General features: G+C 38.9%; 1 protein-coding gene across 1 annotated transcript; it reads right to left on the bottom strand.

The window, feature by feature from the left end:
• Positions 1-40,406: 40,406 nt before the first annotated feature.
• Positions 40,407-121,639, bottom strand: LOC139715972 (C-Maf-inducing protein-like). The gene is made up of 17 exons (XM_071627521.1): positions 121,298-121,639; positions 101,470-101,598; positions 86,249-86,371; positions 82,975-83,064; positions 77,217-77,405; positions 75,763-75,866; positions 73,311-73,412; positions 57,937-58,047; positions 56,200-56,265; positions 55,285-55,311; positions 52,501-52,549; positions 50,138-50,245; positions 48,497-48,613; positions 46,434-46,574; positions 44,902-45,096; positions 41,761-41,937; positions 40,407-41,126 (listed from the first exon to the last, which is right to left on the bottom strand). Exons 1-17 carry the CDS (start codon positions 121,487-121,489, stop codon positions 41,076-41,078), a joined length of 1,971 nt encoding a protein of 656 aa, XP_071483622.1. The 5' UTR covers positions 121,490-121,639; the 3' UTR covers positions 40,407-41,075.
• Between the last annotated feature and the right edge of the window lie 257 nt (positions 121,640-121,896).

Raw genomic sequence — 121,896 nt, forward strand, 5'->3', positions numbered from 1 at the left:
GACTAAACCGTCTATACAGTTATGGTTTAGTGAAGAAAATTGTGATATCTCTTTATATTCTCTAAGCTTTATTGCGAAATTTTCATACGGTGGAATGTTTTGTGATACAACTGACCAACACATATGCATCAATGTGATAACTCGAATATTTTTTAAATCACTGCTCCCAATGGTAAAAAATACCTTCAATCTTGCCCCTTTTTTAACTTACCCATTTAAAATGATAATTGTGGGAGTGTGGTAGATTAATTTGAGAGAACTGATGGACACTTTAAAGGACAAGTCCACCTTCATATACACGTGGATTGAGTGAATGCAACAATATTAGTAGAACACATCAGTGAAAGTTTGAGGAAAATCTGACAATCCATTCAAAAGTTATGAAATTTTAAAGTATCTGCGCAATCACTGCTGGATGAGAAGACTATACTACGGTGTATGCTGTCATATGCGTAGAACGATATAAGGAAATTAAAAAGAGAATTTCCCAAAACTTTACTTTTTGAATAAAGTGCACATTTCTTCGACTTGTTACTGATGTATAATTAAGGGTAATATTATTCCCCTTGCCTTCTGAAAGAGAGAAGTCAAGTATTCTTTTGTTATGCGAAAAAAATTGAAATAATTTTATGTTGATTTTTCTTTATACTTTCTTTGTATCGTTGTACAAAATCGGAATGTGACATCACTAGTTCAAGTTCAAGTTCAAGTTCGAATTATAGTAGTCTTCTCATCCAGCTGTGAGTGAGCAGAAACTTTAAAAATTCATAACTTTTGAACTGATTGTCCGATGTTTCTCAAACTCTCACTGATGTGTTCTATAATTGCTGCATTCACTCAACCCACATTATGAAGGTGAACTTGTCCTGTAAAAAAAAGAGCGAAACAAAACAAAAAAAAGTTCCTGAGCTCGACTGCCTCCTTCTGCGCTTGTCGTTGGACACGGTATTTTAATCACGATGTCTCTTTGGACCCTGGTGTAAAGAAATGGGTACCTGGCAATGCTGGGTTAATAAATCATTGTAGGGCCCTCTTGCAGGGAAATAAAGTGGCTACATTAAAGCATCAAGCAACCCTTGGCTAAAATACGGCGTTATCATTAATCAGTATCACCACCATCATTATAATCAGTAGTAATGACGTACTAGGGTGTATTCGTATCTGGGACACTGCTCAGTTCATTATGACCTTCACCGTAAACTAATTGGTTTGATTTTATTTTCATTTATTTCTGCTTTTAGTAGTATATCTGATGATTACAATTATTTCACTGATTTCTTCCGGAATGACATCGACGACACTATATGGAATACGACGTATATACCTTCCCCTCCTCAATATAGAGGATTATCAAATGCATGATGGGTCAATGGATACAAGTTTGATGATTTCTGTTAGAGCAGGTTGGACATAGTAAGCGCTACTAAGAGCAGGCTACTAGCAGTAACTAGAGTGTAAGAGAGAGAGAGAGAGATCCTTATAGAGAGGAAGAGAGAGAGAGAGAGAAAGAGAGAGGGAGAGAGAGAGAGAGAGGGAGGGAGAGGGAGAGAGACAGACAGAAAGATAAACAGCGAGAAAATGGGAGAAAGTTGAGGTATATGCACGGGGGGGGGGGTGGAGTAAGGATTATGGAATATTATTGGTATAGGGACTTGAGTCAATGTATTAACAGTCACGAGTAGTATCTGCATCTGCATAAAATTATTTTCTGCCTCGGAATGGTCAACAAACAAATTTATGATGTAGATGGAGTCTCTGAGCTGTTTCTTTGTCTATCGTATACTGTCCATGTTCGCATTATAGTTAGCCTTTGTCTGTGGAATAGCATATACCATACAATAAATGGATCAAAACCAGCGGGAACTGCTCAATCTCGCAGGTGACTATCCAGTCATTAGTCATCATCTTTACAGCAGTGCGCATACAAAAAATTATATGCATTAAAAGGATACGCAATACCACAGTAGATGTTCGATGTATTCCTTATAGTGTAGGCCCTAAGTAAAAAGCTGTTACCTAGATTCTTAGACCTTAGAACAATTAACAGTTACGATGACAGTTGCCACTGCCGTGATACATCTCTTCAATAATAACCTACACGAAATGATTACGAAGGCCTACTTTTTTTTAATTAAATACTTTTTAAAATTACCATCACAACTGATTTTGACTCCCACACTGAGTGAATGATGTTACTGATTTTCACGCGAAAATCAAAACCGTGCTCTCACAAAATATATTTCAGCAACAAGAGAACATTTATCACGATAGTTATGAATTAATTACTTTGATGTGAGATCTTGCGTGTGAATAATATTGTAAATGGTCATGTCCCGTAGATCAGTTACTTTTTCAAACATGCTGCAAATCAAAATGATGGAAATCCAACGGATCGTGTCACCAATAAAGATGATTAAACATTTTAGCCGCAAGCTGTCTTTTTTTATTGACTGCTGCTGCTGTGCAGGACTCTTCAGATTCCAATATTGTTCCCAGTACAGTGCACTCGTTTTCTAGGTTTTGAGGAAGAAAGAGGGAGGGGGGGGGGGGTAGAAGTGAGGGAGGGAGAGGGATCGAAAGGGAGTGAGGAGGGGAGGGAGAGATGGGAGGGAGAGAGGGGAGTTGAGGCCGGAGAAAGTCCCATCACAAGGGGAGGAAGGGAGAGAGGAATGCAACAATAATTATAGTCCAAGCATCAATCCTATAGCGGGCGCTATTTATCATCCTGCTTTGAAGACAATGACTTTGGCGTTAGTGGCATGTAAATTTCGAGCTTCATTTCTACTAAATAATGTCCTACATTATTACCTCTTTATGACCACATCATTGCCGAATGCATTTTATGCATTTTGTTCTATGAGAACCCAGATTTGTTTAAACAAATCATGGACAAAATAATAAATGATGTCTCAATCACACATGAGTCACTACTGTAAGTAGGCATATTGAAGAGCTTTGAAGCTCGAATGAATGTCACATACCTCAATAACACAAGTTAAAACTTAAGCCCCTCCCAGGATTAAACAAAACAAAAGCAACACGAAACAAATTATACCACCATCACACAAGCATACACAAGCCATAACAAAAGCTACATTAAAAGGTAGATACTTACTGGAACTCAAAGTATAATGGTCTGAGCACTGATAGTTTAACATCTTCAGTAGACAATCAGAGAAGGCTATCTACACCTCGCAACAGTTTATTCCAAAGATTACAGAAGCTTGCGCTTTTTTAAATCTTTGGTTTCTATAGATGGGTGAGAGACCTATTATATAGGGGTGTAGGTACTTTCTTTAAGATTAGGGTATCATTTTGGTGCCATTTTACAAGAGCTATAGGGGGACCCTAAACAAATTAAACTTTTTACCGCTTTCATGAAATGTTGCAGGAATTGTCCTCGGGGCTAGGCCATTGCAGGGCACTCGACCAGTACGTTTACCCCTCCTAGCTCCATCGTCTTCTCCCCGAAACCACCAAATACCAAAATGGGCCTAATTATGTTGCACAAGTTTAAGCTAGCTAGGATCCTGGAGGACTGATCTGACACTGTAGGTTAAAACGGGTGTTGATAGCCTTTTTGAAGGGAATGGCAAGCCATGGCATACTATCAATAAGCACCACGGGGAGGAAGAAAAAACTCTTTGTCAAATTTCACCTAGAGAACATGCAGCGGAGCCCAGGTGAGGTGAGCATCCATTTCCCCATTTTGGGAGGATCGAGGTTCGTGGTCACTCGATGGTGGAAAACGGTATGCTAGATTGGATGTGAGGAAGTACTCTCATGATTTTTTTGCCAACAGAGTGGTCGATATGTGGAATTCTCTTCCAGAAGATGTGGTCTCGACGTCCTCTGTTAATGCTCTTAAGAATAAGCTGGACGAGCATTGGACGAATTGTGTAGGCCTATTTGATTACGAGTAACTAAGGACCATGGTCCTTGGTCTCAAGCAGTTTCCCCCCATACCTACCATGTGTATGTCCCATAGATTTTTAGAATTTAAGATACATGCTTGAATGGGATTAGCCCAGGCTATATCACTGTAATTGGAAGGATCAAGAGCAGCCGAGGATACACTCCTGTGATTAGGATCGATGAACAGGCTCTGACCTACTGCATCGTTCCGGAAAAGAAAAGTAAGTGTAGGTTCTATTTACACCATGCGGTTTTGATCGTGCGCTACGAGGCACCTGCACAGCGACAAGTGTATTTGAACCCTCGCTCCGTGCCCCGCCTCGCCGGTGGTGATACAGGTAAACAAAATCAACAGATCCAATCAGCTGGCGTACCACCACACTATTGATACATACGCACTGACTGTGCGTGCAAAATGTTTCCTACGTGGTCAGTAAAGATGGTTGACAAGGGACAGAGATTCGACTTGACCGTTTAGGTAGGATACTTGTGACCTGGATTGACTGTCACAACTTTTAATGACCTCATGATTGATGAAATGTATGGTCTACCTAGTTAGTAACTAAACTCACTGAGCCAGGCCAGGTGTACCCTTCCCTAGCTAGATTCTATTTTCTCGTGATCGTAAGCGCACACAGTAATGTAGGCAACCGTATGTGGTGTATGCTGGGTCGACGCGACGTACGGTGGTCGGCGGTAGTGCCCCGGAGCTGCCCTAGACCAGGGAGGTGAGACGGGTCTCGCCTCCCTGCTTGGACTTTGGAGCTTTGCGTTCTAGTGCAGATAAAATGAACTGAAGCAGTGAAAAATAACGATTCAGAATTCAATTTTTGTAGCAGCTTTTGTTGTGTAAGTTACTCTTCAGTTGGTGCAGAAGCATCTCATTTTATGGGGTGGGGGATGGGGTGGGGGATGGGGTGGGGGATGAATAAAGGACAGTGGCACTGCCCCTGGCAGTGTGCCATGTCAGGACAGTCACTTTCTACCTCACAAGTAATGTAAGAATGTGGTTAACCTAACATTTTGTGTTGGTTTTGTTGTGAACATGCAATACACTCAGTGCAATGGATAGTCGAAAACATCTTACTTAATATTAAAACTGTTGGTAGAACTAGTTTTCTCAGCAACAATCCAATTTTACCTCTGCTCCAAGTTATCCAAACTCGACCAGATAATCGATGTAGCCGCTGCCCTTGTGTAATCAATAAGAAGTTTTTGCTTTCCCTGCTGAGGTGTGTGGAAATTTCCCACTAAAACTAGTAGTAATCAAGATACTACACAGGACCATGAATGCACAGTTTGCACTTCTTTTAACAAAACTGTGCATTCATGGTCCTGTGTTGTATCCTGTATTTAATGTAGATGAAGACACAGACACTTGCCATTTGCTTATTTTTAACATTGTCATTGACTTAATATTTTGTAACATCCAATCAGAGCAGTAGCATATAAAACAATATTTTGTAACATCCAATCAGAGCAGTAGCATATAAAACAATATTTTGTAACATCCAATCAGAGCAGTAGCATATAAAACAAAAACAAGACGCCTTTTCTCACCCACACTGGGGGTGAAAATTGATGCACATCCAGTCTGCTCTCCAGCGCGGAACAAAGAAGAGGACATGATATGGACTGTTTCGATAACTGAAATGCTGCCCTCTTGCACTGCAATTTAGTAAGTAGTACTTTCACAACCTGGGGATGAATTATGTGAGTGATTTTATACAATGCAGTGGAACTGGACTGGGACATGAAACAGACATGGGTAGACTGATGAATGAATTGTTACAGGTTTCAAGGTATGCTTTTGATTTACAGAATTCAGTACATACTGATTTAAAGATGAGAAACAAGTTTATTCTGTGGCGGGTAACCATTCTTTTTTTCTTTATTTGTCTCTGTCCTTGCAACTGGCTGAAAGAAAATTTGTTCAGGTGACAGAATATTGAAATTAGCTACTCTTCTATTTCTTTTTTGTTTGATTTTGGTAACCTCTCAGGAAAGAAATGAAAAACACAAAGAGACACGATAGAATATATTTATTAGCAAGTAGTCTTTGGCAAGATGAACAAAAGTAACCTAATTTTATGACTCTTCGGATTCATAACTATGTTAACTTCATGGCGGTGCTGGCAAAAATGGTGCAAATAAAGGGGTTTTCAACTCTTCTAATTCTGTGTTTTCTTCAAGACATCTTTGGCATTGTGATGGCTTGATACTATGTAGAACATTTGTTGAACATTGCTGACAGAGTTTATAATGTTCAAATGCATGAGAAAGAGGAAAAAATAATGGTAGCAGCATACATAAGTTTTGAGAATTATGTTGCCACTGACAAGAAAACAATGAACAGATATCACCCTGTTAATGAACTGTTTTCCGAATGGCCTATTTGAACACAACTGTCTGATGGGAAATTATGGATTCATGGTAAATCTGAGGCCTAATTTGTTGGCTCAAACTAGTCTTATTTTCTTTTGCCCAGATTGGTATCCCTTAATGTAGATGGCCTTCAGCACAGTTTCCCATCCATTGTTTATAAATCTTTCTATTGGTACATTTGTGAAATGTTGCAAATGGACAAGAGCAGACCTAAAACAAGGCGGTATCCTTACTTGTACGGAGAATGGAAGAATCCAGCATTACAGACAGAATTTAGCTAACCTAATGGAAATAATAGTGATGTTCCCAAAACTACTCAGAGTTTCAAATCAGACTACAAATCCAATACCTCTTGTAACAACAGTAGTGAAACCTGTGTGTGTGGGAGGATGAGAAGTAGGGTGTACTGGTTGGTGCCTTGTGCTCGTTATGTGGACAAGAGCCCTCTTGCCCATGGACAGGGCATGGCTCACACCACAGTGGCACACATTGCCGTAGGGGGAAGTCCCCAGTTACCTCACTCTGAGTCACTTCTGATGAGCTGATACTAGCCTTCTTCCAGTCTTTTTGATTTAATAGTGTTTTCAAATCTTCTTCATAATACATAATATTTCACAATTAGCCTTCCTCTAGTCAGTTTGATTTGATAATGATTTCAAATCCTCTGTAGATGTGCAAGTTATTTCATAGCTTTTCACTGTTGATGTCAGATCATTGGTATTGACATGTCCAGTCAATATTTATTGTTTGTAACTTTGATAGGAAATAATGATGTTATACCATGTAAACCGCTGGAGACTCTTTTTTTTTTCCTTTGCGCGTAAATCAAGATTTCTGGTTCAGTAGATTAGTTTTGTGTATAATTGGTGCAATTCATGATTGGGTCTTTCTGAAATTCCATAATTCTGCTGCTCTGTCTTTCTCTCATTAGGTTCTTCATACTGGTGGTTGTGGAGAAGGTGATTGAGATTGAGATTTGGTGTAATAACTCAGTTTTATAGTTTGTCAGTCTGGAGATACAACTACCCTGGTCCTATATATTGAACCCTTTAAAGGATCTTCTTGTAAATCTGAACTAGTCATTAGAAGCTGTCAACCTCAATTGAGAAAAGACAAAAAAAAAAGACAAAAAAAAAAAACCAAAAACAAAACAACAACAACAACAAACAAACCTAAATCAATCTTTTTTGTCTTCTATTGAATATTCATGATTTTGTTTTTATTTTGCATTACATCTAATAAATTAGTTAAGGAATGAATTGATTGATCCATCAATTCATCTATCATTACATCAGCCTATCTACCGTATTGGTAGATTCACAGATTCACAGAAGGATCAAGGGCAACACAAATTACAACGTTCTAATATGATTAATGGCAGGTGTACCAGCTGCCCGTCCAGCCTCAGTGTGTGCGTGTGCTTTGCTTGACAGCATGATGGTTATATAGGGGGCTAATAGCCCAGCCAGTCTGGCTGGTGATGACTGTAGGTATCCCAGCAGCTGTGGGTTGCTTTCTTTCTTGGTCATTTTCCAACTGATTGTTGGCCAATTTTTTGCTCCCTTAGAACTCCCTCCCCCTTCCATCAATCTGACGATATCTGTTGCAGTCATTTTTTGTTGTAGCCCATCAAAAATGATATGTATTCTTTTTTTTTTAATCCAAAAGGGTTTAATAAGATATGAAATTGATCTGCTCCTATTGAGTATTAAAGGAATGGAGTAGTATTGGTTGGGATAAGGATTCATGTTTTAACTTTTTGTGAGATACATCCATTGTACTTAGAAACCACTGATGAAAATAGTGTTAAAGAGCATACAACTATTAGAGGAATTCAAAGTCTGTTTGATGAAGATCAGTTTTGAAATGGCTGAGATATCTGAATACAAGGTAAAACAAAACGATCCTTATAAAAGATGGGTCCACCTTTTATTAGGATCGCTTTGTTTTACATATTTCAGCTTTTTCATAATCAATTTCCATCAAACTTTTAATTCCTTGTAGAATTAATGTGCTCTTTCGTATTTCATAAGAGGTTTCTCATCATCTCACAAAAAAAGTTGGAAACAAGTTGGAAATTATGCCATCCCTTTAAACACAAGTTTGAATGCATTAGTTGTTGATATGTGAGACAAACTTAGGATGAGCTTTTTTCATTATCAGGAACAATCTTGGTATTACAACAGTCATGGATCTAAGTCTATTGATAGGACCTGCAATGTAGGAACTGTGAATTCTATAGTATTTGGGATGTAGTAAACCTAGCATTTGGTCAGTACTTATTAGGAAGGGTAGGGCAGCTTTTGAAATTTTGCATTTTCAAGCACACCAGGAATGTCTGCCAGGTATATCTACCAAATTATGAAGAAAATTCAACATATTTTCACTTTACTAACTTAATAAAAGAGCAGTTGACTTCTGTCATAAAGCAGAGGTCATGATGTCACCTTTGATAAAGGTCAGTAACAAGTTTAAGGAAAGAGTACTTATCGGAAAAGTCTAAATTTTGTGGAATTATTGTTTATTTTCTTTACATCCTTTTCAATACGGAACACTATAAAATGTTACAGTCTTCTCATCCACCTATGGCGGCGTCAAAACTTTATAAGTCCTGAACTTTTCAATGGATTGTCCGATTTTCCTCAAACTTTCACTGATGTGTTCCACTAATGTTGCTGCATTCACTCAGTCCACATATTTGGGTTACATACCCTTTAATACATCCCATTTTCCCTACTAATGCCAAGTTAAACCATTGCAATATTACAAAAATTATATAGAAATATGAATTCTCATTGAATAAACTGCTCGCATTGTTATTGTCTCTTATCTGCTTGACTACAGATGTACCATCACACAAACCTGTGTTTAGTGATAGTGGATGCTTAAACATGTGCCATGAACAGGTACATGTATGTTCACCCTTTGCATGCATGGAAATGTGGTTTGTCTTGTACAGGGGAAACTCGGTATAACGCACACTGCTATAACGAGATATCGGTTATAACGAGGAAATTTTCTCGGTCCCAAATTTCCTTCCACACAAGTCTATGTAAAATGCTACTCTTATAGCGAGATCGGCTATAACGAAATAACTGCTATAACGAGATAAATTTTGTGACTTCCAAACAAAGAAAACATAGTAAATCAAACCTGCTATAGCGAGGTAAAGCAAAATGCCTTCGGTAAAGCTTTACTTCGCCTGTGCTATCATCTTCCGAGATTGTAAAGCTTGATGCGCCAAAAACTGTCTTGTACACACATAATCATTTTCTTCAGTGCACTCCAGCTAGCACTGCATGTTGCACGTGTGAAGTGTGTGTGTGCAAGCACACTGATACATGCAGAAAATGTGGTAGGACGGCCATATGTATACATGACATCATCATGACGTTTAGCAGGTTTGAGGCAATCTGATGCTGTGATTGGCCTTCTACTTAGGGAATTCCCCGTCTTCACACACACGCAGTCATAATGTACATACAGAATGTGTCACATACACACACAGCATTGTGCAGACCATATTATTAAAGCTTTCCACACAACACACACCCATACGATAACCACATACCAATCCACAGACGATCTTGATACAATCGCAAGCTATATAAATTTACAAATTCAAACATCTACAATTGATAAGAAACACATTCTTGATATTGGATTTCCTTGGCGAAAAACATCTTCTTACCCATAAAGATGAGTAATTCCCTCACACACAATATCAAGTTATCAGTATTGATTGAAATATGATGGGTAGTCCCACATGTGCAAATTAATGTCTTTATTTTATGCCTTCTTTTATGCCTACTGATATAACGAGATATCGGCTATAACGAGGAAAATGACTCGGTCCCGACCATCTCGTTATATCGAGTTTCCACTGTACAAAGTATGCTGAGATTTGAGAGTCTTGTTGGGAATGAGTTAATGTGAAGTGTGTGTGGCAATGAGAGATACCTACTGTTGGTACATAGCGGTTTCAGCATTCCTTGTGTGCACTTCTTGTTGAAATCAGGTCACAAGTTTGGCAGGCTTTGTATATTTGGGAGAGTGGAAAGAATGAAATGGGCAGCGGAGTCTTTCACCTGTCCAGAGGCGCGGGGGCCTCGACAGATCGGAGGAACGTGAAATGTTCAGATGATGTCCTGGCATTAATTAGAGCGAGGACCTCATTGGGTTTGGCACTGATGGGTCATTATGTAGCGACTGAAATTCCGGCCAGCTGGTTGGGTCTGCTCTCGTAACGAGGGGCTGTACGTCTTCATCTGGCGTGCCTACGGCCTGCCGGGTTCGATGATGAGCAGCCTTCCTCGAAGGCTAAAATTATTAGTGCGCTAATGAATCGGAGAACAGCTGCAGCAGGCCGATCCCTCATTTGTGACCAGGAGGAGAGCTTGGTTTCGTAGACTGTCGCAGGTCGCAGACATCACTCATGTCATAGCTTTCATGTTGTATCATTTAATGGATGCCATGACAGCTTTACCCCCCCCCCCCCCCTTTGCTTCCTCTGCCAAAGGCCCTGATATATACATCAAACAAATACAAAACAAAACATGAAAGCCAAACTACTTGGAGCTGCCTGCTTGGGGCGAACTTTATATTTAGCACTTTGAAACTTGTTTTAGTTGGACAGGTCTTCACCCTTACGTGTCAATGTGGTTAACAGAAAATGTCATGTGCAGAAGGCATCTGTCTTTTCTTACACCCTCAATCTGTCAGTACATGGGAGTGAAAAATGGCAGGGTTTTGCCTTGACAGACAGTTTGGATGAGGAGGATTATCTGCAAATGGATGGTGATGTTGTCATTGTCAAAATGAAACACATGGAAAATCTCCTGTAGATGGGAAATGAATCTTGATGCTAACAAGTACCATCTTGGTTGGAAAGAGCAAATTTGCTTGTCAGTGATGAGAATGGTAGTAACTTACTACATTATGTTACTCATTTAAGTGGAATGATATTGGCCAAGTTTTGTACTTGCACTTTACAGCCGTCCAGAGCAAATAGAAGTAAAATCATTGCAATGGATACTGTGGAAAATGGACTAGACAGAAGTGAACATGCAAAAACTGTATCAAAATTGAAATAGTTTTTATAAAGTTTTTTTTCATAAATAAAATTCATCTACATTAATCCAAGTGAATCTGTTCAACTGTCTTCTTTGCATGTGATTTTTATATTGTCAATGAGTAATCCACTATCTGAATTGTCATTTTGGATTGTAATGGAAGGGGAATTCCATTTTAACATTATATTGCTACACTGTATGTACAGTATGAAAACTGTGTAGATCAGTAAAAAATTGGAAAAGAAATTAGACATGCAAATAAAAGTTATGAACCGTTAAAGTTTAGAAAGCAAGGTAAATTGGCAACTCTGTGTGAGAAAGATGCCCGTTACATGTGTACACAAAAAGTCACAATGTTTCAATATTCTCCTGGAAAACTGTACTCCTCATCCGTTCTTGGTATATAATGAAAGAAGGACTTTTATTGTAGGTCCTCCAATACTAATAAGTTCTGTCAGTGCCAGAATATTAGAGAAAAATTTTGCGTATAAAACAAGAGGAGAGCTGCTCAGCACCTACATCACACAGAGATTTCACTTTGTCTTTGATCCTGTTTACGGTGCGAGGCTTGGCCGTGGCCGAACCGCGGCCGAGCCTACCTTCATTTCAGTGTAAACGCGCATAAGGCCAAATGCAAGGCCAAAATTGGCCACGCATTTGGCCACGCTCTGGAGGTGGTCTCGGCCGCGGCCGAGGCGCGGCCGAGCTTGGCCTTTTTTCAGTGTAAACGCAAACTGGGCCAAATGCGCAGCCAATTTTAGTTTGGCTTCCAAACCCTCTGCCTGCACTATTTCGCTGTTCAGGATATTAACCCCCTCAACGTCGAAAACTAGTATAGTTTAAGGTGGTTTTGTCCTGCAAATGATTTTTCCTTCGGCAAAGACCGCCCGAACGGCGACTTCTTCGCCACGGAATCCAGTTGGTAAAGGGTCTGAAAACCAGGCTATACCAAATTGCGTTTATTTACAAGCAGAGCGCCACTACGACAAAATATAGAAAGGTTTGAATTAAAAGCGCGGCCGAGCCTGGCAGTGTAAACGGACAAAATTGCCGCAATTGAAGACCGCAATTGAGGCTGACTTGGCCGCGGCTTGGCCCAGCCCCGTACTGTAAACGGGGTCTAACTTTATCAGTTTATAACTTTGTTTGCATGTCTTATTTCCCCCAAAACTTTCACTGATTTACTTCCCTGATTTTACTGTTTTCAGACAAAGCAACATAATTTCAGGATGGACTTTCCCTTCATAGCAGTTAATCAGCTTGAGTGAGAAAGGTGTGCTTTGATACACAGAGTGCAGAATCTGATTAGAAAGGCACTATTGCCTAGGAGCCCACTTTCGGGGCACAGGTTTTCTTGGTGGTTGATGAAGATTGGCAAGGCTAAAGGTCACCTGACCTGACAGGGGGTGGCGCAAAATGACGAAACTGATGTGACCAAAATGTCTCTTTGCCTTGTCAGGACACCGCTCCCCGAGCCTCCGCCAAACGAGAGCAGACGTTCCCTTGCAGCTGTCGGAGGGTCTGTTGTTTGAGTAATACGGTCCGGAGAAGGGGGAGGGGTACTGTGCCCTGCCAAATGACTGCAATGTGTACTTGTAACCATCAAGAAGTGCCTGGGATCGCCGCCTGTGACTTCCACATAACCCTCAGGGTGCCAAGTTCGAAGCAGCTTCCGACCATTTTATCATTCACACACACACACATACACACACATTCCCGCAAGATGCTTCAATTGGGGATATGATAGTTTGCTCAATGTAACCGGGTATATTCCATTATTGTTTCTGAACAAATCATTTTTTTTTTGTGGATAAATTGTCTCATTGAAACAAACAACAAAAACAACAACAAAAAACCCCATGAAAAAATGATACTGAAATCTAGTTTAGTTGTTAAAAAAATCAGGCTTCATGTAGTGTATACAGAGGTACATATATAATATTCAAAGATATGTACAAAAACTTTAGAATTTCCCCATGTGAATACAGGTCCAAATATGCAGAATGGACAGGTGTATTATATAGGCTCTACTTATTACCCCTACGGTACCCCTAGGGACTTAAGAGGGTGCTTTTTCATTTATTTTAAATACTCTGAACAGACTAGCATACATACATGCCCAGTGTGAAATGTGTCCCTGGTTGCCTGGAGTTAAACATTACACTATCCCTGATTGAAGCTATGTATGCACATGCACGCACTGAGTGACAGGTCTATAGGGGAAAATATTCCTTTGTCTCTTGGGAAAAGATTGACTTACATGCTATGTCCCTAATGATCTGAGTTCAAAGAATGGAGGAACAAATTAATTTTATTTCATTTCATTTGTCTATTGTAAAAATGCATTGAAAATAAGTTGAGTACGTGCAATAGATAACATACAGGGACATGTGAAATAATGAATAAGATAATGAAAGAAGAAAGACTGATGCATTAACTAAAATTCTAAATCGAGCAATCAAATGCGATATAAGAATCACGAATGCATAAGGAAGTAGGAAAAGCTAAGAGAATGATATCAGGAAATCGGGACAGGAAACCAAGAAACCAAATGAAACAGTTACATGCAAAACTATGCCCAGTATGGTTTGTGTACGTAGATTGGCCAAAGAAGAAATAAATTATCTATCTAGTGACATTGTTTTGGACCAAAAGAAGACCTGAAGTCTGACATGTGACTGTTTAGATTCTGTAATTTCAAGGGCATTTTTTGTTTTCATCAGTGGGAGGGATAGTTGGTATTCATTGCTATGTCATCCTGTTGTGTTTATGTGTGCCAATTCATACTTGTACATGAGTACTTTGTGCCGACAACAAAATCTTGCACGGTCTGTGATATTAGTTTATTAGCACAAGAGGTCTCAATATTGGATTATGCAATGTATCTAATGAAAGATTTTAACTTCGAAGGATCATTGATCATTAGAATCGTGAGAGAAGTTAATAATGAAAAGGACAGACTTAATTTGCAGTTGTGCATGCCGTGCCTCTGAGATCTTCTGCTGTCTGTACCCATTGAAGCGGACACCAAGGAAATGTTTCTGAATGCTGACCCCTCTTGGTATCAGAGGATCACATGTGATTTCATCTTCGAGCACAAAATAATACAAAGCATTGTCTCTTGCCACCGCTCACACAGGGTCGGTCAAGGATTTCTCTGTTTGTGATAAATTCGACCGAGCCGAGCTGGAGAAAAGTGTGAGTCAGTCCTCCCAGTGGTTGAATTTGTACCTCCTTGCACGCAGTCACACTACCGTCGCAAAAAATTGTGAGCGTGCAACAAGACAGAACAGATCAATTCAATTACAATCAGCTCCACTCCTTCCCCCTTCTCACTCTTTCCATTTTGTCTCTTCTTTCTTTCGTTCTTTCTTTCCCCTCCTCCATGCCAGATGAATGATTCTCTCGTTCCCTCTCCCTCCTCCTTCCCTCATTCTTCCGCTAGGCGGCTCGTGGAACACCTGCAGGTGGCCAGCGGTGGGGGGTGGATGTTCTCGGTTCCTGTTTTTCGGCGTCTTGATTTAATTCAGGGAGACAGGCAACCTAACCGAATGCAGGTGTGACTGCCCACCGCTGAAGATCAAAGTTGTACAGAGTGTGCCAACATTCTTGTGTCACTCAGTGTTCTTCATCTAATAACATTTTTTTTCTTCTTTCTTTAACATATGCCTTTGTTTCAAGGAATATCTCTAATTTCAAACTTGCCGCAAAGTTACACAAGTTCTTCATGACTGCTTAGTTTACTCGAAGACATAAGTAATTTTTGCATTCTATCCCCCTTTCCCCAGTTTTGCCTCCTCCCAATCTGTGAGTGTGCGCTCTTTTTCGATTTGTGCTGCTCAGTAATCACCCTTGCATTTCTCATCAGGGAGGTGGAAAGAATCCCTGCTGCAATCAGTGTGGTCTTGTCTCAAGAAAATACCCACATTCTGTCACTGTTTCAATGCAATTTTTTCTAATTATCACATTAAATGAAGGTCATGAAATTCTCTCAGAGACCAAACAATGCAACAATAAGTGACAAAACTGTGAAAAATTAATATGCATATATTTTTGGTGCTGCATGTTGTTGAGCAGAATGAAAGGGATAAGAGATACTGTAACTTTTACCCCTTTCATAAACTCATCCTCCAATTATCCGCCTAAGAATTATGCGGACATTTCAATAAAAAATGCGTTCACAAACTCTGAAAATTATCCGCATTATTTTTACGAGCGCCCGTCCTGAAAAAGGCGGATAATCGTCATGGTGACTGCACACGTCCCTCCTACGGGAAAGACAGGTGACGTTTTGACTGCACCCCGACAACTATCCGCATTATTTGGGTTTGCGTTCACAAACTCCAAATCTGGTCCCGATGCTGCTATTGTGCGGATAATAGAAGGGTCGAAAAAAAGCGGATAATTCTTCCCCCGCTCCGATTTTACGACCAAATGATGCAGATATTATCCGCATTATTGAGTTTATGAAAGGGGTATAAGTGGACTTCTTTAAAGGACAAGTTCACCTTCATAAACATAAGGATTGAGAAAATGCAACAATATTAGTAGAACACATCAGTGAAAGTTTGAGGAAAATTGGACAATCGATGCAAAAGTTATGAATTTTTTAAATTTTTGTGTTGGAACCGCTGGATGAGGAGACTACTACAGCTTGTGAGTCATATGCGTACAACAGTATAGAGAAAATATAAAAGAAAATTCAACATATTTTCACTTTTTTCGCATAATAAAAGAGCAATTGACTTTCCTCTTTCTAAAGGCAGGGGGAATAATATTACCCATAACATTTATCGGTAACGAGTCAGGGGAATGTGTACTTTTTTCAAAAGATGGAATTTTGTGAAATTCTCTTTATATTTTCCTTATATTGTTGTACGCATGTGACATGTAAGTTATTCATACACTGCCGTAGTCTTCTCATCCAGCGGGTACTGCACAAAAACTTCAAAAATTCATAACTTTTGAACGGATTGTCTGATTTTCCTCAAACTTTCAATGATGTGTTCTACTAATATTGCTACATTCTCTCAATCCTTATGTTTATGAAGGTGAACTTGTCCTTTAACTACCCTTTCGATGTTGCGTGAGATAATAACTTGTAATTTCTTGATGTACATATGAGTTTTCTTAATATTTGCCCCATTTAGGGTAACCTTCAATGAGATCTGCTGGTATGTTGTACGAAGTTCATGCGATCTGAATATCTCATGTGGGGTAATCTTAGTTCCAGATGTGTTTTCTAGTTTCCATCTTGCTAATGTCCCACTAATGTGAAATGGTGCCATATTATGTGATGCTTAAGTTATGCTGGTATATCTCAAGATTGCTTGAACATTCAGTCATTCACTGAAAGAGTGGCAATGCAGGCAGATATAACCACAAAGGATTGGACCAAAGCTTTGTTAGTACCTTTCTATTTGCTGTTTGTTTATTCTTGGGGGGGGGGGGGAGATGTAGTAATTGATATGTGTGGATTGGGGTCTTCTTAGGTATGTCTGGAACTCATCGGCATTGGTGTGTTTCACAGCCATACACGCATCACAAAATCCACAGAAAGTTGGAAGGGGTGTGTTTTCATGCTAACATGCATTCAGGGTAAACTTCATTGTTTATGGGGCTTATGTATTTTCTGTCAGTGGATTTATTTTTTGTTTGTTTCATAATTCCAACTTTGGAAGCACAAACCAAAGTAGCCAAAGTATTGTTTTTTTAGCAGTTTAGGGCATCCCAATTTTGTCTTGACTTCTGTATTTTTTTTAATTTTTTTTTTACTTCCGACCATGAGATATGTGAAAATGTCCATGTAAATGACCTACTAAAACATCAAAAGCAGTCAGAAATACATTTGATGCTTTGAGATGATTATGAATAGAATGTTGTGAGTGAGTGTGCCAAGGTTTTTGTTATTCCTGCAGATTCCTTCACATGGTTGTCACTGAAATATCTATCTTCTTTTTTTCTAGGCACTATAAAAGATTGTCTCAATACACAATACAATGAAATCTGAAATCTGAAGCTAAATCCATTTCAAAGCTCCCTGGCTCAAATGTCATTCCTGTATGTTTGATTTTTCATAATTTCTGATGGTGATTTTGATGATTTATGTATCGTTGAAGTGCTAAGAATCTCCTGTGTTCAGAGTTTTACCTCAAGCCAAAGGTATTGTCTAGGAGACGTCCGGGCCCATTCACACATACAAGCAAAAATAGGAATGTTAAAAATTGGATTTTTGAGTTGTAAAGATGCAGAGAGAAGTATTTCTTTTTCTTGTGCGTGAACACACAAAACAGCAACCTCGGGATTTGCATTTTGATGAAAATCGGTTCGTCTTAATTAAAAAAAAAAAGAATAGTTTACTGTTTTGAAAATTCTTGCATGTGAATAGGCCTTTCACAATTGAATGGTTTTCTGATGCAAAGTCACTTACCTTGTCTATTACTGTGTATATGCACAGATTTGGTAACACAGGGGGAAAGAGGCTCGCCCATTCAGGCTGTAATAAGAAGGTAAGTGAGAAATCCTATGCATAAGGCCATTTCCATGATCAAAAAACCAAAAACCAAAAACGAAACCCACAATGGGCTATCCAGCCATCTTCTCAGAAGGAAAATAAACAAGCAAAGAAAGAGACATAAAAACACGCGTTGTTTTTTTGTGGTCCACCATTCACTCTTGCAGGTAAGGGACATAGGGTTTGTTCGCCTACTTCCTTCCCCCCCCCCCCTCAAAAAAAAAAGAGGTTTTGGTTCATGGGTGAATAGTGCATCATGTGCCTCTCTCCTTACAGTGAGGACATGGAGAATCTCTGAACAGGTGGAGGAAGTAAATGAAAGTAATCATTTTATAACCCTCAGGCTTGCGTGAGCTCTTTAGGGGAGAGTCACATGACCTCAAAACAGAATATTCAACTGGTTAGAGATGATCGTGCATTTACCAGTACATTGGCCAAGATGCTGTTCGGGATTAGAAATAACAGAAAATGATATTTAAAAAAACCCGCATAATTGGTCATGGGATTTTACTTTTGGATTTTGGACTGTTTTTGTTGTGTTTGGACTGTTGGCATTGAATAAAACAGTCCTGATCATGTCAGAAAACCTGATTTTTTGTTTGTTTGTTTTTGTTTTTGCTGCCAATGTAAATGCCCCTATACACAACTTCAATACAGTCAAGAGAGAGGGATTACATAATCAGGAGAAGAGAAGGGGGTAAAGGCAGGAGGAGTTATGATGGACAGTAACAATATCTCTTGATAGTCGGCAAAACAGCTGGAGGATAGAAAAGAGGAAAATACAGTAAGGATGGTCAGATTATAGCAATGTAAGGGTGGGATTTTCACGGAGCACGCGAAACGATTTTGCGAAGGACGCGAAAGACAAAATCCAACATTCGGAAAAGTTTTTCTCCGAATGCGTTTCCGACAATGAAGCCGAAAAAACTATTCTTGCGCAATTTTGTGCGAAGTTTTCCACGACGTATGTGCGAATGTCGTGTGTATCATTTGCTAAAAGTACAGCATGTTACCTACACGAAGAAACATGCGATTGGAAAATGCGAAACAACGAAAAATTTTTCAATAATCATGGGATAAAAATGTACCCAAGGAGAGGTGGAAAGCTGTCTTGAGTTGATTTTTTTTTTTCTTTCCTCTATTTCTCCTTTCTTTTTCTCTCATTTTTCTATCGAGTGCTTGGCCTACAGTTTTTTTTTTTTCCTAGGGAACCTATCTCCACTAGTAAAGCATTTGATTTTTTTTTTTCCGTTTCTCCAACACATAATCTCTATAGTTCAAATGAAATTTTGCATACATCGTGGTATTTTAGATTAATATTAAGTGTATTCTGCGATTTTTTTTTTGTATATCAAACACTTCTTTTCTCTTTGCTAGTCTTTAATTTCTTTTGTTACTGTAGTTGTTTAATAATTGTTTTGATGTTTAGATGTATGGTACGATTCTTATTTTGTAGAATACGTATAGATCATACAATCACCAATCGTGCGCCAAAACGTTCGTGAGAATGTCTCAAAAAGGTACGCGAATAGTTTGCGATTACGTCGTAAAAATGATCGGAAAAAACTTCGCAGATTTTCGCGAAAACATACGCGAAAACATTCTCCAAAGTTTTCGGAGTCTGTTTTGGGGTTTCACGAATATTTTTGCGAAACATCGCGCGTGTCTTGCGAAGGTCTTGCGCATATGACGAGGCTTTAAAGACACTTTCGAGAACAAATTCCACGAGCAAATCACGACCAAATTGTGCGGAAAAGGTTCGCAAAAAAATTTTCAAAACTTTTTTTGAAATTATCGCCGAGGTAAAAAACGGACATTCGCGAACGTTTCGTTTTTGGCGATCTTTTTGCAGACTAAAATACGAATGCTGGATTTTTGCCATTCGCGTCTTGCGAAGGTCTTGCGCATATGACGAGGCTTTAAAGACACTTTCGAGAACAATTTCACGAGCAAATCACGACCAAAATGTGCGGAAAAAGGTTCGCAAAAAATTTCAAACTTTTTTGAAATTATCGCCCGAGGTAAAAAAACGACATTCGCGAACGTTCGTTTGGCGATCTTTTGCAGACTAAAATACGAATGCTGGATTTTTGCCATTCGCGTCCTTCGCAAAATCGTTCGCGTGCTCCGTGAAATCCCCACCCTAAGGATGCATTATCTCTCTTTTCTCTCTTTTTTTTTTTTCTTGAAAATGGAAAACATTTTATCATTTTGATTCACGTGAAACTTAAGCATCAGGCCTGAGGTGGAAACAGATGTTTGGCAAACCCCATCTTTAAATGAGGAGAGTTAAAAGATAATTTTATGATGGTGGACATCCTGGTTTTTTTTTTTCTTGTCCATGCCATCAACAATGACCAAACCTGTTTAGAGAGTAACGTGTTTTGCCAGGTATGTCACCTCAAGGTCTATTTCAAGGGAGCTTTGTGATGTGAAAATGGCTGTGAGGTAGATGTGTTGCGTGGGTGCAAAGGTACATGTGTTTTGTGTGTGTGTGTGTGTGTGTGTGTGTGTGTGTGTGTGTTTGTGTGTCAGTAAAGTGATGTATGTTTGATGGATGAGTGTATGCCTCTGTGTGAGTAGGCCAGCAGTTGTGATTAACATGTGGCAGCAAAGTCAGCAAAACAACTGTTTTGGAGATTGTGCCCAAACAGGTGGAGCGTCAAAATGCTTCCCGCCGCGATCTGCGTCCGATTGCCAGGTTTTTGTGACGTCTCCTCGCTAGTCATGCGAGCACCTGGCCATCGCCTGTGTGTTTTGCTTTCGTCGTTTTTTTTTCTATTTTTTTTAAAACCTTCGTAGATACTTCCTAGTCCCATCATGTGCCCTCTCTGTGTGGCCTATACACATCTCCTCACACCATTTGTGCCTTTTAGATTATGAGCCACATGAAAGACTCCGGAAAAAAACACAACAACCAAAAAAAACATCTCTGTCGTTTTCTCGTAGCCACAATGAATGATTTTCCTCTTATGATTCTACCAATCACAATGGTCCAGGGTGGTTTTATTGCCAGCATTGTCAGTGCACAGACTGCTAGAGCTATGGGGGAAAGAATAGTTAAAGATAGTAGGATAGACAGATCAATGGATAAAGCAGAGTAGCCTAGTCTCCCTCACTGTGCAGGGGGCTTCCTGAAAAACTTAACCCTTTAGCCACTGAAGATTCCGTACATAATGGCCTGTGGTTCACTGGAAGGTACAGCAATATTACTGTCATTTTGACAACATTCTAAATGATATGAAATAGCTCACCGCATGTTTTATTTTTTGTCTATTATAAATTAGACGTTTATTTGAAAGTCTAAAAACTTTACAAAGACAATAGTGTGTCACAGAGGTAATTTTGCCATACATTTTGTTGACCTGAAAAAAAACCTGATGTGTGGTTTCAGGCATTTTAGGGATTAAACAGATGGGTGCGGTTTCCAGTGATTAACCTGTTTGAGGACGGTTTGATTTTGCTACAAAAACGCATTTCCTATAGATGCTTGCCCGAGTGTACTCGGGGACTTGGCCTCAACGGGTTAATGGGTTAAGTATGCCGTATCTCTTAATGTTCAAATAGCAGAATATAAAAATCTCCCTGATTCAGGACTTATATTATTTGCCAATGGAGATGCATGTAAACACAGATGTTTTTTTTTTTTCTTTTAAATCTTTGCTTTTTGGAATCTCTGAATTCTGATGGACGAATCCTAGCAGCGCTCATAAAGAGGGGAATGAAAGAAATTACAAAACCTATGAATCAAGGGATCAGTTTCCAAAGAGTGTAGCAAGGTGTGGTGATCATGTGGATACATTGTGGGTGTGCCTGTATTGATATGTTGCATATATATGCTCGTATCGTGGGAAGATAAGTATTGATAGGTAGGTTGGACTGCTATTGCTATTGCAGCTTCAACAGAGATACTGACTTTCAGTTCAGAGAATTGTTGCTTGAATAAACAGAGTCTGATACCCTTTTCAGTAACTCGAATGCATTTTTGGCCAACTCCTGGCCCAAGCTGAAGGTTAAATGGCCCTTGCCAAGCAGTAAAAAATTGCGTTCAGTAAACTATAGCAGAGCAGTGCTACTTTTACGATGACATATTCACAAACTCGGCCACGTAAGGGATAACTACTGTGGTAACTGAACGCGTGCTCTGGGGGAGGCACGGCCAGGTAATTGCGACCTTTGACCGTGCAAGGAAAATTAGGGCCCGAGCCTGGCGCTGCTACCGTTCATAAACTCTTTGATAGGTGCCAGGCCCTAGCCTGGCCCGCGCCTGGTGCTAGGCTGCAGCAGCGCCAAAGTAGTTAGCACCAAGTGCGGGCCACTTTTGGCACGACCCATTCTTAAACTCAAAATTTTAAGACTTAGCTCGGGCCTGGCCCGAGCCAGGAGGGTTACTGAAAGGGGTATTATTCGGTTTGTTACTGCATATCACTCACAAAGTGCCCTCAATCAGTGGTCAGTTCATGGCCAGCTGTCTGAAGAGATTTTAAGCAACAGGATAAAAAAACTTGGATGCCATTGCTGAAGAAAGAGACTGTTTGCTGTGTCTCCGTGCAAGATTGTTGCACTTCTGTCCAATAACTAAAGGCAAGAGCTAACATTGGTTAGTCAGTTACCACTGAGTCAATACAATCACTGGCTGTCTCCTATAGTTGAATGCGTAATGGGTGTTTGAGAAAAAAGTTAGTCATATCGTGGAGCAGGTGTCGGCGGGACAAGTGGCATGGAGGAGCCCTAGACAAATCAAAGTGAATGAGAGAGGGAAAGGCATCTTGCCCCGCTAGTCAGGGGTACGTGAGCGTAGTGCAGGCTATGATCATGGCTGAGCCAAGGTCAAATTTTTGTACTCGTCATTGGTTACATTGTGTAAAGACCTTTCTTTCCCCTATGTTTTCCACATTGTGCACCTTGTTTGCAAAGCCTTGCTTTAAAAAAGTAGAGGAAAATATGTATCAATTGAAAAGAAATTTAAACGTGAAATTGAATTAGTTGTGATGATGTGACTGTGAGGGTACGTTTTACTTGTTTTGATCTGCTCAATGCAGCTATAAACACTTTAAAATGCGAACAAAATTGTAGTTAACAAAAATTGAATATAGAAATCAACTTCCTTGATGAAGAGAATGCGCAAAATCTTACTAGTCCTGATGTATTTTTATCTGATTCAAAGTTAAGTAGGTCCCAAGTCTTTCAAGAAAATTTCTCAGTGATAAATTATCATCTAAGAAGAAAACATCACCGTCACACAACCATGACAGCTGGTTTCAAGGCAACCAGTGCAGTTGATGACGGACTACTGAAAAAAAAAACAAAACAAATTTTCATGAATCTTGCAAGGAGCCAGGATTCACGAAATTACAGTGCATGCGACAGTTTTTTGTGCATTGAATGCTGGGTCACTGATTTGCGAAAGTTTTTATTCCGCAAGAAAAAGTCCGTTGGCTCCAATTTACGAAAGTTTCATGCTTCAAATGTTTTCTGGTTTTCACAGTATCCATTCAACGATTGGTATTAACCTTCTTTACATTTTTTTCTCAACTTTTTACTTAGCTCCACTTTTTTCATTCCAAAACCCCATGTATTCATTGATCTTGTGCTTACCAGTGCTTGATAGTTTTCTGCATACTTTGACTTTAGTGTTGACTCTGGAATGATGCCCCATTGTGCTTTATGTCCAGTGGAAAGGACACTTTATGGGTACATACTGGTAGACTGGCTCAGCTACTGCTGTTGAATCATTGTTTTATTTAACTACATTTGTTTGAATGTGTCTTGCCTTGGAGCACCATCAGCTTTATCAACTTGATGCTGCAGGTCTTAAATGGCATTGTACTTCTTAAAGAAACACATTGCCCTTTAGGATGAACACAGCACAGATGAAAGAGTGGCTGTTCATGTTCTTGAGCCATGCTGTGCGGCAACACAGGCCTCAGAGCTGAGTGGGTTCTGTTGATTGCCACCCATAGGGATGTGGGAAAACCTGTTTCATATCTCCAGAAGATGAATATTTGAATTAGTATAAGTAGTTCTTGTGCCTGTGTGAGCCTTAAAGGACAAGTCCACCTTCATATACATAAGGATTGAGAGAATGCAGCAATATTAGTAGAACACATCAGTGAAAGTTTGAGGAAAATTGGACAATCCGTTTCAAAAGTTACGAATATTTTAAGTATCTGAGCAGTCACTGCTGGAAGAGAAGACTACTACAGTGTATGATGTCATATGCGTACAACTATATAAGGAAAATAAAAAGAGAATTTCACAAAAAATTGCACTTTTAGAATAAAGTGCACAATTCTTCAACTTGCTACTGACGTATGTTAAGGGTAATATTATTCCTCCTGTCTTCTGAAAGAGAGAAGTTGAGTGTTCTTTTGTTATGCAAGAAGAATGGAAATATGTTGAATTTTCTTTATTCTTTCTTTATATCGTTGTACTCATGTGACATCACTAGCTATAGTAGTCTTTTCATTCAGCCGTGACTGAGCAGAAACTTCAAAAATTCATAAATTTTTGAACGGATTGTCCGATTCTGCTCAAACTCTCACTGATGTGTTCTGCTTATTTTGCTGCATTCAATCAACCGACATGTCTATGAAGGTGAACTTGTCCTTTAATAAGGTCCTATAATGATAGTGTACAGATAATGTTAGCAAACCTGGATGAAAAAAAAAAAAGATTCAATTCAATTTATAAAGAGAAGGGACTTTTTGAAGAACAAAACTCTAAAACTTATGAAAGTAAGACAATCATATTCTGTCTTTCAGTGCTATGAAATGCATGATGGTGAGGGAGATCTTGAAATGTGCCATCCAGGCTTTCTTGCAGTTCATGGAGAAGACTTGTCTCTTTGGTCAGTGTTTGTATATTTGTTTCCTGACACAAAATGCTCAGTGAATGTAATCACCCTCACAAGGAAAAACAACAAAAACATGGCACATGCTCTGCACACAGGTGTACTTTTGTCCCCCAGTGTGGGCAGAAAGAATGGGCAGGTGCGTTGCCACACTGGGAGGCATGTCTAAACATTACTCACTGACGTACGTCCCAAGGATCCAAGTGAGCGACAGCTTCCCATCAGCTGCTGCTACGCGGCACGTAGCGTAGACAACAATGAATGAGTTTACCTCATCTCCGATGACTGAATACCATGTTAACCCTCCGGCTGCTTCGCTGCCTTACATAACTTTTCAGTGCATCCCACAAAAGTAGAATCTTACTGACAACCCCCCAAAACAACAACAAACAAACAAAGTTTTGAATCCATGGTGATGATATATGTTAGTCTTATTCATGACTTGAACTAAATTGATCTATTATAAGGTAAAACATGCAGCTGTTATGATAGAGTGGTCTTTGAATAACTGGTGAAGAGGAAGTTGTCATAAAGTCTGAATACATAGGTGCACCTGTCTGTTGGCCTTGGATTGTGATTTCTACTTTGAATTGAACCATTTCCCTGGCCCTTTAGGGATGAATTGAATCCTTCCAGGATACCCCGGATGTACCATTCATTTCCTTTGGATCAGCTGTACAATGTTGGAGAGTATTTAAGTGTCACAGAATAATAGTGAACAGTGTCCAACCATATCTTTGCCAGATTGCTTGTCATTATCACCTCCTTTAGGCCCATGTCTATTTACATCCCACGTCCCATGTATTGCCGATGGTGTCGGCTCCCTTTCACTTCCTGTATCCCTCATTATTTGTGTATCATTTCACTTGCATACATTATTATTGAATGTTTTTCAACAAAACGATTTAAGGAAACGTTATCAGTACTTTCCTTTTGTAGCATAGAGGTTCTTCAGCATCATCAGCTAAAACTTGGCCCTTGCAATTGTGTTGACAATTTACATTTCCCAGCGAAAAATTTGCAGATGATGCAATATCTTAGCTCATGGCAGACACTACAAATTGTAACTCTTCTATTAGAATTTGAATGTTTTTGGATCAAAACCTCTATTGTATGGTCCAAGTGTTCCATTAAATGGAAAAATTAAATGTGAATACCTTTGCAACTTTTGACACCCCTCTCAATTCAAAGAAGCAAAAAAGGAAAAAAAATGGTAGGAAGTTTAAGTAAAATTTGATATGTGCATAATTTGTGCTCATATTGAGTATAATCTCTGTATCAAGTATGGTTTATGGAGTAGTCACAGAATATAAAAGATCAATGACTGTTACCTGCATAAATGAATGCTGATTTATAATTTGATCTCCAAGAATAACATTGAGCATTGTGCATCTTTTATTCTTTGCTCAAACTGTCAATGTGGTGGAGTCTGCATCACCTAATGCAACTTTGGTTACTGTGGTGACAAGCTGTCGCCTCCTCTCCCCCACTCTGGGGCCGCAAATTTGCATCACGGAATTTCAGTTACTGATGGACAAGGAGCGTATAGGGGATGAAACCTAGTGGGATACGAAGGAGAGCTAATCAATAAGGTCGTCACTAATACCCCCACCTTGCCATCTTAGGGGTCTGCTTGGCGTGTATCCCAGAGACCCTATATTGTGACACTTTGTTGCGTGGAGGCATGTTCACATTTGGGTCTGACAGCTGCATCCAGCAGTGTAAATTGAATTTGACACACCACCGGTACCCACTCTTGGATACTTATTTAGGTAATGGTGGCAGTATCTGATATACTGTTTTATGGCAAATCTTGGGCCAGTCTATAAGAGGTTTGCAGTTAATACACATTACAGTGAATGGTGTTAACCATAGTGATAAGTAAAATACTGGCAGCTGATTGGTTGTCACCCAGCTGTTGTAATATATACAGTAACTTTTCTTACTGGCCATATTTGCAGATTTCTAGATGATAAGGGTCCCAGATTGCTATGTGATAATATTGAAACGTGCACAGCTGTCACTATCATAAATGCAATCCAATCTAGAATTTTAATGTTGTACAAATGATGTCTTCATCCATGTTGTGATTGTGTTGATGATGGCAATGATTTTATTATCCCACGTAGCACAGGAGACATTGGTCATGGGTCATGAAAAATGCATGCATGCTGTGCCACACGTTTTGTGACTGCGTGTTGTAGCATGGAGGACATGCCCCTTGCAAATATCACATTCTAATCTGAGAGAAAGTGATAAATATTTATTCTCAAGATTGTCTGATGTGATCCAGATGATGATTTGTTCAAACAAAGATGGAGTAGAGAAAGATGTGTTGTTGTTTTTTTACAGTGAAGAATTTGCAGACACAACTTGCTTTGTGAGTACACTTTCCGTGCTCACTTTCCATCATCAGTGGTATATAAGGAGAGCTGTCAAATTTCCGGAGATGTCATTATGTTCCCGGTATTTGGTTAACCTCAAAGTTAAGGCTAGAAAAGGAGTTGCGAATTCTGGTTAGTAAGTTTTGATCTAGAACAGAGAGGTCAGTAAAGAATTTGTCTAGGCATTGCTTGCCAAAGTTGATGGAAATCTGTAATGCTGCAGCTTCGATGAACTGATTCTCTGCGGATCAAGTGTTCCATATATTAGACTGGAGATTGTAAATATCATGGTGCCTAATCTCCATCAGAGCCCCCCCCCCCCCCCAAAAAAAAAAAAAGTTTCTAGAGCTATAACCTTAGAAATGTTCTAATGGTGTGACACAAGACTTGTTCTACCATGTAAAAAAATGGATTAAAAGATTAATGGAATCTATGAAGTGAGGTATTTGTGACCACAGCTGAATCACAACACATTTTGTGCTGGAGTGTTGATAGGAACCACAACATATTTTGCGCTGGAATGGTGAATTGATTATCATTCAAAGTTTCCCTTTTACATTATGAAATCATTCATCAAGGACAATGCCATTTTCACACTGTATGTGATAATATTGTGTGTGATGTGAACATTATTTTACGTAATTGCAATGACAGAAAAACTGGGAAAAGAATTCAAGACATTTGATGAAAATCCTGCATCTAATGGGTGGCACGGCTGTTTGTCTAGCTTACTACATTACAACGTTCCCAGAAGAAAGAAAAAGATGCTTTGTTCTACAGAGTTGGGTATTCCTGGCCAGTCTCTGCAATATTCAGTCTTGATTATGTCTACATAGGCATAGTAACAGCTGGCTAGTATTGTTGGGTTATGCTTGAACTTAGCGATATCCTTCAGGTATTGTAATGAGTCAGTGTGGCTCTTGTTTAAAAATGCAAACATTTGCTTCTGATGCATCTCGCATTGATGATGAGAGGCCAAAGCTGTTCAGAGTGATACCTATAGTGCCCTGGAATACACCCAAGTTGCATGAAGTTCCTTCTGCTTTATCTGTTTTAGTCATCTCCAGTTCGCAGCTGTTGTCTAAAAACTCAGTGTCTTCACCCTTGTTATCCCTGTTTTTCTGTCTGTTCCTCTCACATTTCTCTTTTGTGGGAAGCAAAAGAGAAAGAAATGAGAGATGAAGAGGAGATAATCCCAGCGGTCTCCAGTCAAGAGGTATTTTGTCAGCTGAGTCTTAGTTTCAACCCTGCTCTTCCCGAATCACGGCAACTTTATCGCCATGGAGACACGCACAAACAGGTGCTGCTGGGAGAAAACTGGCCTGGTGCCCATCTCGTGCATGCCCGGGAGGACACTCATTTTTCATCCCTCGATGGTACCCTGTGTTAGGAGGTAGACACCTTCCAAATTTTCGCCCACTTCAAGTTGAAGATTTTAGCTGCCAGTAGAGTACACAGCTTCGATATCAAATTGCTTCCTCCTTTTGTTTAGCTGCATACAGTGAAAGCGTTAGACTCTAAACTCTTTATTTTGTTACATGTATGAGGCATCATTAATCAACCTCTGGGCGAAAGAAAAAGACATTCACTGAATCTATGGTGCTGATGTAGCATATCTGTGGGATCCTGTGTGCACCCCATGGATCATCCTCGTGTGGTTAGCAACCACATTTCAAAGAAGTGTGTGTGTGTGTATATAGGGGAAGGGGGAGGGACTAATTAACCATCTTAGATTGATAGCATGTGGCCATCATCACATTTTGTCTGACCTCATCGTCATGATTTGATATTTGAATGAGAATTAAATCAAACACCTCTGTTTGATTTACCAAGATGGTGCATGGAAGCCCCCTCAGGAAATAATGGGAAGCTCAATGAACTCTACTTCTTTTTTTCATTTTCAAGGCAGACTGGGATGGCTGTCTACCGCAGGTTGTAACTGATGTGCATTACCACCTACGGAGAAGATTGTATCGAATTAGCACAAGTTTACAAGGGGGTGTCAACCTCTCCAGTGAAAAGGGCGGCAATCATCCACAGGAACTTGCGCAATGGCATTGGCAAGGGCATTTACGTCATTTGAGGAAATGTTTGGCTAAAGTTATGGTCCAAGTTCATTTTAAAACCCTGTTTGCAAAACAAAAAGGAAGAAAGAGTGGAAAGTATCTGAAAAGAAAAAGGAGAAAGTCACTCGTTACTTCTGGAAATGCATTCAGACATCTCATGCCCAAGCTGTTTCCTCCTAGTGTGGGGGATTACTTTTCATGGTGTGAATAGGGCCATAGGATATGTACCTCCTCCTGTGTTGGGTGTATTTACACCTGTTCACCACCAGTGGGTAGGATGGTTTTTGGCTCGTGGAGTCTCCCGACTGCAATATGCTGCAAGGAATGTTAACGGAGGAATTCTCGTCACCGCATCACAAACTTCTCTGAACTTGTTCGTTCTTGTCAGGCTTTTCTTTTTTTTTTCCTCATTCAGCAACTTGGGTGATGAACTCATATTGTGTTTGATAAGGCAGAAAATTGTAGTTGAGTTGGATGCTGCTAATGTCAAAGTACAGTACAGTCAGTAATACCATCTAAAATCAAACAATTGACTTGTCATTTGTTGTAACTTATAGAAAAGCATATGCATTAATCTACTTCTGTAAGTATGAAAGACAATATCATTCTCAAAGAAAATGAAGGGAGTACTAATATAACCCAACAATTCATCACAGTTTCTTGCAGATTGTGAAAACCATCTATCCCACGGAGGTCTTGGTGGTACACTTGTACAGAGAACATTGATAGATATGGAACCATGCAAATTTGTAACACAAACCCTTCTTTTGTGAGCAGGTAGTTGCTAAAAAATATGTCATTCGTGCAAGGACATTGGACTTGTTTCCCCAGCATGATATCACATATATAACCCATTCTTCTTCAACAGTGTGACTGAAATTGTTCAGAACATGAGACATGTAGGCATTCATAGTTTTTCCCCAAGAGCATTTTGCTAATTAAGCTTCTATTCTCTCTATTTCAAGCTGTCTGCTTAGTAAAAAAAAATCCTATTCATAGAAGCAGGGGGTGGTTTTGCCCAGTGATAGCTGCCCTGGGAAATGCAGCTACCCTGGGAATGCATAACCTTGGTTCAAGCTGTTTGTGTATTTTTCTTTTTTTTTATGTGTGTTTTTTGTTGTGCTGTAATGATACAATAGTCTTACAGTAGTCATTCCCAAGAGCAAAGCAGTGTACTTTGTAAATGCTTTAAGTGCTATATGAAGTGTAAGAAAGGTTTAGAAATGAGACAGCAAGGAAATGCCAAAAGTCATGAGGAACTAGCATTGTGCATGATGGACTTACAGACAGAGAGACAGACAGAGGGATTAGATCTTTTAATTCAGTTCTCATGCCCTGGCTCTGTCTGATCTTACTTTAGACAAAAGGCAGGGGAGGACACAGGCTAGTATTGGAAGTTCGTAGTCTAGACTTGGTATGAACTCTATTTGATCTGTCTTATGATTCTTTTGCTCCTCTTTTTTCCTTGCCTTGTTATGTTTGCTTTTTCATTCAGTGTGTAGTGTTTATCTAAATACAATTTGATTAATTTCAAACCAAAAGCTGAAAAGTTATACAAACATGGTAATGCAGTTTACGCTGTGATATGCAATGAATGCTAATGGACATTGTGACTTAAGTTCCAGAAAAATAGACCCCTCCAAAAATCAAAGAAATCCGTATACGAGCACAAGAAGTATTTAAATAGAATTGAAAGGCAAAGTGCAAGTTAATGCAAGTGACATACAGCACAAACCACTTGATAAGGAGTTATATTTTTTCCACTTCTTTCCATTTGATTTCTTTAATTTTATATGAATGGTGATTATCATCATCATCAATTTTATGAGAAGTACATTTCAAAGTTTATCCCCCCCCAAAAAAAAAAAAAATGCTGTAAAGAGAAAGTAATTACGAGTGGAAGTGATGGAGCTTTACACAACAATGATATTGAAATATTTGAGGGAATATTTCAAATTCAAATTGGTATTGAACTTAAAGATGTTTTTCAGAGGTTCAGAATGTTGATAAGTCATTTGATAAGGCATTTATGGCAAAATGATATGGATGTCATTTTGACAACAAATAACACAACTTGATCCTATAATCATTCATTATGTAGACGTAAGCGCATAATGCTCAACAATTGCCTGACAACATTCACTGTTACACTGCTGCTTTGATTTAATGTCACAGTCTTTCATCATCATAAGTGTGGGTGCTCTCTTTTTCTGACATACATCCTTGCAAAAATGCTGAGAAATTTGATCATGAGATTGGAATATTGATAACACTGCCCTCCTGGGAGTATCATTCTGAATTGTGACATTGCTAAAGATAAATCTTGGAATTCATTTGTGGATCTAAATGCGCCCCCAAAAGAGAATGTTCCTGTTTTTGTGGGTTTTTTTTTTCCAAGTTGGTCTTTTCTTCTTTCGACCCTATCCTTATGTATTTGTTTGTCACGCTTATTTCTCTTGAGCATTAATTTTGCAATGATCTATTCTGTGTTTGTACACAGTTTGTTTCTCTATTTGATGTGTCTGTATGTCTCTGTCTGTCTGTCCTTCTGTCTATCTTTGGCCTTCTTTTTGTCCACCTCTCTGTGTCTCTTGTATCTTTATCTATCTCTCCCTGTCTGCCTTTCCCTCTCTCTTTCTCTCTCATTCTGCTATCTGTCTATGCTTATACCTCCATCCCTCTCTATTTTTTCATCTCTCTCTCCCTGTGCCTGTTTCTCTCTCCCCCTCTCTCTATCCTTCTGTCACTCCCTCTGTGTATATCCCACTCTCTGTATCTCTTCCTTATTCTGCTTATCTGTCTATATACTGCTACCCATCTCTCTCCCTATATGTCTCGTCATATTTCTCTCTATCTCTCTCTCCCCCTCTTTGTGTCTGCATTTCCCCCTCCTTGTATATCTTTCTGTTACTCACTCTATTTGTATCTCTCTCTTGCATTCTGCCTATCTATGTTTCTCTCCCCATCTCTTTCTCTCTATCCCCTCATCTCTATCTTTCCATCTGTTTCCTCATCTTTCTCTCTCCCACCTCTCTTTGTCTCCCTGTGTCTCTGTCCCCCTCATTCCTCCGTCCGTTCTTCCCCCCACGAGCCCTTCCCCCATCCTGGCTGCATCTGGAAGCTTTTATCTGGCTCCTCGCCGTCTCGTGCAAACACTTGGGACCAGGGAGAGATGTTGATAACCTTGGGGGATGAACGTCTCCGTTTTCATCGTCTACAGAAATATATTTTTCTCTCTCTCCAGAATTCTTATAAACCTACTCAAAATGAAATTTCTCTCCTCTGCAAAATGACAATGCTGTTCAGCAAGGTATAAATATTGATATTCTCGTGTACATGATCATATTTTTCTTTTGTTGTGGCAACTCGATCTGAATACTCTCAAGATGGTTCACATATATTTCCATCTCGGTCTCCAAAAATTTGCCACCTGAGCAATGCAAGACATTTTGCGAAAGACATGTTTAAGATAGCTGAATGCCAGCTTTGGAGGTTTTTCAATACAGTATGGCATAAATCATATTTGTGATATGGCACTGATGGACCGCTCATGAGAATGAGAACACATTGTTTTTGCTGAAGACATTAAAAAAGACTTCTCAGTGAATGTTAGTATTTTTTGTTGTTGGACGGTGTATCATAAAGTTGTTTTTTTTTTCATTTATATCTGCAATATCACTTTGAAAAATAAATGAATTAGCTCTTTGTGATTTCTTCAGTCTTTCTCTTGTCTTATATTTGCTTTACTTTGTGAATGTCAACTATCCAACTATCTGTGCTGGTAATGTAACTATTTGAATACTTCTGCTGATGATAAAAATGACTATACTAATGCTAACAGAACAACAATAGTAAGTATTTTGACTACTCATGATAATCAACAATGAAGCAGTCATATTTTTTATACTAATAATGATTATGATAAATACATGATGACAACTTTTTTTTTTTCAAACAACCAAGTGCTGAACTTTGCCTCCACAATGTTTTACCATAGCATTTTCATGAATATAGGCCTACACATGTTGAGATCATTGAAATGCTAAAGGGGGATTCTAGCCCAGTTAAAAGTTAGTCAGGAAAACAAAGAGTAAAGTTTTATAGGCTGAACAGTGAAAATTTGATCAAAATTTGATAAAAATTAGGAAAATTATTAAATTGTGAAGTTTTGCAAATTATTATTTTTTTTTGTTGCAAACAGTTGATATGAATATGCATCCAAGTGAACTGATGATGTCCTCACCTCACTATTTTCCAGTGATGATGTGATAAATTTGAAGAAATACCCCTATTATCATTATTATTATTATTATTATAAGATTCAGTTGTTGTGCTATAAAGTTGTAAAACATAATAATATTGTTCCTGGCTGAATAACATAAAGATCAGCCACAGACATTAGGATTTGAGAATGGTGCATAAAAGCATTCAAACAAGAATATGGAAATTTCATGATTTTGTGTATAAACTATATGGCAAGCTGTGAGGGAGTGACATCATTAACTCGCTCATTTGCAAATTCATATTGACTGTTTGAGAAGTGTCTGGGGAATATGAGCAAAACTTCAAAATTTCATTACTTCCCCAATATTTTTCTGATTTTGATCAAATTTTCACCATTGTGCTTATAAGATTTTGATACTCTTTCTTGTGAGACTAACTTTTAACAGGGCTGGAATTCCCCTTTAACTGTTATTAGCTTCAATCATTCCACTCGTCTCTTAGATCAGTATAGTACATACGATATGTTTGCATTTCTGGGCATGTTTTTTTTTTTGTATGTGTGTGCAGGTGGGTTGAGCTGTTATATGAAAGTTCAGCACTGACTATGAATTTATGAAAAACAGACTAAGCAGGAGGAGAGGGGCAAAATTATTTTTTGGGCTCTTAGCGAAGAAAACATGCTGGGTATGTCGGCAGGCCACCGTCCCAGTTGTCAGACAGTGCATAATTCGGTAATATGGTCTTGGCAAGTAATGGGCGCACCCTAGACACCTGCCCCAGTGCAGTTCGACTTCATTGATCAAAATTGTAACAAAAGACTGGCCAGTATTGCATCGCCTTTGTTTTTGTTGTTGTTGATGATGCGGTGGTGGTGCAGGTTGCCCTGCATCCCCCCATACTTAGCCTAGCTTTCAGGCTTTGAGTTTTTTTTATTTTCCCCAGCCATCATGGCAGGTCCTTTTCAATTGAGCATACCATCACACGGAAGGGTTACCACTTAATCTGCTACAGCTGAGAAAAGGTAACTCCCACAGAGTTAATACATGGCAAACCTGTTTGCTGTAAGCGATGGGTTAATTAGTGTATGTGCCCATCTCCTTGGTATGTCCAATCATTTTCATAAAACAGCAATTCTGGTGTATGCATTTGTCATATGTCCTCATTCCACTTTAAGATAATGTTCCACTGATTGAAATTTGATTGAGCATTTGACACCTTGCTATTTTGATGCCCATTATAGTACATATGTGAGTTTTATCGAGTGGATATTTTAGAGGGATTGAAACAACTGTCATTAGCAAAGTCAAGACAATTTGAGAAAGAGTTTGAAAATTCAAGAAGAGGAAGAACCATCTTAGGAATGGTCACCTTGTAACTACCCATATAAGAACTTTTAATCAGTTGAGGAGGAGTCCCGAGTATACTCGGGCAGGTGTCTATGGGAAATGTGTGTTGTAGCTAAATCAGTCTGTCTTCAACAGGTTGAAGAAAAATCTTCAGGTTTGTCTCAAAATGAGATCTGCATTAAAGTGCCATATTATATGGGAGATGTTTGGAATATTAAAAGTATTTTGTCATTACGTGCAGATTTGATTCAATATTCTGGAGTCTCTTAAATGTATCCCTTGCTATTTCTCCCTCTGCATGTGTGTCTATCTACCTACCCCTACTTCTATTAATTCACTCTATCTCTCCCTGTCTCATTCTCCAGAGTGTTGTCCCAGTGTTCCAGCAGTCATAATGGACCCAAATCATTGGTCCTGAACCGTGTCTTATAGATACATGAGGACCACCCCCAGTGAAGTGCTGCTGACCAGCTGATGAAGATGCTGCAACAATGTTCACCAGCCACAGATCCAAGTCCGCTCCTCAGCCCTGCCTTGCTCCAGGTTAGCCTTGATCCTTCGCCATCCTGCCTCTCATCCCACCACTCATCCTTTCCCAGCCCACACCCATCCGCTACCCTACCCACCACCCCTGCAACCTTACTTCTCATCCCCTTCCACCCTACCCTTCAACACCCTACCCCCTTATTCTCCATTAAACTATCCCTCATCCTCTGTCGCTCTACTCCTTCTTGCCCCGCCCTTTTACTAGTCTAATACCACCCTACCTCTGCTCTACATCTTATTGTCAACCTTCCCAAACCAATGTTCGCCACTACCACCTATCCCTAATCCCCTTCTACATCTGCCAGCCTATAGCATATCTTCTACCTTACCCCTCATTATACCCCCGCCATACGAAGTTTGAAGGGGTATATAGGAATCAGCGGACGGTCGGGCGGTCGGGCGGTCGGTCCGTTGCAAATCTTGCGTCGCGGACTACTTCCTCAGTTTTCAACCGATTCCCATAAAACTTGGCACAGATGTGTGCCTTGGGTTGTAGATGTGCAAGACGTATTTTTTGACATTACCCAAAAGTACGTTGCCATGGTAACGGCATATTATGGGCAAAAATGGGTACAAATCTTGCGTCGCGAACTCCTCCCACAGTTTTTGATCAATTTTTATGAAATTAGGTACAGATGTTCATCTGAATATGTTAATGTGCAAGACACGTATTTCCGCAGTGGCAAAAAGTGCGTTGCCATGGTAACGGCATGTTATTGGTAAAATATAGGGCAAAATGCTTCATGGCAAAACTGCTTCATCAGTGTTCTTCCAATTCTCATGGAATTCATATTGAATGTTTGTCTTAGGATATAGGTCAGCATGACACATTTCTTGACAGTGACAAAAAGTATGTTGCCATGGTAACAACTCACATATTATGAGCCAAAATGATGGAAAATTTTGTGTTGCAAACTACTTCCTCAGTTTTTGCCCAATTTCCATGAAACTTGGTACAGATGTGTGCCTTTGGTTGTAGATGTGCAAGACGCATTTTTCGACAGTATCCGAAAGTATGTTGCCATGGTAACGGCATATTAATGGCAGAAGATCAAGGAAAGATCTTGCGGATTTAACTACTTCCTCAGTTTTTTGACCAAAGCTTACGAAATGTGGCACACACCTTGATCTTGGTGGGAAGATGTGGAAGACATATTTTTCGGACGTGTCGGAAGCTGTGTTGCCATGGTAACGGCATATAAATGGCAGAAGATCAAGGAAAGATCTTGCGGATTGAACTACTTCCTCTGTATTCGACTGAAGCTCATGAAATGTGGCACACACATTGGTCTTGGTGGGAAGATGTGCAAGACATATTTTTTGGGACGTGTCGGAAGCTGCGTTGCCATGGTAACGGCATATTAATGGCGGAAGATCAAGGAAAGATCTTGTGGATTGAACTACTTCCTCAGTTTTTGACAAAAGCTTATGAAATGTGGCACACACAATAGTCTTGGTGGGAAGATGTGCAAGACATATTTTTCGGACGTGTCGGAAGCTGCGTTGCCATGTTAACGGCATTTAAATGGCAGAAGATCAAGGAAAGATCGTTCCTTGGGTAAGACTGTTGTCACGGGGCGGGGTATTAATCACCTTCAGTGATATTTCTAGTTTTATACTACTCTGCCCATTATCCACTGCCACTCCATCTGCCAAGTCACCCTAAACCTCATCATCCGCCACTTAACCCGTCATCATATAACACCCAGTCCCTCATCCTTTATACGACTTAATCCCATAGCCTATACCACTCATTCCCTCATCTTTTACCATCCATTCCCTCATCTTAAACCACCCATTCCTCATCTTATACCACCCAATCCCTCATCCTATACTACCCACCCATTCCCTCATCTTATACCACCCAATCCCTCATCCTTTATTACCCTATCCTCATCCTTCACCACCGTCGACCATATACCCATATATTTCACCATCCTGTCCCTCATCCTCTTTGTTCCTGCACATACATTGTCAACCACACAAATCCTCATTCTCTGCCCCTCTGCCCCATCCTCAGGCACCTTGCCTGTCTTTCCTGCAACCTTATCCCTTACCTCCTTCTACCCTTCTCTCCATCCTCTGCCACCTACCCCTTCCATCCTCAGCCACCCTACCTCTCATTCCCTGCTACCCTACCCCTCATTTTCTGCCAGCCTACCCCTTATCCCCTCTGCCAGCCTACCCCGTATCTTTTGCCACCCTACCCCCCCCATCCTCAGTCACCCTAACCCTCATCTTTACCCCTTTCATCCTCAGTCACTCTAACCTTTATCCCCTTTGCCACCCTACCCCTCATCCTCTGCTACCCTACCCCTCATCCCCTTTGCCAGCCTACCCCGTATCTTTTGCCACCCTACCCCCCCCCATCCTCAGTCACCCTAACCCTCATCTTTACCCCTTTCATCCTCAGTCACTCTAACCTTCATCTCCTGTGTCACCTACCCCTCATCCTCTGCTACCCTACCCCTCATCCCCTTTGCCACCCTACCCCATATCTTCCGCCACTCTATCCCCATCCTCAGTCACCCTAACCCTCATCTCCTGTGTCACCTTACCACTTTCATCCTCAGTCACCTTAACCCTCATGCCCTCTGCCACCCTACCCCTTTCATCCTTGGTCACCCTTACCCTCATCTCGACTACCCTACCCCTCACCCCCTGTTGCACCCTACCTCTCATTCTCTGCCAGCGTAACCCTCATCCTCTGCTACCCCACCCCTTTCATCCTATACCACTCTAACACTCATCCCTTGTGCCACCCTACCCCTCACCCTCTGCCACCCTAACACTCATCCCCTCTGCCACCCTACCCCATATCCTCTGCCACCCTACCCCTCATCCTCAGTCATCCTACCCCTCATCCTTGGCTACCCTACCCCTTTCATCCTCCCACAGTGCCTGGATTGTGTCCCGAGGAGACCCCTGATGGGAAGCACCTGTTACCCTCAGCAGCCAATGATGGTGCCCCCAGAGCGAGAACTTATAAAGGTTGACATGCTCTTGGCCTGATGTATTTTAAGAAGGAAAAAACTCCCTTTGAATCTAATAGATAAATAACTGACATAAGGCCCACAGGACACACAGGCCCATCTTGGTCAAATGATTGTGACATCATTTTGCTCTGATTTTGCTCTTTGCTTTGAGCACTAGCAGGCCACAAACATGGCATTTCTCAGCTCGGCTTTTGGGGGAGAACAGACTTTGGGTCTCACAAGAAGGCTAATACCAGAATAATCCTGATGGACGAGGTTTGTGAGCCATTTACATGACTTTCATTAAGTATGTGAAGTCTAGTGACATACCATCACACATTATCTAACGTGATGGATATGAAAAATGATGCCACAGCCGTCATAAGATCAAGACAAATTTCTAGGTATCCTTGAATGCCATACTAGACACACACAGACGCACAAAATTAGAACACTTCAGTGCTCTCAAGGAGGCTTATATTGTGACAAAACAGGTTAGTAACGTTCTAATGGTAGTTGTTACAATGTTGGTCTGCCTTGAAATACATTGGACCTTATAAACAAACTTCAGAGAGAGAGAGAAAGAGATTTTAAGGAATGGGATTGAATTGGAAACTCGTAGAGCCACTGTAATACTGGGTGCTAACACAACGCTCCCGAGAGGGTTTCATGTGATAACATTTAGCATTTCATCTACACACACCTCAATGACACACTCACAGATTCTCTCCTATATGTAAAGCATGTTGGGAGCAGGGATTTGGTCTGCTTTGCGTAAGAAATATATATCTATAATATACTCTACATAAACTCCATACAAATATCTTCCATCGTTATTGCACTACATAAATGAGCAAATATAGATTTGGAAAAAGAAAAGAGAGAAAATTCTGAAAATGAAGGATAGAAATGCAACCTGCGAAAAAAAAAAAATTGAGTCATCAAAAAATCCATCTGCTGTCATTTGTTTGACACCAAAAATGTCATTTCCACAAAACTGACTGACTGAAGTAGCAGACACAGCTACAGGTTTGGATGCAACCATATGGAATAATAGGAACAATGGTTGTGACATTCAACTGGCATCAAAGAGCTCATATCATAAGCAGGTACTTGATTGCTTACTCGCCACACGCCCTGTGTAATTGCTCTGCGATTAAATTGCAGAGAGAGATGCGAGGTGCTAGGCTTACCCCTCAAGGCTAGCATGCTAGCATACGAGCAACCCAGGAGCACAGCCATATCGAGGAGGGGGGACTCGCATCAAATTTCAAAAGTTCAAGTACGCCCTGTAAAAATGTTACTTGCGCGTACGAAGCGAAGTCCGCCATTACTAACTAGGGCACATGTGCAGCTCCTTGTGTGCACAGACACTATTATATAGTTCGCCCTCTAGAGGTAGTGCGAAAATCCATTTGACTCGCATACAGTCACACATGGCCATTGGCATTGTCCAAGGACTGTAAATATGTCACATGGGGGGGGGGGGGGGGTGAGGAGAGGGAAGAGTTGGTTGGTTTTAATTGATACAATTGCTATATAAATCAATGCTGATCTACTTTAGAGTATTCAAAAAATTGTGGTTTGATTGGCCCTATTGTAAACTACAGTTCGCTTGGCAGAAGGAAGCAGAAATACAAAATCTATCCTTCTTGTGTCACAAAATGTAGTTTAGTATGATTTCATAGAGGTATAACTTTTGTTAAACATCATTACACATGTACCTGTATATCTTCTTTTTTCTTTCTTTTTTTTTTGGAGAAATTTTCATAACAATTATGTCATTGTTGCCATGATAAAGTCAGTGATAAATAACTTTGATGACCTATTTGCATGTATTTTTTGACACATGAAAATCATACATTGGAAAAAAACACACCCAACTCTGGTCTAACTGTATTCCATTTAAAATAAAAAACAAACAAATGAAGGAAATTATCAGAGATCTAAGTATCAACAAATAACATGAACATCTCCACTCAAAAAGAAAACAAATCTATCTCTTTAATAATTTTCCAACAATTTTACAACGTTATACATTTGCTTTTCCTTACATTTCAAAAAAAAAAAAAAGATATCATAACACAAAGAAACAACACTAGAAAATACGAGGTGCTGTGTGAAAGAAATTACAGAGTCTGAAAGTAGCTTCATCTGTCATCGATGAAAGTACAACCTTGGCTGTCAGAAGACACACAACGAACTTGAGCGGCAACGACATCGCGGGTGACACGAGACTCCATTAAGCACGCTAGATCCCAAGAGACCTATCTAGTAACACGAATGCCACATCACAACCTTACGCTGCTGGTCTGTGCATCGCATGTTAGTGCTTCCACAAATAATTCAAACTATGACACGGAATGAGAGACATGCGAAAACCACTTAAACACTGCCGACGCATCTCCTACAGTCACAAAGGCTGAAGTGCATCAACACAAATTTCAATCATTTTACATACATGCCACTCACTCAACTTGTTTGGAGTTGTTGTTTTTTTTTCCTTTTCTTTTCTTCCTTTTCTCTTCTCTTTCTTTTCAAGTCTTCACATCAATAAAGTTTTCCACCTTTGGTAGATGCTGCCGTGAAAGTTAAAGCCTCTCCATGATTCATCGCATAGTAAATTCTCTTCCTTGTGGGTCACTTTCAATTTTTACACGCGGTCTGTCTGCCGGTTTTGAAGTCTGTTTGTTGTTGTTGTTGTTGTTTCCCTGATGCTTCTTGGGGTAAAGCACAAACTTTTGTCTGAAAGAAGAGATGAACGTCTCAGCTCTTCCTTCTTTCGTCAAACTCCTTCAGGCATCCGTGTACCTCGTGTCCATTGTTTTCAGTTCGGGCAGATTCCCCTGAGAGAACAGAACGAGGTATCAAGGAGAGGGGGGAAAAACAGACTAGCATGAGACATTTATCTTCAGAGTTGATAGGGATTTTGGTTAAATAGGAGGAGGGCAACAGGGTTTCTTGATAGCACTCCTCTAAAATGTGTGAGGATTAAAGTACATGAAAAATGTTAGTGAGCTAATTTGCAGTTCTTTCTTACAAAATTGAAAAGTTAGGCCATTACAAGATGCAAACACTTTTTTTGTTCATAAAATTGTATGATTCTTCTTACAATTATTATGAGAATTCATGCTAGCTTAAAGAAGCGTGAAAATTAATGTACCCGACAATTTCCTCATTTCCAGTACATGCTGATCTGGTCTCTTGGGGGAGGCTCCAAGTCACTCAACTTCATCTAAAGACTTGACACCTCCCTTTGATAGTAGCACTCCAAACCCTTTTGGATGGATCATTCTATATGTTCCCTCTCACACCAGTCTATCTGTATACTGGTGTCCCCCCTCACACATTATTCATTATCGAATGAGCATCAAAGACACAGTATGACTGGGACAGAGGAGAGAAGGAGACAGACAAACAGACAGACAAATAGACAGAGAAAGAGAAAGAGGGATGAGAGCAAAAAAAAAAGACACTCACAGTGAGTAACCTAAAGGTCCTGGTGGTGAGAGGGGTGCTGTTGAGATTCAGATGGTGGAGTTTCTTGAGGTCGACCAGACAGCGCAGTCCGTCGTCGGTGACCTGAGTTTCACAAAGATTCAGACTCTCCAGTTCGTGCATGTGTTCCGTGATGAGTTCCAGTCCACAGTCGCCAAACTGCATGTAAGAAAAAAAAATTCTTTCTTTAAGTATATCTTTTTTTTCCTCCTCTAAAAAAGCGAAGAAAGGAAATGCTTTCCTCTCATATTGTAGTGCTTTGTTTTTGTTTTTGCCAAGTGACATATTCCACAGCAGTTGAAAAATTACTTCCACTTGAAACTTTCCCAGTGTTTACAGATCAAGCGGTACTGCATAAATCAATAATGCATCTGACGTCCTTAGGTGCAGAGGTGTAAATATTTAAACACTTTAGCATTTAAAAATAGCTCAAAGAATAGTACACTATGCGATGCACAACACCAAATGCAATTGCATGAACAGCAAACAAAGGCCATCCCAAATATTTGTTGTGTGTGAAAGCATTTGGACAGGCACACTTGGCAGAATCTACACATGAATTAGTTTCAAATTTGTGGAAAATAGCCTAAAGTCTTTCCACACATTCTACAGGCATCAACAAAACAAGCTACTTTATTTATTCATTATATTATGTCTATTATTTATCTACTTTATTAGCACAGTCACTTCTCTGTTTATCATCCAGTAATATAACACCTGAAGAACCAGCATTAAATGCGCATAGACTTAAAGGTGAAAGGAGATTTAACTATACATTGATAATTAAGACAAACCTCACGACAGACAAACTTAAACAGGCTCTGAAATAGTAGCAGTACATTGCACTGGAAGAAGTGGTAGCCATGGTAAAAGGAGAAGTAGCAGTGGTGTAGTAGTGGTGTGGAGTAGTAGTGGTGGTATTTGTAGTAGTGGTAGTAGTAGAAGCAGTAGTAGCAGCAGCAGCAGAAGTTATTTTGTTAAAATTATGCAAAGTTAGGGCCTTGGAATATGTTTTGATAACTGTTTCTCGTGTGAGCTGCCATACTGGATGTGGATAGCATAAAGTTTCCTACAATTGGGCTGAAGACTTGCCTCCCCCCCCCCCCCCCCCCCCCCCATCCCACCAGCCTATCCCCAGATCTGCCCTGCACAAACTTGAAACTACCGTCACAGTTACCAAATAATGTACTAATCTATTCCACTAACATAGCTCTATCATGTCTGGTTTCAGAAAAGAAGATTTCTAAGACTCTTTATAATAATGGGTGGTAAACAAATATAGATCTTATCCCCCTACAGGAGTGCTACCTGCCATGTTTGGTGAAAATCTGCCATGGGGTTTCCAAGAAGAAGATGATGGTAATGTAAAAAAGTTTATGCACGACAGACAATGAATAATCATGAAAATTCACTTGAGGTTTGGCTCAGGTGAGGTACAAAGCCTAAAAAGCTCCACCCTCATATTGATGGAGGGGTTGTTGTGAGCAGTTTTACCAGCGTAAAAAAAAAAGAAGAAAAAAATATACATATATTGTAGTTGAAACTTTTCAGCTGTTTACAGACCACACACACATGAATAAATAATGCATCTGACGTCCTCGGAGGCAAAGGTATATACATATTTGAACACCTTGGAATTAAAAATGGCTCACAAGATTTGCTGTGTGTAATGGCATTGGGACAGGAATACTTCACAGAATCTCCGCATTTAACAGTTTCAATATTTGTGGAAAACAGCCTCAAGTCTTTCCAAACAATCTAGAGCATGAACAAAGCAAGCTACTTTATCAGCATAGGCATTTCTATCTTTAACATCTAGTAAAACTAGAGAAGTGCTCTGAGAGTGCAGACCTCCGCCAAGCAGCTCATTTCCACCACGGATTTTGTTCTTCCATGGAGATCAGTGATTTTCACTCATACATGTATGTTGAAAATTGCCCAATTTCTCAATATAGAAGTCTTTCGTATACGTAATCAGCCTTCAGCCGTGCGGCACCTCGCCAGAGCAGAGAGCGCACTTTAGTGTGCGTAGTGCAAACCTCAACTAGGTGCAGCTTAAACTCCCAGGTTCATTCACCCTACTTGCCAAAATATCAAAAATACTTCATAAAATCTATAAAAATTCCCAGATCACCACCAAAAATCAATCATCTGCTCCTTATGTCATTCTCAACTTTTCCTGTAAGTTCCATCCAAATCCATGAAAAAACTTTTTGAGTTCTTTTGAACAGAGACACACAGACAAACAAACAAACGAGCAAAAATATAACATCCTTGGCAGAGATAATACCACCAGGAGGACCCACTATAATCATGGACACACTTTACAGGTGAAACCAAATTTAACTATTATGATGATAATTCAGACACACCTCACAAAAGAATAGAGTTAAATATGCTCTGAAATAGTAGTAGACATGGTAGACATGGTAGTAGTAGTAGTAGTAGTAGTAGTAGTAGTAGTAGTAGTAGTAGTAGTAGTAGTAGTAGTAGTAGTAGTAGTAGTAGTAGTAGTAGTAGTAGTAGTAGTAGTAGTAGTAGTAGTAGTAGTAGTAGTAGTAGTAGTAGTAGTAGTAGTAGTAGTACTAGTAGTAGTAGTGGTACCAGTAGTACAAGTAGTAGTAGTAGTAGCAGCAGCAGTAGTAGTAGAAGTAACAGTAGCAGTAGTGGACGTAACAGTAGCAGGAGTACTTGTAGTAGTAGCAGTTGCGTTTCATTAAATACAATGCAAAGACTGTGCAGTTACTAACATGAAATATGTTTCGATAACTACATCTCACATATACTGTAAAACAAGGAATTTTCGCGTGCATTTTAATTTCGCGAATTTCGCGAGTGCCAAGATTTGCGAAATTAAATGCACGTGAAAGTTCTTGTCTACACTATATGCATTGAATGCCAATGGCAGTTCACGAAAATTTCATGCCGCAAAAAAGGCTGTCGACTCCAATTCGCAAAAAATTCATGCCACGAATATATCACGTTTTACAGTAAGAGCTGTCACACTAGATGAGGGTTTACAACATAAATTCTCCCACAGTTGGGTCCAGCATTTAAAAACCAAAGACAAATGTGAAATTATCGTATCTGTATAGACATCTAGACTGAGCCACATTCTCTCACCTGCGTGGACCACAGATTGAGTTGCTTGAGGTTGGGTAGCTTGATGAGGGTCTCGGCGCAGCCGCTGGTCACATGGGTGAAGGCCAGGTTAAGGCTCTCCAGATTGCCCAGGGGACCGGCGCTGAACAGCTTGGCCACGTCCACGTCGGTCGACTTGGACGGCAGGGACAGGGTCTTGGGACCGCCCTTCTCTTGCTGTGTGGTGGTTGGGGGGGGGGGGGGGTAGGAAGAGACAAAGGCAAAGTTGTGATGAAGGTTTGTGCTGATGTGAACGCACGCTCATCACAAAGAGATTCTCTTGCAATATGGTGGAATGCATGAATTGTACGGATTGTGGGGGATTATGAGACAGAATGCATAGGGATTGAATGTGTACCCTCTTCTCTGTCTGTATCTGTGCATGAAGGTGTCAGTTGGTGTGTCTTTTTCTCATTCTTTTGGTCTCTAACTCTCCATCCACACACTTTTCAAGATACTAGTATTAGTATATGGAATGTATTGCATTGACCTTCAATATGACATCACCCGACTGAACAATTTGAAATTGCGTTACTATTCAATCGAGGTGAGAGTATGCCCTATTCGAAAGGAACAAATCAATGTAATCTAACAAATAATGACCATTGTTGTTTGGAATACATTCACAGATTTATAACCTCCCACACAATGTCATTTCAAACAAGTGGAATGGATCATTTCGTTTGATCCCTCCACCACTGGTCATTCTCTATACATGTGTATGAGCTGGAAGGGCTACAAACATTCAGACATGAAAACCAGGGAGGATTTAAAGAGCATTAGCTATCAGGGAAAGGCACTCATGAGTTTGTTGCATTCTTCTCAACAGGAAAAAATTATTTCTCAATAAAAGAGGCTTTAGCATTTTCTCTTTGCAGGGCTTATAGAAGACCTGGCAGCTCTTGTGTGTTTGTCTGTTGTTTGTTTATTTGTTTGTGTTTTTATTTCCCATCTGTACAAGATAACATGGCTGGATAGCCTGTATTCAGCTGCACTATCATAGCGCTGCTAGTCTTCCATGGAGATTAGGTGTATGAATTGTGTGTGCTTTGGGTGGACTACTTCAGCGTTTTATGCACCCTGCTCTTTGCCATGAATGAATGAAGCTGGATCTTTCACGTGTGTGGGTTGTGACTCTCTCACAATCAGGATCTCCACTTTCTGAGGCACACATGTGTGTTTTGGGGATGACGCAACAGTTGCTCCTGCGACATTTGCTGCAGTCTTATTTTCTCCAAGGACTTAGGATTAGAGTAAGAGTTTAGGTTTAGTTTGATGTGAGGATTAGGGTTAGGGTTGGGGCTATGTTTGACGGTAGAATTTATGTTTGGCTTAGCATCTAAATATTTCATGGGAGCAATTGTCGCAGGAACATATGTCCTGGAACCGAATTGGGACCCCCTCTGACACCAGTCAGAAAAGGAAGGAGGAGGGTGGGGAAGGGACATGAAAACTCCTACCACAGGACCAATCACATGCGACAAGAGTATTTATGTATGTGTACACCATCTCACCAGTTGACGGAGAGCAAGCTGTCTCTCACACAGGGCGTCGTACATGATCTGCCCCTCATCCATGCTCTTCAGGGCCTGGATAACCTGCATCTCCTGCTCTTCAGACTCCAACACATCCAGCTCCAGCATCAGGCACAGCATCTGGGTGGGTTGAAACACTTAAAAGAAAAGAAAATGGAAAATTATGCAAATAGGGAACAATGCATAACAACAAACAACAATATAAAACAAAACTACCTAAATGCAAAACATACAAGATGTGATTTCAGATTTTGCTTTAAATACATTAATATTCTATGAAGGGTAGAGACTACTAGATACACAGACAGACAGACAAAAATTATAGTTCATGAATATGTCAGTATACAAGTAAAATAATTACTCAATAGATAAATTATGTAATCAATTACTGTAACATCACAAACATTTGTGACATAAAACTTTTGTGTACTGTCACTGGCATTCAATGCATTGTAATGACAAACTTTTGTGTGCATTCTATTTTCACTAATCTTGGCTCCTTCCAAAATTTGTGAAATTTCATGCATGCGAAATATGTCTGGTTTTACAGTTGACTAATTGTTTTATGACAGAATGAAACACATAAGGAAATAGATGCAGACAAGGAAAGAGAAAATGTGAAAGAATGAATTTGGACACAGTATTAATGTCGTCCAGTAAACAGATTGTGATACTTTCAAACTAAATGTAATGGCACATGCATTCACACTAAGATATTTTCATCGCATACTTCCTTTTATCTATCACGGAAAGAATCATTTTCAATATACTGTAAGATTATATGTAAGTTTCATTGACTGCCTGTTGTTTGATCATGTTTTGTTTGTTGTTGTTCCTCTTTCGCATGTTTGTATTTGTTTATGTTTGTGGCAAATGTAATGAGAAATAATGTGAAATAAAGGGGATTCACCTTAATATGTCAATGGCTTTTGCTAATCCCCCACATCTGCTGTGCTTTCTTGTGTCAGGTGTTATGATGTCATCTGACCTTACTTCCATCTATTTTGTGTCATAATATTTTGAATTGTATAATTTTAGTTATGATTCTAACGTGACATATGATATGTCATTTATATCGCTGTATTTTTTTCGATGCTTATTTTTTTTTAAAGATAGTGAAATAACTTGAAACTTGAAACTCTAAGTAGGTCACGTCATCCTTCTCCTTAGACAACCTGAACCGTAATTTCGATTTCGACCAGCTATCATCGTAATTACTGTGTATACCTTGTACTGTAAAAGCGGATATTTTCGAGTGACTTATTTTTCGTGCTTGGCCGAGTAAGAGAGTTTCGCATGTTTTTAATTCCGTGGAATCAAGACATCATGCACAGGAACATATTGCAAGCAAAAATATTTGCATGCTTTTATTTTCGCGCTTGTTTCTGGTTGCGCGAAAATGCACGAAAATTTAACACCAAGAAAATTTACACTTTTACAGTATATTCTTTTGTTTGTTTACTATTGACAAAATACAAGAATTTGTGCTATTTTTTTTTTTTTGTAACCTGATGTGGAGAAGTATGAAACAAACAGACAACTGAAACTAAAACCACAACATCACTCTATTTCTAGCTTTTTTCCCCCAATATTTTGCCCAATGACAATGGGTAAGGGAATATTAATACTTAGTGACTTTTTTTCCCCCTCTCTAAATCATATGTGGCAATTAAGTGAGATTTCATCATCTCACAAGATCCTGTACATGGGCAAACAAGAGACAAGACTACACTGCTTCATCTTCCCACACCAGTCACCGACCCTACAGCAGTGGAGGATAAGGCCCACCTGACCCTGTCCGACTTGCCCCACCCCCCTACAGCAGAGGAGGATAACCCGACCTGACCGTGTCCGACATGGTGCCCCCCCCCCCCCCTTACAGTGGTGGAGGATAACCCGACCTAACCCCGCCGACTTGCCCCTCCCCCCCCCCCCCCCCCCCCCAACAGCGGTGGAGGATAACCCGACCTGACTCCACCCGACTTGCCCTGACCCCGCCTGACTTGCCCTAACCCCCCCAGGACAGCACTTAGGGATTGTACCTCTGTGCAGGTGATGTTGCCGTTGAGCGCCAGGAGGAGGACCGGCTCGTAGAGGCGAGGGGCCACGGAGAGCAGAAACCTCCGTCTTCGACAGCAGCACGATATCAGCTTCTGGAGCTGATGGGAGAGGGATGGGAGGAGGGATGGGCGGAGGAGTAAGAAAGGAGGAACATACAAAAAGAAAGAAGAAAGAGTTAGACCACACAGACATCATCATAAATCAAAGGAGCTGATGAAGACATATCCATCTTCCTAATTTCAACGGGTGTTTGAGCTAATTCAAGGTTCTCAGCAGGGCTCACAATTGATTGTCCACCATTTGGAATTCACTTGCACTATATTGAATAGGCTCAACCATGAAACTTGTCTGGCTGACACGATTTGCCAGGAAAATGAGTTGCTCTGGGAGTGTTTTCAGATCAAGAGTGTGAAACACTAATAGTCAGTACATTCAATTTTCATCCTGAAGCACCCCTCAAGTTGAGTAGTGGGTAGGTAGAATATCACTATTGTGTGTGATGATCGAAATGTGCCGCTAGCAATAGTAGTACTGATACACACGCAACTAACAATCTACACCTGATTCTTTCCCACACAATGGATACTATTATGGTCTGATATGCAATAAACAATGCAATTGATTAGAAAACATCATGAAGCAACCACAATCAGGATTACTCTGAAATTGAAATACAGTAATCACAGCATTATTTCCCTCATTTTTTTTACACAGTATGTCTTCATTTCAGAGCAACAAAACTGACAGTTTCTGCAGTCATATTGAAACTAAATTTTACCTTTAAACTACTGAAAGGCACTGCAGTGAAGCGGTAGAATAAGTTTGAATTAAACTTTTCTGATTTACAAACCAGACGAAAATCATCTGACTTGCTCCACATCTGCTTTTTCAATGTACTGCAAAAGTGGCTGTTTCAAATGCAACTGCACCCTTGATCAAAATGGGATTTGTTTTGTAAATAATGTAGCTGACACTTGGACATTTCTATTCCTATGAAATCTAGCACGATATATTATACACAAATCTCATGCCAATGTATATAAACCACAGACCGTGACTCTCATTAAATTATGCATCCCTATATGAGATGTCCGTAATCGGATATTTCCAAAGTGGCTGAGTCAAGGCGACAGTAATCATCTACTAATACATATAGTGCCACATTTCACTCTTTCTAGGTGCAAACAAATTGCTGAGATCTATTCTGTTGCAGTGTTACCACAAAAGAAAGTTGATGGTAGTCTGGCGTGATCATTGACAAAACTAGTGCACGTGACAATGAACCCTCATGCAGCTGCGTGGGACAAATGTACAAGCCTATACTCCGGCATCAGCATTTAAAAACGTTTACCACATAATGATGGAGCTCGCTCTCTCTAGCTTACGGCTATGGGCTTTCATAAAATTAGAAGAGGCTAAACGTTCGATTGCTATTGTCACTTCAGGCTACTCTGGCTGCAGCTTTTGTGTGTGCTTGCAGCATTTTCACAGTTTATTTACTGATGCTTCTTCAAGGAGCTCACTATATGGCATCTATGAAAAGTACATGGTCATCGCACACTGATTTACAACATTTATTGACTAGTGCGTGACCATGTATGTTGGTCGAACCGACTACTCACCATGAGGGAAAAGAGTCGACCTTCGTCATCACACGCTGGTCCTGAGGGACAGTAGAGGTCCAACCATCCGGCCTTTCCGTCACGTACACCACACACTGCAGTATGAACCTTCATGGGCAAATCACAACATCGCTCACGTTAGCATTCTTCTTTAACAATAATCTATAACCTATTTCAGTTTCTTTATTCAAGATGGCCTACTAAAATGGTAAAAAATACCACGAACAATACCTTGCATTCACAAAACTATCAAAAGCACAAGATGAACATACATGATAGTTGCAAAGCATTATAGGTACTGAGTGATTTAAATATATAATAAAAACTAACACAGTGAATCACATATTCAAAACAAATCAAATCATATAACATAAATCATAGTAAAGGTATCCTACAACTAGAAATGTCGCTATGGCGAGTGGTATGCCTCCGCCATAAAGCATGATTCTCCTAATAGGTCAAGAGTACATCTTGACGATGTGTGATGACAGTTTCCCATAATTGGCAAACTATTAAAAAGACACGTTTGTCACAAACATGTTGAACATTCACTTTCCTTAACTAGATTTAATTGGATGGGTGGCTATATTTTCTAAGAGAGGGTATATTTGGGGATTTGAGGACTTTTACTTGACTTTTGACCCTTTTATAAGTTTACGTATTGAATAACTTTCAAGGTATGGGGAGAAAGTATAATTTGTTTTAAATAGTAAATAGTTACATTTTAATCTGGCCTTTGAACCTTGACCTTTGACCCTATGACCCCTAAAATTCACAAGAGAATCATTATCAGGCAGAACATGCATAAATATGTAAATATTAAGCAACTTCCGAGATATGGAGGAAAAAGTGAAATTCAGCTCTTTCACTTGATCTTTGACCTTTTGGCAAAAAAACTCCCCAGAGAATCTCTATTAGGTAATACATGTACACACCAAGTTACCAAAAAAAAAAAAAAAAAAATCCCACTGGCATTGCATAAATATGACGGAAAAGGATTTTGAAGAGTTGACCTTAACCTTTTACCCTGAACTTTGACCCCATGACCCCAAATTCCCTTGATTATAACTGCCAGTCATTACATGCATATGTAGTATGTTCCATGAAGATACCTTGAAATATTTCCGAGATATGGAGAAAAAAGTGAAATTTTAACATATTCACTTGACCTTTGACCTCATGACGCAGATATGGGGAAATAAAGAAATTTTGAGCATTTGACCTTAACCTTTGACCTTTGACCTTGAGCATGTGCACCCAAAAGTTGATAGGCATAACTTCATCCACTCATGCATATACATACCAAATCTCATTAGGATACCTTAAAATGTATATTAGTTACGCTGTCCACAAAATTCATTACGGACGAACGGACGGACAGACGGAAGAACGGACAACTCTAAAACATAATGCCTCCAGCACCACTTCATGGTGGAGGCATAAAAACACATCTGTAGATCATCTTCTCTTTGAGGGTTTTAAGAATATACATTTGTGATGGACTGCTTTGTTGTCCTACATCTGACTTTTTAGAGGTAGTGTATTTAAAAGGATAATTCTGTAATGAGGAGAATGTCATTTCCTACTGGGTAATTTGGGTTTTAACTGCATGGACATACACACACACACACACACACACACACACACACACACATACACACAGCACTGAGCATTTCAAACATGTCAGCCTGCCAGAGTAGACGCTGCTGGACACGAAAGGAAATTCTGCACACGGATTATCGAGGGAAACTGGACGAATCTGACAAACAACCTTGACTATGGTTGCATGTTCAATTCTGGCAGTGCATCAAACTATCAAATTGAAAGGGTATCAAATTATCCGCAGATGCATAGAATCATCAATATACATGACTGTGGTAACCCTACTATGTATAGCACTGATGAGTTTCAAGCGGATCGGCTTGACGACTGCTGTAAAAATGTCATCGCAGCCATTTATCAAAGCATCAAGATTCTTATGATTCCATTTCTCTAATGCGAGGAGGAAACTGTATAAAGCTGAATACAAGATCATCATAAAAAAGCTGCACAAAGTACCAGATCATCATAAAAAACCGCAGGAATTTTTTTTGTTTCTGTTTTTCCGCTCTATAAACAACAGTTTCACTCGGCAATTTGACGCCCGTCTTTCTCACGCCGAGGCCATAGACTGCGAATGTCTTGACGTCATCAAGTGTTCGAGACATAAAAGTGAGAGTTTGCCGACTCTTCACAGTGCTGGAACAATAACTCCTTTCTATTTTGGTAAAGAAAACATGTTCTCCACAAACATGTGCAGACACATTTTATGCACACACATGGACCACGACGGGAGTCGGAAGTAAAAATGAAGGAGTACATACCTCACACCTGTAATCTGTTGCAAATTTGCTGATGATGTACTTTAGGCTCCTACGTAATAAAGAAAACACCAGACAGAGAAGAAAAACACAGTGAATTATTCACATCCAACCCACATGTGGGATTCACTCAAATCCTGGGAACATGAACATCCTGTGGCACAAAAATCATCCGGAAGAAGAAAATGAGATCGGTGGTGAATTATCCCTCTTGGGATTACAACTGTTACATACCAAGGACATTGTTTGCTATTTGATAGTCCATGGAAAAGAAAGACTTAAACTCAGAAGAATCCGAATGTACCATGCAGCCACAAGAAGGGCATTCACTGTCAAAATCACGCTATTAATGATTATCATCTGTATAGGACGTTTTAGTGGTGCATTAAAAACGAATATTATTGTCCGCTCAATTTTTACCATTCATTATCAGAGCATATTGAACAAAACGCATAGGCAAACGTTGTTACTGGCCGTTCAAGATCACACCGTATTCTGTCTCGTCTGTTGCGCGAGCGTTTGCTACTAGTGCGCATCATTTTGTAACAAGTCACAAGCGCACAAACATCTTGCTAGTTTGCTTGCTTCATGCGCAGTTTTAGGGGCTTTCCCTGGGTTGTGGGAGCTGGGATGTGACTGCGAGTCAACTTCAAAAATGAGTACAAGCCCGGTATTTTTGTGCAGTTTGTGCTTGCTCGACTTGATATGTAGATTATAATAATTATACTGGATGGCATTGATTCATGAAATACCAGGGAATATTGCACTTGTTAGGGTCAATCTTGCACTCATCTTCAATTCGTGCAATACTGGTCCTAACTCGTGCAATATTCCCTGGTATCCCATTCATAGCCATCCAACATAATATAGATATTCTCCTCTTATGAGCCTGGGGATGTCTTTAAGAATTCTCCTACATAGAAAGACCTAATTATCTTCTTTCTTTTTCAGTTTTGTTTTTTGATTTGCTTTTTTGACTCTATGTGTCACAAAGGAAACACTAAATGTAAATTTTAGGGCTTGACACACAGACAGTAAAAACTTCAGTGGGATACGAATAACTTTTTAGACCAAGGTTTTTAAACTCAAATAAGGAGATCATCGAGACATGAAGATCAAATTCTCCACTGCAATTACATCTCTATGTCACAACAAATTTCAGGCATTAGTTTTCTCATGCCTGAACTGCTAATATAATGTTACAAGATTTACACAGAATTTAATTTCCGGGAAGGAAAATAGAAGAGAGGCAAGAGTTCTGACATGACAGTTGTCACGTCGTCCTGCTGTATAATTCCTAGCAAAGACTGTATGAGACAGGGATACATGGCTGTCTTCGTATAATTAATCTGTTAACCTTCCTTCTGCCCACCCAGTTTCTGCATCAGGAAAGAACAAGCCTTCCTGGTTGGAAAACAGAATCTTACACATGCAAGTCATGCCCAAATCAAACAAAGTCAAATCTGTCTCAACCGTTGAGGACGGATTGATTTTGCTACAACATGCATTTCCCACAAACACATGCCTGAGTACTGTATACTCGGGACTCATCCTCCACTGTGTGCAGTGGCCACCTGCTTTTTGTGGCCACCACAAACTCTTTAGGACCTGGATTATGGTGGCCACTTTTCTAACGTGGCCAGCAGTTACCTACTAGTATCTAATTTGTCTCCCAGAGATGCTATTTCACTGTATATAGTGGCCACAGACTCTCTGTATTACCCTGTCTGCCGACATATTAATTGGTCCGCATTCTTTTCTCCTACAGTGTCTGCATCTTACAACCAAATTGTGCATTAAATAAGAAAAAATTTAAAATCATCTGCTGTCTAATGAACTAGTTTTTGTGTCTGAGTTGTGACAACTAGTGACATCTCCTAATACCTTTTAGCATGTAATGCATCCATACATGAGGGAGACATACACATCATGCATGGACAGTGCACATATTGCGTGCATTGGCCACCAACCTGTCCATAGTGGCCACCTGTCTATTCACACCATCTCTAGTATTTCCCTCCAGTAGGAGTCCCTTGTGACTCACGACAAAACATTTTTGTTTTCAAGATTTTCAATCTTATCACTATGACAGACACACCAATTCCTTCTCAAAGATATTGGGATTCTGTAACCTTTGATAGTATAATCTTCAAAAGACGGAACGCAAAGCCAGACTTTTATTGTTGGTTTCTACATCATGAAAACAAAACAAGGCAAAAATCAGCAGCAATGGCAGAAATCAAATTCTGAACAACTGCAGTTAAAAATGCATCAGGTATTAGCTCTTTTAAACCACATACTTGCCTCGGAATACAATATTTCCATACATGTATAATTAGCAGGAAATTTCAACTTTTGCATTACTTTTCTTAAAGAGTTTATCATGATGTCACTCCTGTTACAATATAGCAATGTCTTTGCAACCAACGAAGGACAAGCTACAATCGCTGCTGTCTCTGTACTCATACAACACCTACACAAACCTCTTTTTGTAGGATTAGGCCATCATCTGCAATCCACCATTCTCTTACCATTGTGCCATTACACAATTCTGTACTAAACCTACCAATTGTTTTCAACTCTCGACATGTGCAGTTTCAAAACAGGATATCCCAACTTCTTTTTTTTCTTTCTTTCTTTCTGTATTTTGGCAATCCCCCACCCCCATGATTTTTCCAAGTAGGCATTTATCGTAAACAAATTTTGATCTACTTTCACATTCACTGGAATGCAAGTCTTTGTTTGCTTTACATGTGATAGAAGTGACAAAACATGGAGGATACTTACGATGTAAGGGGTTTGTGGGTCATTGCTCTGTAAATCAAAAGAAGAAAGATATCGATAAGAGTAAAAATAATACTCAGTTCTCAAAAATGTGCAATATCATTAGATAGTCGCTATGCATGTATAAACAAACAAGAATATATGATTTAAACATTCATATAACAAGAACATAATTAATAATTAACTATCTAAAAAGATTTCACAATCAAAACAACAGTCCTCCTACATGTCTAATAAATGTTATATTTGAAACAATAAATCATAACTGGATGCCCCTAGAGTGCATAGAATAATTCATACCTCTGGTGGGTGTTATGAATTAGAGTTGATGATGATGATGGAATCACACTGAAGAAAAATGCCCTTTAAAAAAAAAAGATATTATTACTCAGTATTTAGAATCATTCTGTGTGTAAATATGATTCCAAGTGCTGAATGAGCATGCATCACTGCCATCCCTCAATCTAGATTGCAACAGCTTATACGACTCTACAATCTTACTTCTTCATTTCAACGAATGTGATGAGCTAATTGTGTCGAATTACACCATTCCAAGATTGATCGCATGTACTGCAGGGACTATGTGAAATTACGACAGCCTAATTCAAGAATATCTTATTACGGGGGGTGGATCATGGAGTCAACCTTGCGTATTATTTTCATGTTTCACTTCAACAGGAAGAGAGGTCCATTTGAAAGAACAGAAGTACATAAGGTTCTGTAGTAACCTCTGAGAGGTGAAGACCTCATAGCAACTTCTGTCCCACCACAAGATAACCTTCCCTTACGTCACTCAGCGTCCATTCTCGCAACTTCCTGCAGTCGCATCGTGCCTGCAAGTTTCACGTGGTCGCGATTGGCGTGGGATATAAAAATGAAATGCGACTTTGGACAAAGACTGGGAGGTGGTGTACTCACACTTTGGGGAATGGAATCGGGAGGAGCATTCCGGAGAGTGCAGGTAGCCAGTCATCGTAATCAGCCCTGAGAATGGAAACAGGATACAAATCTTCATGGCCAAATCGGAAAAATATATCAGTATCACGCTCCCGGAAACAATACCTCGGGGCAAGAACCCTCTCGCTTCATCTGTGTCAGATACTGAAAGCGGTGAGAGCTTTCAGATCTTGCTCTTGCAAGGTGAAGCATCTCTCGGCCCTGATCATCAAAACCTTCATTGCACTAGCTGACTGAGATTAGACTTTCAGACTGTGCAATATTATGTCATAAAAGACACTGGCCAAAATTTGCAAAGGTGGTTTAAATTCATGCCATGGTTTATGCAAATTTCTTCGGCGTAAAAATGATTGACAGATTGCATATGCCAACAGATGTCCAGTAATGCACATGTGTCAAAGGTAGGCCTATTTCATGCTTATGATAGTCCATGGTTTGAATATAAACCATGGTCTAAATTTAAACAACCTTCCTAAATTCGGGCCACTTAGTCTGTGTGGTTCGGGGGGGGGGGGGGTGCTTTTGTGGTCCATTTAATGTGGAAATCTCACTCATAGATCATTGAAAACTTTTTTTTTGTACATCATTATTATACATTTGTTAGTCAGTCACTTGTGACCCAACATATTGATTTTTCTCTAACCATGGCACAATGTTCTCAGGGGAATTAAACACTATTAAATAAAGGATGCAGAAACGCCTTCTTCGACAAACAGGATGTCGGGGCAATGTTTACGTATTTCCACGTATTCACTGACAGGAAGCTGGAAGTGAACTTTGATGAACTCTTAATCTGATAATATCTGTAATATTATATGGATGACGCTGGCTGAAGTGGCCCTATTGGCATTTATAAAGCCCTCTAGGTCCACATATTCTAACAAAACCTCTACTGGAGTTTGTCTTCAAAGCAACTGACAGGCCACATGGTACATTGCAGCTAGCAGCAAATTAAGCAGAGATAGGGAAGTAATTCTTTTAATACACTATTGTTTATTTCTTTGAACGCTTGCCATTTCTATCAGTTCCTAAACTACAGACATCTTTTATAACTGATTTACATAGTAAACATTATGGCATGATGACAATCGGCTGAGTACTATTGGAGAGACGCCATGTCAGATTTGCCATTTGCCATTTTGCACTGTAACATTCTCATTTCCAATTATTTATCAAATTCATATGAAACATGTAACAGAATCATAATGAATATAATGCATGAAAAAAAAAAAATGGCATGTTGGTATACATCTTTCAACTTATCTGAACTGTAGGCCTACTGAGCCTCTCCCTCTCCCTCTGTCAAATTCATCACTGGCAAATGTTACAATGGGACAATAAACTGAACAAAGATATAGAAATGTCATTCAAAGTATGCCAACATCTGCAAATCACAAAAAAAAAGCAAACAAATAAATAAATGAATAAATACTAATGCTTTAATGAAACATATGATATATTATAGGCATAAATCATGTTTGGGTAAACAAAAAAAACCCAACTAAAACTGGGCATACTAAACATGCTGTACGGAATATCAGAACAACATCCTTTCAAAAATACAGTTTCTCTCACTTTGGGAGAAGAAAAGATGTACTTTTATAAAAAGCACCGTACTTAATAGCAGCTCTACATAAAATGCATACTGAACCCAAATCACTTCGTGACATCCCTCCTCAACTCGTATCATCCCCTTACGTTAGTTGCAGGATCTTGACAAATGACATCATGACCTCTTGGACTTGTAAGACGGATTCGTCAGTGGTGGAGCCAGCGTTGTCCTCACAATGGATCTCTCGCACTCGGCATCTGGGGATGAGAGTCAAAAAAAAGAAAACTGGAAATGTAAGTGACATCGCAACACCAACTGATAAATATGCCTTTTAAGTATCAGACTCAATTTATGACCAAGGTACAATCCGATTGTATACCAATTCGGATTTCACAACACTTTGCCTTTTAATGCGATCATTGAAAACACAGTGATGCAGAAGCATTGGTGTAACAAGATGACAAGGTTTAGCTCAAAATGTGAGCATTCAGTATTCTTGAGATATAGTACAACATAAACAACAACAACACAGTGGCATCAAATTGATTCTCTAGCATGCATGGCAGAGGCAATGGGATTTTGGAAAAAAAAAAACAACCACTGTATACGTCAAACATTTCGTGGGGATTTATTTGCACAAATTTCATGAGTCAGTGCTATTCGCCAATTGAACACAAAAAAGTATTTAGTCTGATCCCAACATGAATGCAACATGCATGAGCACATTTCTCCATTAATTACTATTCTCCACAATCGTTTTTTTAAAGAATCACTCAGGGATCTATTTGATTAAGCACTCTAAACTTAATAATCTTCATGATTAGGGTTACCATGACAGCAGCTGTCATATAATACCCAATGGCACTGTGAACACTTTTTTGCTTGTATGATTTATGGTTGCTGCAATTCATTAATAAATAGCATTCTTAACCATATGATTAGGGTTACCATGACAGCAGCTGTCATATAATACCCAATGGCACAGTGAACACTTTTTTGCTTTGTATGATTTATGGTTGCTGCAATTCATTAATAAATAGCATTCTTAACCATATTCATTTTTACTATCTAAACACAGTAATTAATTCAGTATCACAACCCATTTCAATGATGAGGTTCTCTGTTTAACAGCATGTGGAGTGTCACAGATGTGTTAAAATTTTGATAACTTGACCCATTTGTTATATACTGCATCCATTTGGATTTAATCACCAATCAAGTTAATCAACATTTCTAATACAGATTGAATACTCTCAACTAATCAAGCCCTCGGGGGATTATGCTACAAAAATTACATTCTTGTCACCATCAAATCAGCACCTCTGAATTTAACTGCATATATCTCACATTTGAGAACGATTATATGAAACTGCTTAAATTCATTCAAATTGCACAAAAAAAGGACGAAGAAATTTGCAAAAGTGTATCAATTTGAAGAACAGAAACTTTTATCTTTGATGATGTGTTGGGAATTACAAAATCAGTAATATACTGTAAATGTTCATATTTTCAGGCGATTCTTATTATCATCATTATTTCGCACCAAGCGGCTCAGAAACATACAGCAGGGTTCTTGAATTCAAGCTGCACAATAGTCAACCTATTCAAAATAAGCAGAGAAAATTGTGAAGATATTTTTGTGAATTTTAAAATTCGCGCGAGCCAAAAGCAGTGCAAAGTATGTAAAAATTAATGTACTGTGAACATTTCTGCATTTACAGTAACTGAAACAAACCACTCTGCAAGATCAACAAAGGGCTCATGTGATAGAGATTCGTCTTTTTAACTATATTCTATTCAAAGAAAGAAAAAAAAAATACAAATAATAATACAAAAGACACAGCACCAGGGTTAGAGAGGTTAAGAAATGATCTTATAATGATCCTATCTCCAGAATAAGAGCAGAAAAAAAAAATCATGACAATGCTTGGTTATAAATGAATGAAAAAAAAAAAAATGCTTGTCTTCACATGCGATGACTGGACTGAAATTTCCACATGAAAGGCCATCAATGTGATGATACCTCAGTCTTCAGTTCTACAGGATTGGTGTCATGCCAGCCTGTTCTCTTTCTAATGAAGATGATTTGTGGTCACAAGCAATGAGTGGACTACTGCCTGCACCATCAACCATTGCATCAAGGGTAATCACATTGTTACATCAATGGTGAGTCAATGTGAGGAATTTGACTAGCAGTACTTAAGGTAGTTGCTATTCATCACAAAATATTGATACATATTAGTGTGTGTGACTAAAGAGAATTCAATACATGTAACAGTAGTCCTCTTCTTCTTTTAAAAAAGAAATGAAAGAGGAAGAAATAGACAAACAAGACATTAACAATTGAAAATGAAAAATATGATTTGTTTTCATATGCATCTGGCTATTATTAGACATAATTCCTGGGAGTAGAGATGGGAAGAAGGGATTACGAACATCTCTGATAAATAGCTCTGCTATAAAGGGTCCACTATAAAATAAAATGTCGATTCATTTCTGAGAATCGGTGATTATCAAAAATCGCTCAGCATCTCGTCACCAGCTGGGGTAAATTCTTTCCTGGAAAAAGATGAGATCCACTTAACTCATTAATGAGGGGAGGACAGAGCCATTCCATGGAAGAATTAGAAAGACGTTCTCTCCAAGAAAGATGAGATGGCCTCTAACTTGACAAGAAGATATGGCTGTATTAAACGTTAAAGTCGCAACATCTTTTGAATATATCACAAGGAAGTGTTAATTGTGCGAGGCAGCATTTTTTTTCTATTGTTTTTCGTTGTTCAGTATTGCAAAGAGCTGACATATCAGACCAGGGAATAGCAGGTGGGCTGATTAAGGGCGTCGTCATCCCACCCAGCTGCAAACATGTTTGCTGAAATAATTGCCACGATTACACTGCTGCGCAATAACATTCACGTCTCAAACAAGACGTCACTTGGCTTGCGAAGACGTGCAATCGCTGACAAAGCCGGCGAGGATATTGAATGAGATATTTAAAGGACGCGTTCATTCTGCGACAAGGAGTGGTTGCTCTTATTGACATAACCCTACGCCAGTCTTTCCTACTCACCACATACTTAGACATACAGCACCAGACAGCTTTCACTGGTAGAGGCGGGGGAAAAAAAATGCTCTTCAGTTCATCATATAGGAGAATGAAAGAGCATCAAGAATAGTGCTCCGCTATGTCAAGATGGCCTTTGGCAAGGTGCATCTTTTATCATGAATCAAATACATTTCAACCAGTAAAGATGGGAACTGTGCACCTGTAATGTTATACTTCCTCCCGGCTTTGAAACATCTACTGCTCTTTAAAAGTCATGAATTTACCACAATTCAATTGTGACGTAGGGAGAGGTGGTGAACACTCCAAAACACAAACAACACAATTTGCAATGGTATGATTTGCCCAATTCATAGTCACTTTCATAATATGAAATATTATTTCCGTCGTTGTATTTTCTCCTTGGTAATGTACAAACTGGTTGTTGTTGTTTTTTTATGTGTGTATGTGCTAAAGATGTTTGAGACACAGATATTTCTATCACCACAGTTTTGATATCGACTGCTTGAGTTTTTAGTAGTCAGACATGGAAAGTACTCATCATTTGTAATAAAGTGACAAGTCTGCATGATATACCATGTATCTGTATGTGGGGGGAAAAGGCACATAAAGTAAAAACAATTGTTCTCTGAGGCATGCTTTTATTAGAATTCACATTCATCTTTCCACTCTAATTTATCTTTTCATCCCTCCATCCAATCTTGGCATCATTCTATATTCCTCTGCATCAATTCATTAATATCTTTATTTGACACATTTTTTTTCTATCCTTATTTGGCCTTACCCAAGCCATACTGAAAGGATGCCCCAGTAGAGTCTAAGTCTTTAAAAAAGAGATAATGAAACTAAAATATGTACACTTGAGAGGCAAAGAAAGAGGAGGCAGAAAGAGAGAAAGAAAGAGAAAGGGGTTAAGTAGAGATGGAGAGAACGAAAGAAAGGGAGAGGAAGTGGGATGACAGAAAAAGAGAGAGAGAGAAGGAGAGATAGGAGGTGAGAAGAAAGGAGAGGAAGGGAGATGAAATGAAAGAGCTCTCGTGCACGCTATATATCAAATGTCAGGCATCAGAAATGGGCAGCGCCGTATTGACATGTAAGCGTGCGAGACATATACCGAAGTGGAGGTCACAGTATTCTAGGCTGTGGCATTTCCTCGAGCGAGTTATATCGCAGGGTATCCACCATTTTCATATCCCCTCTCTCTCCGGAGCATCGCCGTACATCCACACCGCCCTGAAAAACATGAGCAACTGGTCCTGTGCATGCACATTTCAAGCCTGCTGCAAGATGCCTTGTCATTCTCACACTGACGTGAATGCCTCTCATACGACATGGATGCGCTCATACACTGCCACACGGCGTATGTTTCATGCAGCTTTCAACGACACAACTGGGTGAAAGGAACTCTGTTCTATGGAACGTCCCATATTACAATCGTTCTGCACAATTTGTGATCTAGTACTCAAATATCACCAGTTAGACACATGCCACAAACAACAAATGCAAATTTGTTTGGTGTTTTTTTTAAACAAATATGCTTTTACTAAATACATCCTAACATACAATTAAATTTTCTAATCGACAAGTCAATGTATAACCAAATGCTCAAATATTATCAGTTTGGGACATACCACAAATATCTATGCATTTTTTTTTTTTTTGGTCAAATATTCTTTCATTAGATACATCTTTAACATTTTAATCCAATTCTATGATAGACAATAGTCAATATATAATCAAACACTAAGATATCATCAGTCAGGGACATGCCAAAAAAATCGATGCATTTTTTCTTTTTGGGGGGGTCATATGTTATTTCACTATATGTATCTTTATTAAACATTCAATCCAATTCTAAAATTGAGAACAGCTAATATAATATGATCATGAGCAGTATGGTTGACATTGCTGTCAATGCATAAGAAGATTTGTCTGTGACTGAAATGTTAATCAGACAAAGATTTAGTTGAAAACATTCTCTCATGTTGTGCATGGGAAAGCTGGGTATATCATTTTCTGACCTTTATCACTCTTAGATATGAAAACTGCTCCGTACCATGAAATTATAACCGCGCTTAGCAAATGCAGAATTTTACGGAATCTACTCAAGAGTCTTTAACGGAAAGTGTCCATCAAAGGCTCTATTTGCTTAAACAACGAAAGCTACAAAACCTGACGTCAGTCAGATCACACCAGTGTTCTCTAGAAAAATAACAATGGACATCTGCAGCAATTCCGCATTTATTTGCACTGTGCAGAACTCACATAACATAAGAAGAACACTTGCACTTCTATGGCGTATGCATAGCTTGAGAGCAGTGGGAATATCATATAATGTAACCATTTTTTTTTTCACTATATTGCCCAAATACACATATTTAATTTTCTTCTTGCTCTTCTCTTTCCTTTGGGGGGGGGGGTGGATTGTGAGTGTTATAAATAGCCCTTTTTCTTGAGGTAGGAGACAATTATAAAAGTTAATATTGGTTGATTTATGCGCTTGGAAAAGAATAGATTGAATTACTTGATACAAGATGACAATTTTTCCTACCCCTTTTCCCCCTTCCTTTTGTAACACTGTTTCAGACCGTTGGTGTGTTTTCTTGACGTCATTTTCCTCTTCCATGTGCACAGGTAATTAACTCAATGATCAAACTCATTACATCACTGCCAATGGCCCCATTTCACTTAGCGCAACCTGCATCATCGCACAACAATAATGCTATACCTGCATCCTTAGCCGTTAAATGCAAGTGGATGTAGGCGTGATGGATGAAGCCACTGAGTACTGAAGAGACTAGTGAAGGGATGAAGTGTATTTCTAATTCTGTACAAACTCACAATCTCTCTCTCACGGCATTGAAATGGAAAGTATAGAATGATAACAAAACTGAAATATTTACAGAGGGCACTTGGTGTAACTCTCAGAAATAGAGTACAAAATGATATGATATGATGAAAATGTACATGTAAGCAACCTGAAAATCTAATGGTGCAGATTGTTTGGTATAACAATCAGTGTTTCATTTGAGCGAAGCCTGTCCTAAAATACAAAGAACATGTACCGGGGTATCAAATATAAACTAAAAAGAATAACAACATATGCATCTTGATATGATCCAAAGTAAAGTTACGTATTTTCATTGACACTATTTGCATAAGTGAGAGTTTGGAGGATAAAAGGGAGCAGACAAAAAGAAAAAAAAATCAAAGGATAAACTAGAGAAGCACTCTGAGAGTGCAAAACTCTACCTAGCAGCTCATTTCCACCAATGATCTTGTTCTTCCATAGAGATCAATGATTTCCACCCATCCATATGCATGCTGAAAATCGCCATATTCCCCAATAAAGCAGCCTTATGTTCCTTCAACAACTTCAAGCTGCGCAGCGCGCCTTGCCCTAGCAGAAATTAGAGCACGCACTTTAATGCGCGTATGAAAACCACAAAAATGCGCAGCCTGAACTCTGAAGTTCATTGACCCTACCTGCCAAAATATTGAAAATCCTTCATAAAATCTATAAAAAAAAATTTTGATCACTACCAAAATGTATTAATCTGTTCCTTGTGTCATTCTCAATCTTTCCTGCAAGTTTCATCCAAATCCGTTCTCAACTTTCTGAGTTATTTTGCACACAGACAAACAAACAAACAAACAAACGGTAATAAAGACATAACCTCCTCCCTTGGTAGAGGTAATGAACAGTTGCCCTTGGTACACTTGGTACAGATTATTGGTGATTGCAGCTCCTGCACGCTATCTACATAACTTTCAAGGAAATGTCATTCAAGTGCGTACATGTTCATGCATCTGAGAGTGAATTTCCCGGTTTATGATACTGAAAACACAACTCTGTAATCAAGAGGACACTGGTTGTTAACAGCCTTCTACTAGGAAGCCCCGACATTAGGACCCTTCAGCTGACACGAGAGAAGTGAAATGTGCAATAACTCTGCCAGCAGTTCTATTCATCAGTCGTAGAGGGGCATGACATAGACAGTGTTTGGAGCCGGCCTATCCAATGGTGATCCGCGACCACATTCTACTATTACGCCTGCCATATCACATTCCAGTAACTCATACATCATAACAAGGATTGTACCACAAACACATCACACTATGCTGACTTCAACTGTAAATACGTAAACTGCGATATTACTGACGTCAAAATGTCTGATTCACTGATGCGCGACAAAGGTCCGCAGACGACGCAGTTGCGGGCAAGTCTAAAGAATGAATGCTGGCAATGAATTATGCTCAAAAGTAGCATGCTAAATGAGAAAAGGGGGTTCTATAGAATGGTAGGCCAAGCATAAACACCATTGCTTCCATTAAACACTGCAAAATCTGCCATGATGGATGGGTCATTCAGGTAATGACAGGTTTCGATACTGCCTTTACATATGCTTGGACACCGAGGTGTAGAATATATAAATCACAAATTGCAAGTGCATGATGTACAGATATGGACTGCTTTTTCAGTCTATTATTTATATCATTGCCCTGGGGGTCTCAATCCAATGTTACGGTAATGACCTGAGGAGCTTGCTCCAAGGGTCATAATATTGAGTTTAAGTCCTGACAGGCAGTAAAAGAACAAATAAAAGCAGCCCATATCTGTTTTGTATACTGCATAGAATTAAATGACATTTTACATGGTCAATAGTGATTGCGCCAGCCAATTCAAAAACTATTATATCGTAAGCAAAGTGTTGTCTCAGCTGCAACAGACATTTGCATTGTCACTAGATCAAACAAAAGGGTCACCTCTCATGCTATGGGAGCTAAGCATTTATAGTACATGTACACTATGTACTATAGGTTTTCCCATTCATTTTCAAACTTTTTTCATTCAATTTCACAAATTTTTACTTCAATTTCGTCGCCGGATATCGGGAATAGGCCAATCTTATTTTCAAATTCGTCTTTCATCGTTTATTTTCAATTTAGTCATTTTAGTAATTTGGCATACATTTTTGTCATTTACAGTTCAAATTCGTCCGTCCGTCTTGTAGCACTCAAAACAGCAGGATTGATTTCGTCTTTTGTCAATCATTTTCGTTAAATTTTCATTCATATTCGTCTCATATCTCTATTCGGTGTGATTTCCCAGTCATTCATGCATTTTTTTCTGTAACCGTTCACATTTTACATTCAGGAGTTAACATACACACATGTGTCCCCCCCCCCCACACACACACACACAGAACCACAGATACAGACACACACACAACCAATCCGAGTACACACTGATACAAACAGACGTACCGTCTTGCATACGACAACATCTGGCTAATTTGAATGAAAAATTCATGAAATTGTGTGAACAAAAACGAATTTGATCTTCACATTCTGCAATCCGTCAGCGGGAGGGATGAATTTGAATGACAATTGACGATTCTGAATGCTATGTCTTCGAAAATGTTTGACGAAAAACGAATTACAATTTATAACAACTGACGAAATTGAAGTTAGGATTTGCGTTCCACGTGCTTCTCGGGACAAAATTGAATAATAAATTTTTGAAATTGAATGACAAAAGTGCGAAAATGGATGGGGAAACCTATACTATGAATCAAAGGAGGGTGGTTTGGTACTATGGGGCAGTTTAGTACCAGTCATAAACAACTGACAGTACAAGTAATAGTTGAATTTATGCCCCAAATCTCAACCAATCACACTTAGGGATTGATCAAATGAGGTATAAAACACTATTTGTCTGATAAAGACATGTTTGATTGGGAAAGTACATGTATGCTATGACATCATACCATCCAGCATTTCATTCAAAGTTCTATTCCACTCAATGTTCAACCTAACTTTGATAGATGAAGTAGCATCTATCATCCAAAATGATACCAGATTCATTGAATTCAGACAACAATGAGAATGATAGAGAATTTTCAAGTTTCACATGTTTTCATGTCAGAGCAATATATGCATTGCTAGCATATGTGCAGGATGGAAGAGGCAACAGTGTCATAACCTCGCAGCTGGCTCACTGGTTAATGCAAATGCGCAGTTATACAAATTATGTTTTAAGTTTATCATTTATGGACTACAACTCCTTTCTCAAACAAGTAATCACTGCTTGGTTACTATTAGACTATTACAATGTAGAGGATGCAATTCATTAATTCTTTTTTCAGTTTATTTTTCTAAAAAAAGAAGAAGTGAAAATTAGTGTATAGACTAATCAACAGACCTTCAAGTACATTATTACCATATCAAAATTGCATGTTTTATAACGTGGTTGTGACCTCTGTTCGTGTGTGATCACTGCTGTTTAAAAACAGGTCAACTTTTGCACTCTATAACTTATTGACTTTACATCCAAATTTGGTCGAAATCTGGTGCAAATTCAGGTTCCAAAATTATAATCTATATATCTCTTTGAAATTTACTGTTCAGCTATAAAAAAAAAAAGAGAAAAAAAAAATAGGAAAAAATGATATCACAAGATAAACTGCCGGTCACAAGGACTTCGTTAAAAACCGGAGTTGCTTGTATTCAGTTCCTCTCCTGATGTGCATCTTTACATCTGGCAACACTTACAGTAGCCTCATGCGTGACGTGTGTTCTCAATCTGAATCAAAGATGAATTATTCTCAGCACACCAACACTGTGTTGTCACGTATCCCCTCTGTTGAATGGTTACAGCATGAACAGGGAGCATGACAATATACGTTCAGTGGACGATGTCTGTAATTTTCTAAAGTAGGCGATACTTAAAGGCATAAATTACCATTTGCAGATGAAACAAAAACCCAGCATTAGTGCTTTAAAATAGTTATAAAATGTGAGTTCAGGATAGAAACAACCACTGTAAAAATTTGAACCCGTATTATCGATGTTAAGTATTGATGAATAAACAAAATGTGAACAATAGTTATAATAAAAATGTTTCCAGACTACACCGTCTACAGTTATGGTTTATCAAGAAAAATACTGATATCTCGTTATATTTTAGGCTATATTGCAAAACTTTTATATGGTAGGATGTTTTGTGATACAGCAGATCTACACATATGCATCAAATGTGATATCTTGAAGTTTTTTAAATCACTGCTCCCAAATGTAAACTAGACCTTTAATTGGGATTACTCATACTCAAATGAGACACAGGGGCAAATGATAATAAGAATAATAATTGTAAATTAACATTGCACAGTTTCTATAGAAATACACTCCACTGCGCACAATCGTAGCATAAGAGAGACAAACAGATTAATGAATGAATTACATAAATTAAACTTTAACCAAGAATCTTACAATACAGTTATACAGATTTAAATGTGTAGATGGGCCTGATAGTTCCATAAATCAAATCAAAACTAATAAAAGGTATGTGGGAAGCCTGCAGAAATGTGTTGCAACAAACATGGCTATAGATGGAAAACTTTCCTGGAACAGGTGAGTTTTCAAAAGATTTTTGAAGTTGGTGATTGATGATGTGTGCCAGATTGAGAGATTAAAACGATGGTGTGAATACGCCACCTGATACATTCCTAGTTTGTACTATATCTGCATGTGAACAGTAAATGCAAATCAGACATACTCTTTACATCTTTAATGATAATCAATGCTATATTATCATAATTTTTCCCCACTATGCCTGTCTGCATGAGAAAGTAGATCTTAATCGAAATTCCCAAAATTTGCACTACAGTTGAACCTCTCTTATCCGGCCTCCCTTTATCCGGATCTCTCTATTATACGGACGCAATCTCGCCGTGAATTTTTTTTTTTTTAATAATTACGGGAGGAAAGGGGGATTCCCAACTCCTTGAGAACTCCTACACAAACACACATGAATTACATATTACTTCCAACATGATTAACATACATTACATCAAATTTCCTTCCAAATTGCTTACCTTCAGACATTTTAACATCCCAAACATCCCCAAATGTAACAATGAAAAGGTTGCAGTATACACATTACTACATGTGGTACTACAATGGGCTACATCAGTACTTGTGTATGTATAGTATATAGCATTGAGTCTCCCGTATCCGGCCAAATCCCTTATCCGGATGAGCCCCGGTCCCGACTTGTCCGGATACGAGAGGTTCAACTGTACATGAAAATAAAACAATCTCATAAATTTCTCCAGATAGGCTACTAGTACTTCACACACACATGCAGAAAAAACACACAAATCACTGGGTATTTCATATTTTTACAATTTTGGTTTGCAAGAAAAAAAAAAGGGAGGAAAGAAAAAATGAGTGGCAGGTATACACAAGGAACAACGGATTCATTTGTTCTAAAGGTTGTAATCTGTACCGTCCTACAGACATTGAAACAATCATATGACGCCTATCATAATACTGTCAACAAGGCTCTCCAACATAAGCTGGTATGTAAATAAACCCAGCAATGTCTCTGTACGGCACGTTCACATGGCAGCCAGCTGCAGTGCGGGACAAAATTTAAAGGCTCACTCCACTCGGCGTTCAAATCAATTTTGACAAAAAGAATGGAAACAGAATAGTGGTGGGTTAATTGATATAAAAAAAACACACAAAGAAATATCTTTAAAAAGAATTAAATGGAATTTTACAGTTCCTTGCATTTCTTTTTTTATCACATGCATGCAAAGTCGACAGATGCTTTCATTGCCAAACACATCTTTAATTGATATATATATATATATATATATATATATATATATATATATATATAATAAAGATCTATACCATCTATCACACAAACAATTATTTCCAGTATTTCAGGTACAAATATTGTAAATCATCACAAATTGCAGAAGTACTTGATGCAAGGGCCATAATTTTGCAATCTTTAGTTAATTTTTTCACAGGATATTACATATTGAAAATTTGATAGCAAACCAACAAGAAGAGATATGGTTGGCAATGATTGTACTACCTCATCTGATTTGTGTGTGTGACTGCCATTGTCACCACTGTTTCCTGCAGACATGTGAAACCTCAAAATGCCATGATTGTGGTTCACTTGTAAGGAAACTGTTCTTCTTTTTTTCTTGACTCATTTTTTTTTTTTTAACTGACATCAAATTAAACACAGTGGAGAATTCCTTGTCAAGGGTCAATGGGAAATTCTATCCGGATACAGTTGTATTGCTTTGTATATTTAACAAAAAAAAATCAGATAAATACATGTATAGAAGAGTGAAAATTTGGCAATCAAATCAGACACACATAAAAAAAAGAAGTTATAAACTGTACAAGTCTAATAGCGAGAAACACAAGTTAGTAACCCTGTATAATGATATAGGCATTGAGCAGCTCTCCATTTAGTTCGTACACAAAAATGCATCAATTTTTATTTTTCTCTCGAGAAAAACTTTTTGTCCCCCCCCCCCACAACAAAAATACTTTGTTGTCATTTTTCAATATATCTGATTGTTGGTGATTGCCCTGATTGTGAAGGGATTCTGGTGTAGGTTGGGTGTATGGGATGGGGAGACCTACAGGCAATGGACAGTGAGCTAGCCTTCTCCACTACCAAGGCAGTCTCCCCACCTGCACAAGTACCAAAATCCTACTTCTCTCTCATCACACCATGTCATGCTTTGCGTCATCCCATCAAACCTTTTCCTGAAAATGCTTTGTTGAAATAATGTAAGCTGAACTCTTTGTCATGTATATATCACTTTATGACTGAACAGTGGCAGATCCGCGAGCACGTGGCCCCCTTTAATTGTTTCCGGCTTTTTTTTAAATAAAAGAAATAACAAAAATTAAAGGGGATGCACCAGGCACCTCCCCTGTTTAATAAGTATCTTTTTAATTCAAATAAAAGTACGCATGAAATTGCATGATGACCAACATAAATGTTTAAAGAAAAGCCCCTCTCTTGTCAGCTGATTGTAGTGGCACCAGAAAATTGTGCTTAAGCCTTTTTTTTCTGTCAGGTGATGAAACCTGGAAGTGGCACAAGAAAAAATGAACATTTGCACTTTAGGCTTTTCTTCTTTTTTTCTTTTTTGATTGTCACCTGATTAACTTGGAAGTGATACAAGAAAATTCCTGTTAAGGCCTTTTTTTTTTTTTTGTATGTCAGCTGATTAATCCCTGAAGTTAGAATATAAAATGCTTTGCACCCCCCTCCCCCTTCACGGAATTCCCGGATCTGCCCCTGCTGAAGACCACCAGCCAATGGCTTCAAATTTGAACAGGGGAGCCATAAGTACCCTCTGTCTCTACTCTTCCTAAAGAGAGAGAAAAAAAACAACCACACAAGTTCATAGCAGAGTGATTTCAAATGGCTCTAAAAGTCACCTCAGGAGGAAAAACATGACACCCACATTGCAAAGTGAGATATTCGAGGGAGAAAACATCCATCAAAACTAAAAAATACTCAAAATAGAGAAGAGCCATCCATCTCTCTTTCATTTCCTGATTCTGCAAAGTCAGAATCCGAGGCGTACTAACAGTACTGTAGTAACAGTACTGTACTAACAGTACTGTACTAACAGTGGGCCTTGGACACAACAGCAGACAGCCTGCTTTCAGCTCGGATCGTGCAATGAAAAGGAGAAGGGAATTACATTTGAAACACTGAAAGGGGAAGGACATATCTATTGCCTTGGCTGAAGCCATACTACACAAATCAGGGATTCCCACAACAGAATCCTGTCAAGTACGACATAATTCCAGCGCTCATCCTACAAGAAGAGGAAGAAGAAAAAGAAAGGCAGTCAACGTTGCCAAAAAATTGAATATTAATCCCCCTAAAATTTTACCCAGTTCTACGCAGTTTTGATGTTGCAAATCCTGAGCTGGCAAAGGTTGATTAGAAAAAAGAAAGCATCATATTGGTGTGCTCACGGAAATGTCACGAAGGTCAGACCATGAGTCTGCAAAACATACATGTAACTACTGTGGGATTTTTCATGTGGTGTTGCAGTTTACTAGTAGGAGCAAGAAGTTGAGGCCTTCTACGTATTATTATTATTATTACTATTATTTATAGTGCGCTTTTCCCACAAGGCCCAAAGCGCTTACAATCAATTCAAAACATGTACGACAGTATGTATAATTGGATAAATGTTATATATACAGCTACGAACTAGTTGCTACTGAAAAGATGTGTTTTCAAGGCTTTTTTGAACACACTGACTGATGGAGACTGTCTAACGGTAAGTGGTAAATTGTTCCAGTGCTTTGAAGCAGACACAGTAAATGTCCTATCACCGGCTAAGGTGCGAGGTATGCATATGTATTGAGAAAGGTTGAGTTTTGGAGTATTCATGGGCCTAATATAATTGCAAAGAGGGGTGATGGGAAAATAGTGGCAAACAATGCATAAAGATGAGTCACAATTTTTTGATACAGCCTGCAAGAATTCTACATTTACTAGAACACACAAAATAAAACAAAACACAACAAAACAGACTCTGGACAAATTTGTGATTTTATTCTATGACTAGTGCTACTTCACATTAAAAAAAAAGAATATATATATATATATATATCTGAAATCTTTTGGACATGAAGTCCACACGTTTTCACAGCAAAATGCTTTACTTTGCTCTGCTTCATACGACAACACAATGTGACTAAATCATGGTAGTATAGAGTAAGAGTATAGTAGTATTCAAAGTTGAGTGGCAAGGCATTAGCTGTAATGCTCATGTAGGTTCTACTTTCGTGAATTTGTCACATTGATGCTGGCTCCTGAACACAATGACACTTGAGTATAAAACATCATTCCTCACATACTTCCCGTGTGGCATGATAAATGTGATCCTCCATCTCGGCAAACAGATGCGCACACATTCTCTCTGCACACACATACGTACCGTGATGGTCAAAGATCAACATCGAGTCGATCACTCTCATCTCCAATGCCGAGGAATTCTTACCGATACCTACATTGCTTCATTAATCAAACGGTATCATGTGCACGCGAGATTGCTATAGTTCTACACACCCACACACAGACGGGAATATCTAATACTTTCACTTACACAAGTACCTCACTGCCCATCATTGGGGATGACCCATTGTAGGTGCAGCAATTGTGTGATTCAATATTCACACAAAATTTCCAGTAAACTTTCATTACGATAATTAAAGAATGTTTTAAAAGTATATATATACTTTTGAAGGGTTTGAATTTAAAAGAAAAAAAGATATATAATGCCATTTTCAATTTCTTTTTAAAGTAAGGTCATCATCAAAAAGAGAAAAATTTTATCTAACCAATGATACCGCCTGTGGTATCCAGCATTCATTACATAATCCAGAAATATATTTCAAGATATTATGAAAATGATCAAATACAATTTGATTATTTTCTTTGTTTTTCAGCAGTTTCAACCTCAAATATCTAAAAATTGACTAATATGGATAAATATATATATATATATTTTTTTTTTTTTTTTTTTTTTTTTTTTTTTTAATTTAAACTCTTCATTTATTCATACAATTCCCATATTGGCAAGTAAAAGCACTCTGGCCTACCTGGTTGAGTCCTGGTAGAAGGTGGCGATGGAGGCAAGACAGATGGCCACTAGGTTAGGCAGTACTCTTGGATGGGGGCACTCAATACTCGGTCCATGCATTCTGTAGGACAAAGATGGAGAAGGAAAGAATAAAACAATAAAAAATGGCCACTTGTTATACACAGAAGACACATGGGAGGCAAAACAGGAAATTTGCACCCGTTTCTGAATTACCTTGACAGATCCAACAAAAACATATTTTCAACTCTTGTCGCATCGGCGAGCAAATCTCCTGCGTGGGATGCCTTCAAACATATCCTCAGAAGGAGGAAGTCACCTAAAGCTACCTTGGCAGTATGATCCATTCAACTGTTGGTGTGAGGTTTGATTTTTGTTTTTGTTTTTTCATTCTTGTAGAGCAGTGCATGAAAAAAAAAAAATAATTGGAAGCTTCCATTTTCACTGTCAAAATTCAATTGGATTGTTCCCTTGTGCTATAACACACAGATACTTGACAAATCAGATATGAAAATAAAACATAACATCAATGAAATTCATGATGTGTTTAATTTCATTCAATTGATACATATATCACGCAATTGTGCGGGAAGTTTGACTTTTTACATAAGGAATGAAAATTGTAATTCCTATGCATCAATTAAACTTAATGTCATATTTCGTTTCATTTACTGTATACGCCGAAATATTTCGCGAGGTTTTTATTTTCGTAAATATCACGAGTCAGGTGCTATTCGCAAAATTAAAGACACGCAAAAATATTGACTCTGATCCTGATGTGAATGTGACGTACACATGTACACTTCTCTGTTCAGTACAGGACTCCACGATCGCAAATTTAATCACTTGCGAAATCTTGGGAATTCCCAATTCGCGAAAATTTAGACTCACGAAATATATGGCGTATACAGTAACTGATATCAAAGATGTGTGCTGTAAGTTCGACTTTTTACATAAGGAATCCAAAGTGTAATTCCTAAGTAAAAAGAGTGCAGATTGTGCACACAATCTGCATAGAGAGCTGATGTTTGACTTCTGGCAAGACACACTACTCTAATTGACCTCGGACAAGTTATAAAAGGACTGGTACATCCAAATCATACACTCTTCCATATAACTGTCATTTCATGTCGTGTGAGCAATGCTGAAGACACGTTGAATACGTCTCCATTCCTCCAGAGACAAGCCTGACCTCAGCTGGCTAATTAAAACATGCAGAAGCTGCGACCACACTAAATTGCTCTCATCAAGGGCAATTTGGCAAGATGGCATTTGAAATAATGAGAGCACTGGCAAAGAAAAAAAAAGTCTGAGGGGAAAAAAAAAATCTTCTAAGAATTTTTAAAAGAAAATGTACATGTAAGATGATTATATACTAGGTCAATTTCATATTTGCCAGTATTGATATCAATCAATGCTGTTTGATCTGTACAGGGTATACTGTCACTGTAACACACACGCACACAAACACACACACACACGCACACAAACACACACACACACACACACACACACACACACACCACATACACAGATGCATGCAAACACACACACACAGCTATGAATAACCTCATCCCTGTACACACACAACATTGCTATTCACAGTCTCTCCCAATCCACGTTCGATGTAGGTGTAGGGCTCTACACGTTATGTTCATGCCTTCTATTGTTATGTTAATGCTATGTACTTGTACAATACACCGATGGGCCTTCGATACCAGGCGTCTCAAGAGTATCGGTGCGTCATGCATGTCTTCCGCCCTGCTTCATTCTTGAGATGTTGTTCTACTGACCTTCTGGGGAAAATTCATTACCTACGATGATACTTTTTCATATCAGCTATGAAAGATATCCTAACTTACCATCCTTCTGTATGATCCCGTCATTTTGGACTTGAGATTTACGTTGTGTGGATTTTGTTGTCAGTTTTTCTCTCAAGAAAATGCAATAAGGGAAACCTATCTACAATAAAAAAGTGGACGGCTCTCCATCTTCATTTATTAAAAAAAATAAAAAATAAAGAGTTTGTCCCTAATTACTGACAGTAATGTCAGAAGCTGGGGCAACAGTCATATGGTGAAAATTATTGATAAATCAGGGTATAACAGCACATGAAACAAATATAAACATTTGTGGACGAAAAAAAACAACAGATGTTGACTAAGATCATACACTTCTTTTCACACTGTCAATGTCCATACAATAGGCTGTAGTGTTGCCCTTTTTTTGATGCGGAAATATGTGTGACAAAACTAGAAATAAATCGCTTAACAATTTCCATACAGTAGCTAAGTGGAGTGGGAGAAAAAAGGAATTTCTCGAGTGCCCACTTGTGATACAAATATGTACATTTGTTTGCAAACCCTAGAATTGAGGCCAAGCGCCAGATCTCTGCAAAAGCTACGGGTGTTACTGAGTGCTTTCTTCCATTGCATTAAAGACAAGATACTCACATGCTAACAAATTCTTTAAAGGCAAAATCACGGTTGTCTTTACAGTGTATCGCAAGGATGAAGTCCCTCACAAATGCTTGGAGCCGTGGGTTCTTTCCAAAGTCCTGTTGATGAAGGAGAACAAGTAGATGGCATTGAATCAAGGACAGAATTCAAATTAGCATGTTTGTGCTCGTGAAATCATTGCACTACGGTAAGAGCTTCAGTCTATTCTCCTTTGTGATGTTCCTTCCTATTTGGGCAATGGACACTGTTCATATGAAGTGAAAGTAGCCCAACTTTGAAATAAGAACTTGACCTTTTTTCATTTTTAATCAGTATGCATGGCATAAATTATAGTCCTGTGCAAACGACTGCGAGAGAAACATAATCCCAGTCAGTAAAGTTTAGAGTCACAAAATGAATTTATATTGATAGCATTCAAACTCACAAAGATTATCAAAATACCAAATGCCTGTACATCATAGGAAAACCATCCATGTTATGAGTATCACCCTATTAAAAGTTATCAATGGATCAGACTTCTGCTGTCAAAGCTAAATAGAGAATGTATTAAGCAAATAATCAATGTTGGTGAAGGTGATGGGACAAACTATCACTTTTGAGGCTATCTGGATGTAGCTATCTTTCCTCAGCTGCGCTTCGGAAAGATAGCGTACACATTCAGATTGCCAAGGAAGTGATAGCTTGTCTCATTGTCTGAAACTAAAAGTTGATTATTTGCTTTATATTCCTCATCTAGGGTCCCAGATATTCCCATTTTATTCCACATCTGAAACTGTTTTAGCTGTCTTGGGGTATCCTCAGGGACTAAGGCTACGTACAGTGTAGGTTACTTTAGACGTATGCGCGTAGATGACAAAACAACGAATTTGCTCCACGCCCTGAGCGTGGCACCGAAATAAAAGTGCATTGCACTGTGGTCTATCACTTGACCCAGGTCAAATGATAGACCACAGTGCAATGCACTTTTATTTTGCGTGTACTCAAAATTATAAGTTATATCACGTGTTAGGACTGTGTGGACTAAGAGATCAGCGAAACAAAATGACTATCATCACAGAGTGTAATGAACTTTTCTTCTCAGGTGATGTGATGGGCAAAACTATGCTTTATCACGTGATCAGCTCTTGACCAATCCTATAGCAAGATTCTTAGTACGTGGAATATAATAATTTCTATACCCAGCTGACACAGAGGTTCACTCTTGTGACTGTACGATATTTGTCCTTCTGTCTGTCATCTTTCACACAAAATATCTCCCTAGTCTGACCTCAGCAGTAGAGAGCAATATATCCCTTTAAGTTCTGTCACAATGCTACATACAATATACAAGCTAACTCTAAAATCTGTATTATACACAAACTTTTTGAAGTACTCGAGGGCTTTTTTCATGTATGTTGCATGTTTCGAGTGCCCGTTTGGAGAGGGGGAAAATGTGCAACTCTCATTACCATGTTGTGCTTGAGGATTCGGTGAATGACTGGTGTGAACATCTCTATGACCACTTTGGAGCGGGGCGAGTTGCGGCAATGCTTGCTGAAGAAGGAGCAGATTTCCGGTGAGGGCTGGTTGTTCTCCAGTAGGGGGGCCACGGCCAGGATAATGCTTTCATGCGCCACGGTGTTAATCATGTCTGCATTCTGTGTGCAGCCAGAAGGGGTTAGGGGCATGGATGGGTCAGCAGTATGGATGGGTCAGGGGTGTAGATGGATCAGGGGTGTGAATGGGTCAGAGGGGAGAATGGATCAGGGGGGTGTGAATGGGTCAGGGGTAGATGGATCAGAGGTGTGAATGGGTCGGGGGGTACAGATGGATCAGGGGTTTGAATGGGTCGGGGGTAGATGGATCAGGGGTGAAAGGGTCAGGGGGGGGGGGGTAGATGGATCAGGGGCGTGAATGGGCCGGGGGTAGATGGATCAGGGGTGTGAAAGGGTCAGTTGGTAGATGGACCAGGGGTTTGAAAGGGTCAGGGGGTAGATAGATCAGGGGTGTGAATGGGTCAGGTGTGGATGGGTATGTATGTGGGAGGAGGGAGAAGGGGTTAAAGAGGTTTAGGAATGAGGGGTGGGGTTGAGAAAGGAAAGTTTAGAGCATGGTTGGGATGGGGCAAAGAGATAGTGGAAGAACAGAAAATCATGTTATTATTCTTAAATACCTTTTGAATATACTGATATGTTGAAAACTAATGGATTTTGACTATATTAATTTTCATGGCAAAGCAGGTACCTGGAAGATGTCAAGTCTTAAAACATAAACTTCATATTAACAGCCATTCTCTTAAATCTTCACATATATACATGTATGCACTGACCTGAAGTTCACTGGGCTTCTGGTTTACAACCTCACAGATGTGTGGTATCTAATTTAGTTACATGATAGATGGGGATCATCTGCATATAACTATTAGCAATTCATCTAGGGGAAGATACAACTGCATACTGTGACCATGCTACTGCAGTAGCCTTTCTTCATATGTATTTTCTACTTTTTTCTTTTATTTCAAGTGCATAGCAACTCTGCCAAAAGTATGATATGCTACAAATGATGACTGTATTTATCACTTTCACCATCATCATCATCATTGCCATCATCATCATCACCATCATCATTATCATCGTTACTGGTGGCAATTGCAAGATGAAACAAATGGGAGGCAAACATGCTTTTACAATCAATCATAATATCAGATTACTTTAAGATGGGGTAAATTGCCCGTCAACCCTACTATATCATGCATTGATGTCAGATCAACCTGGAAAGACACACACACACACACACACAAATTATTGTAAGCGGGACTTTAGTTCCTTATATTCCACCTAATCACATAAAATGTATAATGTAGTTATTGGATTCTGAGCTGGTGCTTGTCATATTCTTTATTTTCAATACAGAAACTACACAAAATATCTTTACACAAACTTCTTCTAACTCCATTCCCAAGAATATCACATAACTGCAATAACTGTTAAGTCTCCTAATAATCTTCTAGATTACTATGAATTTCATACTTCTGCAAGTCATCAGCAAGTACGCTTCTTGTTTGTGCAGTATCATCTAGTTTCAGATGTGAAAGAGTATAATTGCAATGCCAGTGATGAGTTTTCTCCAGAGTTTGAAATTTAACTCCGATCCCTGCTTATTTGCACTATTCACACTACTATGACCCTTCTCTCTAGGTGATGTTTGAGAAATGATTCTTTCGATGTTAACAGTCTCAATTGTTGGATAACAGATCAGGAATCGATACACATACAGCACTTTTGCACAATGATCATCAACAATTAATATGTTAACTGTCTCTGGCTTTGGGGATTTCAGTGCTCACGCTATGCGTCAATGGCTTGTGTTTCAATCCAAACATTACTTGGAAACCTGTCAATGTGAAACTGTCATGAAAAGCAGGATACTTCCTTCTTGATCTCAGTCACCATCAGAATATAAACACTTGTAATTGCTTTTTCCTATGGATACTTGCTCACTATACATGTACTGTATACATGTAAAGGCGAACTTACTCTCTAGAGCTCACATTTCTGGTGCAAGTGGAATAGCAATTAACTGTCCTTTCGTGACAATTACAATGTAATTTGCTATTCAGCTGATTGGATAAATTTTACTTGATGCACATATTGAATCTAAATCTCTCTGAGACATCCAATCCCCCCCCCCCATGAAAGAAAGCCACAAAAAAAAAAAAAAAAATACAGCCTTCACACAGATGGCCAATATCTTACATCGCAGCAAATGCAAGTCTACATGCAACCATACACTAACATTGTATCTAGCTATTTCATATCACCCGTGCAGCTCACAACCATACGGGCACTCACATAATATACTCTACATGTATCACTGTCAGATACACGCAGGCTGACAATATATTCTGCCAGGTAAAGTCACCCTTCCTATAGGTGACAATGCACACATTACAAAAGGAAGGAAACAGCTTGCGATAGCGTCAAAGCTTTCATGCTCATTTTAAGGGAGATTAAATGTCACACGATATTCCCATGAGGAGTAATTTGAAACTAGAACTATCACTCATTGTGATTAATATACCCCCACCCACAACTGAGGAAATTAGCTCAACCCAGGATTTTTTTAACTTTTTAATGAAAAAAAAAATACCAAGGCAATGCACTGTTCAACAGTAAATAAATGTATAGCTCACTGTTAGTCAAATGTCCCACATCTCAAGTCAAGTGCTCAAAAACTGAGCGAGCAAGATGAATAAACTGACGATTTCTATGGTTTTTATCAAAAATTGTATAACCCAATGCGCAACACAATGTTGGATATCAAGAAAAAAATGAAGTTTTGCACAACTATAAATCTTGGCCATCACATGTGCCAAATTTCAAGCCAAATGCTAACAGGATGAGGGGCTATAGTTGAATTCACAATATTGGTATACTGTTACCATGGCAACACATTTTCAACACTGACAAAAGAGTTTTTGCACAGCTAGGTAATGTAGAGGTAACATGTGCCAAATATGAAGTTAAAACGCTCTAAACATAGAGAGTTAGGATCTAATCGAAATGTTTGTATGATTTTCATTCAAAATGCACTGTTACCACGGCAACACATTGTTGGAAAATGATGAAATACAAAGTTTGCATATCTCAGTACTACAATGGTTGCATGTGCCAAATTTCAAGCCAAATGCTCAAAGACTGAGGGAGTTACCTGAATCCACAATATTTTTAAATTGATTTTCATTCAAACTATGCTGTTACCATGGCAACACAATGATCAACAATGACGAAAGGTTAATTTTGCAAATCTACATACCATAGTGGTCAGGTGTGCCAAATTTCAAGCTAAATGCTCAAAGACTGAGGGAGTTGGCGGAATCCACATGCTTTTTGGTGAAAAAATGTTGTTACCATGGCAACGCATTGTTCAACAATAATGATAGATTAAGTTTGAACATCTATATGCTATAGTGGTCACCTGTGCCAAATTTCAAGCCAAATGCTCAAAGACTGAGGGAGTTAACTGAATCCAAAATATTTTTGCATGATTTTCATTCAAAATGTACTGTTACCATGGCAACACATTGATCAACAATGACCAAAGACTATGTATGCTCATCTACGTACTATAGTGGTCACATGTGCCAAATTTCAAGTTCAATGCTCGAAGACTGAGGTAGTTACCTGAATTCACAATATTTTTGTATGCATTTTAGTGAAAAGCTGCTGTTACCATGGCAACCCATTGTTCACCACTGACGAAAGATTAAGTTTGCAAATCTATTATGCTATAGTGGTTGCATGTGCCAAATTTCAAGCCAAATGCTCAAAGAGTGAGGGATTTAACTGAATCCACGATATTTTTGTATGATTTTCATTCAAAATATGCCATTACCATGGCAACGCATCGATCACCAGTGACGAAAGATTACCTTTGCACATCTACGTACCACAGTGGTAATGTGTGCCAAATTTCTAGCTAAACGCTTGAAGACTAAAGAAAGTAAGCTGAATCCACAATATTTTTGTATGTTTTTTGGTTAAAAAAGCTGTTACCATGGCAACGCATTGTTCATCGCTGACGAAAGATTAAGTTTGCACATCTATATACTATAGTGGTCATGTGTGCAAAATTTCACGTCAAATGCTCTAAGACTGAGGGAGTTAACTTCATCCACAATATTTTTGTATTACTTTCCTTCAAACTATGCTGTTACCATGGCAACACATCGATAAACAATGACGAAGTAGGAAGTATGCACATCTACATACAATAGTGGTCACATGTGCCAATTTTTAAGCCAAATGCTTGAAAACTGAAGGAGTTAGGCTAATCCACACATTTTTGTACGATTGGTAAAAAAAATTCTGTTGCCATGGCAACAGATTCATCACCACACACATCAAATGTGTTTTGCACAAATATACATTACATTGATCGCATATCCCAAATTCAAACTGAATTGCTATAAAACTAAGAGATTAGAGCAATCCACAACATTTTGTAAGATTTATATGAAAATCTTCCGTTGCCATGGCAACGCATTACGAAATAATCACGAAAAAGGTCTCTTGCACATCTGCCTGTGATAGCGGTCACAAATGCCAAATTTGAAGTTGATTGCTCAAAAAATGAGAAAGTTGTTCAATCCACAAGTTTCTATTAAAATATGCCGTTGCCATGGCAACGCATTATGCGATACTAACAAAAAAGGTGTCTTGCACATCTACCTTTGATAGCAGTCACACAAGCCAAATTTGGGGTCAATTGCTCAAAAAATGAGAGAGGAGTTCGATCCACAACATTTTGCTAGATTTTTTTTAAAATTTGCCGTTGCCATGGCAACTCACTATGCAATACTAACGAAAAAGGTGTCTTGCACATCTCCCTTTGATAGCAGTCACACATGCTAAATTTGGGGATAATTGCTCAAAAAATGAGAGAGTAGTTCGATCCACAAGTTTTTACGAAAATATGCTGTTTCCATGGCAACGCATTATGCGATACTAACGAAAAAGGTGTCTTGCACATCTACCTTTGATAGCGGTCACACATGCCAAATTTGGGGTCAATTGCTCAAAAAATGAGAGAGGAGTTCGACCCACAAGATTTTGCAACGGACCGACCGCCCGACCGCCCGACCGCCCGCCCGCCCGACCGACCGACCGACCGACCGACCGACCGACCGACCGACCGACCGACCGACCGACCGGCCACCCGACCTCAGGATGATTCCTATATACCCCCCCTACACACTATGTGTGGGTGGGGGTATAATGAAAGCAATAAATTGATGGAAGCGGGTCAGACAATTTCAACTAACTGGACTAATATCAAGAGAATTATGACTAGGTAAAAGTAAAGACCAATGCAAATATACTGAACTGTGCATAATCCACATTAAACTAAAACAATAACAAAACAACTTTCCATATCCATGACAGTGATGTACAAATATTTAAAGGCTGGTTTAAAGACTCAAAGAAAGACAGTCATTTAGGAGAGATTACATCTAAAAGCTTTCGATGCTGTTTTAAAATGTGCCCGGTATCTAATACAACATCCTAACAGCATAAGTCTACATGTTTGGTGCAACTTCAGGAACGCAAAGTCACCAAGTTGGACGACAAAAGGACACGCGCCGCACAAACAGTCGTCTCGTGGTGCCGGAGCGAGCCCCGGTCTTGCTCCTGCTCTGGTGCAGGAAGGAAAAAGGGGAGTGGTTACCTGAGAGAGGATGTCCGAGACAATCTCCAGGGGCACCTGGAACACATCCTGGTCTTGGACGCATGTCGTTAAGGTCAGTTCGATCATGGACTGCAGCGGGGGAAAGACAAAATATAATACATCATTCGAAGTATTTGACCTTTAATATAATGAACCCAGGCAGATTTGGAAGGGCCAGAGTATGTCATTTGTTTAAAAACAAAGAAAGAAAGAAAGAAAGAAACAAACAAACAATGCACTCAAAACACTGCATCAACTTTTTTTTTTCAAATCCCTCTATCAATCAGCATTGCAAACACTCTTGCAAATAATCACATTAAATCAGCAAGTTTGAATGCGCAAATTTATTCATCCAGTTTATAGGTGGTGTTTTGAAGATGTATCTTGCAGACAAAAAAAAAAGATTTGCAAATAATTTTCACAGACAGATGAATTTATCAGAAAATGAACATCTAAAAGCAATGAATATTTGCACAACAGGGGCAGTTTCTTTTTCATCCTTTGCATTTATATTTCATTTTACTGTTTCCAGAACAGAATGTATTTCCTGAAACAAACTAACAGCAAGAATATATCCTGCCAGAGAAGATATCCATTTCTGAATAAGTTCAACTTGGAGTTTGATATCTACCTTGATGGCAGGGGTAAATGCACACACGTCATGACATTAAAAAGGTTAGATTCTATGTTGCTTACGTCAATCGTACAATCCATGAAATATGAGAACTGTTCACAGCAATAAAAGAAAAAAAAAACAGCCTGGGTATTCATCAAATTGCAGCAGTACTAGCAAATCAATATGGGTACTTGTGCTGAATAGGTTTCCGATGACATGGACATTACTCATAACAGCTATGATGCACAAATGAAATAAATAAAGTTGAGAAAATGGCTCCCATGTTGCATTACTTCGCAATCTTGCAGACATAACTAGAGTAAGTAGTACCTGCTTGTGAATCCTCTGCTTCAACTTGTTCGTATATGATCCCTCAATTTCTTTCAACATTTTTTTTTTTCATGTTCAAGTATCAGACCAATTTATTTGAAAAACACTGAACACTTTAGGTCACCATTGTGTAATCTACATTACATTGAATGAGCATAGATGGTATCTTTTCCTTTAAAATCACATTCAAATCAATATCGAATTATATCAAGTGAAAAATTGTCTGATAATGGTTTTGCATGATCCTGAAAACCACTCCAGCAAAAACAAAACAAAAAATATATGGAATTTCTGAACTCCCACAACCAAACAAATGGAAGATATCTTATTACATTTCTTCGCATAGGGTTTTTTATAAGACTTGGCTGTATGACGTTAGGTTTGCAATCATATGACTGAAATTTGATACATCTTTTATTATGGAAATCACAATAATTACGTTTGTGAAACTCATGTTTGTACGGGTCTTTGCAGTATAAACATCCTTGGGTATTCTCTCAATGACTTCGTTTCCTTTTGATGTCGATGAACGCAAATTTCTCGACATTCACGTAACATCAACAGTTCCTGACATATTTTTGTTTCATCATTACTTTTTGAGTCAACAACTAGAATCCGCACTGAAAATCTCTTCAGAAGTCCACTAATTCATATCTGAATAGTCCACCACAAAATTGTGTTTTCCTAGGCAAGACCACAATCTGTGCTTTCCTAGTAAGGCCACAAATCTGTTTTCCTATAAACATCCCATTATACTTTTTTTTTTCTTTTAATTTATTTTATATAAAACATCCTTCGTTTGTTCCAAATAATATCATAGAAATGCAAAGTCTGATGTACCCTTGATTGTGTGACTATGCATATTTGACACAAAATTTAATAAAATGCTGAAAACTACTGTACAAGATGAAATTTTTGCCATGGTTTATTTTCACCAATTTCATGAATCGCCTTCAAACGCAAACATTACATTGAGTGAATAGAAGGACATACGAAAACAACAATGCGCAAATATAAAGACATGCAAAAATAACAATGTGCAAAAATATGAATAAAGAAAAATCAAGCCATGCTAGCGCTGGATTTCACAAGCAACTAGTAACTATAGGTCTAGCAACTATATATAGGTCTTGTAGGTCGCTGCACGCTGCATGGGCCAAATGTAGGGATATTGGTAATAACACTTTAGTACAGCACTTTGAATGCAGAAAGCACTAGGGTCTACATTGTTTTTGCTTATGTGCAGCGCAGGGAATCACCATGTAAAATCGTTCGGTACAAGTATAGTCAGTTGTTACTCATTCTTACTCATTTCTTGAAAGGTAACGTAGAAATTACTAAACCCTCACAACTGGGAAATGAACAACATGCCGAAATGGGCAAGCAGCAATTCGCAAAAATATCCATACGTGAACATTTTAGCTCGTACAGTATAATATGGTTAAGGTACCTACTGTACACAGACATGGGAGAATGGGAGAGTAATAAACGATTAGTTTTGTTGGGACATACACAACAGTATGAAAGTTCTACAGTCATAAACGCATTGGTCATAACACTGTTCCTTTTGCTGAAACTCTGGCTGCGTTTATCTAAAAATTTTCTGAGGGAGAATCACGATCCTAAACGCGTTTAAGGCTTTTTCAGGGGTTAGATAAACGCAACCGTGTTTTCAAATGCATTTAGAAACGCTGTTTTGAAACGCCTTTCAAAGGGCGTTTTGAAACGTGTTTGAGACCAAGATCGCCATTATGTGAGTAGATAAACGCAATGCCGTTTTGAAACGCATTTATATCTCAAGGTCAAATCCCAGCTGTTTCCAGTTGTGCTCTCTACCCATTATTTGTGTGTGACTGAGGAGGCATGTTTGGTGGTATGCAGTTGACCTTTAATTCCCGGGTCAAACGGCGCAAAGCAGCTGCGCAGTGGCACCACTTGAATCGCGATTGTATGATGGTTAGATAAACACAACGCGGCACCCTGAGAATCGCGTTTCAAACCACGTTTGCAAACACCGTTCCAAACGCGTTTTGAAACGTGATTCTATCTCTGAAGTTAGATAAATGCAGCCACAGTTTTACTAAATTTCATTAGAAACGTGACACAAGACCAAAGATTGTATGATTTGTTAATTATATGTAGTCTCAAGATACTAGCTACTTTCGAAATGCCCTTCATCTCACGAAAGTCACTTTTTAAGAAATATTCCGCACACAGAATGCCCTTATGATGAATGTGTTGAAATCATGAGCCTTATCCAACAAAATGTAGATAAGACTACGATTCTCTCCAGGTTTTAGCAGCCTCTCAGGCACTGTGCACACTCACCGATATTTCTTGCATGAAGACCTCTGGCTTGGTGGTGTTACAAATGAGCTTCTTGAACCGGTGAATGGCCCTCTTCCAGAGAAGGGAGTTAAGCCACTGGTCCCGCACATAGACATTGCTGGCCTGCAAGGGAGGGAACGGAAAAAAGGAAGAAAAAGGATGAACCACTGTAAACACGGAAAGATTGGCATTTCATTCATTTTCGTGTATTTTGTGCTATATTTGGCAAGTATTTATTTTGCAACCCGCAAAAAATATCTTTACAATTCTCTACACATTTTGGATGGGTTGAATCATGTGTTTTGTCAGTAATGCCTCCCTGGTACATGTTCGTATGTGTGTGTGTGTGTGTGTGTGTAAGTGCATGTTCCCTAGTACTACTGGAAGTATTCATTTCAGCTCAGTGTGTACAGGCTAGTTAGCCGTCCACTTGAATGGGCCAACGAGCACATCAAGTTTCACAGAGACTCCAACCCCACGCACCTTCTGATCTGGAGATTCTCCCGCCCGAAACCCCTAGCAAACGGGAGACTCCAAGTTGATGTGTGCGAAGCGCGAAGTTCCTAGGGTTCTAGATGTTCTCTGGTGCTATCTAAGGCTTATTTCTTCAACATACGATACCAATAGGTAAGAAACCCTTTCCATCGGGAGACACAGAGCCAGGGCGGGAGAAATCAAATCTCAAACGGGAGAACGGGAGATTCTGCAAAAATGGGTTTTCGGCGGGAGATGTCCCGTCGAGAACGGAAGAGTTGGAGTCTCTGGTTTCATGCAGGGAAATGTCAAATCAAATTGACTTGTGTGTGTGTGTGTGCGTTTGAATTGGATGAAAACATACAAGGAAGCAATTGTGCAGCGCAAAAAACCAACGAATATGTTTTTGAGCCGCTCAGTGCAAAGAATTAATCACACGAAAATATCGTCATTTATACTGTACAGCAGTACAGAGTTGCTATTTAATGCATTCTAATGTCTCTTCAGAGACTTTGGAAAGAAGTTATCATTTTGTTTTGTCTCGAAAAAACAGAAAGGAAGCATATTGTGACCAAGTTAGGATTTTCTTGCCAACATTCGTACAATATGTACTATCTACTTGTCAATATGTACCACCTCTTGCAAACATTATGTACCATCTGCCTCCAAATATCAGTTTGCTTTGAAATATGGCAACAAGGTTTGTATTACAACTGTAACTGCTGCCAGGAAGTACTTTCACTCGTTTATAATATATATAATATATAAGAAGATCATATCATAATTACCATTATCCTCATTATTATTATCCTCCTCCTCCTCCTCTGCCTAATTATCACCATTATCATTATTATTACAATATTAAATATTCTGCAGACTAAAGTTGGTAAACAGTAAAATAACAAAGAGTACAAAATGTGCAGCTCCTGTATCTCGAGGCATTCAAGAACAAGACATACTTTTCTCGGGGGGGGGGGGGGGACAGAGGATGAGACACAGAAAAGAAAAAGGCGGCTATTGATTCATTAAAACTGGTTCACTCTCTGACAGATACAGAATGATCAGTGGCGCTGCCTTCCTAGAGACGATGATAAGTAGATGTGCAGTGTGTTCTCAGCGAACAGCGGTCACGTAGCTTTCGCCCGCCCACTCACTACCCCAAGAGTTTCAGAGTGACAAGCATAGCATTCTGGGTCCTTATGTCTTGGCTATATTCTGGCAGGTCTGGCGTGCAGCATGAAATGAGGCTGGCATCTCAACGACTTATGCATGAGAAGCAGCCATGGTGCGCTCATTACTTGAATCATCTAAATAAGCACATAAATGCAATGAGCAGAGAATTATGTTGGTGCTCATTACTTTACTTTAATAAAATTTCCAAATAAATCACAAATATTTACTTGCTCAGAGGAGAATTCTGTTGAAACTTTGTGATGTACAAAATGTGTCACTCCTGGATATTATGATAATTTGAAATTGCAGAATCTTTGTCTGCATGATCTATTTACGATATTGAATTCCTAGAATTTGCGTCAGAGACAAATAAAAGGCATTTTCAGATCCCATAATGTTGATCTGTGCATTGCTCGTGTATATGATTTGAATGTTTGCTCTGTGCTAAAACCATGGAGGTTCAAGAGATGGAGTCACAGCAGTATTATTCCCTTTGAACCCACGTTTGATGCTGCTATTCAAAATATCTTGAAGTATATGCCAAACTGGATATGCCAGACAGATAGGAAGACAATTGAGTCATGTCTCATAGCATACTTGACTAGCCCCTCTCTAAGGAAAATACATCTTCATCATGGTTACTGTAAAACATGATATATTCGTGGCATGAATTTTTCGCGAATTGGAACCGGCAGCCTTTTTCATGGCATGAAATTTTCACGAAGTGCCACTGGCGTTCAATGTATAATAGTGTAAACAAGGACTTTCGCGTGCATTTTAATTTCGCGAATCTTGGCGCTCGCGAAATTCGCAAAATTAAAGTGCACGCGAAAATTCCTCGTTTTACAGTATTACTTTCGCCATCCCTACTTGATAAGCAGTGGATTATGGTAAAGGCACCGGCATGCAGCAATAGAAATTGATGAAACTGATGAAATAGCGATCACAATGATTCATCTGGACAAGTCTGGACATTAAACTGACATACATTAATTCATGAAGAACTATACTTGAAGATTATACCATATCACTTTTATTTGTTGGAATGGATCCAAAAAGTGATAAACTTGGCTTAACCGGAGGGTGCAGTTTCAAACACTTCGCAACATACAATGTACACCTCTGATTTACACTTTTGTACATACTTTCTGGACAGGATTTCTTTTTTAATGTTTATTGTTAACATGAAATCTAATTTAGAATGAATACACAGGCAAAATATATCTGATACTGTGTTACAGAATAAAATGAATCTTACATTTACTCACAAATATGGTGGTATCGAACCCAGATCATCAAAGGCACAGATGCACCTGTGGAATTCTGATGTGCATCCCTAGAAAATGACAGCCTGTTTGAATAATTATAGCCAGTCGATTCTCTAGCTCATATACCTCCTTGCTAAAATGATGTCCATCACCCATGGCCATATCAACTGCTGCCTGATTATAGGACATGTGCATATATATCTTAAAAGCATAGAATAGTTGAGTGCATCGCCACAACGAGATAAAAAACTGACAACGTGCTGTTATCCATGTTACCCTGGTATGCATCTCCAATCGATCATTACACCTATGGGAATGTCAGTGCCATAAATGTCAAAGATATGATGCAGCTCAGTCTTTCAACTGTTTCTAACATTAGCAAACAATATAATCATACAGTATAATAATACATGCTCCATTTCCATCACAATTGTTATTCTTCTCCGCCTTCATTTCATCATCATAGATCTTCAATATCATTATTTCTTTAGACATCATCATCACCATCATTAGTACCCTTCAAATACTAATTGTAATTCACACAATTATCATGTACTGGGACATATGTAAGGAACAAACATTTTCTGGCTGGGAAGAAATACTACTTCATCGTCAAAACTCTGGTATGCCATGTCATTAGTCTCTATTCATGTGTTTGTTTGTTGTTTGTTTTTTCTGTTTGTTTGTACATGTAAGTGGATGTTTGAGTTACCTTAACTCGATCTCTCTCCTGATTGGTAAACAGATCACACCTCCCTCTATCCCCAACACCCTCCTTCTATCTCTGTGTCTTACCACACTTAACTGCTCTGACCTCATTTTAAAGAACCACTAGCATGGGAATGCCATACAACGGGAAGGCTGATCAAACTTGGATTTTATATTTGAGAATCCCCGTACAAATTGCGTACAGCTTTATCACCCATCTCTATGTAAGTATACGCACAGCTGAAGAATCTCAACCGCAGTCGGACATTACCGATAAGCTAATGCTTTGATACACATATTCGCTGGCAGGCAGTTCTATCCGGGTAGGCAGGCGCTAGTCATAGCTTTCGAATGTACATGTATACCCTGATGGGGAACAAAAGAAAATCAATTTTATCGGGTCAACCTTCTCTTCCCACGCTGCTGAGTCTTTAACATGCAGTTGGCTCCTACTTTGCCTTGACCGCAAAGTTACTGCCAATTTTTTCAATCGTACGATGCTGAATGTTTATTGCCCATACCAGACAGCGTGTCTCTTCCCTTTAAAGAGGGTGCACCTCTTCCTATCGTCCCATATTACGGAGTTACAATAGAAGCTGTGAAGTTGAAGGGTTTGGGTTTCGGTTTTATAGGGGAAATGGCAGGGGTTGCTCTTTGTGTTTGTTATGCCTGCTTTAGAAGGCTTCTTTCCAGGCCCTGCTGCCAAGTATTCTGCCATAGTGGATTTTAAAAAAACAAAATAAGCAACAACAACAACAAAATGCTCTTGTACGGACAGCAATTCTGCACAAAAGCAGGAAATGGACAGAAGTCACGGAAATGAAATCTCATGTATACAGAACTTTTTTTCTAACGTGTAGGAAGTCTATGGCAAAACATAATTTTGTTTATTGAATGCATCTGAAATAGAATTTTAGATTATCAGAAATGTAAGATGCCTGATTATAAATAGAAACTCACTGTCCTTACTCTTCTGACCAGGTGTGACAATAGTGTCTCTAGTAGAAGCCATATATTTCTTTGCTCTGCCTTCTCTAGCTCTTGAGCTCTTTAGTGCCATCCAGAGCAATTGTATTTTTCTCAATGCTCATGACTGCCTTGAAAAGCAGTACCAGTAGTTATTTGGGTTGCTCTACAGCCTACAGGGGGAAAAAAAGTTTTTAATGTAAGACAAAACAGACAAACAAACAAATCAAAAACAAAACAAAAAATATGACTTTGGCACTGAATTCAAGTCTATACCAGCACAACCACAGTCTAACACTCTGTGCTCAAATTCTCTTTAGATTTGATGGAACGCTTGTATGATCATACTGTAAACGTCCTCCATCAAAATCCGCATGAATAGAGTTTGGTGTGAATGAAAGACACGGGAGATTGAATCTGATAATGACATCAGCCAGTTTTAATGCATACCAGGCTGAGGATATTCCAAAAAAAAAGAAAAAAAAATATGTTGAAAGACAAGATGAAGGTAAAAATTGATGAGTTGTATTGAGAATTGTAATTATTGACTTCATCTATCATCTTTCCCAAGTTGAAACACGTTTCAATACCCATTATCAAAACACACTTGCAAACGCCTTTCGGACTGCATTTCTTGAGTTGTTGCATTTATCAACTGTGTCATAAATCGACTGGGAGGCCTTGTCACTGTGCAGCGCCATTGAGCAGTTTGACCCGAGGGAGATGTGTAATTGGCAGTGGTTGTCATGGGCATGCCGAGCAACATGTTCACACCTTTCAAAACGACTTTGCATTTATCAACTCTAAGAAAGGTGTTTCTGGCTCAAACATGTTTGCAATCACATTTTTGGGGGGGCCTTTCAGAAATATGTTTATAACTCCATAATCAAAACAGCTTTGTGTTTATCAACTGCCTAAAACTCCCTGAAAGTTGTTTGGAAACCTTTATTCTGCATCAGAAGTGAGTTGATAAACGCACCCATTGAGAGTTGTAAGTAGAGTACTGTATAAGCTGGTATTTTCGGGAGGGTTTAATTTTCACAAATTTCGCGAATCACAGTTGGATCGTGAATTTAACAAAACGCAAAAATGTCTCCATGCGCTTTGTTAATAGAGCATTAATGTAAGCCTTGGCGTCGATTCGCGAAAACAACATCTCACTAAAATGTTTATGACCTCGTCATTCGTGAAAATATCTGTTCACAAATATAACAGCTAACTAGCAGCACCCGTGGAAATCCACGGGTCTGAGGGGTTTTATTTTTTTCTCATTATACGATTTTGCACATTTTTATTGAAGAAATAAAAAGAAAAGTCTTCTCATTCTTTCGTTAATTGTGCTGTCTTCTAAATGACCACCCTTCCCAGAAATTTAATACATGTAATACATTTTTGTAGTATGTGCCCGGCGATCCGGTCCATTGGTAGGGATCATTCCTCCCACTACTTTTGCCTTTATTATAGAATTTGAGTTTCGAGGGGTTATTTGCACCCGTTGAAGTCCAACAGTTGTCTTGTTGCCCCTCACCTCCCCCCCCCCCCCCCCCCACGCACACACACATTTCCACCTCCGCAGGGCAAAAAACAAAAACATTCAGGGAAAATTACCAATAACGCAAATGAGATTCCCCGAAAGTTCTGCCCACAGATTGTTCCCGTCGAAACGGGAAGATATTAACACTATGACTTTGATTACCCCCTGCTCTTGCATCCACGCAGGCACCCGCGGGAATCCACGGCTGGTCTCAAGGCCTCAGTTTGTTTGGTTTTTTTTTTTCATATTTCTTTTCCCCACGTTATTAGAGAAAAATAAAATATTTTCGTCTTCATTTGCTCCCTCCTTGTGTTTTTAATCACCAAAACTCATAGGACCATCATCTGCTTCAGACTGTATACTTATCATAATTAATATTAGGCCTACAATTATTTCTCCTATTATTGTTATTATTATTATTATTATTATTATTATTGTCATTATTATTATTATTATCATTGTTGTTATTTGGGGAGGGGGAGATCATAGTCATCAGGTTTAATAGGCACCCGTAGGAGTAGGGTCTCACGACCTCGTATTTTTTTTCTTTAATATTTTTTCCCATGTTATGGAAGAAAGAAGAATATATATTCGTCTTCATTTGCTCCCTCTTTTTTTTTGTCACCAAAACTTGGTTTGATAGACCATAGAACCACACATTCTATTTCCACTTGTAATCTTAAAAATAGGCGGTCGGCAAAGCGAGGTTTTCCCCTACATCCGCTCATCTTATATGTATGATTACAGCAGCTTTGCAGTAAACGAATGGACACAGCTGCGCGTGTAATCTGATATGGAAGGGTACGATCGGCAAATATATTTAGCCGTCCTAAACAGTTTGCGTACAATGACATCGGACTTGAAAGCAAACGGCGAGCAAACTAAATGACGTACCTGAGCTGCATAGTATTCTGCAGTTGTGCAAAATACAATTAAATAACAACGTTCGTTGTTTTCATTTGGGGACGCCAATGGCGAACTGTACGTAAATGCCCTTGTAGTCCATATCACGCGCACGCAGATATAGTGCTTCGTGTAACCATCGTCAATACATTACATACACGTATAACAGGCGGAGGCAAAGGTACATCACAGAATTAATACACACAGTGTAGAGTGTGTAGAGTTCTGTGAGGTACATTGTGTGTGTGCGTGCGCGTCCGCCGGAAGATGTCAGAGATTTCGCTGCATCCATCATCTTTAGTATCCCCACTGTCTCTGCAAGCTAATAGATGAACGGTCGAGAAAGCTGGAGTCCAGCGCAGGTTCGATGAATATTATAACGCTCGGCTCTTTCGTCAAGCACAAAAATGCATTATGCATCTATCTCATTAATTTTTCTTTTTCGTCCTCGACGTCGACATGGAGGCGGAGCGGGGACGGAACCCGCGCCATTCGATGCAGGATACTCTCCTGTGGCCGACGGCACCGGTCGCAGCTGCCCGGAGCCGACGGCTCGGGAGGAGATAGAAAAACCAGCAACGCCGGAATAAAACAGGAAATACATAAGGCCGCGACAACAACAACAACTTCGAGTATTATGACAGTAGATACAGTAAACATCTTGTTTGGTGTGCAGCTGAGATGTGCCTACTGCTATCATACACCATTACTGTCAAACAACAGACTGCCACAAATCTTTACTGGAGAATCTATAATAGGGAAACATTTACTCCTTTCTCAGAAATTCTGCGTCACGTAAATTAAGATTTCCGGTTTTTCATTCAGGTGCTTTGTTTTGTGTATAATAAAAGATTTTGTTTTAAGAGCCCATCAGGGTACACGCTCTTCATACCTAGCGCCTGATCAATATATTCATGGTTCAATGGCACGCAGTTGACCATGGAAAGGGGATACATGTACCGCTTGACTGCTTTTGCACAGGCAGTTTATCACACAGCTGGTCGACAGGCAAAAAAAAAAAAATCTTGTTTGGGGGCATTGAAGGCTCAAGTAGAAATGCAGGAGGAACAGGTTAAAAATACAAGCTAATCATCAAAATTTAAAACTTCAAAGATTACAAACGTAGTGTAAACGCAACGACTGCCTTCTTGTGTCTGCTGATGATATATTAATGACATCAACATGTTCACACATACCGTATACGGCATATATTTCATGAGTCTAAATTTTCGCGAATTGGGAATTCCCAACGATTTCGCAAGTGGTTAAATTCGCGATCGTGGAGTCCTGTAGCACCTGACTCGCGAAATTTGCAAAGATGAAAACCTTCCGAAATATTTGGCATATACAGCAGCCTTCCAGATAAGGTAAGAAAGATCCTCCACAGGGAGAGATGTTTTGAATTACATGTAAAGCAGCACCAATAAGCATTAAGGCCTCACATCTGGAGAAAATGTAAAAAGAAAAAAAATAATCTCACAATTTGAATATTCCACAACTGTTGAACAATTAATTTCTATCATACTGCATGTTACCCTACAGCCATGTACAAAAATAAACACACAACTAAACACCTCGCGTTGTATCTATCTTTAAATTTTCTGAGGTACACTCACAATCCTGAATGCATTGGAGCCACTTTTACGGAATAGATAAACGCAACAATGTTTTCAAATGTGTTTAGAAATGGCAACATGAAATGCCCGTATCAAGACAATTACCCCCCCCCCCCCCCCCCCCCCCCCCCGGCAATTACCCCCAGCTAATTACTGGTTAGTGATAGGGTTAGAGAAAAGATTAGGGTTTGGGTTAGGGGTATGATTAGGTTTAGGATTAGGATTAGGTTTAGGGTCAGGAGAAGAGTCTGGGGTAATTGCCCAGGGGGTAATTGCCCTAGACCCGAAACGCCATGAAAAGGGCAATTTGGAATGCATTAGAGACCACAATCACCTTTCTGAGAGTACTCAGTAGACTGCTTAAACGCAATGCCATTTTGAAACGCGTCCATATCTGAGCTCAAGCATTGTATAGTGTTGTAGGCGTACAGGACGTGTGATATGGAAAAAGGTTGAATTTCATGAATTTACATGCCCATTTTATAGAACAAATGATACACAGGCATATTTCCTGGATCGGTGACAATTGGATGCTCTCGTATAACTTTGGAAACAGTCTAAAACCCACTTGCTACGCTAATGGGTTTAAACAGTTTCAAAGTTAGACTCGCACACCTAATTCTCACAGATCCACTCTGTCCTTAGCCTTTTGTCAAGGCCCTATCACTGTATGGTGAAGAGAGCCCAGCTGAGTGGGGTTGCGTGAGGGCCTTTTGAGATCTGCTTCGCATCCTTTTGTTAACCCTTTGAATTACCGACTTTTGCTCCCCGATTTCGGGAGCAACAGTCGACCAATCAGCGTGTCTGTCTGCTCGAACCCGCTTTGAATACAGCGAATGCACGCCACAGACCCCCGCAGGTGGTCAGTGATGCATGTGAACGGGCATGACAACACCAAGGCTGAGAATGTGGGGAGCACGCCATTCCATTGGTCGACTGGAACCTGTTAATATGAATATTCAGTAGGGTCCGCTTATCATGATTTAATATGTGAAGCAGATCTCAAAAGGCCCTCGCGCTGTCGTGCTCGGTTGGGCTCGCTTCGCTCGTCCATTAGAGCGAGAGGGCCTTGACAAAAGGCTACTCTGTCCTCTGAATCATGTGTATACTGAGTTCCCCTTGACCTGACTCTCTAGTAAACCTAAATCCCTTCGTCTTTAGACCTTTCTTCACCAGATCAAAGTTTCTTGATCCCATCATTCGAACTGCACACGGATCAAAGCCCATAGAACTCTACGTAGAGTTCTGTGGCTGCGTGAGCAGAGTAATTATGCAAAGTATGCATGCACCAACTCCGGGCTAATTTCCCAAGCGGAACTTTTCGAGCGGATGAAGACGCGCATTCTTATTATGGGATTATTTTCCTAAACTGCGAAATAGCCCGCTAGTTTGAATTTCGGTTTGATGAAGACACATCTTTTGGACGTTTGGACATACGAGAGCCTGTACAGAGATTTATTCCTAGTAACTGCAATCACTCTCTTGTGAACAATCTGTACTTGTGTTTACAAGAAATAGCCTGATTGTGCATGGATGGAGAGATTTGACACAGACCACCCACACATGAATTGCCAGTAGCATCGCAATGTAGAGATGGCGTGAGAACGAAACGAAACAAAACAAAACATAACCAAACCACAAGGGATGTACGCACTATGTATGCAGATTGCTGGTTGCGAAGGATAAATTACCAATTAATTAGGCTCGGAGAAGGCTATATTACTGGCACGGAAGGCTGCAGGGGAAAGAAGACAGGATGTTGTGGTCTGTTGACATACTCGATGACATGGTCAACGCTGGCAGCACCCCATTATTGGCTTATGAACAATCCGCTAGGTTGACAACTCTGCGCTAAAGTTAGCTTTTAGCCATAGAGAAGACATCGCCTTTTCACAATAGGCCCGTTCACATAGTCACTAACGAGCACGATTATTTTCACGACTGGAATCGTGACAAAAAAATTTATATATATTTATTTTTTAATGCGCATGGACATTATAATTGTGACTATTAGTGACATTCAAATCACAATCCATGCATCACAAAAAGTGATGTTTCTGAAATAGTCATGCTCTTCACAGTAGTCATGATTGTTTGCACTGCAAAGTATGTATGAATGCATTACAAAATGGTGGTCAGTTTTTTATGTCCCACAATGAAAGGTGTGTACGAGACAGTCGGGTCAAAGTCAGGTCACATTCCAAGATTCACACATGCACAGTTTGGTCTCACTTGAACCAATGATTTGGGTCACAACTTTTCCTTCGTAGTGTGATTTGGATCGCAATTTCTTTTGCCTGAGTATGTACAAACTTAAATCAGTTCATATAAGACAATCAGCCTTCCTGTTGTGCCCTTACACTTTTATAATGCTTCTTTTCCATTGTCTTTATTTTTCCTTCTCTGTCCTGCAGAGGGTTGTATGATTGTAAATGTGTTAATGTGTTTTTTTGTGTGTGTGTATCCACTGCGATGTTTTTTTATGAAAGTGTCGAATAAAGAACAAAAAAACAAACAAGAGCGGAAAAGAAGTATGATTTGAATTTGATATGAATCACGCTTTTCCAGTGAGTGTGAATGTGCCTATTAATATCATCTATAGGGAATACAAACCCCGTTAAATGACTGACACATCATTCGTCTATAATGCTCTTGGGTCAAAGAGATTATGATCCCACATACTCTGAGCCCTGAGGAAGTTCACAATTAGCATTTTATGCCCCAGCACTGGACATTTCGGTGTTAGTGCTTGTGATAGATATTCACCCTCACCCGACTTCCATGAGCTACAGATGAGGCACACATACTGGATTGATGATAGCGCAATGCAGTCAGGCATTTTGTTAAATACTATGTACACTACATATACCCATCTTTGCAATGCAGCCTAATCATTCCATCTTTTCACCTATAAAATCAAACAAAATTAAGTGACATCAATCATTAGTTACGTTCAGACGGTGATCCTTAAGCGCCAGGATAAGTTCTATCAGGCGCCAAGTGTCGCACGGTTGATTTCGTACGAAAATCAGTAATTTCGTCCATGAAATCGACGGTGCAACACTTGCCGCCTCATAGAACTATCCTTGAGGATAAGGATCACCCTCTGAACATACCTTCTGATTACCGGTTTATATGGAATTATGTATGTACAATCTGTACCGCAGGCACTGCATTTCTCATACTATGTATGCATATTCAATACAATGATTGCATAAGTTGCAGTGACAGGAGGCCAATTTAATTCAGATTTCCCTTTCCTGGTCAAATGAATTGTGCATGCCAGCTTAATTTGTGAATTCATCAGATTTGACAAGAGAAAAAAAAAAGCCTGCCTCCCTATTTATATTCCCTATTTGACACTGAGCAGAAAATTAGATTTTTGAAAGCATATGATATGCATCACTATCAATTCTTAACTAAATAGGCATTTTGACTGCTGAAAAACTGACCCAAAGAATTGGTAACATCAGGCACTTTATCTGAGTCAATATGACTACCACTCGGAACAATTTGACAACAAGTTACTTGGATAAGCACTGACAACAATGTTGACTTTGACTGTCAGTATATTGGCATAACAAATTCCTGAATGGAATGAGTATTGTGTGTGTGTGTAGGGTGGGAGCGTAAAATAACTTACGGCAGTGTATCAAACACTTGGGTAATGTCAATATCATGACACATGCTCGACAATCATGGACGCTGGTCACAGGTGTGCGTTCTACATTTCTAGCGGCGGCTCACATTTCGGCGCACGTGAAAAGCCCTCCAGAAGGCTCCGTAGTAAACACTCACTATCGCGGCACATGCGTTGCATCGTGTGGCAATCGATTATCTGAGAGTTGGTATGATGGCGACTGATACACGTCCAGATAACAAGACAGCGCGCACAAGTTCCACGTATAATTACCTTTTATCCTTACCTTCCCTACACATAGTGACAGTATCTGTAATGCCTTGACCAGCTAATATATTTTCTAGGTGAGAGCATATAAAAACTGTTCTTTTTGAAGGAAATTCAGATGAGTGTGAGATGCATCGTTCCCAAAGTGACACTGTTTGTTTTTGCTGGGTTTGAGCATATGTGTGTGTGTGCCTGCGTGTGTAAGTGTAATTGCTTTTGCTTTTCATTTATTTTACATTTGCTCTTTATTTTTTGGTAGATGGGATGAGACTTGTCGAATGAGAAAGACAATCATTCAAAATGCTTATGTGGGTATGAACTTGCAATTCGCACTTTTATTTTTCTGTTTGTGTATTGTGCAGGTGGGGGGGGGGGGGAGGGGCAGAGGACATGAACACTGTAACACTAGAAATAGTTGTGTGCACAAAACTTTGCCAATTTCGTGAGGAGCCAAGACTTGCGAAAGCAATATGTACGCAAAAGTTCTTGTTTGCACAATGTATTGAATGCCAGTGGCAATTCATGAAAGTTTCATGCCGCAATTGTTTCTGGTTTTACAGTAACGTGTTAGAATGAAGTCAGCCAACGAAAACCAAGTACCTGGTAGTTTAACTTCTTACAGGGAGCATCTCCTTCGTTGCAGAGAATAACTGGTCTGTCTCACAATTTCTTTTCATGTCTTTCACTGTCTACAATTTGTCAGTATCGGTTTCAAGTTCTTGAAAAGTCAGCGCATGTTTCGCGACTGTTTTATGCACTTTCGTTGTGACTCAACCACGCTATCTGATTGTTTGCGTAATGTTAGACTTATACACACATAGACTATTTCAAAGGTTGCTAATGTTACAGCGCCAACGATTGCGTGCGAAGCGCGAGCCAAAAGCTTAGCATGTCAACACCCTACTCCTTCTGAGATCTGCAAAATGCTTCTTATTCATAAGCCAAGAAAATGCTTAACAGTACAAAACTCCTGTTACAGAATAATTTAGCTGCTGAATACTGAATAGTTCAGTTAGTCACTTTCAAATCAACCAACAATATAGTTATTACATTCACCCATCTGCAATCAGTGCAAATATGTACCATCATATACCTCATCTGGTTAATTCTCAATTCTGATTGGTTGACTGTAAATTGAACAATTGCTCGCGCCCCACGCAGCTTTATAACATCTAAACTGCCCTCATAGTGCCAGACGGCCCTTTTAGGGCATTCAGACTGCCCTCTTTTTGGTATGAACACCCTATGTATGAGGACATGTGCCTACAGTCATGTACTTATTAAATGCACTTGGCTTGGCTACACTTTTACGCATGAGTGATTAGCCCTGCTATGCAACTGCAATGCAAATGGTCCTGCTGTTTGCAGCCAACAATATTTGGCCCTTTTCTCTTTTTTCACAAACTGCTTAGCAAAGTGCTACAAGATATCTATCTTTGGGAATGATGACAAAGACTGCTTTGGTACCCATCTCTCATGATGAACTAAATTCTAGATGATTTCAGCAACAATAGCAATTTCCAACATACATTAATGATATGGGAAAAATTGCACACAATTTTCATCTGAGTTGCTTAAAGGGTCCCTGAAATATCCATTGTAATGCATGGAATGTCAAGTTAAACAACTATGCAGCTAAGCAGCTGTGTAAATTTTTCTGTCACGGATATCCCACTCTGCAAATACAATGCACTTGGTGAGAAATAAGTATGTCTTCAATGCCCAATGCCATGCAATGTGAAGGTTATTCAGCTCTCAGGAGAAGGGAGACCCTTATCATTAATATTCCATGCCAATGGTAAGCTATCACTTTCAAGCTATTCAAGAAAGGATATAAACAAAAACCACCACTTAAGTAGAGAAAATGATAGGGGCCAGACACTCTTGAGATAGCCATCTTGCTTCCTTTGTGAACTTGAGCAAAATGATACTAGTGAGAGTAGCTAGGCAGCATGCCAGGCGATCAATCATGCGCATCAATTTAGAATTCTACTGTCCTCATACTAAAAAACAATGCTGCTGACGATGGTGGGGATGAAAATAATGGCAATAATCATCATCGTCGTCATCATCATCATAATATCAAATATACTTATACTGCAATTTTTTTTTTCTGAATGCAAACCATCTAGTCCAGTATTTAGAGGCACAGAAGGCTGCAAAGCAATTATGCAGAAAAATAAAAACTTTCATATGAATGTAGTAAAAGATTTTTGCAATAAACCAAGAATTTTTTACCTGGCAATACAGATGTTTACGGGTGGTAGCCCCTTTTTTCAAAACCTGCACATATCTTTTATATTCCATCAGACAAGAACTGCATTTTCTGTTTGGCATCTCAGGATAAAACAGTATTGTTCATTCTCTACAACTTATACTTTGCCCATGAAATCGCCTCTATGTCTTCATCACATCTTCAAAGTGAAAAAAAAAGGTACATTTGGAAGAATAAATTGTAAAGGTACAGAGGTAGATTCTGTCTTAGATACCTTTTCTTTATCTTTATTTTTATGCAAATGGTGCAGGTGGAGGGGAGGGGAGATCTAGGGCTACTCCATTTAAAAGTACATGTAAGCATGAGGACACACACATGTGTACACAAAATTAGATACACATTTGTACACAGTTCGGTCAAACTGGCATCTCGCTGCCACTTCTCCTGTATCACTCACCTGCAGCAATACTGATCCTGTGCTGAGGACGATTCTTAGACAAGCGTTCTGCCCGGCTTCCCATCGGGATAGTGCGTGGATGTCGTGTATAATACCATATGGGACTGGGCACTCCATGTAACCTTGTGGCTGTCGGTATGGATATATATGGTGAGACAAAAGATACAGAAAAAAATGCATTTAAATTCACATAAAAAAGACTAAAAAATCACTATATCAGAGATACACTTTACCTTTTTTCAATGACACACTTTTTTTTTCATACTTCATTCATTCAAGCATATGACATAATGCATACTGTGTTGTTATGATATGAAATTGAATAATGGACAATAATAATACAGATAACAACAATGATGACAATAATAATAACAAAACAATAAGGACGGTAACAATGACATGATGTCATGATTTCAAATGCTATTACCATTGGCATTTCCACTGCTTTCAATATCACCATCATTGCCATTAACATTGGCAGTAGTTGTAATGACAGTATCAATAACAGAGAAACATTATCAGACAGGAAATCTGTTGCTCCGTGCCAAGATATTCATTTATGCTATGTAGCTCCTTCCACACTCTGATTACTGGTATATCATGCCAGAACATGGGATTCTAGCCAATTCAGTGTTGACAACAACCCTCTGCTATACATTAAAGGGAAAGATCAGCGATATCAAAAAGGTAAAAAACAAAAGCTTTGATGACTGAAATGTAATAATGATATCTGCCCAACACTCTGAGATGCATCAGAAAATATTTAAGTGGAAAAAATCAACAGAAAGGAGAGTTAGGGGCTGTGGTAAATAACAGTAATTCATCTCACACATTTTACTCAATGTGACTCTCAAATTGTCATCTTGCTTGCATGACTATCACACAATTTGCTTCATACTTTCCATGATACTGCTTAAAAGAGGACAATCTCTAATTTTACATTCTGTTGAAAGACCATTTGTTTATGTCTCTGCTCCTTATACCCAAAAAAACTACCTATACTTGTAAGCTTTTTTTCAAAAATATATTATTCATAACCCATTATCAAACTTCAAAACACTGTCGTTGAAAATATGGTAAATGCCACCCTTCAAATTACAATGACAAAATGAATATGATCATCATGAACTCTCTTGTATGCTTATCCCTAAAGGTTTGGATCATCTATCTTTCAGGGTAATAAACTGTGGTCACAAGGTAATGACAGCTAGTTTCAGGTACTGATATATTGCCAAGTTATGTCGTAATGACCTTCAAACTGTGATACATTTCATTTCATCATTATCAGATTGCACGTAACCTTTCATGGAGTTAGTTTCGGCTTTTTAATCTCCTCCAATGTTCCTTTTTATGTTCTGCATAAGTTCCTACAAACATAAATGTTGTTAAAGAGGAAACCCACCCAAAAAAAATAAACAAGCTCTAAAAAAAAAAGAGAGAGAGAGAAATAAAAATCCCTACAGAATGTTCCGAAAGTGACAAAAATTGGATAAGAAATAGGGAAGATATGATATTTTGAAATTTCACATTTCTTCAGAAAACATTTCTTGACTAGTCCTTATGAATAATCAAATGAGCAAGTTGATGATATCATGCCCTCACAATTTTTCATGTGTGTTATATATGCAATTTGGAAAAATTCTTAAGCATATTTTCATACCAAAATCACTCAGAGTTAACATCTTTTATTTGGGGTGGTTTTAAGGCAAATTTTATATTCATAAAGCTGAAGTATGAGACTTTTGTCATTTCTGTATATGAAATGAATAAGAAATTATGAGAGCATGACATCGACTTGCTGATTTGAATATTCATTATGAATGGTCAAGAAGTGTTTTCAGAAAAATTTTGAAATTTCCAAATGTCATAACTTCTTTTTTCTTATCAAATTTTGTTCATTTTTGCATTGTGCTACAGAGGCTTTTTTTTTTCTTTCCTATGAAATTCATAAATTTTGGAGTGGATTTATTCTCTCAAGATTGTGATATTTGACCCTTGTCACAGACGTTAAACAAAAGGGGTTCAATAATGGTCACATAATCTAGACTAAGGCTCTAAAGCCATAGTTCTGAAAAAAAAAGTCAAATCATTTGCAAACATAATGTATAAAAAGTGGAATACCCTTTGAACATCAACAACATAAAAATTATATGCAAATTCCAAAACTTGTTAGTATATATCAAAAGTCTGATAGATGAATTGTCCTAAACTCAACATGCTTTGCAAATCATACGATGGAAAGGAAGGAGAGGATCGACAGCAATATGTGATGAGCGCAAAACGGACAATCTACATGTAGGGCTCCCGCGCAGTAGCCTTTTGACATTAACGTTGCCCGATGAAATCAAGCTTCTGAGTCTGAACCATTCGATCCGACAGTGAAGGTCACTTAAAAGGCAAAGTATGTAGGTATTGTACGTCTTTCTGATATTTACTGGTAGGTCCCTGTGATTTGTTCTCAACTTCAAAGGCTCAACACAATGCATAATACAAATGGTAAATACTGCTTCATAATGTTTTTCACTTCCGCATCCTCCTCCCACTCCCCCCCCCCCCCCACCCCAAATTATGACGTCCAAAATAAATCAAACAAATCTAATATTAATTCTTTCTCAAAACGAAAAGCTTTGCAGAATCTTGTACAGTCAGTGTAGTAGACTATTTGTGAAGTTACAGCAGTTTTTCAATATACATGTATTGTAGTTTGTCTGGTTTGGTCTATTCAACATTAATTACGCGTTTGTAAATCTATTTCAATATTTCAGGCTCTATAAAGGTGAAGGGGAAAAATTTTGATATTTGAATGATTGTGAAAATGAGTTCATGTTTCAACAACTATGGACTGATGAGTGTGAAGGTAATGTATTATTTGTAACATTTAATTCAATAATTGAACACACAACAAGAGACACTTCATTCTAACAGATCTGAGATGATATACATGTATGCTCAGTTTGAGGGTCTTTGTAAATGAAATTTGTTGAAAGCTCCTGTAAGAAAAGGTCATGGATTCCAGAATGTTCTTGCCCCCAAAGACTGAATAACATTACTCTAGGGTTAACTACATGTACAGCAAAGAAGTGATATCTGTCCTCACACAACATGTGTATAATACCTCCCTTCATATACTTCATATTCATTTTTTCCATTTCTTATAAAAATCAGATATACTAAATCTTAAGTTTTATAGATTTTTTCTTATGAATAGATCAGAATTTCATCATTTGATCATGGCCTTTGACCTTCATTTGCATTGTATATTTCTTGGGAGTGTGCAAGAAACAAGTAGACTTGAAAATCGAATCACAAAGGTAATGTATTACTCAGTGACTTGCCATCTAAAAACAAGCACACACACAATCCTAATGTACTAATATTGCTGACAGTAAAGTATAGTATTTCCGGTGCCTTTTTTTTCTTCTTCTTTTTCCCCGATTAGATATGGAAGGATCCATTACAACAACTACCCGTGAAAAAAATTCTAAGCAGTTATATTGTACTCTGGGTTGCAGTGTTATTGTTCCCATGGTGACATTCATACACAATGTCTGTCATGCAGTACACATAAGTATGTTCATATCAACATCCATTCTGACGACAATTCTTGAATATTTGATTTATTTCACAAAGGTAATGTATTACTCAGTGACTTGCCATCTAAAAACAAGCACACACACAATCCTAATGTACTAATATTGGTATTATGAGATTGCAAAAGAGTTACCGTTACATGAACAATTGAGAGACAGAGAGAGAGAGGCTGCATACAACGGTGACCTGATGAGTAGGCAACCGAACAAACAAGCTCAGTTTTTTTTTATGTCATATTTTTCTGATTTGGCATAGCTTCAAATCTATGTGAGAATCAATTACTGACAGTAAAGTATAGTATTTCCGGTGCCTTTTTTTTTCTTCTTCTTTTCCCCGATTAGATATGGAAGGATCCATTACAACAACTACCCGTGAAAAATATTCTAAGCAGTTATATTGTACTCTGGGTTGCAGTGTTATTGTTCCCATGGTGGCATTCATACACAATGTCTGTCATGCAGTACACATAAGTATGTTCATATCAACATCCATTCTGACGACAATTCTTGAATATTTGATTTATTTCTGGGTTCTTCCACTCAGTCTTTGTGGAGCAGGGAGGCATGAGACTGTGAGAAGCACCAGTATGCTGCATAATGGCGCAGAGCAGTGTGTGTGTGTATTGGGGGGGGGGGGGGGGGGAGATTGGAGGGGGAGTCTAGGGGGAGGGGTGGACCAGGGAAAGAGATGCCATCATCTGAGAACACCACAGGATTACATCACATCCAAGCGGTGTGTCCTTTTCACTCTCTACACTGTATGTGCCATATTCTACCAGAATGTGGGCGACCATGATTTTCTAAGCTTCGCCATCCCTCAGTAGCACGAGATGGCTCGTGATGTTTTTCCATGCCACTCTGTCAATTGTCTGTTGAAGCAACTTTAACATTTAGAGCAGAGACTCCAACCTTAGGCACCTTCTGATCGGGAGATTCTCCCGCCTGAAACCCCTATTAAACGGGAGACTCCAACTTGGCTCGCGCACATCACGAGCACAAAGCACGAATTTACTTGCGGCCAGGGTTATAAAGTGGAAGCTCTAAGTAAGAAATAATTTCAAGCAGGAGACACAGAGCCAGGCGAGAGAAACTAAAACTCAGGCGGGAGAACGGGAGATTTTGCAAAAATGGGCTTTCGGCGGGAGATCTCCCGTCGAAAGCGGGAGAGTTGGAGTCTCTGTTAGAGTGCTAAGTGATTAAAAAAAGAGGTTCGAATTACAGGGCTGCCAACATTTGAAACTAGTTGAGAGTGAGACTCCCATAGGCCAATGCTATAATTGAGGAGTCAAAATGAGTGAGATCAATAGAAATGCATGCAAATGAAATAAAGTTTTAGAGTGAGAAAGGACCAAAATGAGTGAGTCTCACTCTCAATGAGTGAGAGTTGGCAGCCCTGGAATTATCACATTTGATGCATACATGTATGTGTAGTTCAGTTGTATCATAAGACACCCTACCGTACAAAAAAATATCGCAAATAAGCTGCAAATATAGGGAGATATCACTAATTTTCTCAATAAACTGCCACAGTGACTGTTTATTCTAGAAACGATTTTTAACAAAACTATTGTTCACATTTTTTACACTCAGCAACTTTTAACATTCAACATTATAGTTTCATTTCAAAGCACTAAACCTGTTTGGTTTTTTCTCAATCTGCAAATGTCATCAAGCAGCTTTAACTTATTTCTGCAGATTTCCTGAGAATATCTCCCTCTATCCCTCTCAATCTCTATCTCATTCATACTGTCCTGTTTATGTTGGTGTTTTTCAAGTTTTTTCCTTCCTCAGTTCATGGCCTAGAAACAGGAGATGTCCCTTCCTTATTGTTTTTTATGAGATTCCTTCCTGTCCGAGCTTTCCGAGAACGTCTTCGTTTGAAGTGTGTGAGCCATCCATGGCAATTTTGCATCAATCTTCTGTGAAAACCACCAAAATCTGCACTGCCTTCAGTCTATTCTCTATCTGTGATGATATTGTCCAGTATTCACTCCCTCCTATGCTGGAGAACAGGCTTTAAATGCAGCACTCTAGCAATCTTTTCTTCATTTGTAATGAGAGATGGTGATCTTTAAAAAATCTTTTCCTTACTGCCAAATGCATTCTTTTTTTTTCTTTTCCTTTTCGAAAACAATCTTTCTCTCTTCATGATTCTGGTATACGATGTATGATACTAATGTGCTATGGTTGCAGTTCTAAGAAAAAGCAATTTTATATTCTGTACACTTGTTACTTTCCTGATGCAAAATGTATGTACACTTCTGAAATTGGAAAACGACAATTCTACATATCATTATTCTGTCAGATTGACAGAGTAATATTTGCTCACAGTTTATGTAAACAACAGCAGTGCGGAGACAACGTTTGAAAACACTGTTCAGCGTACGTTTGATTAGTCATCAGTCAAGGATGCAGTGACGTACATTGCAGATGTCATGCTCAAATGCAGCGTTTATACCTGTATGCATGGCATATATTGTAGAATATTTGTGATTTTTGTACTTTCTTCTGAAGAAAGGAAATGAATTAGAACAAGAGTGCAATATTACACCATGCTGGAGTTGATTTTCAAGTACACAGTAACATCAGCCAAACAGATTTGAAGCAGTTTCATGCAAGTTGGATGTACTGGTCTGTACAGCACAGGTAGAATAAGAAAGTAACACAATTACTTTGAATATTTTGCCTAAAAGTTGGTCACAACTACATGAACACATGTGCAGAGGTGATAATGAAATCTACTTAAAACTCTCCCATTGTGCTATTTAAAAAAAATGAATAAATTAATGGAATAAACCTCATGTTTTTGTCAATAATTGAGCACCTACAACACTCTCTCTGTAAAAGGCATCACTGCTTGTCCGTTTTGTGTCTGTCTGAAATTTATACTGATTACATAATTGAGTTTCCCCATTGTGTGCTAGAAAATGATTACATCATAAAGGCCAACGTCCCTTTACACAATATCCGCATTTGACCTTTCAGATGTAAGACTCCATGCATCTTCATATTGCCAGCCATCAGTTTCCTACAAGGTAATCCAACATTTTGATGGAAGCGTACATACCTCAATACCTGGCTAAGCCAATCATTTATCAACCTGTCGTCCGTCGATCGCTAACGTTTGTTAGGGCTTTAAAGCATCTGCGTAACTTGCCATTCACTGTGCATGCATAGTTTTAACATCTCATGTGAATTTAATGCGTATTGGGTGATTCCCATTATTTCAGCCATAAAGATTATCTATGGGATTGCTGAGTAAATACGATGTTTTGCAATGGAACGCTGTTTCTAAATTGTCCTCTGACAGCTTTTGATATCCAAGAGCAATTATCCAGCTATTAGGGGGAAACAAAAATGTGTCTAACAGATGATTACACATAAATGTACTGTAAGAATCAAATGGTCTTATGTTTGGACTGAAATTTGATGCCCTGTTGAATGGAGACTGGAGTTAACTTTTGCATATTTACATGATGTGCCATCTGTTATCAGGGGTCGCACTTAACTTTTTTTTTTTAACTAGCCAGGCGGACTACTTAGAATCAATTTTGACACTGAAGCAATATTTTGGCTAGCCAGACGGACTAGTAACTTCAGAATTTTATGATTTTTAGCTAGTCCGACGTGATTTTGGGTGGCCAATGGCCAGCGGACCATCGCCAATTTCGAACCCTGTGTTTCAAAGACAGTTTCTCACATCAAAGTTCCTCTCCAGATTAAAATTGGCTGAAAGGGGAATGAAACCGAAATACACGTTTGGATTGTGTAAATACAGCAATATCAGTAGAATACAACATTAGTGAAAGTTTGAGGAAAATCGGACAATTCATTGGAAACTTCAGAATTTCTTAAGTTTCATTGCCACTATTGCTGGATGGGAAGACTACACATTTTGTGATGTCGCATATGCTAAACAATAAAAAGAAAATACGAAGAGAATTCCACAAAATTTCCTTTTTTTTTAATGGAAAGTATACATTCCCTGGGTTTATTACTAAAATATGCTATTAAAAGGGTATATTCCCCTGCTTTCTGAAAGAGGAAATTAAGAGCTCTTTAATTATGCTAGAAAAGTAGATATTTGACTGAAACTAAACTAAAAGTAATGCTCTTGTTTAGCCTTTCCTGTCTGTGTACTATTACAACTGTCAATCATATAGGCCTACTGTTTACAACCAAATTCTCTCTTGTCTGTTTTCACTTCTGGTCATCACTACATTCAGTTTACTGGTGGCAAGATTTTTACTATTTGTGATAATGATAGAAATGAGGGATGTCAAAAATGCTCGTTGCTACATATACATTGTATCTTATAATGTCAATGTATTCAAATAAGAACAAAAGAATACAGCATGACACCCCCCCTCCCAAAAAAAAAAAAGCCCAACAACAACACAATTGCCTATTTTTATTATATTTATTTTCTACAACATTTGTGTACTTCACACTGATTTTACTTTACAAAAACATCACACACACACACACACACACTTCCTTGTTTTTTTGTTTCTTTTTTTTTTTTTTGGGGGGGGGGGACGGGGCATGATAGCATAAAGGTGATTCCAATGAACAAAATAACAGCAAACAAAAACACACAGCACGACAGGTAGCCATGCTTTGTCTACTGCCTACAAAATGTAGAAAGTTGGTACCATGTACCGTACAATTCTGTACAAATGTTCCAGCCTTGCAGCTGAAATTGGCTGAGCATTATTTTTCTTTCTCTGTCTGGGTATTTGTCCTGCATGTGTGCTTGTGTGTGTGTGTGTGTGTGTGTTTGACTGTATCAGGTCTCTGTCTCCCTGTTAGCAGTGATCAACAACATGGCTCGATGATGGCAGCAGCAGTACAATGGCCAATACACCACACGTACACACAAGCAAGCACACAACCATACCAGCCCACACACACACACACACACACACACACACACACACACACACACATACACACACACACCCACACACACACACACACATAGACACACACATACAGTGGCACAGCCACAGACTTTAGCTTTCAGCTTCTCCTTTTTCTCCCTGAATATGTTAATGTGCTCTTTACATGAATTGCCTATCCAGGCATACGCCAGAGAAGGCTGGGGTGATGAGTAGCTAGTATACAGGGCCAGCTATCAGTTTCAATCAAAACCAGCATCCAGCTTTGTTCTTCCCATCAGGATGTTCTGATGGCTTTCAAATTAACCCTATCTCTTCCTTCATCTTCGGGGGGGAATATCTCAGTTCTACAGTCTGATAAATGACAGACGAGGCATACGATGACAAAATTTGACTGCTGGGCAAACAAAACATTGGGCACACAAAATGGCTCATGAAATTCAAGAGGATTTTTTTCCATGGGACGTCCAACACACACATTCTCTCTCTCTGTCAGAAAAAAAAAATATACACAATTTCTTGGAAACCCTAGGGCTCTGCTCCTTACAACATAAATAACACATTACAGCTTCACTGAATAAAGAGTTCAATAATAAAAGTATATTTTTTGAAATATGCAGTAGAAAAGATTACAAGAAAACAGAGTGCAAATTAAAAATTTGCAAAATGCCGTGCTACTGCTAGGGTTTTTAGTATAATAGACATTCGTATGTATCTGCTCATTAGTTTTTCATTACATTTAATGAGGCATACATGTGTATACACACACAAACATATATAAACGCACACACACACACACACACACACACACACAAGTACGCACACAAAACAAACAAAAACAAAACAAGCTCTGTAGCACATTTACAGATACATTTCATGCCATTCAGATTACAAATATAACAGAATATAAAAGATGCTGTCCCCACCCATCAGATTGGTTGGCTTTGCCCAGTATAGCAACAAATACAGTAGGCCTACTGCATGCAAACTGGAATCCAAGACTGAACTGACTTCAATTTTTTTTTTTTAAAGAAAAAAAAAAGTGAATTGAATACATCGGTACACAGCCAGGGGAGGAGGATAATGCAGAGATATGAATACATTATGTTACAAAGCTGATTCACAGTGCAAATGGCACATTTACATGAATGCAAGTACCTGCAGAAATCCAAGGAAGCACGGAGAAATATGATAATATTTTCCTTTCTCCTTGCATCATGCAAAGGGCATACATGTCGGCCACCTTAATTGTACAAAGACATTTCTGCCACAAGCATTCAGGCAGGGCCATGATGCTAAGAGCAGATGAAAGCCCTTTCATTTTACTTGCCCATCAGTAAGTTTCAGTTGCCCAAGAGTAAATGTGGATTCACAGCATCCTAAAATCATAAATACACATGTTGTAAATGAAGACATTCTGAGCTGTAGTTTGATCAACAGGAAGTGCCCAGATCTATTAATGAGATCTGACGGAAACTGGGAAGCTTTGCTTGACAAGTACGTAAATTGCATGACTGGAGATTTATAAAGCTTGACAAATTGCTTGACAAGTTGTATGCAATTGTGTTGTGTTACTGGGGATGGTAATACTCTGTAAAACTTGTGGACTCTTGGAACAGCACTTGTGGGGTTCAGTTCTTGCCCAGGTGTACACATCTTTGCAAAAAGTGTTTAATCATCTTTTTTTCTTTCTGTTGGTTTTTTGTTTTGTTTCTTGTTTGTTTGTGTTGTTGTTGTTTTTTATTCTTTATACCAGGGTGTAAGAATGGGGTACCTGGCAGTGCTGGGTGAATGATATAATGGCAGTTTCCTACGGATAGGCAAGTAGTGCTCACATGGAGAGAGAGAAAAAAAAAAGCTACCCTGGATAAAGCAAAAATTATCTTTAAAAAGCTGTACATGTTCATTACCACATGATTAAAGGGAAGATAAACCCCAAGAGCAATGTGGATTGAGTGAAAGCAGCAACAATAGTAGAACACATCAGTGAAAGTTTGAAGAAAATCGGACAATCGATGCAAAAGTTATAGATTTTTAAAGTTTGGTGTTGGAACCGCTGGATGAAGAGACTACTACAGGTTATGACGTATGAGTGGACAACAATACCAAGAAAATATAAAGAAAATTCTACAAAAATCCATTTTTCATGAAAATTACAAATTCCATCAACTTGATATTGACATATGTTAAGGGTAGCAATTATTTCCTCTGGTTTCTGAAAGCGGTTGGTCCATTACTCTTTCATAATTCTAGAAAAGTGAATTTTGGTTGAATTTCCTTTATATTTTCTTTGTATTGTTGTCCACTCATACGTCATATCCTCTAGTAGTCTCCTCATCCAGCCGTTCCAACATCAAAACTTTAAAAATTCATAACTTTTGCATCGATTGTCCGATTTTCCTCAAACTTTCACTGATGTGTTCTACTAATGTTGCTGCTTTCACTCAATCCACATTGCTCTTTGGGTTTACCTTCCCTTTAAATACATGCCATAAGATTCATAATGGCAGCTGTGAGGTAACATGCCTTGAAAAAACTTGACCTGAGAAGTGGCAGGTTCCTAGAAAAACAGTCACCCCACACTTTCCCCCAGCCCCAGTGTGCATACAGTACACACATCTGCACACTCGATAATCAAGCATGCATCTATCAGGGAAGTAGTGTAACTTCTTTCTTTTCTTTTCTTTTTTTACACAGTTCTATCGCAGATATCAAAGATTTGTTTTATTTTCACCAATTGTTTATAAATGTGCAGAGAAGTGGCGTACATTTGTACCTCAAGGTGGAATGCCACTCAGTGAGCTAACAGAAAATCATCTTACAAGTGCTTCTTATGTTTGATTTTCTGATTTAAAATCACATAATACATTTAATGTCATTATGCTTTTGTTCTTACTCAGGAACAACCTGTTATTCTTTAAAATGGACAATGCACACACAGTACAGTGTATTATGTAAACATACATTGCATCCATCTGTCAAATCAATCAATCTCTCTGTCAGGTATTTCCTTTGTAGCCTTTAAAGTGAGGCTCCAGAAAACAATGGTTTTAAATCTGCATTGTACCATAAAATACAGAACACATAAAATCTCTATTGGTCTTTTCTTTTCTTTTCTTTTTTCTGACATATCACTACAATGAATGTGCAGGTATGTGCAATGTTTACTGTTGTGTTATTTTCTCTCGTTGACACTGACACACATTCTCACACATCTTTTCTTTTATGTAATCCTTCTTTTTCCTCCTCTATAATTCTAATTCAGTAATATTGATAAGTTAGCTGACCATGAAGCAAGAAAACAAAAGTTCACCTTAAAACATGATGACGGTTTCATAAAGCTCACACTGAATATATGTGAACAGGTACTTGCATCTCTCTGTTTGTAGTTTGTACTGTGAAATAAGCCATATTGTAAGCACACACACACACACAAACACACTAAAAGGCATGTCAGTCACCGACCTACGGGGGTTGACACACACAAGCATTGACAGTGCACAACACAGGCAATACAATGACACATTTTTAATGCATGCTCTCTCCTGGAAACAGAGCACTTTAACCATTCTTGAAAGAACCAAGCATACTGATACAATGCCTTGGGGTTTCTCAGTGGTGATATTCACCTTGCACTGAGTGGTAATTACGAGTGCTTCATTTATTATGCATAGCATATACAGTATGTCATGCCCTTTTTTGTTGTTTTTTGTCCTCTGGATATTTTGTGATAAAAGCATACATAAGGTCTTAATTACAATGTACATGTAATTTGTGAAAGATATTTATACAAGATGTACTGAAACTATCTTGTTAACTATACAATGTGTTTCTGTACAGTAAAACATGAGTTTGGAAATTACCATGTGTTGCCAATGTATGCAGAGACTCCAACTCTCCCGTTTTCGACGGGAGATCTCCCGCCGAAAGCCCATTTTTGCACAATCTCCCGTTCTCCCGTTTGAGATTTGATTTCTCCCGCCCTGGCTGTGTGTCTCCCGGTGGAAAGGATTTCTTACTTATTTCTATCGTATGTTGAAAAAATAAGCCTTAGACAGCACCAGAGAACACTTAGAATCCTAGGAACTTCGCGCTTCGCACACATCAACTTGGAGTCTCCGGTTTGCTAGGGGTTTCAGGCGGGAGAATCTCCAGATCAGAAGGTGCTTGGGGTTGGAGTCTCTGTGTATGATGTACAAGGACTGTAGTAACTGTGACATAAACGCACTAGTTACATACTCCTTAAGAAGCTCTATTCACACTATAGTTTGATTTCACCGAGTGATTGATACCAAGAAGAGATTACAAAAGTGCTATTGAAGCTAAACAGCACACAGTACATTACTGCAGTACCACATCAAATGACCAAATTGTAATCAATTCTATTTGCTCTGTTCGTCAATGCATAGCCTTGCAGTACTTTGAAGTACCTGGTATGTACACTGGACATGATTTACTTTGAAATACCTGGTATATAATGTTCAATGGACATAATTTTTATCTGGTAAAAATCACCCATAACAGTGACATTGGCATTTCATAATGAAACAATATGCAAAAAAAAAAAAAAAAAAAAAAAAAAAACTGTGAGTACATCCAGCAAATGACCTTGTTTACTACAATGTAACTGCATTTGGAGCCAATACCACTTTTGCAGCATGGAAAACACAATAATATGCCATCATTATCTTCAATGTCTGGAGAAACGTTACATGTACATGTCAACACAATAACTTCAGGGGGTGAACATTTTGTCCCCCCCCCCCCCCCCCCCCCCCCAAGCACACATGTAATGGTTGTACTTTCAACAGGTGACAGTTTACCCCCTAGAGAAATTCTACACTTAAGAGTACCGGGTACTTACTATTAAACAAGTAAACATCCCAAATATCAATTTTGTGTGGAATCTGTCAAATGTCAAGGGTGTTTCTACAACACTCAGTGATAGTAATTTGTCACTTTGGCAGGTGTTTTAGGCCTGCTGAGTCGACAAATTCTGTGTCTGATTTTATTTTGCATGTACACAATGTATTCTATCTCATCAAATTGAACTAGAAATGTCGCTACAGCGACTGGTTATACCCCCGTCAAACAACATTTCATAAGCTTTGGTCAAAACAACATTTGATAAGCTTTGGTCAAAAAACTGAGGAAGTAGTTAAATCCGCAAGATCTTTCCTTGATCTTCTGCCATTAATATGCCGTTACCATGGCAACGTACTTTCGGGTACTGTCGAAAAATGCGTCTTGCACATCTACAACCAAAGGCACACGTCTGTACCAAGTTTCATGGAAATTGGGCAAAAACTGAGGAAGTAGTTTGCAACACAAAATTTTCCATCATTTTGGCTCATAATATGTGAGCTGTTAATACCATGGCAACATACTTTTTGTCACTGTCAAGAAATGTGTCATGCTGACCTATATCCTAAGACAAACATTCAATATGAATTCCATGAGAATTGGAAGAACACTGATGAAGCAGTTTTGCCATGAAGCATTTTGCCCTATATTTTACCAATAACATGCCGTTACCATGGCAACGCACTTTTTGCCACTGCGGAAATATGTGTCTTGCACATTAACATATTCAGATGAACATCTGTACCTAATTTCATAAAAATTGATCAAAAACTGTGGGAGGAGTTCGCGACGCAAGATTTGTACCCATTTTTGCCCATAATATGCCGTTACCATGGCAACGTACTTTTGGGTACTGTCAAAAAATACGTCTTGCACATCTACAACCCAAGGCACACATCTGTGCCAAGTTTTATGGGAATCGGTTGAAAACTGAGGAAGTAGTTCGCGAAGCAAGATTTGTACCCATTTTTGCCCATAATATGCCGTTACCATGGCAACGTACTTTTGGGTACTGTCAAAAAATACGTCTTGCACATCTACAACCCAAGGCACACATCTGTGCCAAGTTTTATGGGAATCGGTTGAAAACTGAGGAAGTAGTTCGCGACGCAAGATTTGCAACGGACCGACCGCCCGACCGACCGCCCGACCGCCCGACCGCCCGACCGCCCGACCGCCCGACCGACCGTCCGCTGATTCCTATATACCCCCTTCAAACTTCGTTTGGCGGGGGTATAATGATGATGTGCAAACTGTACTGTAAAAGCACTAAACTTTGGAGACACTGGCAATTAGAAAGTTACGAATTTGTCATCATTTTCACCAATTTCCTCTCATTTGGACTGATTTGGGGCTATTACAGACCACATATTTTCTTGTTAACAGGCTAGATTCCCTTGAAAAGAGAAGATGCATTCATCTGGTAAAGCATTGGCCACAACACAGCACGACAACAAAGGGCTTGGTGTTACATGTGGTATCCACAGTAAACAAAACGATGTGCTATTATGTAATGTGGTTTGAATGTACTACTGGGGCGGTGGAACTTTTGGTACTCTGCAGCATGAATAGCCATAGTGCAAAGTCCTAATGTTATGAAAACAAACCTATGAAATAAACAGGGCTGCTATCAACAGCTGGCTTCTATGTGAAGTAAAATCCCCATCTCTGATTGGTTCTTTAGAATTTACAAGGTAAAGACTAGGTGAGGATTATGCATGCAATGCCATCAAGAGAAAGCACTATTTCATACAGTAAACCATTGTGGTCTGCCACTTGTCCCCTCAGTGGCCATGATCTTGGCCTGTTGCTCTGTAAAAGGGATTATTCTGCTTCAAAGGATTTCTGCACAGTGCTCTCTTCTTTGCCACGGAAATACTGCACTTCATAATACTAACAGAACCACACAAAACGTCAGCATTTGTGCATTTGTAACATAATATACAATGTATCAGCATACAGAAGATGACTTGTTCCCTTTCCCTTTGAGGTACACCCTGTAATTTTCCACTGGTGTCATTTATGGGAAGCTTGATTATCAAATTGATAACAACTTATTAAAAAAGCAACAACAGATGCACATTTTCCTGCATTAACATGGCAAAATATGAGTTCAGAGATTGTCCAGATACAAATGGTTAATACTGTTTTTGGATTGTCAGGGTTTTTTTTTTTGTGTGTGTGTGTGTACAGTGTGTGTATGCTTGACATCTTGGTTGGCTCGATATAAAAAATATGGAACTCCACAAAACCAACTAAGCTGGATTATGAAATTTATCTATGTATTTTAAAAACAAAATGTCACTGAAAATGTATTAATATATTATGCAGGGTGGGCCACAGAAGGTTTTAGTATGTCGCTGCAACATGCTAAAAATACTTTGTAAATGCAATCAGACATGTGTAAAAAATGTGCAAAACTTGAGAAACATCAAACTACTCAGAAAATGTGTGTGCAAAACATGAGAAAGAACATAAAACCTATTAAAGCTGCACAACGGGAAATAAGTCATGAAATACTATGCACACTTGTGATGTGCAATTCATGCACAATTTCCGCAATTTAAGAGCTTGCAACATACTCAAATTTCAACTTGTGGACCACCCTGGTAATGTATCAATTTTTAAGTGCAGAACCTACAGTGTACTGTATGTAAAACATACAGTATGTACATATTCTGCACTGCAAGAGCTCCTGATAAGTGTAAACAACAATATTACATGTAGGCCCTATACACTGTATGTGTATGTAAATTAATATGCGATGAGTTTTAAGTCTGAATTTGACTGATGCTTCAGTGTGTACTTGTACAGTTGGTAATTTCACTGTGGAAAAGTTCTACAATTTATGTTTTTATCAAGATAACGACACATGACAAAAAATCACAAAACGTGGTAACATCGAAATAATACAGACATTCTAAAAAAAAAATGAGTTTGGTACACACATACATGTGTATGTAAAGTTGCTCACTGACAGATTTTTGAAGTATTGACAAGTCAAGAGTTCATTTTCAATTGTATTGTTTATAATAGCTTCATTTTTGCACAAAATCAAAGAGAGAAGTAGCACTAGGGCCATCATGCTCAGATGGTCAAACAAGAACCATTGCTGAATGGTGTCCATGATGTAAAAGCTTGTGCAATACACAGAGCATAACAAACATTTCCTCTGGATGATGATCACATACAATGAATGCATGGTAACCAGGAAGTACACATGGAACCTTCTCCTAAACTCAATGTCACAAACTTGCAAAGTGAGGATACAATGTACTGTCAACCATACAGTGAAGGTTTTGAAAACAACATGCCATAAAATATCCAGGAAGTGAGTCTCTACCTTGAGGCATCCTGAAAGTGAAAATAATCGTTGCACTGCACTGTATTGTTTTGGTTTTGTTTGCTAAACGAATATGCACTCATGTGCAGTCTACTGTCAGTGAGCATCTGCAGCAAAGCACTGATATTGCCATTATATCTATCATGCATAAATTACTTCTTTTACTTATGATTTATAAATCATGTGAATTTGTGCATTCAGTTATTATAATTGATTTTCTTCTGGTTGCAAGGTAAAACTACCATGAGTTTTGTACAATATTCCTGCCTGTATGTAAACATATTTTCCTTTTTCAGCAGTTTTATGTCAAAGAAGCCACTGAAGATACAGTCCATAAATTTCATTTGATTTTGAATATTTTTCATAAAAACAGTGAGTGACACAAGAAAAATTATATGAATAACACGATATTCCATTTATAGCATGCACACAAAATAATCATCTCATCCTGATGTATACAGTACATTTGTTTGTTTGTTTGATTTGGTTTGTTTGTTTGGTTGTTTGTTGTTGGTGTGGGTTTTGTTGTTGTTGTTGTTGTTTTTGTTGGTTTTTTGTTTGTTTTTTTTTTTGTTTTGTTTTTTTTTTTGGGGGGGGGGGGGGGGTGCCCAGTGCACTACACACATAATCTACATCTAGTGTATACTGCCACATGACATTAAGTGTGCATATTACCTTTTCAATATTCTGATGTATTTGTCTGACAAGTAGTGTATTTTCTGTTCTGAGGTTTTTCTGCATGTATACCGGGTACAATCTATTTAAATGAGAATAAAATTTCTTCTTCAAAAGAGCTAATTGACAACTAAAAGGCAATAAGAATTGCTTAAACAAAGCACATGCAGGGAATAATTTTCCAACTCAAATTTGATTACCGGTAGCAATTTCAGCTGATAAACAATATTTCAAATGTTATCCTGTACACTTCTACGGAAGAAAACTGCTACACAAAAGTTAGTGTGTGTAGCAGTGTTGTAAAAATGCATAGCAAATTGCGATGCGATACCAGGAAAATTATTCCCCGACATGAATATAGATTTCCTACCAGATATTCATTTCAAAAGGTGTCCTACAACAAGTAACTTAGAACAGATGTCTTCTCGTACATCTTGTAGGTCTTGAGAAATATTCCATATTTTTCGTGAATAAACAGCAAGTTGAATCATAGCAACATATCAAATTTCCTTCTCCTCAATGTATGTCAACTGAGAAAAACTGGGCACCCTACTGGTCGGACAGACAGGTCGGACCAGGAGAAAAAATGGGTTAGTGTCATAGGTCATGACATCAACAGTCCATACAATGTAGCTTTAGACAAGGTTATTAGACAAGTTCTGGTCTGCATTGCATCATGTCCTGCCATGGGAATCAACATTCAAACCACCAGCACAGCACACAGACACAAAGAACCTACCAAGTAGTTAGAGAGAGATTTAGACCTGGAATCTAAACTGCAGAAGTAGCATTGTGCATTTTTATAATAGATCCAGTAAATAGAGGAAACAAAATTAAAGTCAAGCAAAATGGATCATGGAAACAGTAACATTACCAAGAATCACACTTTAAGAAAGATGCAAAATGGTAGCTTACTAAACTGCTTTAAAAAAGGAATTTTCACATTTTTTTGCCACATGAAACTGATGCAAAAAAAAAAAAAAAGTGTGCAAATATTTTTGCTTGTAACTAGTAGTATTTATACATTGATTCTATGGAATTATAAACACAAAATTCCTTTTACCCAACCAACCGAGTGCAAAAATTCCCATTCCTACAGTAAGCCTATCTGAGCCGAGGATTAGGTCCTTTATAAACCCATATCATGGAAATCAATGGCAACAGCTACCCGTGGAATGGCTGGTCATTGGTGTCACTATTGTAAAAATTGTCATGGATATCAACCAAAATCATAAAAACAAATTTCTTCAATTTGTTTTTTTAATCTTAGTTGATTTGTTTTAAATGACTGCCGAGGATGCAAACAGTTGCTCATGTGTCCGAAAGCAGCCAGGTACCCTCCAAAGGACTATACACTTGTAAACCTTTATCAAAAGGCACAACCATGGCAAGAATTCCATAATGTAGTCTGTACATTGCGTATGTATCCCCTGCCCTGTAGCCAGAAGACTGGAACCAGGTGCCTGGTGAATATTAAACAGCTTGGTTTGTTGCCCTGTATCCACTCAGATCACTGAGCAACATTCAACAACAGCACACTGCACAAACACTGCCCTAAAAAAGTCATGTACACAGACCAGGCCATGTAGGCTCTATGACTCTATCTGTATGATTAGCTTTTTGCCTCACAATCATTCAATGTACGCCGATACATTTATACTAAGTAGTTATGAATCTATACTAAGTAGTTATGAATCTTATTCTATTATTATATTATTAGTATGGTTCCTAAACTGTAGTTGGGAAATTTGTGAACATGTTTAATCTGCCTTGCTTACATTTTACTCCTTCTTTTTCAATTCTTTTTGTGTACTACTTATGTGTGTACGTGTCTTGTATCAATTTTATTCACACTGCTATATCAGGGCATCCCAACACAAGTCACCTGTTGGTGTTGAATTTCTCGGATCATGTCCTCCTTATAAGATCGTTGTATAATTGTCATGTACCATGTGATTGTGAATGTATCTTTGTCATTGTACTTTGTGTATTTGTGATTGATCTGAACGCATTGAATTGAATTGAATCAAACAAAATTGAGCTTGAGTTGAAGTATGAGTACACTTACATGTATGAGACTTCTCTTTCTGTCAAGCAACATGTCAAACTTGATTAACATTAACAATGCAATGCATGCATGGTTTGTAGACCGTATTCATGAGCAGCCGGCAGCCAACTCCCAAGGCCAAGTCCTAACTTTGTTACACTGGTAGATGGATCTAGTTTATCAAATTATAGTGGTAGCCTACTGTACTGAGTGTCAAATGAATAGACCTACATGTATAAATGTTAGGCCTACTGACTGTCAAATTGATAGACCTACAAATTCACAATGTTGATGATTCTACTATTTAGTATTACATGACTATAAATTTGAGCCTATCTGGGGTAAAGGAAAGGTAGAATCTAGATGAACATTGAGTGTAGACACCAATTTGATCAAAAATGCCACTCACCGTGCGGGAGTATATTGTGGTGTCTCCCAAAACTAGCTGATGCGTTTCCCATCTCCGGAGGAATTTCATATTCAGGATTTTGTTCACCACTGTATTTGCATGGTTTATCCGACAAACCTGAATGCTACTTTCATGGATGAGTTTGTATTTCAGATCAGCACAGTCTTGACCGTATGCTCCGGAGAATCCCATTTTGCTGCTTTGTCTTTACCCAAAATTGGTGATACCCAAGAAGCCAAGTCACAAAAGGTGCCAAGAAGCAAGAACGTAAATCGTCCCGTCGTCAGTGAGTAGGCAGCCGGTGTATCGTGAACATTTTACACGCACAACACAGCTGTTCGTCGTTTCTCACACACTTTGTTCGGCGATGGTGGAGCAGCAAGTCCTTACGTTGAAAAACACTGCGCAACCCTTCGGAATGTTGTGGGAATAGGTAAGGGACCGCTTAGCAGCTGGCTAGATACTGTAAACGTCGTGTGCTCATCTCAAAACCGATACTGACATTCAATTACCTGACATAACACACTGTCCATAACATTCTCCTCAAGTCCATCCATGTTATTCCCAATCTATTGCAGCATCTCGTCACGATCAACAGC

Source organism: Diadema antillarum, unplaced genomic scaffold (genome assembly GCF_040938485.1).
Source record: "Diadema antillarum isolate AM-2024a unplaced genomic scaffold, OU_Dant_1.0 scf00000058, whole genome shotgun sequence".
NCBI lineage: Eukaryota > Metazoa > Echinodermata > Echinoidea > Diadematoida > Diadematidae > Diadema > Diadema antillarum.

Excerpts from the sequence above, each read along its gene's own strand:
- LOC139715972 (XM_071627521.1), bottom strand. The coding sequence starts at position 121,489 with ATGGGATTCTCCGGAGCATACGGTCAAGACTGTGCTGATCTGAAATAC. Across the intron at positions 52,550-55,284 it reads ACCCACAAACCCCTTACATC|GAGCCTAAAGTACATCATCA; the intron begins GTAAGTATCCTC and ends TTTATTACGTAG. Across the intron at positions 48,614-50,137 it reads GTCGACTCTTTTCCCTCATG|CTCCAGAAGCTGATATCGTG; the intron begins GTGAGTAGTCGG and ends CTCTCCCATCAG.